The sequence below is a fragment of the Armigeres subalbatus genome, chromosome 3 (genome assembly GCF_024139115.2).
Source record: "Armigeres subalbatus isolate Guangzhou_Male chromosome 3, GZ_Asu_2, whole genome shotgun sequence".
Taxonomy (NCBI): Eukaryota; Metazoa; Arthropoda; class Insecta; order Diptera; family Culicidae; genus Armigeres; species Armigeres subalbatus.
In genome coordinates, this window is record NC_085141.1 from 26,807,011 (window position 1) to 26,951,189 (window position 144,179).

Genomic DNA, 144,179 nt, shown 5'->3' on the forward strand with positions numbered 1-144,179 from the left:
ATATGGTGGTCTTGTATTTGCCATCATTGAGCATACCAGAGTCTGGGTTGGAGCACAAATTGTAAAACCACTAACGACCATGTCGAGCCAGGGCGTCTCGAGTTCATCTTCGTTATCTCACTTATTGCAATCCGAGGCAAGGATTAGACAAATGTCACAGTGGCATTGCATTGCTCGTGCTGTGGAAATGTGCTTGTGCCAGTTATTATGCCCCGAGTAATCGAGAGCTGTGTTTTCCGCAAGTGCCGGGCTGTCTGCCTTGCGTCTGTAGGTACATGGTTCTGTGAGTGAGAAACATAGACTACATGTAAAGTTTCGTAGTTTGTTAATTGATGAACGGAATATATGAATGTAGCAGTGTTAAATTTTCTTGTTATCTGTGGCTCAAAATTTGACATGGCAATTTTGGTCATAGAGAATGATTGTCAATTTTTCTGGTGACAAAACTCCATCAAATCTTTTCTTCAAAGGAGTCCACAGTACCTAATTGAAAATCTGTTGGAACCATGCTGCTATCCAGATGTAAAACGACAAACAGCAGTTTCCAGATTGCGGTCGCTTTCGGAGAAAGTGATTATTGAAGGAAACACGACATCCAAAGAGCAAACGACCATAATTGACTACAAATTAGCGTGGGTGGGTAACCATCTGCGAAGGCATAGAAAGAACTGTTCAAGCTGATGAATAACAATGAGTGATGAAAATAAAACAAAATATCCGACAACGATGGTAATTATTCGATGAATTACTCAAGTCAATCAGTTGATGATAAAAAATTAAATTTAAAAAAATGTGAATAAAGAAGGCTTGAATTCAAAGCACATGTACTATAGAAATTTTCTTCGGCTTTGTAGTCTTTGGTTGAATTATCATCAAAAAGGCTGAGTGCAATAGGGAAAGGACAACCCTTTCGCTTCAAATAAAAATCGTTTTTTTTTTGCTTTCTCTGACGGATCGAATCAACAATGAAAGACTTTTGTTTGGCATCTCCCATTTTAATTATAGTACAAATGCAAACCATTCCATGGGTCTATCATCGTGAAGCGTAACAACTTTCGCTTTGTTATTCAAAAAGACGGCTTTATAATTGATGTAAGAGAGTGCTCCTTCTGGACTATTAAGCCGAAACTCGTTGACCATCTTCCTGTCCACTACCCGTCGGCGCTCCCCAAAACAATGAACGGTCAACGGGACTGACCTGCAACGAGGGTGTTAATCCGTGAAGAACTCCGGACCGTATTGCCCTATTTGTCTTGAATCTGGATCGGATGAAGTGTGCTCATCGCATTCGTTCTACCTAACTACCGTTCCCTGTCACTGGAAGATAAGAGGGCTTTTACACAGTCCATAAAATGTGAGATGCTCATCTGACCACTCTTACGCCATTGTAGTTGAGACTACAATGATCATGATAAGAGCCGGCCAATTTTATGATAAATGAACTTTTCCAGACGACTCGAGTGGCTATTGTAAGACCTACTTCTCATTCCTACATCTGATGAGCTAACAAAGAACCGGAAAGCTTACGTCAGACGGAAAACGTATCAAAATTTTATTGTCTGATTCGATGGCAGGAAGACTATGCAATGATAGGAGAACGGAGTCAAATAAAAGGCAATTAATGATGGAGTGCCTCTTACAGTTGTGATCGAAATTTGATATGCATTTCTAAATTTCCTCTTTTTTTCTACTTCTTTATTGACATTACATCCCCCACTGGGATATTGTCACCTCTAAGCTTAGTTCACTAAGCTCTTCCACAGTTATTAACTGCGAAGTTTCTAAGCCAAGTTACCATTTTTGGTTTTGTATATCATGACTCATAAGGTCATCATGAGGCTAACACGATGATACGTTTATGCCAAGGAAAGTCGAGATAATTTCCACCCAAAAATTTTCATAAGCATGGTTTTGCTTCATAGCCATGCATCTTACTGCACGGCTAAGGATGTTTGTATGTTTGAGCAGAACCATTTAGAGTCAAAGTACAAACATGACTCTATTCGGAAAATGCTTAAACTGTACAGCACGCACTGTAAATAGACAGCGATTTGCTCATTCCTCGTCGTGCTGGTTCAACTCGTGATTCATGCGCCATTCACCATTTTTCAGGGGTATGCGACAACACATTTTTTTGCAAAACGAAACGAAATTTTAAATGTTTTCTAACCCAGGAATTCGTGATCGACAATGTTTTGGCCATGAAAAGTTGATTTTACAGTCTCAGTGAGAAAAGAGAGAAAAGTTTCAGTATGTAAGGCTCCATATATCGGAGAAAAAATATTTTTTTGACTAATCCCCCTAAAAGTGAGATGGAAATTCTTTTTCCTCCAATTATGGAGATACATCATTAGTGTCTTCGAGAAAGTTGTAAAAAAAAGTTTCTACGAAAAATTTTGCTATATGAACTTTATTTTTATCTGCTATAGAAGTCGAGATATGTGTCGATAAAATCAGGATTTCCACAAAACTTTCGTCAATATATTTTTTAGATCATTCAAATGTTCTACAAGGTCACCGTCGCGATAAAAAAACATGAACCTTTCGAAGACAGTTTCTTCTTATTATCAATATTGACGAAGTTATTGACGATTTTTTGTTCAAAAATGAGCATTTTGACATTAACTGCATACATGTAAGGGTAAAATGAGGCAGAATTTTAATTAGGAGATTGAAAGTATAACTCAAGCACTAACGGTAGTATTGCAACATATATGTGCAACATATAGCTTGCCGTAAGTACCGTATGGATATTTTTTCTTCTTTCTTCTGAAGAAGTTATAATGCTAATCATTGGACAAGGTACCAGGTCGCGCGTAATAAATATTCGCAAATGTTGAAAAAAAACAAGATGCGAATATATTCAGAGGAAAATTGATCAGCATTAAAACAACAGCAAAGAGTTCTTCTTCTTCTTCTTATTGGCATTACATCCCAGCACTGGGATAGAGCCGCCTCGCAGCTTAGTGTTCATTAAGCACTTTCACAGTTATTAACTGCGAGGTTTCTAAGCCAGGTTACCATTTTTGCATTCGTATATCATGAGGCTAACACGATGATACTTTTATGCCCAGGGAAGTCGAGATAATTTACAAACCGAAAATTGCCTAGACCGGCACCGGGAATCGAACCCAGCCACCCTCAGCATGGTCTTGCTTTGTAGCCGCGCGTCTTACCGCACAGCTAAGGAGGGCCAACAGCAAAGAGTTATGGAACATATTGAAATCCTTGTTAAAACCTAATAGTAGTAAACCGCGATCCATAACCTTCGATGGCACATTAGAACAGTCAGAACAAGTTATTGCAGATAAATTCAATCAATATTTCGTCAACAGTGTCTCACTGATTAACCAGTCCATTGAGTTAGTTGATGAGCCTGACGAAATAAAACAGCCGATTAATTTTAATTGTAGATTTGATGGGTTTCGCCCAATAACATTAGAAGAACTTGAAAATATTTGCTTTTCAATTGGAAAAACGGCTGGAGTCGATAATGTTAATGCCAAGGTAATACAAGACTGTTTTGATGACATCGGACACAACCTGCTGGACCTGATAAATGAATCTTTACAAACTGGGCACGTGCCAGAAGTTTGGAAGGAATCCCTAGTGATTCCTATTCAAAAAGTTGCTGGGACGATTAAAGCCGAAGAGTTTCGTCCCATCAATATGTTGCACACATTAGAGATAATTTTAGAACTTGTTGTAAAAGGCCAGCTGCTTGAGTATTTAAATGGTAATAACTTGCTGATACCGGAACAATCGGGATATCGAGAAGGTCATTCTTGTGAAACCGCATTGAACTTGGTATTAGCTAAATGGAAGGAAAATGTAGAGCGTAAAGATACGATTGTTGCTGTGTTCTTGGATCTAAAACGCGCTTTTGAGACAATTTCTCGGCCCTTATTGTTGAGCACAATTAAGCGCTTTGGAATTTCGGGATCTGCATACAAATGGTTTGAAAGCTATTTGTCTGACAGATCTCAAAGGACTGCTTTTATTGATTCTGTTTCTAGTCCCGTGGAGAACACGCTCGGAGTGCCACAGGGAAGTGTATTAGGGCCTATTTTATTCATTATGTACATAAATGACATGCGACGAGTCTTACGATTTTGTGATATCAATCTTTTTGCTGATGACACCGTGATATTCATTGCAGCTAAAAATTAAGCAGATGCCGTTTCACGCTTGAACGAGGATTTACAGTCTCTAAGTAGATGGTTGAAAAACAAGCAATTGAAATTGAATATTAATAAAACAAAATACATGGTAATTTCGCGAACTCGAGTAAATGAGGATGTCTCTGTTAAAATTGATGATGACACAATTGATCGCGTCCGCGATATTAAATATCTTGGCGTGATTATTGATGACAAGCTAAAATTTGACATACATATTGACAATGTTATCAAGAAAATAGCCAAGAAGTATGGAATGTTCTGTCGATTAAAACACGATTTGACTATTGGTAGCAAAATACTCTTGTATAAATCAATCATCTCTCCTCATCTGGATTTTTGCCCTTCCATCCTTTTCTTGGCTAACGAAACACAAATATCGAGATTGCAGCGCTTACAAAATAAAATAATGCGTTTGATTTTAAAATGTGATAGATTCACTTCCTCAACTTTCCTTACAACAACGCCTTACAATGGCTGTCAGTGAAGCAAAGAATAGTGTACTTGACTATGGTGTTCATTTTTAAAGTAATAAACGGTTTGCTGCCTCGATAATTGTGTGATCGAATTAAAAGAGGAAGTGATATTCATAGTTATAATACTAGACACGCGGATAATGTGAGAACACCCTATTTTCTGTATGGCGCTTTACAAAATTCTTTGTTTTTAAAGGTATTAATGTTTTTAATTCGATGCCTTCACACATCAAACGTGCAGTCACACTAACGCAGTTTAAGAGACAATGCATTTCACACGTCAAAGCTGCCTTTTGAACAGCTACCCGGCAATTTTTTACCCGTTAACAGATGTATCTTGACGAAGTTTTTTACAACGAATGATTTATTATGGACAATTTTTTTTATTTTTTATCATTTATTGAGGCCTCGATGATGATGATGGATTTTATTTTATTGACGTAGTTTAGTTCTGAACCTTTCTTTGTGTAGTCTACAAAAGTTTAAGTATCGCGCGCGGATTACAGATATGAATAATTTTGAATTTAATGAAAACTTGTAAAATTCGAACTGTTGAATAATGCTTTTAAATTAGTAGTAAACCATCTGGTAGATTATTTTGTACTCGCGGATGTCCCGAAACTTTTGTTATCGACGGAGCGGTTACACAGGTTTTGGCGTTTGGTTGTCGAACCTAATTATTCATATTGAGAGATACATGTGAGTTTTGGGGTGCGATCCTGGTTTGTGATTTAGAACGCGATATGGCGGAGCTTTTGAAATCTGTGCGAGAGGTAGGTAGGTAGGTAGGTAGGTGGGTGATAGCTTCATGTATCACTACTGATGATTACGAAAATCCAAGGTGTAATTCTATAGTTCATTTTACTAATTCATTTTTTGCTGTACAGCATGGAATTTTATTTTGGATTTTATATCTGTATATACAATCGGATCGTTTATGTGCATAACCGATTACATTGATCTTATTTAATTATCTTAAAGATAGCTCGTCCAGCTCAAACCTTTGTAGGGGTATGTGGCGGGACCATCATCATCATAATCATCATCATAATCTTCTGTTTCTCGTTAGATATAAAAATGAATTGTTCTGTATTCCGCATAACTAAGAAACGGCCCGCCGTAGGAAACCAACCACTGTATGTGATTCATTGATTGCAACAAAGCTGTTTTCACGTGAGTTCGAGCTTTTTTTTTCGAGATGCTACGAAGAGCGGAGAGTGATCCCAGAATCGGCAGAAAATTTCCAACGGTAGCAGAATAACAAGCGCATCGAAGAGAGAAGCTTCAAAAATATATTCAGATGGCTATCTTCTTAGCATTTCCATTACAATTCATCGTGTGACTGATGCTGTCAGTAGCAATTAAGTAGTTGCTGTTTGTGATTGAAACACACATTATTGGAAATAAATCGGGTGGTTTTGCGTAGGAAGAAAGTTGCCGTTGGTAGCAAAATCACGAGTGTGCGTCAGAAGGAAACACTGAAGAAATTTATTTGCATGAATGGCATGTCAAAATCTCCCGAGAAAATTTAAATTTTCGCGAATACAGCCAATTCGAAAATTTATAACTGAAGCACTACAGACGCAATCCGTGCCAACCGAAAATTTCTTGCAGCGTCTCCCTCCAACGCGTGACTTTGATTTTGTTAGTAACAGCGTTGCCAAAAAGTTCCGCCAGGAATTCCTCCGGAAGTTCCGCCAGGAATTCCTCCGAAAGTTCCGCCAGGAATTCCTCCGGAAGTTCCGCCAGGAATTCCTCCGGAAGTTCCGCCAGGAATTCCTCCGGAAGTTCCGCCAGGAATTCCTCCGGAAGTTCCGCCAGGAATTCCTCCGGAAGTTCCGCCAGGAATTCCTCCGGAAGTTCCGCCAGGAATTCCTCCGGAAGTTCCGCCAGGAATTCCTCCGGAAGTTCCGCCAGGAATTCCTCCGGAAGTTCCGCCAGGAATTCCTCCGGAAGTTCCGCCAGGAATTCCTCCGGAAGTTCCGCCAGGAATTCCTCCGGAAGTTCCTCCAGAAATCCTCGGAAGTTCCGCCAGGAATTCCTCCGGAAGTTCCGCCAGGAATTCCTCCGGAAGTTCCGCCAGAATTCCTCCGAAGTTCCGCCAGGAATTCCTCCGGAAGTTCCTCCAGGAATTCCTCCGGAAGTTCCTCCAGGAATTCCTCCGGAAGTTCCTCCAGAAATTCCTCCGGAAGTTCCTCCAGGAATTCCTCCGGAAGTTCCTCCAGGAATTTCTCCGGAAGTTCCTCCAGGAATTCCTCCAGGAATTCCTCCGGAAGTTCCTCCAGGAATTCCTCCGGAAGTTCCTCCAGGAATTCCTCCGGAAGTTCCTCCAGGAATTCCTCCGGAAGTTCCTCCAGGAATTCCTCCGGAAGTTCCTCCAGGAATTCCTCCGGAAGTTCCTCCAGGAATTCCTCCGGAAGTTCCTCCAGGAATTCCTCCGGAAGTTCCTCCAGGAATTCCTCCGGAAGTTCCTCCAGAATTCCTCCGGAAGTTCCTCCAGGAATTCCTCCGGAAGTTCCTCCAGGAATTCCTCCGGAAGTTCCTCCAGGAATTCCTCCGGAAGTTCCTCCAGGAATTCCTCCGGAAGTTCCTCCAGAATTCCTCCGGAAGTTCCTCCAGGAATTCCTCCGGAAGTTCCTCCAGGAATTCCTCCGGAAGTTCCTCCAGGAATTCCTCCGGAAGTTCCTCCAGGAATTCCTCCGGAAGTTCCTCCAGGAATTCCTCCGGAAGTTCCTCCAGGAATTCCTCCGAAGTTCCTCAGGAATTCCTCCGGAAGTTCCTCCAGGAATTCCTCCGGAAGTTCCTCCAGGAATTCCTCCGGAAGTTCCTCAGGAATTCCTCGGAAGTTCAGGAGGAATTCCTCCGGAAGTTCCTCCAGGAATTCCTCGGAAGTTCCTCCAGGAATTCCTCGGAACTTCCAGGAATTCCTCCGGAAGTTCCTCAGGAATTCCTCCGGAAGTTCCTCCAGGAATTCCTCCGGAAGTTCCTCAGGAATTCCTCCGGAAGATCCTCCAGGAATTCCTCCGGAAGTTCCGGAGGAATTCCTCCAGGAATTCCTCCGGAACTTCCGAGGAATTCCTCCGGAAGTTCCTCCAGGAATTCCTCCGGAAGTTCCTCCAGGAATTCCTCCGGAAGTTCCTCCAGGAATTCCTCCGGAAGTTCCGAGGAATTCCTGAGGAAGTTCCTCAGGAATTCCTGAGGAACTTCCGAGGAATTCCTGGAGGAACTTCCGGAGGAATTCCTCAGGAACTTCCGGAGGAATTCCTCAGGAACTTCCGGAGGAATTCCTGGAGGAACTTCCAGGAATTCCTGAGGAAGTTCCTCAGGAATTCCTCCGGAAGTTCCTCAGGAATTCCTCGGAAGTTCCGAGGAATTCCTCCGGAACTTCCAGGAGGAATTCCTCCGGAACTTCCAGGAGGAATTCCTCCGGAACTTCCAGGAGGAATTCCTGGAGAACTTCCGGAGAATTCCTGGAGGAGTTCCTCCTGGAGGAACTTCCTCCGGAGTCCTGGAGAACTTCCGGAGGACTGGAGAACTTCCGGAGGAATTCCTGGAGGAACTTCCGGAGGAATTCCTGGAGGAACTTCCGGAGAATTCCTGGAGGAACTTCCGGAGGAATTCCTGGAGGAACTTCCGGAGGAATTCCTGGAGGCCCTGAGGTGGCGAACTTCCGGAGAATTCCTGGCGGGCTCCGGAGGAATTCCTGGCGGAACTTCCGGAGGAACTGGGAGGAGGAATTCCTGGCGGGGAGGAATTCCTGGCGGAACTTCCGGAGGTCCTGGAGAAGAGGAATTCCTGGCGGAACTTCCGGAGGAATTCCTGGCGGAACTTCCGAGAGTTCCTGGCGGAACTTCCGGAGGAATCCTGGCGGAACTTCGGAGGAATTCCTGGCAGGCTCCGGAGGAATTCTGGCGGAACTTCCGGAGGAATTCCTGGCGGAACTTCCGGAGGAATTCCTCGCGGAACTTCCGGAGGAATTCCTGGTGGAACTTCTGGAGGAATTCCTGATGGAACTTCCGGAGGAATTCCTGATGGAACTTCCGGAGGAATTCCTGGAGGAACTTCCGGAGGAATTCCTGGAGGAACTTCCGGAGGAATTCCTGGAGGAACTTCCGGAGGAATTCCTGGAGGAACTTCCGGAGGAATTCCTGGAGGAACTTCCGGAGGAATTCCTGGCGGAACTTCCGGAGGAATTCCTGGCGGAACTTCCGGAGGAATTCCTGGCGGAACTTCCGGAGGAATTCCTGGCGGAACTTCCGGAGGAATTCCTGGCGGAACTTCCGGAGGAATTCCTGGCGGAACTTCCGGAGGAATTCCTGGCGGAACTTCCGGAGGAATTGTTGGTGGAACTTCCGGAGGAATTCCTGGCGGAACATCCGGAGGAATTCCTTGCGGAACATCCGGAGGAATTCCTTGCGGAACATCCGGAGGAATTCCTGGCAGAACTTCCGAGAGAATTCGTGGCGGGACTTCCGGAGGAATTCCTATGGAACTTCCGGAGGAATTCCTGGCGGAACTTCGGAGGAATTCCTGGAGGAACTTCCGGAGGAATTCCTGGCGGAACTTCCGGAGGAATTCCTGGCGGAACTTCCGGAGGAATTCCTGGCGGAACTTCCGGAGGAATTCCTGGCGGAACTTCCGAAGGAACTCCTGGCGGAACTTCCGGAGAAATTCCTGGAGGAACTTCCGGAGAAATTCCTGGAGGAACTTCCGGAGGAATTCTTGGCGGAACTTCCGGAGGAATTCCTGGCGGAACTTCCGGAGGAATTCCTGGCGGAACTTCCGGAGGAATTCCTGGCGGAACTTCCGGAGGAATTCCTGGCGGAACTTCCGGAGGAATTCCTGGCGGAACTTCCGAGGAATTCCTGGCGGAACTTCCGGAGGAATTCCTGGCGGAACTTCCGGAGGAATTCCTGGAGGAACTTCCGGAGGAATTCCTGGCGGAACTTCCGGAGGAATTCCTGGCGGAACTTCCGGAGGAATTCCTGGCGGAACTTCCGGAGGAATTCCTGGCGGAACTTTCGGAGGCATTCCTGGCGGAACTTCCGGAGGAATTCCTGGCGGAACTTTCGGAGGAATTCCTGGCGGAACTTCCGGAGGAATTCCTGGCGGAACTTCCGGAGGAATTCCTGGCGGAACTTCCGGAGGAATTCCTGGCGGAACTTCCGGAGGAATTCCTGGCGGAACTTCGGGGGAATTCTGGCGGAACTTCCGGAGGAATTCCTGGCGGAACTTCCGGAGGAATTCCTGGCGGAACTTCCGGAGGAATTCCTGGCGGAACTTCCGGAGGAATTCCTGGCGGAACTTCCGGAGGAATTCCTGGCGGAACTTCCGGAGGAATTCCTGGAGGAACTTCCGGAGGAATTCCTGGAGGAACTTCCGGAGGAATTCCTGGAGGAACTTCCGGAGGAATTCCTGGAGGAACTTCCGGAGGAATTCCTGGAGGAACTTCCGGAGGAATTCCTGGAGGAACTTCCGGAGGAATTCCTGGAGGAACTTCGGAGGAATTCCTGGAGGAACTTCCGGAGGAATTCCTGGAGGAACTTCGGAGGAATTCCTGGAGGAACTTCGGAGGAATTCCTGGAGGAACTTCCGGAGGAATTCCTGGAGGAACTTCCGGAGGAATTCCTGGAGGAACTTCCGGAGGAATTCCTGGAGGAACTTCCGGAGGAATTCCTGGAGGAACTTCCGGAGGAATTCCTGGAGGAACTTCCGGAGGAACTTCCGGAGGAATTCCTGGAGGAACTTCCGGAGGAATTCCTGGAGGAACTACCGGAGGAACTCCTGGAGGAACTTCCGGAGGAACTTCCGGAGGAATTCCTGAAGGAACTTCCGGAGGAATTCCTGAAGGAACTTCCGGAGGAATTCCTGAAGGAACTTCCGGAGGAATTCCTGAAGGAACTTCCGGAGGAATTCCTGGAGGAAGTTCCGGAGAAATTCCTGGAGGAACTTCCGGAGGAATTCCTGGAGGAACTTCAGGAGGAATTCCTGAAGGAACTTCCGGAGGAATTCCTGAAGAAACTTCCGGAGGAATTTTCCTGAAGGAACTTCCGGAGGAATTTCCGGAAGAATTTCTGTAGGAGCTTCCGGAGGAATTCCTGTAGTAACTTCCGAAGGAATTCCTGTAGTAACTTCCGAAGGAATTCCTGGAGGAACTTCCGAAGGAATTCCTGGAGGAACTTCCGAAGGAATTCCTGGAGGAACTTCCGAGGGAATTCCTGGAGGAACTTCCGAAGGAATTCCTGGAGGAACTTCCGAAGGAATTCCTGGAGGAACTTCCGAAGGAATTCCTGGAGGAACTTCCGAAGGAATTCCTGGAGGAACTTCCGAAGGAATTCCTGGAGGAACTTCCGAAGGAATTCCTGTAGGAACTTCCGAAGGAATTCCTGTAGGAACTTCCGAAGGAATTCCTGTAGGAACTTCCGAAGGAATTCCTGTAGGAACTTCCGAAGGAATTCCTGTAGGAACTTCCGAAGGAATTCCTGTAGGAACTTCCGAAGGAATTCCTGTAGGAACTTCCGAAGGAATTCCTGTAGGAACTTCCGAAGGAATTCCTGTAGGAACTTCCGAAGGAATTTCTGGTAGAACTTCCGAAGGAATTTCTGGTAGAACTTCCGAAGGAATTTCTGGTAGAACTTCCGGAGGAATTCCTGGAGGAACTTCTGGAGGAATTCCTGGAGGAACTTCCGGAGGAATTCCTGGAGGAACTTCCCGAGGAATTCCTGGAGGAACTTTCGGAGGAATTGCTGGCAGAACTTCCGGAGGAATACATGGACGGACATCCGTAAGAATTCGTTTTATTTAACTTATTTGTCTGATTTTTCTTATTTCTCTTACTTTTCTTATTTGTCTTATTTGTCTTCTTTGTCTTATTTACCTTATTTGTTTTATTTGGTTTATTTGTTTTACTTGTTTTATTTGTCAAATTTATTATCAATTGTTTATCTCATCTCATTCCTGAATTTGATTTCAATTTATATATTTGGTATTTAAGAGTTGAATGAATAAGATATTAGTTTAAAGCCTCCTAAATAAACAAACAAAAATTTGTATCTTCGTGTTCACAAATAGGAATACACTTTTTTCTAGTGTCACGCTAGATTCAAAGTTGATGAACTTCCTATCGCTCTCATTGCTCCTTGCCTGCCGTACGCCACAAGAAAATATGCTGTTGTCTGCTTTCCCGAAATGGTAATTTTGTATGGAATTTGGAAAACTTGGTTGAAATAAAAAAAACTTCTTTCAAAATTTAATGCGGTCACATATACTTTTTAATACATCAAAATGATGGTTGGAAAATTTCAAAACTTTTGTCAGTTGGGTTTTGCGAAATTCGGTTCCTTTATGGCTCAAATCATCGGAGAGAGGTACTAAGGTACTCCATTCTCTAGCAGCACTCATGTTCCCAAAGATTGCTGCAACTTGTGTTCTTTCCTGATTCTGTTTGTGCCCTCTCTGTCCGATTGTCCATTTATCAATATCTCAAAGTGCTCCTTCCACCTAGCAGCCATCCCTGCTCGGTTGTTCAACAGATTTCCGAAGCAGTCTTGACCATGACTGGCGCCGATACGCTTCTATTGATCGTTTTGTAGAACTTCCGTGCGTCGTTTCTGGCATAGGTTCCATCTGCCTCGGAGAGAACTTTTTCGTCGACCCCCCTTTCTTAGGCCGGTGAAGCCTTCTCAGCTGCTCTTAGTTCTTTATATCGTTCTCTATTTTAGCGAGTAGCCGTAACTTGCATACAGCTCCTGGCCTGGTTTTTCTCATCTGTTGCCTTTTGGCGCTCCACATAGAACTAGCCGGCCGAAATCGACTTGATATTCACTTAAGTGTCGTGTTCGGAGGAGACGGTCTCACCCGAATCAGCCGTCAAACGAGTCAAACACTGATCTCTAAATGCAGTCATGCAGAGCTTACTAGGCTCTAGAACATAAACTTTGCCTCAAAATCAGAAAAAAAAAATCATAAACAGTACTCTACTCAACTCTTTGCTTACTTATTGTTGGATTTCTCAAAAGTGGACTGTATAGGTGGTTCATGGATGGTGTGGATTGTGGAAGCAGATCTGTGGGTTAGAAATTGTTGCTCGCGTCCCGCAATGACGGAGCCGGATGGGAGCAGGAGTGCTAGATGACTCCTTCCCTGGATGGCCCTCAGGCTGTGAAATCCCTGTGACCTCGATGATGGTGGACTGGACCAGTCTCGCTCGACTGGCAGCACCTCAATTACACTCAAACACTAAACACTTTTCGGAATGGGTAGTGCTCATCCTAGAGCAACACGGTACTATGTGGGCGGACTTCAGACTTCGAAGCGAAACACCGGATAAATTCACTTTACACTAGATTTATTAGCATTTTCTCTTTCACTAATTACACTTCATTAGACCGTTTGCCGGGTCTCATAATACTTAAGCTCACTTGCCTTTTGCCAGGTCAAATTCAAATTCATACTAAATCTACTAACTTGCCTTTCACCAGGCATCAATTCTTAATTATACTTCACTTGCCTTTTGCCAGGCTTCATTTCTTAATAATACTTCACTTGCCTTTTGCCAGGCTTAATTTCTTAACTACTTGCCTTTCGCCAGGCATCAATTCATAACTATATTGACTTCTTGCGCGACGAGCGCGCATATTTATATCACTCTGCCACGCATTCCAGAAACATCACGCAGCACGTGGAGTATTCCAGGCGTACCGCGTACGTTGTCGATGATGATGATGATGATGATGACGATTGCCATTGCGCGCCACTGCACGGTGACACATCTCTCGCTTTCAGTGGTACTCACCGCGGCGTCGCGTCGATGATATGCTGACACTCACTCTCTCGCGTCGTCGGCGACGGGTGCTGCTTCGCTATAGATGGATAGACGTCGTGTCGGTGCTGCTGTTGTTGTTTATGTTCCCATCGTCGTTCTGAGCGTCGATCGCATCCAACGATGATTTGAAGGCACGTGCTGTTAGTACAGTCGGGATTCGCTGGTTGGGATTTTAATACTTGGGTCACTTTTTAGTTGGGCCTCCGCTGGTTGGGCCATGGCCCAACTAAAAAGCAACCGTACGTCAAAATTCAATGTAAACACGGAAAAAGGGATTGGGCGTCACTGGACATCATTTGTGATGTTCAAGTCGAAATACACGTGTTCAAATGGCTGTCAGTTGGCCCAACTAAAAAACCGAATTCGTTAGTTGGGCCGAGGTCGTGGCCCAACCAGCGAATCGCGACTGTAGTTAGAGTAGAGTGGGGCAAGAGTACGCACTTAGTTTTCAATCGATCATGTGGCCCTTATGAAGCAAGCTTCTGCATATCAAATCTGTGTCGATGATTCATATACTCTTCCTTTATGTTACCCAGTGGAAAAAATATTGAAATTATTGAGATTCGTTTTAGTAGAACCCTTATTGCAAGACAAGTGAAAAACGCACTCTTACCCCACCGGTGGGGTAAAAGTGCGCATCGGGTGGGGTAAGAGTACGCATTTATCCAATCATGTGCTTTAAGTATATATTTACACAAATAAAAGTTAATAACATTTAATTGATGTTTAATGAGCATATATTAGAGAATGTTTAAAGATTACGTAACTCTTAAAGGGGGAGGGGGTCCTAAAAATGTGCACATTCATACGAAAAACCATTGTTTTTTATACATACAAAAAACTATAGAGGTAAAAATATATATCAGGTTTCGCGTGGCGTATACAAAGGCATTTTCCTTAAACAAAGTCCACCAACCACGTAACGTAAAATTTGGCTATTTCATCACCCCTCCCCCCTATCTTACACTATTTGTATGACTCCTCTAAAAATTATAAGGATCGTCACAAATCTTGTAACCCCTCCCAGCAAAACGTTGCGTAATTTATGAATGTTTCTTTTGATTAAATGAAATTATCATTTAGATTAAATTGTGTTTTCGTACTATGTTTAGGTGTACAACAAGTCCTAATACAATTTCATTACTTCGCTTCAGTGCTTTGTTCTCTAAGTCCTTTCTAACACCGAATTACTTCAACTTATCCTAAAAACTTGTGAAAACTTGTGATAATTTCGAATTCTGTCCCTTTTTTCTTTTTTCTAGTTGTGGATCTTTACGCTTTGGAAGAAGTCTTATTTCGACCGGAGATACGGGTTTGACATCATAATTTAAAAATTCATATGCGTACTCTTGCCCCACCGGTTCCTGCGTACTTTTACCCCACAGTCCCAAAAATTATTCAAGTAATGGTTTTGACTTCTAGGAAAACCAACCGGATTGATGTTCTGTACCATAAAGTACTCTATACAATAGGTTATCGAAATGGTATAATGTTCACCTGAATGAACATATATATGGTAATGAAATACTAGTTGCGGAAATCCAATTATTTTTAGCAAAATGACCAAAAAGTTATCTAACTCCATATCTCCCTTGTTGTTTATTCAAATCGTTTACAATTACACATGATAATAGTTGACCAGAATACCTGTCAAACTGATGCAGTGCTGCTAGTTTATCTTTTTTTATTACTTCAAAAAATCGGAAACGTACTCTTACCCCACGCGCACTCTTGCCCCACTCTACTCTAACCCTTTATAAGGCAGTGGCAACTATATTGCCACCAACAAATAATATGTTTTTCTATTTATTAACAAGAGCTCTACTTATTATTTCACATGTAGTGACTATATTTGGTTCCTAGTAACACCCCAGATGAATTTGAGCCATAAAAAAATTGAAATGTCAATTTGAGAACAGTTTTTTTACGAACAGATCGTGATCCTTGAGTGGAAGAAGGATTTTCAGTTATAATTCGTTAAAAAAACGACAAAGATATATTTTTTCCCGTTGGTATCAATTATTTTGAATCTCCTGTGTTAGATTACTACGTGATTAGCGTGAAAAAAGCTTTGCCTTTCTGTATATTTGGTTTTTGGATTTTTGACGAAATTGTGTTTTTTTCCCAAGGGTCCCCCCTTGGGAGAAAAAACGCGAAAATTTTTTTTTTCACTTATTATGCGTTTTCTGACTAGGACTCTTCACCAAAAAATGTAACGTACCTTTATTTGACTGATTCTACGTAAAACCAAATTTTTAAAAATCTTTTTATATTTTTGTTGTTGCCTGTTTTCCCGCTTGCCGGGCAGTGGCAACTATATTGCCACCAATGTTGTCCCGCTTCGCGGGCAGTGGCAACTATATTGCCACCAATGTTTTACCGCTTGGCGGGCAGTGGCAACTATATTGCCACCAATTTTTCAATGTTTCTGAACTGTTTAATGTATAACAAACATACATTTGAGTTTAATACCATGTCAACATTGTGTCCTATTGTTGTTTTTGTTAATTTATTGTTTAGATTCGTCTGCCTTATAAAGGGTTAAGAATTTCATCTTTCAGTCTGCCATGCGGACTGAACACTTATTGTTACTCTTTGTTTACATTTTCTTACACTGAAATTGAGTCAAACACTGATCTCGGAATGCAGTCATGGATAGAGTTTACCAGGCTCTAGAACATCAATCTTGCATCAAAATCCGAAAAAATAAATCATAATCAACGTTCTACGCAACTCTTTGTTTATTTATTCTCACTCTTTGCTTACATGTTCTTACTCTGAATACAAGTTAAGCGCTGATCTCAAACATGCCATCATGGAAGAGCTTACCAAGCTTAGAGATACCCTCTCGGGGGAATGATTGTTTACCCTATCAGGGATACCATCTCGGGGAAATAGTTATTTACCTTATCAGAGATACCCTCTTGGGGGAATTATTGTTTACCCTCTCGGGGGAATTCTTGTGTACCCTCTCAGGGGAATGATTGTTTACCCTATCAGGGATACCCTCTCGAGGGAATTATTGTTTACCCTCTCGGGGGAATGCTCGTGTACTCTCTCAGGGGAATGATTGTTTACCCTATCAAGGTTACCCTCTCGAGGGAATGATTGTTCACCCTATCAGATACCGTCTCTAAAAATAATTTGATTAAACAAATTAAAATAATTCTATTTCACAAACATCGTTTAATAATTTTCACATTTTTTTCGAGTGTAATAGAATTTTTGTTTTCAAATTTTCTCTCGATTTACAGTATCACAGAACGCATTTTCACTTTTTTTGTGTAATAGAATGCAAACATGTAATTTTTTTTAGTGTCACTTTTGCTTTTGCAAAAACATATTTTTTCCTCTGTATACCAGTGATGAATGACGTTTAGCGCACGCACACTAATGTTCTTGATGTGTCGTGTTCGGAGGAGACTTTCTCAGCCGAATCAGCCGTCTCCAGGTGCTGCTCGATCCGCAGCAGCTCGGTAGCATTACTTCTTCTCGCGAAAACAATCACAATACTGAAGCTAACTCCGCTCATCTGTCACTCACACATCTGGCACTCGTGTCCAATCTATATGCCCTCTTATTCTGTTTATATTTATTTTATCATACCCGTCTCAATCCCTACATTAAAAGTAGTACCGATCGTGATTTACTTAGCATAGGCAATCACCCACCCTTTCATGGTATCTGATAGAGAAAGACATAACTTTTTGCTCCACAAGAATCAGTCACGAGTTGACGAATTGGCTTGTGTTAGATGAGGAATCTATATCAGATCATCGCTGCATCTACTTTGATCACATGAATATTATTTTGCAAGGGGTTTCAGATATCCTTGTACAATCAACTAGGATTTCTATACGGGGTTGTTCTCTTCCTAGTTTATGAATATTTGTCGTCCATTGAAACAAAATATATTCGAAAGTCATCTCTGGTAATACCAAACTATTTAGCTATTCAATCGAAACGGAACTACAGTTTATTAGTCACTTTGACAAATAACACGTACTTCTTACCATTTGATATGTCATTTGCGCAACTGCTTTTCCAAATATTTGATAATAGCTTATTAAATGAACTTGATCTCAGAAACTTGAAACTTCAAGGTATTCTGCTATTGATAACCCTGTGTGATAATCTGCTATAAGCTCCTAATTTTTATCAAACCTTCGAAAATTGGGACATCTCCAGGGTCCGTGGACCGATCTGAGATTCAGGATAAAGCCAGAAAACTAGCAGAGCTTCTATCGAAATCGGATTATTTGCAATGCAATGCTGATTTGAATTTCGACAAAATTTTGCCTATTTCAACTATTTTGTCAAACCCCTGTATACTGCCTGTTATCGCATAACTATCCCATATGAATAGGAAGCGAATTTCAAAAACGTAGAAAAAATAATAATCAAAATTCTCATATTAATTAATTTAGCTTTGCTCTTACCATTCTCATTTTTCACCCATATCACCATTCGTTTTGGCTTGATAAGCACCATTTTCTTTACAACTGGAACATCATCATGGATGTGTCAATGGATTTCAAGCGTATTATTCATCACCAATTTAAAATTGTCAACCAGTACTCTTTTCTCGTATACTATTATGATCACTCCAAAATCGAATTTTTGATAGATTGCCCGGAGACTCATAGCTCGACGAATTGAGGTGATGTTTGTTTGTGTGTATGTATGTATGTGGGTGTATGTGTCAACATTGTGTAAACACGCTTTTTGTAAACTTAGCAATAGCCGGATTGCAACATGTTCTATTCGATGGGGAATCCTGTTTCATTGTTTGCGATTGAAAATTGGTCAAATCGGTCAATGCGCCCAGAAGTTATGGCCAAAATACTTTTTTTTCCTCAAAACACACTAACAAAATTCAACTCAAATCATAGCTTAGTATAGCTAGGCGCAAACACCGCTAGTTGGATTTATCAGGTTTTTGCCTTTCTCGTACAACAAAGTTGTACCGAAAGGCTATCATTTCACTCCGAAAACGAACTTTTTATAGAAGTCTCTTAGACCCATAGTGTTATATACCAAACGACTCAGCTCGATGAACTGAGCACATGTCTGTCTGTCCGTGTGTATGTATGTGTGTATGTGTGTGTGTATATGTGTGCACAAAAGCTAAAGAAAACATTAGACAACTTTTCGTATTGTAATTCTTAACCGATTTTCACGCAATAAGTTTTATTCGACAGGGGCCAAAGCCTTGTTGATCACTATTGAATTTGATAACGTTTGGTCATTGCGTTTAAAAGTTATGAAGAAAATGATTAATCGAACTATATAAGCCCCATATAAGGTTGTTGTCTTAACTAATTGCGAGAAAGGCACCACCAACGCTAGGTGGATTAATCTGGGTGTTTTTTAATCAAATTTCACCAGCATCATCATCGACACCGGATTCTACATTTCTATTTTTAGTGCCCAAGAACATGCCACGCCACGTGCTGTTGATATTTTGTTGGCGCTTTGATAAGGATTATCATAATTTTGTAGCGTCTTGGAAAACAGAAAACCTGACTAATGCGTCGTACCAGATTGCTTAAAACTCGGTTCGGTACCGATCGTCCATTTTGGAAGGCACGTGGATAATGGCTCCTACAACTGAAAGTGGAAGAAATAATTTTCCACCTGAAAGTTGCTTCTTTGTTTTGTTATTAGGCAAGCTTAGAGTTACATGTTCCATGCTTTGTTGATAAATTCTTATTGAAAATGATACTTTGGATGCTTATCAACATTCAAACATCATCGTTGATATATTAAATATCACCGTCGGGTTTTTGGATGGTAATAAGAAACGAATCAAGAAACAAAATTTTGTGAAATTTTATTGTCATTTTGCTGCAAGAAAACGATGATGAAAAGTAAGCACAATAATAATCACAGCCACCCACACTTGGGCTTCAAATTTGATGGTTCCAGTCGGCAATTATCAGAGTGCTTTGCTGCAAGCTTCACAAAGTCGACGCTCGTGTAATCCGGTGTAGTTAGGGTGACCATATGAAATTTTTCCAAAGGAGGACAATTCACCCGAATCGTAGCGAAAAAGGAGGACATTTGGTCGAAAAGGAGGACATAAAAAAAGTCAGTCGATTTTTAGTTTTTAATATTTTTTGGAATATTATATTTGTTGTCGAGGCAAATACGACACCTTTTTCTACTTAGCTGACCTTTTCATCATTGGTGATATTCCACAGAATCTTGACAAGAAAAACTCATCGCATACAATTCTGAATATTTAGCAATAAATAACGGACCAAACATTAGGTTATATTAGAAACAAGCACAAAATGCGCAGAAGACCAGTGGAGATTTTATTTTGATATCGTTGACTGTATGACCAGTCCACAAAGTTCTCTGCCGAAGAAATTCCAAACTGTTTAGATTTAAACTAAAGAAACACAAACTGTTTTGATTTGTTCATATTTCTATTCCATTCTAGGCATGGTATAGCTGCATTTTTCGCCACATATTCAAGAAACGTACCGTGCGATGCGTTAAAAAGGCAATTCGACGGGTATTTATTCGTAGAAAATCTTGAGAAGTATGTACATGCATTTTTCTCTAATCTATTTCTCACAATTCTGATTGTTTTTGATATCTTCGACACTTGTATTACTGTCACTCACGGATTTGTTTTTCGATATTCACATTGAATTTTATACAAATAACGGGCTTGGTGGTCATATGGCTACCGCTTCTGCCTCATACGCAGGAGGTCGTGGGTTCAATCCCAGGCCCGTTCCATTCCTTCTACTTTGTATCTTTTTATATATTTCTCATGTTCTAGCAATCGCTAGAACTGGAAATGGGCTTTCATACCGTTTCCATCTTCTATCCCCTATACCTACAACTTGATTAGTTCTAACAGGTAACTGTTAGAGTTCGAAATGAGCAAAAAGCTCGTTTCGGCATCCAATTAGAATATACACCATCCTTTCATTACTATCACATTGGCAATCCGTTAACCAAGACGAACCTCTGCCATAAAACCTGAGGATGACCGTGAGGATGTGGCCAGCGCTGTTATCGACCATCCAAAATGATAGAGCTCTCGGAATGTGCACATTGAGGTTGGAGAGCAAATCCCATGCTTTCCATCCATAAGCCATTTAATGAGACATATTCGAACAGCTGATCGAAATTTTGAGTGGACGGCTCGGTCTTTGTTTTGGTAAATTTGCATGTAAACCATCATCATTTCGTCATCATCATCATCATTTCATTTAATTTTCGCAAATGTTCCTTGTAAAATGTAAATATTAGTATTTGGTCTCCTGTCATTTGAGCTTTCTATAAAATGGCTTATTGGTTCCCTGTGCAATTGCGATTGTTCTGGTCGATCACGGGGTAGCAACTACGAAATGCACGGTCATCATGCTCATGCTCATGCTCATTCACATTGAATTTTATACAACTGTTTTCTCAAAATATCTAAAAAGGAGGACATTCTATCGCAAAAGGAGGACATCTGATTTTTAATGAAAAAGGAGGACATGTCCTCCCTTAGGATACCATATGGTCACCCTAGGTGTAGTCAAGCAATGACAACCCCTCGTCGTTTGGATAAAAGCGAAAATAACACAATGACGAGGACTAACTTTTCAAATCAATTTTAGCCTTCAACAGCCGGTGTGGAACGACCTTTTATTGTGGGCGGAGTATTCTATTCTGAGAATTCGCTTCACCCGGTCCATAAAAATCCATTCAGTAGCAAGATATTGCATTTGCCAGTAGTGTGACAGATAAGATATTGCATTTGTGGTCGAGGAACGGTCGGTCATAATAGTTAAGGAATTGATTGTACTAAGTTTGTTCGTAAATGTAATGCATCATTTTGTTATACATTTGTCACCGTTTGCCTACATGTTTCGTCTCCTTTCGTTCATATGTGTGGCCAGCGTATCTCCTCTTACGTACTTAAATTTCTTTTGATATCGGTTTTTGACGACATCGCCCGATTTTAAGCCCACCAAGCTCGAACTATAAAACATCGCTTGTCATAAGACTATTTTGCAATTCCATTAAATCCACCACTCGATAAATATTTATTTCGACCTCAACAGTAAGGCCGTCTTCAGTGTCTGGTACTTGACTCGACTTCGAAGTCGTCATTACTGTTGAGGACGAAATACGTATCTGTCAATGGTACAATCATGTGATGGATTTAACGGAATTGTACAAACTCGTCTTATGACAAGTAAAGAGATTTCACTAAAAGCTCAAAATAATTTTCTTATATAAAACATCGGTTTATGAAAACTTGCAGTTTTTCACAATTTATTTCGATACATACCACGTATCGCTGGCATACAGTAACGCAGAATTTACGTCTGAGTTGAATATTTGAATTTAGACGCGCTGATTAATCTGATTGGACCTCGAAATATTTCGTAACCTCGCAGCAGCCATATAACCATCTTGCTCAATTCTTCACCCAACCAGTGGATGGCAGATTTCAATACAGTTCTGTATAAGAACCTTACAGAAACTGTATCATAATTGGGCATATTCATTTTCGGAAGATTTTAATACAATTGTTGTATTGAAATAATACAGATTTGTATTATTTCAATACAAAGTTTGTATAAAAAGCAAACAGAATTGTATATGCCCACATTTTATACATTAATTGTCAGATTTGTTTTTTGGGTGTTCTAATACTATCTTAGTTCCGCCGTCCTATTTCTCCGCCAAGATATTTGTGATTTGGTTGGTAATTGAAAAAATGCTGATATAACGAATGGAAATCTAAGAATCCACGGAGTAATAAGTTGCTTCAAGCTTTCCTAGGAATCAAAAACGATTTCAAGTCTTTATAAAAGACATGAACACTGAACAGATCCTAATGGTATTTTTAGAAGTCAGAAATGTAATTGGATTAGAATTCTTTTGAATCCAAATGTTGAGTGAATTTCGAAGCGAATGAATTTCCGTTTATTAAAACCTAGGCTCTTCAGGGTTGCGAGGAAATCCGAGAGTGTGCGTTAGAGTCTGATGCCCCACAGATTTTTTTTTTTTCAAACGAAATATTACATTTTTAGGGACTTCACTTCAGTCTGCTGGCCTGTTTTCGCTCCCTAACGTGCGTATTTGCACCAGAAAGCGTTTCTGCTAGGAAAACTCCAACGAAGCATCTCCGATCTATTCGTAGTTGAACAAAAGGAACAACTTTATGCAATTCTTTTTATCTAGTTTACACGCGTATCACTCAATCTTGAGAGGTTAAAAGTGGCATCTATCGAATAAATTATGAAAAATTTTCCCCGTTAGCAGGAAACTTGTCGGAAAAAATATTTTCCGGAAGACTGAGTTTCGGAAGAACGTGTTTGTCATCACCGGTATACGATACCGTTTTATGAGCATATATTTTGTTGTTCATAGTGGCTGATGAAGATAGTAATTTTTTTTGCTATGTTCCACCTGCTTGAACGGTTCAAGTGGGAGATGTTGCAGCGATTGCTTACACCGCCCAAGGCTTATAAAAGTTCGCTTTCATCGGTGCAACTTTACGGTATCAACCGTAAGAATTCGTGAATTATGTTGTAGAATGAGGATGATGATTCTGAGCGTTAGGTGGAAGGTTTCAAACCTGATCTATCTCCTTGTGCTAATTTTTTTAAAGCCCATCATACACGGGTTTGATATAATATTTTGGTGATGCTCAGTGTGCTTGAAAACCGAAACGGGTAGATCCGAAGACAGACTCGAATTGATTCTTTGTTATTTTCAAGAGATTTCATTCGAGACATGCTATGATTCATTGGTCACCTTTACGACATAATTTATTCTACGAGTTCATAGCATCCTTTATTATAAGCTTGTTTCTGTCATATGCTTAACGCTAAGCGTAATTATATCAAAACGTGTCTGTTTTGTTCATATGATATAAAACACACACAAGCAGAAGCAAACAGTCGACGCAATTGTGAGCTGTTGCTTTTCGCTGCAAAGAGCAACTAAATAACTGCCAGTTTTCATGAGGTCTCGGGAATAAACGAGTACAATTAATTTGAGTTGATGCCAGGCAGAATCCCGTGTAGAAAAATATTACAGATTCAAACCGTAGTTTATAACTCAGATAGACAAATGTGTATCCATATCAAAGACTTGAAATCAGTATTTAAACAGATAAACATAAAACCATAAAAGGTACAGAGCAAAAGTTATCATTTTGTTTGAGTCACGTTGCCACATTTGAAATGCTATTTTATTCCATCTTCTCGTTCGGCCACAAGTGAACCATAGAGCATGAAGGTGATGCTACCCAAGCGTCTGCAACACCAGCTGCCATCCTCCTTCATCTTGGATATGACGCCGGAAATGTGTGATAAAAAAGTACATGTGGTTTGCCACTGTCAGAAATGAGGCAAAAACAATCATAAACACGACGACGATAAGCGAACTTCGCCGTAGACGATATGACACTTTTTGCAGTATGTATGGGGTGGGGTCGCGCAAATATGGGTAATGGATAAAGTCGTAAAACTCTGTTTAGCTGACAACTATTAATATCATAAAAATGGTAAATAGCGATGCTGCTTTATGAACGAATATTTTTTTATATATTTTATCAGATGTTGCGATGATCCAAGTAACAATCGTCTTGAATATTGGATTCGCTTCGATTTTACCTAGGGTTTATCACAACAATCATTGAAGCCAGCTGATCAAGACTGGTGTCGAACTTATATGGATCAATGAACCTTTTCCATCTATCGGAAAAACGCTACTCATGTCAAATTCCTTAAGCTTATGTACGTATGCGAAGAAGGGCGAAATAAATCCTACTTCAACGTTCCGACGTTTATATTCTGATCATAAAATGGCTATATATATACATCACCCCAATGAGGTTGGTTGATAATCAGGAACATCATCATGGAATTGCATGAGAGCAGCCTATTATCATTAAAAACATGACAGTTAGATAGGCCCTAGAAACGCAGAGTTGACGAATTCCACAGGGCACACCAAAGAGTTTTTTTCTCTTGAAGAGACCTGCATATGCTGGGGCTAGAGCTATATGTGCCGGTCATATAATCGGCGGCGGCAGCGTGGTGATCACTTTTACCCTGGCGTCGGTGGCTTCACGGCGGCGAGCGGTTGGTTTTGATCTTCGGCGATGATGCAACCAGCGTGGAAATTGGTTAAATATGCCAAAAAAGTTCTTGGCAGAGTTCCTGAAAGAATTTCTGAAGGAAACGGGATTTTTTAAATCCTCATTACTTGAGAAATTTCATTCCTTGAGGATTTAACATTAGCATTAGCATTGAGCAATTCGCACAAATTCGTAGGTGGTACAAAAATAGTCTTTTGTAAGAGACTAATCACTATCTCTTGGGACTGTTGGGAAAAAATGGGGAAAAAACAATGCTTTTTCAATAACTATTAGGCCAATTTTCAATAGCAAAAATTAGAAAGGACTCCGCGTCGAATGCAACCTGTTGCAAGCAAATCGGATAAGGATAAGTACAAAAAAGTGTGTCTCATTTATTTGTACACACACAAACAGACATCACCTCAATTCGTCGAGCAGATTCGATTGGTATATAACACTATGTGTCTCTGAGTCTTCTATCAAAAATTCGGTTTTGGATTGATCCTATAGCCTTTACATATATTTAATATACGCGAAAGGCAAAAACTAAGATAGAAATACAAAGTAAGAAAGGGACGGGCCTGTAGTTGAACCCACGATCTCCTGCTTATAAAACAGAAGCGATAGCCACTAGACCACCGAGCTCGTCTTGGTAAAATCCTATGAGAATGTCTGCGGAAACTCATATAGGTATTCTTCCGAAAATCCATTCATGTTCCAAGGGCGTAGCCAGAGAAAGGCAGGGGGGCGCGTTGCCCCACCCCCTCTAAATGGTGGAAAGATTAAACGGGTACTGAAATGAATTCCCTTAAACATGTGCACTTTACGATCCAATCATATTCAGAAATAGATGGTTGAAATTTAAAAGATTCCCAAAAATTTATTAGGGTATCCAGAATCCATAATATATGAAAGTTCAAAACAACTCGAAACATTTCGGGCTCAAGAATTCTCCTTGAAATCCTTGTAGAAGCTCCCCTGGGAACTTCTAAATTCCTGCGGAAAATTATCCACAAATTTCTCTGAAAGTCGACGCAGTTGTGGTCAAAATACGTATCTGCAAAGATATCGAAATATTTGGTGGAATTAAATTGAAAGTACTTAACTCGTCTTAGACGGTTGAATACATTCCACTAAGAAGAGCTTAACATATTTTTTCTGATACATTCGAGAGTTCCTTCAAGAATACATACGGAATTTCCTCCTAAAATTCCACCAGAAGTTTCTTCAGAAATTTATGACAGAAATCCTCCGATTTCGCTCCATAATTTCACTTGTAAATCTATAAGAAATTCCTTCGGAAATTCTTCTAGGAACTTCTCCGGGCATTTTTCCAGGAACTCTTCCTTTAATTCCACCGGGATAACTTTCAGGAATTTTTCCGGAAATACCTCCATAAATTTAATAGCGAAATCCTCTAGGATTTCATTTTAGAATTCTTTCCGCAATTACTTCAGAATATCCTTCAAAAATTCCTCTAAAAATTCATTTGAGAGTTCCTCCAGGATCTTCCAAGAAGTCTTCCAGGAATTTCTTCAAACCAAACCCCCGGGAGTTCATCCGGTAGTTTCTTCAGCTGTTCATCTGGGAATTTCTGCATCAACTCCTCCTGGTATTTTTCCGGGAATTCCTTCAGTTATTTCTCTGAAAATTCCTCCAGGAACTTCTCCAAGAATTATTTCAGGATTTCCTTGTGGTGATTCCTCCGGAAGTGCTTGTGAGAGTACCTCCGGGAGCTCCTCTAGGAGTTCTTTTTTTCCAAGAGTTCTTCCGGAAATCCCTCCAGGAACTTCGCAGGGAATTTCACGGGAAATGGGATTTCGGAAGGGATTTCCGGGTATTCCACCGGCTGTTCCTCTGAAAATTCCTCCAGGAATTTCACTAGTGGTTCCTGTGGCTCATTCAGGCTTTCTTTCAGAAATTCATTTAGTTTTTTTTTAGGAATTTATCTACATATTCCTCCAGAAGTCCCCAGAGAATTTCTCAGGGAGTTCCTTTGGGAGGTCCTTTAAGAATTCTTCCTGGAGTTCTTCCAGGAGATTCTTCCAGGAGAACTTCTTCCAGGAGAACTCCTGGAGGAATTTCAGGAGGAACTCCTAGAAGAATTCCTAGAATTCCCGGAGTTACTCCCAGAGAAACTATCGGAAGAACTTTGGGAGGAATTTCCAGCTGAACTTCTGAATAAAGCCTAAATGATTTCCTGGAAGAGGTACTGGTGGAATTCTCGAATGAATTGCTGGAGGAACTCCCGGATGAATTGCCGGAACAAATCTTGAAGGAATTCTCGAAGGAACTTCGGGATGAATTTCTGAAGAAACTTTAGAGAAACCCCCGTAGGAACTGCCGATAGAACTACCGGAATAATTCTCGGAGGAATTCCTTGAGGAATTCTTGGAGGAACTGCCGGTGGAACTCCTGGAAGAACTCCCGGAGGAATTTTCGGAGAAACTCTTGGAGGATATCCCAGTGGAAATCTTGAAGTTTTCACCAGAATTCGTTCAGGATTTCTTTGGAAATTAATCTAACAATTCCTCCAAAAATGCCATTGTTGATTTCGCTTTCTGTATAATTTCTGAATTTTTGGATAATTTCTGAATGGAATTCGTGGAGGATTTCTTGGAGTAAATAATGGTGGATTTCTCAAATCAATTCCCGGCGAAATTGATGGTGGAATTCTTAAAGACATTGCCGAATAACTTGCTGGATGCATTCCTAAAGAATCCCTGATAGAATCCCTGACAGAATGCCTGGAGCAATTGTCGAAGAAATTCCTGGAGAAGGTTGCATGTTGTTCATTTCTGCCATTTTTATAATAAATATTATTTCAGGGAGGATTCGTTTTTAAATTCAGATGTATGGTTCTAGTTTTCTTAAATATTTTTATAATAATTGTTGTAGCCGTTTTTATATTCTTTCTGAATACTGAGTTCGTTAAGAATTTTCTCACTTTATTTAAAAATATCTGATGAGCAATAAATCATGCATTTTTAAATCCATTATTGTTTAAATCATAATTCTTGTTAAATAAACGCACAACTCGAACGTTGCATTGTTAACGTGAATGCGTCACATTCAGTGGCGTAGCATTTTAGTACAAAACGCTGACTTCAACGCCCAGCGCAACGCGCTATTGTGATACATCCTTTACTGTTGGTTGTGGATTTGTTTTCAAAAATTTTGGAACTTAGAAGGAAATAGTATCAAGCACTAATATTCATGTGTTTTTATAAAACTACGATACAGAAGACCTAAAAAAGTTGCTTTCCCCCCACTCGAAATCCTGGCTACGCCCATGTCATGTTCTCTTTGGGAAATTCTTTAGTAAAATCATACAATATTCCTGCTGGAATGAAATAGTTTCCGATGCTATTCCTAGAAGAATTTCCGAAGGAATTCCGTGAAGAATTTTCGAAAAGATTCCTAAAGGACTTTCTGAGAGAATTTCTGATGTAAATTTCCGAATGCATCCCAAATGCAATTTTCAAAAGAATTATCAAAGCAATTTCCGAATTTTTTTAAAGGACTTTTGAATGAATTTCTGAAGAGATTCTCGATAAAAAAAATAATGGAGTAATGGAGAATGTTGTAAAGGTATTCCTGAGAGAAATGGCCAAACATTTCATCATAAAGTTACCAAACATACTGAAGAAATTTTCTGAACATTACCCTGAGAATTTTCCAAGGAATCGCTTGGGGTTGATCTGAAAGAATTCCTTTTGGGAATTTTGGGAAAAATTGTCAAGAAGCTTGCTAAGGAACCCCTAGAGGAATTTCCAATAAATTTCTAAGCAAATTTTCAAAGCCTAAAGGAATTTGCGAAGGAATCCGTAAATGATTTTTAGTTAATTTCGAAGGAATTCTAAAACGATTTTTCGAAGGATCCTCTAAAATACTTTCACTTGATATTTCACAGAAATTTGTGAAGGATTTTCAGAACGTATATTCGATAGGATTTTGCGAAGCAATACATGATGGAATTTGCTTAGGAAATCCTTAAGTTTTTCCAAAGGAATTTCCTAAAAAAGAATCCTGGTGGAAGTTCTTAAAGGATTCCTGAGGGAAGACTTGAAATAGTTCTTAGAAAACCTTTTTTAATTTTTGGAGGAATATCTTTCCTCGTTTGTCGGGTGAAGATCACTGCGTCCAGATTTTAGGACTATTGTGATATACCCTTTTACTGTGAAATACGCAAGTTATCTCAGTAACATGTTTGTCACTGAGATACCTTGGTATCGACTGAACTCAAGACCATCTATTATTGATGAATAGAGATCCTGAGTTACAGTATGTGACTCCCCATTCTGGCGAGACTAGCTTTATGAAGCCAACCACGTCCTTGGGGATAAGATCCATATGTCAGCAGGCCCTAAAAAGGGCTTGCTGAGAACTTTGAACCTACGTTGGGTGAGTGCACTGCAATAGCAGAGGATGTGTTCTGATGTTTCTCTCTCCTCGTCACAGAAGCGGCAATTTGAGGTTTGGATTGCTCCGATCTTTTGTAGATGGTATCTGCAGGGGCAGTGTCCAGTTATTAGACCGGTGTAGATGTTGAGATCCCTTTTGTTGAGACCTAATAGTTGTTGGGTTTTCTTGGGGTTAATCGTTACGAGCCTTTTGGATTGGCTCGTATGGGGAAGTGGATTCCAGTTTGATGTGATTTGACTGACCATATATTTCTTCAGTTCCATTTTTACAGAGCAGTCTGAGATCCCGCAGAAGGGCTCAGGGCCAATGAACCTTTCATTAGATCCATTCCTGGCTAGCTCATCAGCAATCTCGTTTCCCTCTAGACCCGTATGTCCTGGGATCCAATATAGGTAGACTCGATTGCGTATGGATAAGTTTTTCAAAGCCAGAATGCATTCCCACACTAGCTTTGAGTTACAAGTGTAGTTATTAAGCGACTTAAGTGCCGCTTGGCTGTCAGAGAAAATACATATTTTTGCAAATCTATACTTTCTCCTCAGGCATAATAACACGCATTCTAATATTGCATGTATTTCCGCCTGAAATACTGTGGGCCACTGTCCTAAGTGGACAGAAATTTTTGTTGTAGGGCCATAGATTCCGGATCCTGTCAGATTATTCATTTTCGAACCATCTGTGAAGAAATTTATAGAGCCTGTTGGAACGCTGGGTTCACCTGCTTCCCACTCCTGGCGGGAAGGAATGAACACATCGTAAGGTAAGTCATAATTGACTACCGTTTCCATCCAGTCACTACAAATTCCTATTGCGGGATTTATGGCGAATTCATTTAATATGCTGAGGTGACCCGTAAGGTCTCCCGACAGCAGTGTTTTTGTTCTCTTTAACCTTAGAGCACTTTTTCCGCTTCCAGCTTTATGAATTGATCTAACCAGGGCATGTGATGTATTGTGTCTAGGGCCTCTGTGGGTGTACTACGAACTGCACCAGTGATGGCTATGCAAGCGGTGCGTTGGATTTTGTTGAGCTTAGCCCTTGCAGCAGCCTCATTAGTTTTAGGCCACCAGACAAGGGAAGCGTAAGTTGTCCTGGGACGGACAATGGTTTTATATATCCACATGATCATACTTGGTTTTAGGCCCCATCTTTTACCAAGGGTTTTGAACAAACCCAAAGTGTATTGAGACCTTTCTGCACAACTGATTGGAGATGAGAGTTCCAATTAAGCTTTGCGTCGAGTATGACACCTAGATATTTTACTTCACTTGAATAAACTAATTGTGTTTGATTCAAGAAAAGGGGTTTCAGTTGTACCTTTCTCCGTTTGGTGAAAGGGATAATGGAAGTTTTTGTAGGATTTATGCCTAGTTGATACTTTTGACACCAGGAAAAAGTGTGATTTAGGGCAGATTGCATTCTTTCCACGATAACACTTTCGAATTTGCCTCGTACAATAATGACAACGTCATCAGCATATCCAACCACTTCGAAGCCTCTTCTCTCTAAGCTGTCTAGAAGTTCATCCACCACCAGTGACCACAACAAAGGAGAAAGCACTCCGCCTTGCGGACACCCCCTTGTTGCTTTAACAGTGATGTATGAACCGCTAAGCTCAGAGGAGATTTACCGATTAGCTACCCGGGCAGAAGCCATGAACAGAATAACAAAACATGATATGGACTTGATTGATATAAGAGATAAAAGAACAGGCAACAATATCAAAAATTTGCACCGAAATATCATTTAAATATCAAGATATGCTATGGATAAGAACAAACTAATGGCACATGGTATTGATCACTTCTTACAAATAGCATAACTTGATCTCCTTATGATATTTTAGTGCAAAATATTGATATTGTCGTCTGATCTTTTATCTCTTATATCAATCATGTCCATATCTCATTTTGCTATCTTATCAACATTTGATATTATTGAGCTATTTTCGTCTACTCGGGTAGCATAGCATGTACCCAGGTAACAATGCATGGGTCGAATTTTCTCCTCAACATTGCTGACCCTATAGACGAATAAGAAGCGTTATCGAATGCGCCCTCAATATCAAGAAATGCTACAAGAGCAATTTCTTTTGCATTAAGTGTTTTTCGATTTTTGAACTACCGTATGTAGTGCCGAGATCGTAGATTTTCCACTTTGATAAGCGAATTGGTTTTTGACAAAGGCATTGCTTTCATAAATTTGTGATTTATGTACTCGCATAGTACCTTTTCCATAATTTTGAGCATTACAGAGGATAAACTTATCGGCCTGAATGCTTTGGGGTTGGTTTTATCTCTCTTGCCTGCCTTCGGAATGAAGACAGCCCGGATTTGACGCCAATCGTTAGGTATGTGCCCCAAAATCAGACTCGCCTTAAAATCTCAACCAAGGATGGAACCAGTGTTTTCTCCTCTTTTTGGATCAACGCTGGGAATATTCCATCCATGCCAGGAGACTTAAATGGCTCGAAAGATCTCACAGCCCTCTCAACCCTGGCCCGAGTGAAAGCTTCCTTTGCAACCTTTATTGCGTCTTTTTAGATCCAGAAACCCATGATTGGATCTCTTGTGGATCTGAGACAGCAATTCCAGTGCCTTGGTCGCCGATGCTCGACTCAGGGATTGAATCAGGGAAGTGGATCTTTAACAATTCGCTCAGTGTATCGCTAGGCTCTACAGTGAGCGAACCATCCATCTTTCGGAGGCTACCCACACCATTGGAGTGGTCTTTTGAAAGAGTTTTTGGAGTCTGGCCACTACGGGTGTATTCTCTATGCTTTCACACATTAGAATCCACGATTTCCGTTTGGATGACCTTATTTCTTTGTTGTAGTTCGTCAGGGCCTTTCTGTATAGGCTCCAATCGCCGGTTCGCTTAGCACGATTGAACTCCCTACGCGCAGTTTTCCTAAGCTTCTCAAGAGTTTTATTCCACCATGGAACGTCTCTACTCGAACTAGTTGATTTAGTTGGACAGCTCTCTTGGTAGGCGTTAAGGATTTTGTTTTTAATGGATTTGGACGCATCTTCCAATTGTGTTATGGACTTGATGTGACTTTCTATGATGTACTCTTCGGATCGTAGGATAGCTGAGTAGGATTCCCAATCAGTTTTCTTAGGATCTTTAAACGTTTTTCCATCGTTAGACCCCCTCCCATTCGAAGATGATGTGTTTATGGTCTGACATTGATATTTCTTCAGAAACATGCCAGTTTTTATTTTATCAGAGATAGACCGACTACATAGAGTCAAGTCCAAAACTTCCTGACGAATGGAGTTTTCAAACGTGGGCTTGTCACCAACATTACAAATGTCAATGTTCTTGGAAGAGAGAAACTGTAACAGGTACTCACCTCTGGTGTTTATATTGGTACTTCCCATACGGTGTGATGTGCATTTGCGTCGCACCCTATGACGAAGGGATGTTGTGTCGGTGGCTGTAGGCTACGAGCGCAGCTATTTCTGGAGGAGGATTTCGTCCACGTCACCTGGGAAGTATGCCGAGACCACCAAGATCTCTCTACTCCCTCTGGCGGAAGGTACCTCCATCCTGACCGCTACGATGTCCCTTTTATGAATTCTGAAAGTATTTACAGTTGTTATGTAATAAAATAGCCGCTCTAGGAGAAAGCTGGCTGTCATCATATACCAACTTACATGAGTGTTGTGGAATACCTTGTATTCTGGATTTATTGACCCATGGCTCTTGAATGAGGGCCACGGTTAAATTCTCTTTGGTGAACCTCCGACAGAGCACACCCGTGGCGCTCTCAGCATGGTGGAGGTTCACTTGCAGAACTTTAGTCGCCATTTCCGGGGTTCCCGCTTTTTCCGGACGACGACTGTCCGGCTTTGGATGTTGCGGATCATCAGGATGTCGTTTGGTATTACAGTCTGGGTTTTCTCTCTTCCCTGTAGCAACCTGGCCCGCCAGTTTCGCCTCTGTGGTCAAACTGTCGCTTTTGCACCCCTTTGCCCTGTTTAGATACCTTTGGTTTGGTACCACTAGAGCAGGGGTCGCATGTAAGCTTCGAGCTTTTCCTTTAGAGGCGGACAGACTAGCCTTTATGGTGCTTTTGGGGTGAGATTTACTAACCTCGCCCGAACCGGAGGCTTCCTCAGATTTCTCTTGGGTCGGCCTTCCAGTTAGCCGAACCTCGCTTGAACAGGAGGCCTCCTCAGATTGCTCTTGGGTCAGCCTTCCAGTCGGATTGGCGGTAGCGGCAGTCGGTTGATCTGTAATCTTCCTTAGTTGGATTTCACCAAATCGGTAGTTGAGGGTGCATTTGGACTTCTTTAACTTTTCCATCGACGCACCCTCTACTGTGAAGATCCATTCAACATGAATATCTTTCAGAATGGATCGTTTCACAATACGCCAATTAGTTGTTGTGATGTCATTTTGGCTTTCTATGAGAGCCTTTATTCGGTCGTCATCATAGCTGGAGCTTTGTGGGAAGAATGCTCGGATCATCTCTGGACGTGGAATCGCCACTTCGTCCATTGCCATCAGCTCTGCACCTTCCCAGGGTTTCATGGATGGGGATATTCTCTTTAACCACTCAGCAGTCTCTTGATCCTTACAGATTAGAACCATGTAACCGGACTTGTAGATGAGGTTGTTGAATTTGGGTTTTATTGGCTCGTTTCGCTGTTGAACTACTCTGAGCAGGAGTGCTTCTTGTAGAAGGTCTAGCTGGGCTGTAGTGAGTTGGACGGTGGGAAAGTCTTTGGGTATTATCCCGACCTTCACGCTTTTGGCCATATCACTGTAGCTGATACCAGCTGTTTTTCTCATGGGTGGGTTTTGTTGTCCAGACACGTTTATCTGAGGCGCGCGGTTTGAGGACTGTTGGGCGCGCTCTCTCGGATCAGATGGTGCTTCACCCTTTTTGTTTGGGGTCCTCTGTGGCGGATTTGTCTAGGTCGTTTCTCGAGCGTTTTGAGGAAGTGGGCTCGCTCTCCTTATTCAGGATTATGGACAAGGCCTCATTCCGGTCTTTTCCCTTCTCCCGGAGAGTTCTTAGCTACTTCCTCTGCGAGCGTGTGAGTGTGGGGATTTTCTTTCTCGGAGCACCCTTGGCTTCCGTAGAACTCTTGTTATCTTCAGATCCTTTGCTACTTGCTAAAGATTTTTGGGGGTTGATGACGATCCTTATACCATCATCTTCGTTATCTTCCATGTCCAGCAGGTTGGAGTCGGTCGATGAGGGGTTGTAGATCTGGATCAGCTTTGTCGAAACATGTGCTGCTCCGGGAGATAGGCGTTGAGGGCAGGATATTTCCATCTTCTCCTGCGAACTACTGAGTAGCTGGTCTTCAGTAAGGCCAAGCTGACTCAGAGTATTCTCCACTTCGCTCTCACACGACTGAGAGAGGCAGTCGTCACCTTGAGGGTTGTTTGTAGAATTTGTACTCATTTTTGGTCCCACGAGTAGCTAGGGAAATAAATGTCCGCTGCACCAGTGCCCCGCCGTAGTGCAGTAAGGGCTGCTTACTGGGGTGTTCGCCCTGGTGCACCCCAGGCTCCGTTCGCGGTTGAGCATGTTTAGAACCCCCTCAACCATTCAGCCCTCGGCACGGGTCGCATGACACCTTGGCATTGGGGTTTATCCATTTTTGCTTTACACGATGGCCATGAATAAAAGCCATCGCAACCTTCCTCCTTTACCAGGGCTTAGGACCTGTAGCTCAAGTTCTCAATAGTTTCACAATCTTTCGGACATGCAACTACGGAGAACCATCATTGCTAGCGGAGTTAGGAACCCCTAGAGAAATTTCTAAAAAAATTCTAAGCAAATTTTTAAAGCCTAAAAGAATTTGCGAAGGAATCCGTAATCTGTGAAATCGATTTGTTTTTGTATTTTTTGATTTCACTGAAAATTTGCATATATATTTTTTATGATCAAACATAAAACATAATTTGCATCATTGGTTTTCCATTTTAACTCCAGCCTAACTTTTGACAAGGGCCTAAGCAAAAATACCTTGAACACTTTAAAAAAAATTTCACTTGAAAACGGCTTGACCGATCGTTTTGATGTCTTCGGCAAAGTTTTAGGTAACCAATGGGGCTATGGGAAAAAAATATACACTGCGAAAAAGAAATGTTCAAACATTGATAATAAAACTTAAAAATCAATTTCCTCAAAAACGAATTTTTCAATATTTTTTTATTTTTCTTATATTTATGTAGTAGCAGATAATATATATATTTTTTTTTTGCACTATGAGTTATAATGGAGAAATGATGGACAAAAAAGTTTAATTTTTAATTTTAAAAGTTAATTTTTCAAAATTAGTTGGCTTTTCAAAAACGGTCGTATTTTTTTTAAGTTTTAATCGACCCGATTTTATGAAAGTACGTTAAATATGTGAAGGAATTTCCAACAAAATTTCGTGATTAATTTCTGAAGCAATTTCTGGAATATTCTCTGAAGGAATCCCTGAAATACATTCCGAAGGAAATCTTAAATGAATGTCGATATTCCCAGGAATTACAGAAATTGTAAATGTTTAAAGAAACTTTTCTTAGAGCTTTCACAATAAACTATTAACCAATTTCAAAACAATAAAATAAAATTTCGTAATGGTTGAAACTGCCTGGTGTTTCAACAAATTAATTTTATTAAATACTAGGCGGCAAGGCGACAACATCCCAGTTCTGGCCTACAGTGGCTGTTAATAAGAAAAGAAGAAGGGTTTTCAACTGATGTTCGCAATATACCAAGTGGTTTTGTCAATCATATTTAAAAAATTATTTCAAAATTTTGTTACACGGAACAAAAAAGAATCGGAATAGCATTCACAGTGGGGATTTAATTATTTTGCTATTTTTTGAGCATGAGCGATGACCGTGCATTTCGTAATTGCTACTCCGTGATTGACCAGAACAATCACAATTGCACAGGGAACCAATGGATGGAAGCATGGGATTTGCACTCCAACCTCAATGTGCACAGTCTTAGAGCTCTAGTATTTTGGAAGGTCGATAACGGCGCTGGCCACGTCCTTACGGTCATCGGGGTTGGGAAGGAATTGATGATGCAGTCACTCGCCCACTGCAAGCTGAGAACACCTCTGCACTCGCCACGAGCACCTGCGGAATTTGATTGGAATCTGGGGGTTAGGTTTTATGGCAGAGGCTCGTCTTGGTTAACGGGTTGCCAATGTGATAGTAATGAAGGGGTGGTGTAGTATTCTAATTGGATGCCGAAACGAGCTTTGTTTTGCTCATTTCGAATTCTAGCAGTTACCTGCTAGAACTAATCAAGATGAAAACGGTATGAAAGCCCATTTCCAGTTCTAGCGATTGCTAGAACATGAGAAATATATGAAAAGATACAAAGTAGGAGAATGGAACGGGCCTGGGATTGAACCCACGACCTCCTGCGTATGAGGCAGAAGCGGTAGCCATATGACCACCAAGCCCGTCGTAATTATTTTGCTATTTTTTTTTCCAAATAAGTCAACTGGCCTAATAGCGCAGATCTAAGAACAAAGAAAACTGGCCTGGATGATTTAATAAATTAAAAAGAAAATATTGTCAAGATAATGAATGTTCTACTAAACTTGATATTCCTGAACTACAATGATTTGTCCACACCGTTGTCAGATCCTATAAGAATAAGAGGGTGCGCTTTAAGCATGTGTCCAGGCCCTCACAAAAGCTTATGTACCACAACAAACATTAGTTTAGGTTCCCGACTGAATGAAGCTCTGACTTAGACGAATTCCAAAAACCTTTTAAACAATGTATGTATTATTTTACTTATTCGTTAATTAATTAATTAAATAATTAAATACACCGACTTAGAGACACCATCACTTGAGGAAGATTTGAAATTGAATTCTGACGAGTTCCATCATTGTCAACAGACGAGTTTAGTACTATTCCAATCAATTCCGTTGTATTGTTTTAGCGATATGTATTTCGATCTCAACTGTTAGGCCATCTTCAGTGTCTCGTACTTGACTCGAGTCAAGTTAATTGCAATTTTGATTGCGATTAGTCATCAGCGTAGCATAATTATCATCAGCGGCGCACCGACCCAAATTGCCGGCAGCATTGCAAGTTCTCATGAATAAGATCACGATTTTTTCAAAAAGTAGGGTAATGATCTGTATCAAATTTGCAAAGTTTACTCAACCATGGAAAATGAAAATGTATAAATTATGGAGCAAGATACGGTGAGTAATTTTAAAAACTTCAACTGCCTGTGAGGCAAAATATTCTGAAATAAAGCGTCCAATCCTCTCTTCTACGCTCAGAGACCCGGTTGTAAAAATTGATTCTAAAATTGGGATTTTTTTTTTAAGAAACGGAAGCTCAGAAATGATAATCACTTGGAACCAATGGCGTTGATGTTTCGAAATAGATAATTATAGCTCAGATTCAGTTTATTCCAAACAAATTGCTATTAAGAAAATAATCTGTCGCATTATTCAATGGATAAGTTTTCCAAATTTTAATAATGGAAAAACAATCTGCTAGGCTCAACACAACAAAACTAATCAAATCAATTCTACAACCTTTTTAATTTCGCAAATTCGGTAGCTGTTATCGACTATTCCTTTTGAGGAAAGTCTCCATTAAGGTACACCGGGGCAAGTTGAAAAGTTGAACTTTGAAGCGCTGTAAAAAAATCGCCGTTTGATAAATTTTGAATCCGTTTGCGGTGTTTGCTAGTTCGAGCCAAAGATTCTACATAAAAAATAAGCAACCTTACCAAACTTTTTTATAAATATTTTGCACACTAAAATTATTTTTTTATATGCTCCGTTTCAACTTGCCCCGCATATCGGGGTAAGTTGAAACACTGCGCTGTATACAGACATAAGCTAACTGCACCGTATCAAAAACAAAATATATGTACGCAGTGTGACTCAAGATGCACGAAGTTGTAAAGGTGACTATACTGCCAAAATTCGCAAAATAATCTCATGTATATTTTTGACGATTTTGATTATCTTTCAGAAATTAGCTTAAAATTGTCTCCTAAAACCCTGATAAAATAGTAGGTTTTGTTCAAGAAATTTGAAATTTGAAATTCTCATCTTGATATTTACTCGCATAAAAGTCACATTCCAGATTTTGATACTCTATACTCTTTTCTTTGAATTGTACGCTTGATCAATTCAGCTGTGGCTTCTTCATAAATTCACATTAATTAACCAGCGTATCTTTCATAGACCCTCGATTGGAGAAATTGAAAGGTAAAGTTAACGAAATGTTTACATGCTCTATGATTTATTTTTTGAGAGCCAGTGCTCACAGCGAGGCAAAGTAGATTAAGAATCTCAAAACTAGACGGGCAGCTTAAACATGACTCCTTTTTAATCTATTCTTCAGTGGAGATTGTAGGAGGGTTGCATTCACGACGGAATGGGCAGAAATTTATTAAATTTATTTTCAGAGTTTTGGACCTTTCTATTAATTTTTGTTTTCCGAATGTTTTTACGAACCATGTTGAATTCTGGAAATTTTAATTGCGAGAGTGACGTTTTGAATTATTGTTTCAACTGGCTCCGCACCACGCGTTTCTATTTGCCCCGATGGGTTGAAAATGCAGAGCAATATCAAACTACCAAAATACAAAAACTAAAACGTATCTTCTATCGAATTTTCATAATCATTATGTTTATTCAACATTGAATGGTTATTTACCGTGAAATTTTGATGAAAAAACACTTTCAAACATCATTTTGGGACCTGTTTCATTGGCACGTCAAAAAGTTGGTTCGAATTTTGCAAAGGACGAAAAATAAAGAATGGCAGGGATTGCTTTTTGTAGCTGCAATCTTCCGGGAATGGCAGTCAGAAGGTGCGTTTAGGGGAGTAATTTGTTGAAAAAAATAATCAGGGCATTCGGTCATTACTGATCTAAATTACAGCTTCCGTTTCAACTTACCCCGCATTTCAACTTGCCCCGGTGTACCTTACTGATTAGACCATATGCTTTCTAATGTCTTTGTCCTACAACGTGCGAGCACTCCATCCAAATTAAAATTCCTCGCATCCGTTTTGCATTGTTTGTTCGATTCTTTTATGAAGTTTCCCCTTATATTTTTCTCACCATCACTTAAGGAAAATTTGAAATTGAATTCTGACGAGTTCCATCATTGTCAACAGACGAGTTTAGTACTATTCCAATTAATTCCACCACGTTGTATTTCTTTCGATATGTATTTCGACTTGAACTGTTAGGCCATCTTCAGTGTCTCGTACTTGACTCGACTCAAGTTAATTGCAATTTTGATTGCGATTAGTCATCAGCGTGGCATAATTATGATCAGCGGCGCGCCGACCCAAAATCTCCGGCAGCGCAAAACCACCGGCGGCGACGGCGTGGCGCGGCGGTGCACAGGTCTAGCAGGGGCACTTGATTTTAGGTTCATTTAAAATTTCCAGTTTAAATAGATGGGAAATCACACCACCACGGTGTTAATTGTACCCAGAAACGCAAACATGAAAGTTGGTACATGAATTCGAGCCATAAATCGTTGCACATAAGTATCAACCTAATTAGTTCAGATTTTTTTACAAAACCCAGTTCTTTTCGCTGAATCGTTCGCTACTTCTGCAATTGACACATTCTAATCTGTGTCCTTTCTTATACTTAACATCTATAAGGTCCATCATCAACCCAGCAACATAAGATCATAGCGAATAAATGTACAAAGTGAAAGCCATATAGGGGAACGGTTCGGCCACAAAAAACTCCGTGGCAAAAAAATACTTCCGTGGGAAGAAAATATAAGATAAAATTTTACTCAGTCACTGATTAGATAAAAGTTAGCGTATATGATGCACACAATCGGGTAACGACTTTTCGACTATCTGCCTGACCAACCAATCATTCATGAGTGGGTGTGACGATCTAATGCACGCAACATCACGACAAGCACCGTCCTCGTTATTACGATGGGGTTGGACATTTTGCTAAAAGGGTCGACGCTAATCCTGTTTAGGGTTCATGCGCTGCATCCACGACATGACCATGATCAAACTTGAACGAGCATTTATACCATTGTCCGCATCATTGGCCATAACATTAATTAGAGTAGAGTATGAGCTGTGCACTGCATCATCCAGTCATTCACGTTACTGCAGTCTGGCGAATACTAAATTTGCAACAGTTGCAAAACAAATTACATCATGTTCATTGTTCATTCATTTAGTTTGATTGATTCTAATGGTTTCCTGAGCTGCCATTCATTTTGTAACGTCATGCTCGATTGGATTACAAAAAATGTATGTTCAATCAGGTCTTGTAATTCAATCCGCCTCACTGTAGTAAAAGGACTTTACTGCATCGGAAAGGATACAGCATTCATGAAATGCATTAACTCTGACGAAACAATACAGTTCGGCTGAATTGGTAGCAGGTGTGCTTTTGTAGTGAGCGTCTCTATCAATTAGAGGCCTAGTCATGGCTGCGAAACGCCAAAAGCCTATCGCGCTATCCCAGTGCACCAGACTTCGATAGTGAAAAAATATGGGGAAGTAAGCGCATTTTCCATTGCCCAATGTGGCGCATATTGAAAGGAAATCCAATATATTATGGTAATCACGTTTGAATTTTCTTCTTCTTTTTCACGATTTTTTAATTTTCAGCCCTAGGCTGGCTCACCTCAGATCGGTAAATTAATACGGCAACAAAATAGAACATCCATAAAGAATTAGAAAGTTTTCATTAAAAATAAGGAAACTGCCAATAAAAATATCAGGATAGAAGCAATAAATAAATAAATAAATATAAAATTTCCCTTTTGAAGTAAAAATGCAATTGTAGAGGAAATTTTTTCCTTAAAGAAGTCAAACTGTTGAATTGAAAAAATACAATATTTCCAAAAATAAATCAATATTAGCAATAAACAATTACAAAACCTTCTACTTTCCAAAATATTTTTTTTTATTCTAAAGAAAATCGGAAAAAGGAGTACGAGTAAATAATAAGTAACAAAGAAAAAGATAAAATAAAGAATTGATTAGGAAGAAGCATTAAAGAAGATACAGGAGGACGAAAGAAGAAGAAATAAAAAAGGACATTTTTCTTTGGAAGAACAAAGAAAAAAAAAGAAGGAAAGAAAAGGAAGAAAAAGGAAATGAGAAGAACGAATGGCGATGGAAGAAATAGGAAATAAAAATGAAGAAGAAGGTAGTGAAAAGTAAGAATAAACGGATTTTTTTGAACCAGCAAACTTTTGACGAAATGTTTCAGGATGGATTGGGTACTGCAACTCAGTTAGTATTTAAAATGGATGGCGAGCGCACCGCAGAACTTTACCATAAACTGGTAGGATCATTGATGAATATTATGCTGAGTGTGCAAACCGGACCCTTTTTCCGAACATTTTCAAGCAAAACCTCACCAATCGATTTGGTTCCTAGTAAAAAAAATACAATTTTGAGATCAATCTTTACAACCGGGTCTCTGAGCGTAGAAGAGAGGATTTTTAATGTTTAGACGCTTTATTTCAGAATATCTTGGCTCACAGGCAGCCGAAGTGTTTTTTAATTATTCATCGTATCTTGCTCCATAATTTATCCATTTTCATTCTTCATGGCTGAGTAAACTTTGCAAATTTGATGTAGATCATTACACTACTTTTTGAAAAATCGTGATCTTGTTCATGAGAACTCGCAATGGCGTTGATGTTTTGAAAAGGATGATAATAGCTCAAATTCAGTTTATTCCAAACAAATTGCTATTAAGAAAATAATCTGTCGCATTATTCAATGGATAAGTTTTCCAAATTTTAATAATGGAAAAACAATCTGCTAGGCTCAACACAACAAAACTAATCAAATCAATTCTACAACCTTTTTAATTTCGCAAATTCGGTAGCTGTTATCGACTATTCCTTTTGAGGAAAGTCTCCATTACTGATTAGATCATATACTTTCTAATGTCTTTGTCCTACAACGTGCGAGCTCTCCATCCAAATTAAAATTCCTCGCATCCGTTTCGCATTCGATTCTTTTATGAAGTAACCCAAATGTTTTTTTCCCTTGGAACATCAGTGGAAGGCAATTTATTATGTTTGAAGCTTTTTCAATGATGCTTTGTATTATGTTCAAGAACCGGACAATGGAGATCCGCTTATCATTTGTCGTGTGCTGTGGAAGGAGCTCTTAGTTCAGTATTTTTTAATCTTGTTGTTATAAAATTAACATTTTGCTCGTTTTTGTGTTCATTCAGCTCCTCCATCCATAGTTATTTACTGCTTGGAAATATCCCAATGATTAGGAAATAAATTTGAATTATTTGTAGCCACGTGTCTTTACCTTGAAATAAAGAAAGGTTACACACAATACTAAAGACGAAGTTTAGGTCAATTGTTTTCCAATACATAGGGGAACGGTTTGCCACTTCATCTCATAGTTCCTATTTCCATCCCATCAAAAACAAAGCAATGGAAAGGAATTTGGTTTGTTTATTATTTTTGTGATTGCTGAACAGTGAGCACGCATGTTGACAAAAAGAAGCGACGAATTTGGTGCCGTATTTCTTTGTTGAGCGATGGGATGGATATATGTACTTGTACAGTGAGATGGAGATCGGAACATTTCCCCTGTAAGAAACGATCGACAGGACTATCACATTTCACCACATAGATCAAAATAAACAATATAAATCTTTTCGAATATAAAAACCGCATCACCAAACATCGTCAGACGAATGCATCGCACAACAAAGTGCTGCAGACGTTCCATCGAAATAGAAATTTATGTCCTTTCCATCGAGGACCTTCAGTCTTACTACCAACCTTCAACATCGCACCCCATCAGACAGTGTTTTGAAATTTGATACAATTCGTATGGAAGATACTGTCCGAAGCGTCCCATGTTTGTTTGCGAGCCCAATACCCGTCATGTATTCCGAAGTCAAACTGCGCTCCGCAAAAACGATTTCTCAATTCCAAGGGTTTTCTTCTGTATGATGGAGGTTGACTATCATGACCTCGCACAGTGTCCGGATGTCAAATGAAATCGATTTCATTGTGTTGTGATTCCAAAAAAACGAGCGTTTTGTGTTACAAGCTAAAATTTTAATTGGTTTTACTAAAAACACCTAAAAATAAGAAATTGGCGACTTCAGATAACAGAATTCGTTTCGAATTATGTACCGCATACATAGGGTGACCATATGAAATTTTTCCAAAGGAGGACATTTGGTTAAAAAGGAGGACATGGAAAATAATTGATCGATTATTGATTTTAAAAACAAAAATTCCGAACTGTTTAAGTCTACTGTGCGATGTGTTCCTATGGCAATTCGATAAGTGTTTACTCGAAGAAAGGTGGCGGCAGCACTACGAAGAGCACCTGAATGGCGATATGGCAGACAACGGTGGCGGTATGGTAATGAACCTAGGAGCACGCGCGCAGGACATGCGACTTCCGGCTCCGAATCTCCAGGAAATCCAGGATGAGATCGGCCGGCTTGGCCCAATCTCACCCCTTTTTAGCATGCATTGCTCGTTGCTACGAAAAAGCAATACCGCTAAATAAATATTCATAAAATTCGATAAAACAACAAACAGATTATCGTAACATGATCACCAGGTATCCATCGATGTAAAATTCAGTTATGTAATAGATTTGTGGGGCATTACTGACACTATTTTAATATGGGTTCATTCGATCAATAGTTTTACATTCAAATTCCCAGCATTATGGTACGAGCACAATTAATCCTTGGAATTTGTTTTGTGATTTCCTAGACGTGAATTTTAATATAATTTCGAACCGTTTGAAGTTTTCATCAAAATTCGCAACAGTTTCTGAGATATTAGGAGTTGAAACATTTTTCGTTTTTGGCCCAATCTTACCCCCTAGGCCCAATGTCACCCCGAACGACGGTATTTAAAAATAAAAAAAATTATAAGTGTTGAAAAAGTGAGTGTTGTTATGTATTGAATTGAAATACTCCGACAAGGGCGATAGTCGGGAAATTGGTAAGTACCGCGAACCTTTATGTCGTATAAACAAATGCTAGTGCTTATGAAAAAAGTTTTATTCTCCTCACTTGCTGAATAGTACGCACGGCATTCCAGTTTTTCGTGTTGGCCATCTTGGCAACAGGGCTGTTTAAGATTTTTTATAGTAACGGTGGCGACACAGGGTTATTGAAAAATTATTTACTGTCAACTATTTCTTATTTATAGTTACAAAGCAAAGAAGAAGAAGAAGAAGAAGTTACAAAGCTAACTTGTTGGAAGGTCGAAATCATTATGTTGGAAATCCATTTGGTTTAGAATTCATACGTTGGCGGCGCTAGTATATATGGAAATACCATTCGGATTAGATATCTCGGAGTTAATCATCAAAGCAATCGATGGAAAATGCCGAAAAGTGGAATTGGAGGTTCCCGAGGTAAGCTCACTCTCTGGATGTGGATGTAGTGTGGATGTGGATGTAGACACATCGTGTGAACGGAAAGTTTTATTTTAAGAAGTGCAAATGAAGAATAATTTACACGTGCTTCTGGGACGGTCCAACTAGCTGGAGAGCCCCGATCACTATTCCCACTAGTTAGAGCTGCACCGGTAGTCGTCGCGGATTCCCCTCCGCAGTGTTAACTGCGCGAATACACCATCCGCTAACCGCCAAGGACGACCGCATTTTGGAATCCCATTGTCAGTCATCTCGGATATAGGAAGCTGGCAGGTAATCTACGGGTCAAGCAGATCGTCGTCCGGTCAAGTGTGGTATAGTTTATCGTCCGGCGAATGTTCGCCGCCTTCTCATGTGGGGAAGCAAGCCAAAGTATGTCGGCCAGCTCCGTTATACAGTAGCGTGCACACAACACGTCAACGTTCGGCCGAACGTCTGTGTCCAGAAAATCATCTCCCGTTAACTAGAACCGGCAACTAACCTGCAAAATATTGCGCCTTCAATTCCGTAGTGCGTCCTGTGGCGCCCCATCCATCCTTTCGGCGACCCATTGCCCGCTGGTCTTCCATTTCCTGGCATTCCAGTATTCCGCACGGCCAACGTTTCATCTTCCGGCATTCCGCCCGGCCAACGCCCCATCGCTCGTCCGGCATTCCGCTCGGACGACGCTCCACCGTTCATTCGGCATTCCACCCTACCGACGCTCCATTCTTCCGACGACATTTCATCGTTTTGCTGGCGGTCGCCCGGCTGGACGTCCGTCGTCCTGCCACCCCTCCAAAGTTTCGTCACCCTGTACAAAATCGTGAGTATTTAAAGAGTTTATAAAGCTAACCTCCTGAACTCCAGTTACTAGCAAGGTCCGAAAACCTCCCCGTAACCTCTACTGACCCTGGGACTCGAAAGCCAAAAAAGGCCTTGCGTGCCCACAAGAGTGATTCAAATTTTGACTTTTTTGCTCCCCGATGTTTAAACGATTGCATTTGCCTTTTTATTAAACCACCTAAAATCGGATGTAAATTGAGTGAGCACGCGTGGTTTGAAGTTTGTATGAAAATTACTATGAAAAGAGTAACTTTCATGGAAAAACCTTTCCCCAACGCTTCCCTCCAAGCTCTAACAATATACACATAAGTACATCGGCAACATAAGAAATTTAACAAGGAAACAGGCCGTCTTTGTTGCGAAACGATTTGATGCTCGCAAGAAAAGTTATTGAAAAATTAAAGTAATTGGGATATTCAATTTAACACGTAAAAGAATAACATCAATATCAATAATGAGCATTTTTGTTTTCTTAATAACTTTGCTTCCAAACGAGAAATCGCTTCGCAACAACAACTGCCTTCCAGCTTGAGAAATATTCTGTGTAGGCAATGTGTCTTCCACATAAGGGTCAGTTTTCACAGTAATTTCCATACAAACTTCAAATGACGTGTGCACAGTAAAATTACATCCAAAATTGCTAAAAATTTAGGAAGATTATTAAAATGGCAAAGGCAATCGTTTAAGCATCGGGGGGGCAAAAAAGTCGAAATTTGAATCACTCTAGTGCCTACCCCATAGGTGACCGTTGGCTATAGACCAGCTACCGGGGGTTTATGACTGAGCCCCTTCCGGATTTAGTTGAGTAGTTCCTCGAGGGCAAGAGGCCGTACCATAAACGGAATCAGAATCTAACCTCAACGATAGAGTCTACTGTAGTCTAGCGGTTAATCATCGTGTATTTGGGCAGCAGCAGCACACAAGTGACATTTTCTTGCGAGTTTCGAATTAATGGTTGGCTGTTAGTTGGTGATTGGAAACACGCACGATTGTAAGTAAATGTGTTGTTGTAAGGGCTATTTTACGTAAGAAAGAGAAAGAGTAAAAGTAAGTCGGAGAGGAAATATCTGTGAAAAATCAAAATCAGAGCGGACGCAATAGAGTAAGAGAAGACCGCCAAGTCACCAAAAGCAAAAGTAGATTCATGGAAAATTAAAAAGGGGGGGGGGGGGGGAGGAGGAAATTAAGCATATTTTTTCATAAAACAAAAATAAAAGTTTTTTTCCGAAAATTCTTGGTTTATGGGGTTAAAATTTTGAAAGCGCCCAAAACAAAGTATGTTCCTGACGAACCAAAATCGAGCACGACGGCGAAACCGTTTTCAACGTCAAACGCCTGAAATAATTTAAACTCAAATCCCTTTCCCGTCCGTCCTGTTACTTAATACATTTTTCAACCATTTTTCAACCAATTTTCAACCTTGAGTCGCCATGAGTATTATGGTCTATGTCCCCTCCTAATAAATTGTTAAGGTATGCTGATATACATTATAAAAAATATCATACTTGAGGATTGCGGCTCTGCAAGGAGTCACACACAACTGAGCCTACCAAATAAATGAACTGGTTCAAAAAATAAATAAGTATGTCATCTCGGATTTTATATCAATTATTTAAAAATCCGCTAATTCATAAGATTGTTGAATTTATAACTACAGACCAAAAATTGTTTGACTGAAACATCTTCATCACGTTTTATAGGCATTCTAATTTAAATTTGCTATACCATGCCATGTCAAATTTCCATGTTTTCACTTTTTCTCAAGTTTTTTCTAGGTGGCAGCACTGTGAAGGAACCGCCCTTTTTGTTATTTAGCTGCGATCATTTTCTTCAAGTCGAGTCAAGTACGAGACACTGAAGACGGCCTTACTTTTGAGGTCGAAATACGTATCTGTCAAGATACAATTAAGTGGTGGAATTCAATGGGATTGTATAAACTCGTCTTATGACAGGTCACCAAGTTTGTTGCTTAACGTTTTGAATTTGGAAAACAACTGTGGAACCTGAGACGAGACCTGCAAAGACGATGCTTCTTTTCCCCTATTTTGACACTTGTTCATTTTTTAATCACAGTTGACCATCGAGCTTCAACTGTTCCCTTGACTGTTTCACCTGAGCCCCGGTTAGAGTCCTCTGAGCAAAATAAAAGTGTATCCAATTCGCGAATTAGCCAATTCATGTTCATAAAGATTTTTATACCGGGAACTAAGCACATACACAATAAGCTAACCGGATGATTTGGAATACTCGTTAAAGCGAAGAAGTCTCCCCATATATGACCACGTGGTTTCTGGACGGCCCCTAAGGCAATATAACAACAATAACACACAAAACAAAATTTGGTCTTTTTAGGTGCGCCTACGTTGATTGTTTATTCTTGTAGAAAATTTTCTTGTTGCCTGACGACAGTATTTGTTTATTTGATGTGTAGTATCGAGAGCTCCCTCCCAGCCTCTAACCACCTATCACTGGATCAAAATCAGTGATTCTTCAGCATAGAATAGAATCTTGGCTAGATTGGTGAGCGACATACTTTATAGGAAACAGGAGAATGACTGTTATGTCTTGAGTAGATTGACCGAACTAAATTGCGTCAATTTCACATTGCTGAACGCCGTCTACAAGGTATTTTTAATGCCGTTAATGCCGTCGACTAACACCAATTGCAAGAGAGTGCGTGATAAATATTCGCCGTACGCCATATGCCACACATCATTTATTCATCGACTTCAAAGCCGCATATGATAAAATCATCAGAGTGGTCTAACCGGTAGTACCGGTATTTTTAGTACCTATAATACCGGTATTAGAGACGGAAAAGTACCGGTATTCTCGATATTTCAAATTTTGCTGTCAGTATGAAAATTTTTGAGTAGTTTTCACTTAAATTTCAGCTAAAGACTCACCAAGTTTGATAAGAAAATACAAAATCATTGAGTGGCGATTTTTGACATCAGCCTTCAAAGTTAAATTTTCTCGCATGCTGTTAGTGATTACAAAGGCTTACTATTGAAATAAATTGCTCCTTTTGAGGACCACCAGAAGAAGGTTTGATTTGCCGTATTTAAAATTATCGCAGGAGTAAAATTTTCGCTCAAAATGCTGACCCGTATTACTGCTGTAGTGGCTGGGAAGGAGCATTGTTGGAAATTAATCGGTTTGCTACGGGCAACTTTTTTTTTTCGACATCTGTTTTGACAGTCAAGAAGCACAAAACAAGACAACCTACCAAACATTTTATTGAGTTTGGCAAACCTTGATTCACACTACAAAGCACAATCTTTTGATGACTGCAGAAAATTCAATGGCGTCGGCGTCGGTCCCAATGGCGGGCGTAGGAGTGTGATTGCTGTAGCAAAATTATTCGCAAGGATGGCATATGTAGCAATTCAGCGGTAAACTATCGAGCGGCTGCCGTCAACATCAGCAGAACTTTGGATTGGAAATGATCATTAGTGAAAATAATTGATTTTAACAAACGTGAATGTCTGCCATTGCAAGTAAAATATTCTCGCATGATTTGGACCATAATTTGGCTGATGTAAGTAGTCTCCTGTAAGTCGGCCCTCCTTAGCCGTACGGTAAGACGCGCGGCTACAAAGCAAGACCATGCTGAGGGTGGCTGGGTTCGATTCCGGGTGCCGGTCTAGACAATTTCCGTTTTGGAAATTGTCTCGATTTCTCTGGTATCATCGTGTTAGCCTCATGATGTACGGTAACGGTAAAATGGTAACTTGGCTTAGAAACCTCGCAGTTAATAACTGTGGAAGTGCTTAATGAACACTAAGCTGTGAGGCGGCTCTGTCCCAGTGTGGGGATGTAATGCCAATAAGAAGAAGAAGAAGAAGTAGTAGTAGTATTCAAGGCGCATCAAGAATCGTAGATCCACGTAGTTCAGTTCTTTTCAGGACCACTATTTCAAACAAAAGAGCAATGATTTTACAATAATTTTCTGACAATAATGACAATTATGGCGTCGATAGCGGTTCTAAACGACATCAGTGATGGCCATCTGCAGTGATTACAATAGAAAAATATTCCTCCACAATGGCGTCCGTAGCCATTTGTCAATAAATCGTCTTCATCGGCGGCAGCATCAGCCAAGTGTAATTTTCTCGCGAGATGGTTGGCAGCTTTTCAGGATCAGTATTTTATATCAGTGACAGTTGGTTTAAAGGGAGTTTCCGTTTTGTACTTTGGGCATAATTGCATGGTATTTGTAGAAAATTCAAACAGTAACAATGTCATCCATAAAATAGCTAATGATGGCTATTGCCACCATCTCAACCAGAAAGGTTGGGAAGGGAATAAGCGTTCAGACAGAACGCCAGCAGTTTCCACAAAAAGAGCGCCACCGGCTTGGCAGCAGATAGGTTCGACGATGACGCAGCAAAAGGACGCACATGCTACGCACATGGCTAGCCTTCGTCACCACTAGCGATCACTGCGTGTCTTAATGTCTACCGCATATTCGCTATGCTTTATCATAGTTTCTGATAAGAACCTTTATATTTTATTAACTCTAAGCAAGCGAATGTCAGGAAAGTCTGTGAAAACAGCAGCGAATGAGTGATCTCGCCAGCATCGAAAGAGTCAATCTATCAGAAGATTCGGAATCACCATCGCCTTTGCGACTTGCTCGGAAATCAGAACACGTTTTGAACCTTTCACTTTGAAATATTTTGATAAACTGACAAATTGATAATTTTTTATATAGAATAAATCTATAGCGAAAAGAGGAATGATAAATAAATAAAAAGAAGAATAACTGCGATAAACTGCTCTATCGAAACATTGATTGATTGATTGAGTGATTGTCGGGTCCAAGTACTTACAGTTGCGCTGATCATGATGGTTGATGATTATACAGTTCGGAAGCACGTTCGTTACCTCGAACAGCTAATGTCGTCGGTTGTATAGCGAATGTGTAATGGAACGTACACACGGTCAAGCAGTTTGACCAACATTGACTCCACCTCTCGTTTATTCAAACTTTCTTCAAGTTTTACCAACAGCGTCATGAACAACCAATTTATGCGATCAACAATATCACACACGAACGACCGAAGCGCCAACTTGAGCACCAATAAAAAAAATATATGAGGGTTTGTGCAACTTCACTACAAATGCTCAAACATGTTCGGCGGACCTTGACTCCACCCCCGACCAGTGTTGGGAAATGTACAGTAAAACACTGTGATTATGCGAATGTTTACATTTTATCAAATTTCATGCACCGCACAAACCGAAACAGTTTTCCAAAAAACAAACAAACTGTTTGTGTACTACTGCGTGCGCTGCATGAGAGTCGAGCCGTCGGTACGGTCAGCATTTGCATGAGATTTCTTGTTTCGGTTCGTGCGCAGCTCAATCAAAACAGAATCGGGTTTTATTGCCTGTGGCGCAAAGCCTAGAAAGAATGCTAGCCGTTGGTACTAATCAATTAGTTCTAGTCTTTAAAATGAGCAAGGAGTGATGAAATAATCATTTACCACCAAAAACGGTCATACATCGTGAAATAAGCGTACAGAAACGTTAATTGTGGGGAGGGAAAATAATAAAATCATGTGCTGACTGTCGTCTGCTTGGTCGTGGCTGCTGCTGCGGCTGTCATGGTTTTGTTTTTCTTTGACTGCGTGACAGAATGAATGATAAAAAGAAATGTCAACCGTTCCCATCCCTGCCCCCGACAACTCAAACCAAAATCAAACCGTTTTAATTTTTTCCAACCGAGCCGCCAACTGTCAAATTGTTGTTCGAACAACTTCACACACGTTCAAATAATGCAGCAACCGAAGCGTTTTCATGGGGGCGGAGTCAATGTTCGTCAAACTGCTTGACTGGTGTGTACGTTGCATAAGGGGCCGCATACACGCTCCGACATGTTGTACAACTTTGACTCCGCCCCCAGCAAATTTGGTTCGGTCGGAATAAAGGCAAGTTGTACTGTCCAACAGTCGTACAACGTGCCCACAGACGGTCCAACTTTATTCCAACCGAACCAATGTCGGAGCGTGTATGAGGCCCCTAAGATTTCGAGTACCGCATGCAAACAATTGACATCCCGTAAGTGAACATTTGCTGTCAACCCCTAAGCAACGCAGTATCCCTTCTGCTACTTCAAATGGAATTCATTACAAACAGCTACGTAGACCTCGTAACCTGTGTTTATAACCCAATAAGGCAGCTTTTTTTTTAATTTTTGCAAAGGGAGAAAGCTTTAAGGTCTGATCCAGCGCACGTGCTATGGTATTTGCCAATCTACCATATGGCAATGTATCGGAGTTTGTTACTCCTCCGGTCCAGACCGTCCCTACTCACTAATCTCTCCTTGGACTCCAACCTAAATCCCCACCCCACAACCCCCCTAGATAGGCGTGATAACAGCTACACAACAAGACCACTTAAAGGTCCCGTTTGTGGAAAAGCCATCAGAATCTGAGTACTAACCTCCACCGCGGTTAGTTTTAAATATTTCACCAAAAATAAGAAAGAGAAATAAAAATATAAAAGTTTTCATGGGAAAATATGAAAACGCAATTAACACTTACGTACCTGACCCCCAATTTCATGGAAAACTATTTTTTCAAAATGATGGTTCTCAGCAGTCTTGCATCGCAATTTGGTTCTGTTTTCTGCAATCGATCACAAAATTCCTATAGTTTTTGGGACATTGGTCATCGTTTGGAAAATGGCCATGGTTCCGGAGATATTGATGGGAGTACTGGGGTAACCTCCCATCCCGGAAAAATGGCCACTTCCTGATCAAGCCGGAAACATGACTTGCGACGTGTCAAACTTCATGGTTTTTCAAAAGAAGTTCATAAGAATGTGTTCTGAGGACATTCGGTCCATCTGACCCCATTCCGGCACACCCTGGGTTGCTGGTTCCCTGGGGGAAGTGGCCACTTTTTTAACCAGTTCTGAAACCTGGCTTGCGACGTATTAAACGATTTTGCAAAAGAAGTTCATTGTAATGTGTTCTGAGGGCGTTTGGTCCGTCTGGCCACATTCCGCCACACCCTGGGTCGCTGGTTCCCTGGGGAAGTGGCCACTTTTGATCAGTTCCGAAACCTGGCTTTCGACGTATCAAACTTCATGATTTTGCAAAAGAAATTCATAGGAATGTGTTCTGAGGGCATTTGGGCCATCTGGCCACATTCCGGCACATCCTGGGTTGCTGGTTCCCTGATGGAAGTGGCCACTTTTTAACAGTTCTGAAACCTGGCTTGCGACGTATCAAACTTCATGATTTTGCAAAAAAGTTCATAGGAATGTGTTCTGAGGGCATTCGGACCATCTGGCCACATTCCGGAACACCCTGGGTTGCTGGTTCCCTGAGGGAAGTGGCCACTTTTAACAGTTCTGAAACCTGGCTTGCGACGTATCAAACTTTATGATTTTGCAAAAGAAGTTCATAGGAATGTGTTCTGAGGCCATTTGATCCATCTGGTCACATTCCGAAACACCCTGGATTGCTGGTTCCCTGGGGAAGTGGCTACTTTTGATCAGTTCTGAAACCTGGGTTGCGACGTATCAAACTTCATGATTTTGCTAAAGAAGTTCATTGTAATGTGTTCTGAGGGCATTCGGTCCATATGACCACATTCCGCGACACCCTGGGTTGCTGGTTCCCTGGGGAAGTGGCCACTTTTTTATCAGTTCGAAACCTGGCTTGCGACGTGTCAAACTTCATGATTTCCGTAGAGAAGTTTATAGGAATGTGTTCTGATGGCATTTCGTCCATCCGGCCACATTTCGAGACACCCAGAGGGCGCTGGTTCCCCAGGGAAAGTGGCCACTTTTAAATGGCTCTGAAATCCGTCTTGCGACATCTCAAAGTTTATGATTTTGCAAAACAAGTTCAAAGGAATGTATTTTGAGGGTATTTGGTCCACTTGGCCACACTCCGGAACATCCTGGGATGCTGGTTCCCCAGGGGAAGTGGCCACTTTTGAATGGCTCTGAAATCCGACTTGCGACATCTCAAAGTTCATGATTTTGCAAAACAAGTTCAAAGGAATGTGTTTTGACGATATTTGGTCCAACTGGCCACACTCCGGAACATCCTGGAATACTGGTTCCCTGGAGAAAGTGGCCACTTTTGATTGGCTCTGAAATTCGTCTCGCGACATCTAAAAGTTCATTATTTCGCAAATCAAGTCCAAAGGAAAGTGTTTTGAGGTTATTTGGTTCCAATTGGCCACATTTCGGAATATCCTGGAATGCCGGTATCCTGTAGAAAGTGGCAAATATTTAAAAGGTTTTAAATCTAGCCTGCGAAGTCTCAAATTTCATGATTTCGCAAAACAAGTTTAAAGGAATGTGTTTTGAGGGTATTTGGTCCATCATGCCACATTCCGGAACATCCTGGGATGTTCCCCGGGAAAAAGTGACCAAGTGACCAAGTGCATTCCTTAAAATCTTGGAATGCTGGTTTCCTAGGGAATTTATAAAATTTAGAAATATCATTCCGAAATACTTTCACCATTCTGTCAATCAGACACATTACATACAAACCATTGGTGTATGGAATGAATCAGCTAATGCTAATTGTAATTAAGTATTGTGTGATTATCATAAGTTTAAAATTTATTAGTATTATTCATTTTGAAGGTGGTCCACTCATTGTTTGTTTATTTTTGTACATTTAAGCAAGGAAGGAAAACTTCGTTTTACCATCACTTGCATCCACGCTCGGTAGGCAGCTTCGTCATTGACTCGTGTTTGTTTTGATAGGAAGTTCGCCAATGCAGGCACGAATATCTCGCAGCATGCTGTCAAACTTCCATACCTAATTTGCCATCCGATCTTCAAAAGCCGATTGATAATCGAGCGTAAAATATGAAGATCTACCGAGGCTGAATAGAAATTTTGCATTGTGGTTGATTTGCACCGAAAAATGATGATTATTTTACTTTGTATACTAAACAGATGCATATCTTTTAGAAATCTGACTTCAAAATGTTAAATCCATGCACTGCAGTATGAAATGATATTCATATTTTGAGATTTCAAATTGAATATCAATGTGCCAAGCTGAAGATCCATTTTGACACCGCACACAACAATGCTGACACCGAGAGTCAACGCTTGCTGCTGTTCATGCACATGCCGTCCTATTCATTCGCACATTCAAATTTGTAAATGACTGGTGACTTGGTTGTTTGTTGAATGTCAACTGTTTGAGAGTAGTTGAAGTGACTGTTTCTGTCCCTGAATTCATCCCTTTAATTGTTGTATCAACATGCAATTATAACATAAATCGCATCAAACTTGATTTGTTTTATTCAAAATCGTTCAACATTTAGAAAACCCAGTATGCTTCAGGTTGCTAAAGCTGGAAGGGTACGATGGGCAGTACATCGTACAAGACTGCTGAAAAGCAAACACCATTCCGAACCGACAGGCCTAGAGCGCAGCGACGGGCTGACAGTTGACGGACCAAATACATAACTATTTAGCGAGCGTGAGCCGCAACCAAATATGGAGAGATTTGGTCTCGCATCATGTATTGTGGCGTCAAATTGTTGATTCAGTGTTACATATTTATATGTAAGCCTCATACATGAAATCATCATTTAGATAACAAGTTTGAACGTATTCCACCAGGTTACAGGAATCACGTGTCTGAGCATTGCTCATCAGTCAATTGTTAACATTTTTCCCTAAAACGCCTATTTTGCTGCATCAGATGAGCCACCACACTTACGATGACTGTTTCCGGGAATTCAATGTAAACAAATTATCCGTACGTTTAAGTCGCTGTTCGATCTCGTGTTCAAAATGTTAAGTGATTCGGAGTCGGAAAGCTCAAGTATTGCCGATCCGGATGCAATTGGTGTCGAAAATGATATACTGAATGAGCAAGTTGAGGATGATCCATTTTATTCCGATGACGAAGCAGAGAGTAGTGAATATGTTTCAAAGTGCGGAAATATAAAATGGAGCAGTATCCCTTGGCCAAATAAGAATAAATCTGGTAGTGAGGGTTTTGGCCCCAAGTTCAATGTGGATCTTAGTAAAATAAAAACTCCAATGGATGCATTCTTATTATTTTTGATTCATCGTTAATTGATTTGATTTGCCGCTACACCAACGCCGAAGGTGCCCACGATTCAAAATTCAAACCATTGGAATATGACGAGTTTCTCGCTTGGATTGGAGTGTTATATGGAGCTGGCAAGAATCACGATTCGAAGACTCATATACGAGAGTTGTGGTCTACAGACGAAGTCACGAGTCGTGTATTCTACTCAGCAATAATGTCAAGAGATAGGTTTGATGATTGATAAATTTTCTAGAAATCAAATTCATTTGATATGTTTTCTATGCATTTTAAGATATGAGCAAATATATAAATATATTCGGTTTGATGATTCGCTGAGTAGACGCCCAGCTCGTGGATCAAATACAAGCAAACAACCATCCAAAGATCAGAATAGCCATGATCGCTTACGACTAATTAGAGAAGTTTCTGACCGTATTCAAACAAATATTTTGACCATATATGAACCTTCGAAAGATGTTACTGTAGATGAGCGAATGATTCCGTTTCGCGGAAAATGTGCTTTTCGGGTATATATGAAAGGAAAACCTTGCCGTTATGGTATAAAGATGTGGTGCGCAGTTGACGTTCACAACTCAATGCTTGCTAATTTCGATATATACGCCGGTAAGCATTTAACTTTTATATACTTTATATATATATACCACTCGAATGATAGTTCACTAAAAATGTTTGAAAAATTCCATTAAAAATATTCATCAATTACAAAATTGAGTACTTTACCTAATTCTAGGAAAAATTGAAACAAACCGGAGAAAAACCAAGCTATGCGTGTTGTTTTACAACTTTGTGAACCGTTTTGCAGCACACATCGAAGAATAACTTTCGATAACTTCTTCACCAGCGTTCCGTTGGCATATGAACTCTTGGAGAAAGACATGGTGTCAATTGGAACACTCAGATCAAATAAAAAGGAAATTCCCGTAGAGTTTCTCGGTAACTCAAAACCCCCCCCAGGAACGGTTAGATATGGATTTCATGATCCATTAATGTTAGTGTCATGGACAGCGAAAAAGAACAAAACCGTTCTTCTATTATCGACCGATCCTGAAGCCATACCGGATGTGGAAACGATTGAGAAAAATCAGCTGAATGCTGAGTGTCCTCCCAGTTCTTCGAAAACTGACACAAGAACGGTGGTGGTGAGTAGAATGATTGAAGCAACATAGATAATCCATTTGTTATTTTCTTTGATGTGAGATAAACAAATTACTCGATATACAACAGCAATTGAGCATATTTTTGACAAACATAATTTTTTTTTATAGGAAAAGCCGAAAGTGGTGGAGCTATATAACTCTCTAAAGGCTGGTGTGGACACTCTAGATCGTGCGACAGGAAGCTACTCATGCAAAAGGCGCACGGACAGATATCCTCTCGCAATTTTTCTAAACTTTTTAGACATTTGCGGCCATAATTCTTTCCACACGTTTTTAGCAGCTCATCCAACATATCTTCCGAATGACCGCAGTAAAAAGCGCAAATACTTAGACTGGTTGTCAAAGGAATTAGCTTTGAAACACGTCAAATCGAGGAAAAATGAAACAGGTCTGCACCATGAGGTCAAAAGCAAAATCGAGCTATTCATTCGAAATTTCGAGGACATGTATGGAGAGTCGAATTCACCGACATCTATTTGTCTATCATGCACTTCAACGGATGATTTAAAGGTTTGTGAATCATGTGGTAAAACAGCATGCAGCTCACATTGCCGGAAAGTTCAGTGTTTTGCATGCCCAAACTGCTTTGAGTCCCAAAACGAGTTTCCGGAGTTGCAACATATTACCCGTAAGTCTAAAAGGTGTAGTTTCTGCCCTCGAAACAAAGATGTAAAAACGATGATAAGTTGTGTATCGTGCAACAGTGCGATTTGCGAAAGACATGTAAAACGAGAATCAAAATATTTTGACATATGCCGGACCTGTATGGCTCATAAAAATCAAATACAAAACAAAAAACCCAAAATATCACCTAGTATCGATAATACCTTTATAGTATACAGCCAAGAATCCGGATCCGGAGATGACCACATTCTTTAGGAACACATTCACATACTTATCGAAAAGTGTTCACTTGCTCCGGAAAACAAGCATTATAAGGTCGAATACACTTGAAAAACATACTTTTGAACTTGTTTTGAAAAATCATGAAATTTGAGATGTCGCAAACTACATTTCAGAACCATACCCTCTAGACACATTCCTTTGAACTTGTTTTGCAAAATCATGAACTTTGAGATGTCGCAAGTCGGAATTCAGAGTCATTCGAAAAGTGGCCACTTTCTCCGGGAACCGGTATCCCAGGATGTTCAAGAATGTAGCCAGGAGAACCAAATACCTTCAAAACACATTCCTTTGAACTTGTTTTGCAAAATCATAAACTTCAAGATGTCGCAAGACGGATTTCAGAACCATTCAAAACGTGGCCACTTTTCCCAGGGAACCAACATCACAGAATGTTCCGGAGTGTGGCCAAGTGGACCAAATACCCTCAAAATACATGCCTTTGAACTTGTTTTGCAAAATCATGGAGTTTGAGACGTCGCAAGTCGGATTTCAGAGCCATTCAAAAGTGGCCACTTTCTCCAGGAACCAGTATTCCAGGATGTTCCGAAATGTGGCCAGATGGACCAAATACCCTTAACACATATTCCTTTGAACTCGTTTTGCAAAATCGTGAACTTTGAGATGTCGCAAGACGGATTTCAGAACCATTTAAAAAGTGGCCACTTCCCCAGGGAACCAACAACCCAGTGTGTCTTGGAATGTGGCCGGATGGACCCAATGTCCGCAGAACACACTCCTATGAACTTTTCTTAGGAAATCATGAAGTTTGACACGTCGCAAGCCAGGTTTCAGAACTGACCAGAAGTGGCCACTTCCCCAGGAACCAGCAACTCAGGGTGTCTCGGAATGTGGCCGCATGGACCCAATGTCCTCAGAACACATTCCTATGAACTTTTCTTAGGAAATCATGAAGTTTGACACGTCGCAAGCCAGGTTTCAGAACTGATCAAAAGTGGCCACTCCCCAGGGACCCAGCAACTCAGGGTGTCTCGGAATGTGGCCGCATGGACAGAATGCCCTCAGAACACATTCCTATGAACGTTTCTTAGGAAATCATGAAGTTTGACACGTCGCAAGCCAGGTTTCAGAACTGATCAAAAGTGGCCACTTCCCCAGGGAACCAGCAACCCAGGGTGTGCCGGAATGTGGCCAGATGGACCAAACGTCACATGAACTTCACATTTCAATGAACTTCTTTAGCAAAATCATGAAGTTTGATATGTCGCAAGCCAGGTTTCAGAACTGTTAAAAAGTGGCCACTTCTCTCAGGGAACCAGCAACCCAGGGTGTGCCGGAATGTGGCCAGACGGACCAAACGCCCTCAGAACACATTACAATGAACTTCTTTTGCAAAATCACAAAGTTTGATACGCCGCAAGCCAGGTTTCAGAATTGTTCAAAATGTGGCCACTTCCCTCAGGGAACCAGCAACCCAGGGTATGCCGGAATGTGGCCAGATGGTCCGAATGTCCTTAGAACACATTCCTATGAACTTCTTTTGTAAAATCATGGAGTTTGATACGTCGCAAGCCAGGTTTCAGAACTGTTAAAAAGTGGCCACTTCCTCAGGGAACCAGCAACCCAGGGTATGCCGGAATGTGGCCAGATGGCCCAAATGCCCTCGGAACACATTCCTATGAATTTCTTTTGCAAAATCATGAAGTTTGATACGTCGAAAGCCAGGTTTCGGAACTGATCAAAAAGTGGCCACTTCCCCCAGGGAACCAGCAACCCAGGGTGTCGCGGAATGTGGTCATATGGACCGAATGCCCTCAGAACACATTACAATGAACTTCTTTAGCAAAATCATGAAGTTTGATACGTCGCAACCCAGGTTTCAGAACTGATCAAAAAGTAGCCACTTCCCCCAGGGAACCAGCAACCCAGGGTGTGCCGGAATGAGGTCAGATGGACCGAATGTCCTCAGAACACATTCCTATAAACTTCTTTTGAAAAACCATGAAGTTTGACACGTCGCAAGTCATGTTTCCGGCTTGATCAGGAAGTGGCCATTTTTCCGGGATGGGAGGTTACCCCAGTACTCCCATCAATATCTCCGGAACCATGGCCATTTTCCAAACGATGACCAATGTTCCAAAAACTATAGGAATTTTGTGATCGATTGCAGAAAACAGAACCAAATTGCGATGCAAGACTGCTGAGAACCATCATTTTGAAAAAATAGTTTTCCATGAAATAGGGGGTCAGGTACGTAAGTGTTAAATTGGTTAAATTTTCCACGAACAAAAGCCGCTTTTGAATTTCTTTTCTTTTTTCTCAAATTTCTTTCGATTTTTTTTCGAAAGGCTTGTTACTGTGTGCCGGATCGATTCCGCAGCCACGTGAAAGAAACGGCTACGGCTTTGTCATTCTCGGTGAAACCAGCCTCGACGTTTGGTGTGATTTATGACTCATCAATAATTTCGAGTGCCAAAGCTCCAGCTTCATGCTTTGGTTCGCCTCGTGGCTGGACCGAAAGGGAAAAAAAAGATGTGTGGGTAAAGGTGAGTGGTGGTGAAATTTTGCTTTCGCAGCTCTTTTGGGAATCGTAAAAATGTTTACTTTCGTAAATAAGATTTGAACTGATGGTACCTAATGACACGATTGACGATTCAACGTTTATGTTATGAATAAATATTGAAAGAAAAGCCATGTTCATGTAGTAGCAATCTTGTTGAATTCATCATTAAAGCTTAGATATGAACAACGATGATTTCTCAAATTGATTGCTGGATACTTTAACGGTATTCCATCTGAAACTTAATTGGAATTCTCTATCGTTGATTTCATCTTATACTCACAACCAAAAAAATGCAGGATTGTATATAAAACTAATTTGGTTTGAGCGAGGGCTTTGCAAACAAGTAGCTAACTAGACTGGTTTTATCAACTGATTTATTAGCGTAAATCTGTTAACATATTGCAAGTTATTCGTGAGAAATTTAGTAATTTTGCAATCCAAATGATTTAGGTTTTGGAGAGCGTGCGGTTCTCTGAATATTCGATGAACCGCATTTAATTATGAATGCAGACTCAAACTAAACTATGTTAAGAAATTTGATTAAACTTATGAGTTGTCAAATTCAGGAAAAAGTGTTATAATGCAGTCCTCCTAATACTCGCATAGTGCCATAAGTAAGTGCCTTCCCATTTGTACGCTCCAAAAGTGCACGTATTTTCGAACGTTGAATAAAAATGCTGACCATGTTATTCTTCAACTACATGCCGATATTCTACATGTGGGCGATGAGTTATCCTGAGTTCGATTGCTTTGGTCATCGCCGTTAATGGAAACAATGATCCCATCAAGTAATGGTGTTCAATGTCCATTGCCCAGCCATTCCCGTCTGGTTCGGGCACAGTCTGATTCCATAGCTGATGAAATGTGGACATCAGTACCGTCCTTTCACTTCCCGCTATCCTCTCGGTTCAGCACTGACCACAGACATTGAATAATTTATTGAAACTCATTTGTGCGGCTTCGGTGCCGTTGGCAGTCAGTGGTAATGGTGGTTTGCGATGAATGAAAATTAAATGGCCTGCCAAATAAGCGTGTATCAGTTACGCTTAACAGATTGTTCTATTATTTTTGGGTTATTTGTTGATTGAGCATCCTAAAACATAAACACACCAACACACGATTTGCCTTGCTAAAAAAAAATACTCAAAACTCACGGACGTTTAAAATCATCCATTGGACTCATTGTAGAATTTTTTTGTTGTCTCTTCCCGGTCAATAGCATTTGACAAATAAAGCCTGTCAAATAAATAAAAGAATAAAAAAAATTAAAAAGTGCATTGATTTTTTTCCATAGAACAATTAAATAAAACAGAATTGCATTTTCCGAAAAACAATGTTTTTTTTGCACTCTTGTCTTGAAATAACATTTTATAAATCACTTGTCATAAGACGAGTTTGTACAATCCCATTGAATTCCACCACTTAATTGTATCCTGACAAATACGTATTTCGACCTCAACAGTAAGGCCGCCTTCAGTGTCTCGTACTTGACTCGACTTCAGTCGACTAAATCGAGTCAAGTACGAGACACTGAAGACGGGCTTACTGTTGAGGTCGAAATACGTATCTGTCAAGATACAATTAAGTGGTGGAATTCAATGGGATTGTACAAACTCGTCTTATGACAAGTGAAGACATTCCACTAAAAAGCTCAAAATAATTTTCTCAACAAATTTTAAAAATGTTATTACTATAAGTAGGATATGTAAAACCGCAACTATCAATTATATCTGACGGGTCAATTGTCAACATTTAATTGTCAATTTATCGATTTTCTATCAATTTTGTATTTAGCCTATCTGTTACTGATAAAAATCAATCTTTTGCGATACATTGATAATGATGGGTTTTTAGGCATTTAGTAGACATCCATTTTTAAATTGGGGTTTCTAAAATTAAGCGCAAATCTGGATCATAATTAACTTTTCCAAGACAGTTACCGAAAACTGTGCTGCGGTTTTAGCCAACAAGCCCGAAGCCCGATAACTTAATGGTTGCTATGTACGCGCTTCCAATTATGAATTGCTTTTCAACAAAAACCCACCGAAAGCAGTACCCTACCCACTGATTCAATTGCCATGGGTTGAGTTCAATAAAAACTTTTTCGAACCCTTCAATCAAAAATCGCTTGTCTGCACTGAAAGTTATTTCGTTTCCCGGAACCGTTCGGCGTTCGGGCGATACAGAACAGAACCGTCGATGATTTATTGCACTCTGACAATACAAGTAAAAGATAAATCCGAACGTGAACTCGGAAAGGATATCTTGTTTCGTAAGAAGGGGAGAACAGTACAAAACTAAGATAAACAAACAATCATGCGTTTACCATTATTTCAAGTGCAATTTTGCACAACTATTCGGGGATTTTGCCTTAGGCCCATTTTTAGAACATATTTTGTATGCGTTACATGTTGATGATAATAACCGACCAACGCTTAGATCCAAAACAGAATATATACGTCTGACGTCAAACGTCTCACTTCTCACTCTTCATTTTTCTCTTCTCACTGTAAAAAGTGAGAAGCGCGAGATGAGTAGTGAGACGTCTCACTAGCCACTCCTCATTCAGCACTTCTCGCTGTAAGAGTAAGAAGCGCGAAGTGAGTAGTGAGAAGTGAGAAATGAGGAATGAGAATTTAAACGACTCTCTTCTGACTCCTAATTTCTCACTTTTCAAATGACCTACTCGACCAGATGGCCATTTCGGCCAAATGACCCTTCCCAAGTAACACCGAAAACATCATTATTAGAATCATGTTGAATAAAGGTCGGGAAAAGGAAATGCAAAACATGTTATGTTCGAATAAAGCTATGAAAAGGTTTTTGCTAAACATACAGCAATTTGATCATCGAAGATGTTTTGTACTACAACCTTACGACTTGCTGATAACATGTTGGTTTTTGACATTTGATTGGTTTTTCAAGATGTTTTGTTTTACATTCTCTCAACATAAAGGATGCCTACAGGATGATATTACAAACATGGTTCATTTTTTGACATTTGTTTAGTTAGAGAATACATCTTAATGATGGAAGTATAGCTAAAACACGCATTTTGAACGTAATTTCAACATCTTTTAGGATCAAAGCAGCGAACGTTTTTTATCGACTTTGTTGTTTATCGAGAACTTGCCATATTGTTACTTGGCAGATTCGAGAATTTGTTTAAAGATAAATTCCTTAATTATATGAATTTGGCATAGCTCTTTTTTATTAATCAATGGCGCATGAATTTGGCCCTTTGACTTTTCCTTTGACCCTTTGACTTTTTGAATGACCCTTCCGGCCTAATGACCCTTTCGGCCAAACGACCTTTTCGGCCAAATGACCCTTTCGGCCTAATGGTGAGTTCGGCCAAATGGCTTTCGGCCGAATGGGTTTCGGCCATACGACCTTTCCCCGAATTTAGCAGCGTGTTTGGAATGTGATAAAAAAATTGACGGCAAACTCTTTTAAAAGCAAAAATAGCAATTGTGCAAGAAGAACTTTCCATTAAGAAGTCAACATTTTCCATTGAAAAAAATACAAAAAAAATCAATCAATCAAAAAATTTTCCACAATGTATTTTTATTTCACGATAAATTAAAATGAAAAACTTCCCACAAAAAATCCATAAAGAGTAAGAAAATATAAGAAAATTACCACGAAGAAATATTAAAAGCAAAAACATTGATTAAATTTTACATGAAAGATAAACGCTTTTAAAATAATGGTGCAACTACGGAAAATATCCTCATTTTTATTCCTTTCTTATATTTTTGCAAGGAAATTTTAATATTTTTTTGTTTTTTTTGATGAATTTTGATTTCTTTATGAAAAATTCTTCTTTTATATTTGCTAATGATCCAAAATTTTAGTAATATGATCCATAATTTTGGTCATATGATCCATAATTTTGATAATCTGATCCATAATGCTTGGAAAGAAGGCCAATGAAAATATATTAATTGATCCACACATTTTATAAAATCTATGGATCATTTATCAAAGTTTATGGATCATATCACCGAAACTATGGATCATTTGAACAATTTAAATTAATTAAATTTTATTTATTTATTTATTTAATTTAATTAATTAGTTTAATAAAAATAATTTTAATAAAATAATTTTAAGTATTTTTGAAAGAAAAAAAAAATTTAATTATAGTTTATTTGTATTGCAAAAGAAAATTGAAATATTATGAAAAATTTTTATTAAAAAAGAAAATTTAATTAATTGTACCTTGTGTATCAGGGTTTATTAAATAAAAATTTATTATTTTTTTGAATTTTAAAGATTTAATTATATAAAAAAGTTACTGTCTTTTTTAAATTTTTTTAGAATTTAATTTTTAATTAAAAAGTTAAAATCAAATTAAAAGACGAGAAGACCCTATAGATCTTTATTTTTATTTAAATAAAAATTAAAAAGAATTAATTTAAGTTATGGATCAAATGGCCAGAATTATGGATCATATGACTAAAATTATGGATCATATTACTGAAATTATGGATCATCATCACGATAAAAAAATGCGCAAATTTGAAGTTTTATGGATCAAAATATAGTTTTTTGTGGATCATTTTCCAAAGATCTATGGATCATTTGTCATATGTTTATGGGAAAATAGCAAGAATTGTAATGTTTTTCTTGACCATGTTAATGGAACATATTTCCCTTTTAATTGCTTAATTTTAGCTTAGTAATGGATAAAAAAAATTATTCTTTATGGAATCTCCTGAACTATTTTATGGATTTATGGTAGCATTTTAAGGAACATTCAGATGTTATTTATGGATCGTTTTTCATTTTTTTATGGATCCGTCTTTATTGTTTATATGCAAAAGTATGTTTTGCCGTTTGGGAATTCCTTTAGGGATTCGATCGGACATTCCAGAAGAAAATTTCGGAGAAATTACGGGAGTCGAGGGAATGGAATTTCTGATTAAATTTCTGGAAGAATTACTGAAAGTATTGCTAAAGGGGTTCTTGAAAGAAATTCCGAAGAAGATTCTAAGAAAAATCTTAGAAATTTGTGAAGGAGTTTTCGAAAGAATTCCTTATGATTTTTCTGAAGGAAGTATTTCTAGAATTATTTACGAAGAGTTTTCTTTAAAAGAAATTCCTTGATGATTTTTATAATGACTGGGGTATGCCTGAAAGAATTTCTAGATGAGTAACCGGGTTAATTCCCAGGAGTATTTTTTATGAAAAAAATGTCTGAAAAATATTCCAAACGATCTTTTGGACAAATTGAAGAAATATGCCCTGGATGAATCCTCTAAGAAAAAAAAATCCGAAGCAACTCCGAAGTAAATTCCAAAGAAATATTCGAAGTAGTATGATGAAGTCTAAGTCTAAATTCTACATTCAAAACAGGGATTTGTACTATTGCTGTCCGAATTTACGAAAGAATTCCTTCAGATGCTACTGAAGGAATTTTTTGAAGAGTTTCTTAACTAATTTCAGAAGGATTTCATGTAGAAATCTAAAAATTTGAATTGGTATTTGTTTGGAAACTCCATTGACAAGATGAGGTATGAAATTTAAAAACATGAGGTATGAAATTTACAAAAATGTGTATTCTTGAATCAAAAATTACTTGAGTTTTAGCTTCAGATTAATTTCCCACGGAATTTCAGAAGAAGAATAGAGAAAGGTTCTCTGAGAAAAGTCAGACTAACTACCCAAGTGAATTTAGAACAAATCGACTTTACTTCATTACAATCTACTGTACTTTTGTAGTCAGTAGCATAAAAAGTTGGGTATGCTGAATTTAAATCGAAATGAAAATTAAAAAAATATTTCCATTGAATCACGTTGAACCAAGTAAATTTATTCATATTGATGACTCATAGTGCATTGCGTGCTGGACCATAAAAACAGCATGCAACGCCACCCCGAAGCCATAGAAAAGTCATGCTGCAGAACGATGTGGTCTCCGGATGAGAACGCGCAATCGAGCCGAAGGCGTGTTTGTACCAAGTAAACAACTTGATTCCATACTTCAGCTTGGAGGGCTGTTCGAATGTCCTGTTTTGTTCCTGCGAAACTATCGCACACCACTCGTGATTTCCAGTTAAATTTTATCGGGTGCGAGCGTGAACACAATAGCAGCAATCAAACGTTGGCATTTATGTTGACATATCGATTCTCTTGCGAATCGCCACGAAGGGAGATTGTCTATACGGAACTACTTCTACACCAATCGCAAGTGAAAAAGACTATTTAAAGAGCCAAGTTAAAACTTGCTAATATCTAGTCTAAGAGAGTTTTAAATTTGTAGAAACTCGGTTAAATAAATAAAATTTCAAAAGATCCAAAGAACGCTATTAACATTCCAATTTTCGAACAATTTTTCTTTAAACTTCAAAAATCCCCTTGAAAAGTTATAATTCAACCCACAAGGCTACAAGTTGAAAATATTTATTGAAAATCCAAGGAAAACGGAGTTTCAAACTCGCCAAGTCGAGTCAATTACGAGACAATGAAGTCGGCCTTACGGTTGAGGGCGAAATACGTATCTGTAAAGTTTACAACGTGGCGGAACTAAATGGAATATTACGAAACTCGTCTTATGACAGGTGAAGCCATTCCACTAAAAGAGCCTAACAATTTTCTATATTTGCATGGCGTGTCATATAAATTAGCATTATTACATTTGTTGCGCTTGGAACATCCAACTTCAAAAAAATGTTTCAGGGAAAAGGCAGGATCAAAGCATGCGTTGAAAATTTGCATCTCAAACACGCACTTCGAAGAACGAACGACGTCTGCTTATATGGGCTCCATCCGTTTTGGTTCACGAGGGGCACGTATGTAAATATTAGCGAATTTGATTAATGTGCCTTTCTCGAGAACCAAGAGATTTCACCCGTGTCATCAAATGGAATGCCAAAGTTATGCGAAACATAGTACAGCTTCATTGATGGGCCAATTTAATAAAGAACATAAGCGAGTGTACTTCATCATTCGCTACCCTTGCCATTCGAAAATAACATCATCAACATGCGTTCAAAAGCTTTACGTTATTCATATGATTATTGGTTGCAAAGCCTGGTTTGGGCATACATTCTTCTAGTATAAGCAACAAGTGTTACACAACATTATTTGTTAGTACCCTGTGTGTGATTTTTTCGCAAGATGCTTCATAAAGTCGAGTCATACTTGAATTTCATTAAAATATGCTGAACAAATAGCCATCATATCAAACAATCGCTTTCTATAATAATATTCAGTAACCTCGCATGTAATACCGTTCATAAACAAGCAATAACGATTCTTCTTGCATCCTACGTGAAATGCTTCAGAATGAGCTTGGAGCATAACGCAGGAAAAACGGTTTGCCGCTACCTCGACGTTTTTGGTGAACAAACAGATCTCATTCTGAATAAAGCTGCAAGAAACTGGGGACAACAATAGGCAGAAGGAGTATTTTTGCCTCGCCTGCCGTTCCTGACTTTTATCTTGTTAGGTTCATAGTTGTTTACAAAAGCCTAATTAGCATAGCTTTCGTTTACTCAGCTGTTGCACAACGCCTGCATCCACATGAAGCACAAGCCTTGATATTTGCTTTGAGTGGCAGACAGAATTACCACAATGTTAATTTACGATGGAAATTCGACATTAAGGGTATGCGATAACCCACTTTTTCCTAACGAAACGAAACGAAACGAAATTTAAAATGTTTATGTTGATTCGGATCGAAACGAAACGAAATATAGATTTCTTTCGAGACTTCGAAACGATACGAAATCAAGGTTCATTTAATTCGAAATTTTTCGAAACGAAACGAAATTTTGATTTTTTTTTCCGCGGAATTTTTTTTGAATTGGTTTTACATCATGTACGCAATTCTGATTCCACTTTTTCGAAGTCGAATAACTGTTTTGCGACCAAAAGAGTTATAATAACTGAAAAGGCAATCTATGCTGAATCGTCACATTCTCGCCGCATATACCATTGGCGATAAAGCAATACCCCAGCATTTGTACCGCTTTAAAAAGGAATTCATCGTGTAGCGTGTGCTCCCGAATCTGATCAATTTTATATCAGTTTTATATCAGTAAGTATATAAAAATGAAGAAATTGTGTGATTTTTCATATACGGATTCAAATTTCGTTTAAAACCTTAGTTCACCTAAGAATTATGTAATAATAAAAGCTTACTTCTTATTGTCTTGTCAGCGTATTTTTACAGTATTGACTTAGTCAAAATTTGAAAAAGAATGCTTAGAATTAATTTTTATTTAGTGGCATATTTAATTATGTATCCACATCTACCAAGCGTATATGCAGTTATAGAATTGATATTGCTAGATCAACATTTGAAAGAGGCGTATCTGCCAAAATTTATTCCTTCTTATTCTTCGTTTACATATATAGCATACATTTGCTCACTAGAAGAATTCTGTGCACCTTTCTAAAATGCATAAAGATATGTATTTCAGATTGAATTTCACAGACCCATAGTCTTATATACAATCAGCTCGACAAATTGTTTGTCCTTGGCATATGAGAACAGCTGTTATGGTCAGTATGTGCTGAAAGCAATCATAAGTAAAGAATTCTCAGCAATTTTAATGATCTTTCAATCCGCTCTGAATTTTTTTGCAAATTCCATGCGAAGATCTAGAAATGCCCACAAATCTGAAATGCTCCTCACATATTGTGCAAATAGTCAAAGAAGAGCTTATTAGCTTAATTAGCTATACACATCATAGTTGCTAATCATGATTGACCGAGAAACAGCAAATATGCCCAGCTCACCATTTAAATAATATTCTTGTGATACAAAAAAGTTATTCTTATTGTATACTTGCTTCGGAGTTTCCAGTTATTTTGAAAGCAAGAAGATGAAAATTGTGTTTCAAATCAATCCAACGCAAGATCAATGTGCTTCGTTTAATAATCTTGTACAACACGATCGATTCCGCACGAAATAATTTTGTGCTCTTCGATGCAGACATTAGTTTTATCACTTCGCGTTCTCCCACACAAGCTGGCGTGATCAGCATCAACACAATCGATTGCACACTGGTTAAATAAATTTCTGCTATGCGAGGTAGATTTTTTTCACTTCGCGTTCTTCCGGACCAGGCTTGTAAAATGTCATCTGCATGTCATTTGACTAATTTGTTCATAACTTTCTTTAGAAGCAAAATTTCTTCCATAATTTTGAATGTACTCATAACGCTTGAGTAGGGTTATATTTTTGTCCAAGGGTACATTGCTCTAAGTATAACATCAAAGGCTGGAGAGTGAAAACTCTACAAAATGTCATGTGTCATTTGACATAATGTCATTTGAATGACATTTTGCCTCCCACGGCCCAGATTACATATTTACAGCAAAGTCTCGTTAGACAAAGTTGTAGGCCCATTAGACCGCTATAAGTTCGTCATACAACATGAATTGATAGTTACCTTCTGAAAAAAGTTCTGGGAAAATTATACAAACGAATGCAAATGACATTTTACAACACTGTTCCGGACTAGCTGCCGTCCCATGACCAGCAGCAACACGATCGATTCCGCATTCATATTGTGCAAATAGTAAAAAAATATCACAAAATTTTAATCATGGAAAGACTGGAGACGTTTTATAGAAGAAAACTACTTACGTATTTGTCGACTAAGAATGGGGTTATGTAGTAAGCGTTAATAGAAAAAATTGTATAACCTAAATTTTGATAACGATTTTGTTCAGCGGCGCAGCCAAAATTTTTTATAATATAAAGTATGGATTAGTTTAAATTTGTTTCGAAATTCCGCGGAATTCCGTTAAATTTCGTTAAAAGCAAGTTTTTTCTAGCGAAATTTTTATAATTTTACGAAACGGAACGAAATCAAGAAATAAGATTTCGCCATGCTTAAATTCCGCGAAATTCCGCGGAATTTCGTTTCGAACCACCTGAAACGAAATTTTTCGAAATACCGCAATCCGGGGGAACATTGATCAGCGGGGTAACATTGATCAGTTGAACCATTTTCAAAAGATGAATAAAGTATTACTTTCTGTTATTACGATTACTTATTATGAGTTAGGTATTTTAATCTTGACTAAATTTGCTACCGAATAATATAATCTCCACTAGAATTTGCATTTAATTTTTGCCATAGTTTGAAAAATAAAATCAACATCATTTTGTTAACTCACAGTAAGCTGCCAAAAAGCACTCAAAACAAGCATAATAACAAAAAATTGAGATCGTACCTACAATTGGGTGATAAGTAATCTTATTTTCTTTGTTTATCCATATTTTTGTTTCAAAATTTTGATTTTATTGTTGAAAAACCTGATAATTCACCTAGCGGTCATGATGCCTTACTCGAAACAATCAATACGCTTCGCCTCAGTATAAGGATTTCAAAAGTAATTGCCTACCTTAAGGCGTTTACAAACGCTTGCTTTATAGACGTAACAAAGTGAAATGATTGATGATCAAAGTTACCCCAAATTGGAAATTCGAAAAACTAGACAAAACAGATTTTTAAAACAATTTTATAATTATTAAATAATCAAGAACAATAGCCTCAAACGTTCTACACGTAGCAGTACTCGTTTTAAAAATATGAAAAAAGCAATCATTTAATTTACGGAGGAAATATTTACAAAACATTGAAAAAATTGATCAATGATACCCCGTATTACGGTACCGCATATGCTTATTCGACATTGCTGAATTGCAAAGGCTCACCTAGTGTAGTCACATAACGCCATAAATTTTGGAACCTCATTAAAATCTGTCTGCAACTTTTGGACCATTCCCAACGACGCTCAAATCTAATTTCCGTTCAATTTTCTTAATTCACCTTTTGCGGGCCAAACATAGTAGAGAGGCACACCTGAAGCAAGCTACTACACTGCACTGGAATGAAGGCGAACTTGCACCCATTAAATAGGGTACAAAGAATAGACTCACTACACATAACATAAGTGGATCTTCGAACAAAATCCCCATCAAAAAGTTGACCTGGGCCAAAACTATTATAACGAGCGTAGGGAACATCGTTCTATCATTCTCAAGCGTAAACAAATACCATATTAGCATTAGCATTAGCATTGAGCATTTCGCACAAATTCGTAGGCGGTACAAGCCAAGACTATTGTATGAGAGTAGGGTTAAGGCAGACATTTTCGTCTTATCGTCATAGTCTCAAATATCAATAAAATAGAAGCTTTTTTGCCAAATTCATTCGTACCCAATCGTAAGCTTAGGCGAAACGTTCTGCTATAGTGGAGTTCTAGCAAAATGACGTTGCTTTCATTGATTTTAGCCCCTATGACGACGGACGGAAATACCTGCCGTGTCCCTAGTATCACTTTCATCCGTTACCACAGATATTGATTTGGGACTAATTACTATCTCTTAGATGGAAGCGATGCACTCTGTAGTAGTCGAGATCTGTTCTGGCCACGTCCTTGCGAATGCTGAGGAAGGGGAAGGATGATTAGCTGAACACCTACTTAAAAAAGATGCAGAGAACTCTACGACCTCTCATAGGTGCCACGGAAGAGGGAATTATGTGGTAGGTTATAACAGTAGGAATCGTTTTGGTAGAACGTGAAACACAGAAAGAACTAAGATAGTAATACAAAGTAGGAAAGGGACAAGCCTGGAAGCCACGACCTCCTGCTTATAAAGCAGAAGCGACCACCGAGCACCGAGCAACAAATACCATATGACCAAAAAATTAGAACACTTTGTTTTAAAGAGTACAAAGGTCAGGATAGATAACCGATGTGTGGAGAAAAGTAGTAGAATGTATATATTTTAAACATTATCGAAAAATGGGCGATAATATCCGTAAACAAATCTCTTCTGCGCTGCTTGCAGCAATGGACAAGATATAAAATCAATATCGACATTTTCTTTATCTAAATATATCTTTTTTCTACCGATTACTAATATCGAAAATGAAATGATCCTAAACCCGGTTCAATAAGTTTGTGTTTGAGCTTGAGCTTGATTGACTGCTCGTAGTTGCTACTCCATTATGATCAGATCAGCTGTTCTTGCACAGGGAAGCAACAGATGTTTGCTTGGGACTAGCTCACATCTTCAATGTACAAGTACTGGTGATCTCATTTGTTAGGTCATACTGGCGCCTGCCACGTCAGAATGCAAGTCAATGTAGGGAAGGGGGAGGAAATGATGATGCAATCACTCTCCCACTGCAAGCCGAATATACCTCTGCACTTGCCACGAGTTCATGCGGAATTCGTTGGAATTTTTGGATTAGGTTCGAGAGGCAGAGGTCCATCTTGGTTAACGAGCTGCCAATGTGATAGATAGGGGTAAGCAACTGATGGAATTTCTAATTGGATGTTTGGAAACGCGCTTTATAGTTCATTTCCAATTCTAGCAGATTACTGTTAGAATATTCAAGTTGAAGGTATAGGAATTGAAATGGAAACGGTATAGAAGTCCATTTCCAGTTCTAGCGATTACTAGAACATGAGAAATATAGAGAAAGATACAAAGTAGGAGAATGGAACGGACCTGGGATTGAACCCACGACCTTCTGCGTATGAGGCAGAAGCAGTAGCCATATGACTACGAAGCCCGCTAAGTTTGTGTATGAATTAAAGAAAATTAAAGTTTTTTTTCAAAAAGTTTTAACTGTTATACATTAGACTGTAAATATGCAGTTTTCGGTTTTTTCGGAGGGATGGCGAGGGATACACTAATGTTGGTTAACAAGTTGCAAAAATGAGCTGCGAAATGTAATGATGAGAAGAAAAAATCCACAAAGTTTTCAAAATTAAAGTTTTAATATTGACTAGATGTCATTCTTGTTAATACTTCAATTCCGTATAGACTGCAATGTTGAAGATATGTATATCCTCTAACCTAAATCATTAACCAAGTATACAAAAGAAAACTTCCAGGGCGGTATCGCGAGGTGTTTTTAGTTTGGAATAATAATGAACTATATTAACGATGTTTCTGATCATTTTTGAAAAATTGCTGCTATTTTCCCGCATTACATTTATAGAACATTTTGAAAATTGAAAACCTGTTTCAACACTAATTTACTTATAACGCTTTAACTAAGCATTAGGTTAATTTGAATATCTTGACAAACTGCTTGATAATATTCTGGTAATAACGTTTCCTAATTTGTACCGATAAGGGAAATACCGAGCCTGTGACAAGCGTGGTGTCATCATCATCAATAGATATAGCCCACTGTCATCATTGAAAAGGCAGTAAAAAAACTAGTGTTCGGGACATCCTGACTACGATTTGGCGATAGGCTAAACAATATTGATAACATTTATTGTTCAAACAGCGAAACACTGATATTGTGAAGCTATATTGTAATACACAATACACTCAACCCTCTTTTTACGGCAGTTTTTTATTAGTCACTTCGTTTTACGGCCTCCTTTTTACGGCACGTGACGTAGAAAGAATTAGAAACATTATTGATATTCAGAAACAAGCCTATAAGAAGGCATTCTTAGAAACCCAAAGAACAAAGTAGATGCTTTGTATATTCATCATTTGCCTTCAACAACTGTTCCATTCCAGGTCATTCAAGAATTTCCTGGGGTCTACACGCGTAACCAAAGACCTAAGGTCTACAAGCGTAACGGAAGAGTTGTTATCTCTTTTTCAAAATGGTTCATGCCCTATTTGATATATTAAACCAAATTCCATTCCAGATCATCCAAAAACTCCCTGGAGTATTGGTCTTGAGGTCTACCCGCGTAACCAGAGGGCTGTTATCTCTTTTTTTAAATGGTTCATGCCAAACTCCATATGCCTTAAGCAGCCGTTCCTTTCTAGCTCATCCAAAAATTCTCAAGACTCCCAAATATGTCCTCTGAGATTTTGTCTTTCACTTGCGTCTCAAATGTAGGCATAAGAGTTGTTCTAAGATCTCCAAGTTGTCCTGGAGTTTGAATCAAATGATCTACCGAATCAACCAAGTCTTTCCTGATGTCCCCAGCCGCGGTAACAATCCCATTATGTCCGCCTAGTATTTTTCTTTCACTTGTATCTCAAATCCAGGCATATTAGATGTTGCAAAGTCTCTAAATTGTTCTGGAGTTTGAATCAAATTTTCTACCAAACCAACCAAGGCATCCATGATGTCTCAGCCGCGATATCAACCCAATTATGTCCTCCGAATATTTGTCTTTCATTTGCGTCTCAAATCCACACATACGAGATGTTGCAAGATCTCCAAATCGTCCTGAAGTTTGAATCAAATGGTCTGCCGAAACAACCAAAGCTTTCATGATGTCCCCAGCCGCGGTAACAACCCAATTATGTTCTCCAAGTATATGTCTTTCACTTGCGTCTTAAATCCAGGCGAATGAAATGTTGTAAGGTCTCCAAATTGTCCTGGAGTTTGAATCAAATGGTCCACCGAATCAACCAAGGCTTCCATGATGTCCCCAGCCACGGTTGTCCTCCAAGTAATTATCTTTCGCTCGCATCTCAAATCCAGGCATATGAGTTGCTCTAAGATCTCCAAATTACCCTTGAGTTTGAATCAAAGGGTCTGTTTAGGCACCCAGGCATATTAGATGTTGTAGAGCAGCGGTTCTCAACCTGGGGTACCCCCGAGGGTACCTTCGCTGACCCAGGGGGTACCTCGGACGAAAATGCGTAATGGCGGACATATTACAATTCCAATAAAAAAAACTATTGGTACTATTCTAATCATTGTATATATTTATATTGCAAGTATTGTACATAATATGCATAGCAATTAGTAAATCGAAACATATCGAATCATGTTCACCACAGCCAACACAATGTACACAAAAGATCAAAAAAAATCTACAAAACCAATCTAGGGGAACTGTTCCGATCTCAATCTCACTGTACATATATCCATCTCATCGCTAAACAAAGAAATACGACACCAAATTCGTCGCTTCTTTTTGTCAACATTCGTGCTCACTGCTGATAAAAATCACAAAAATAATAAACAAACCCAATTCCTTTCCATTGCTTTGTTTTTGATGGGATGGAAATAGGAGCTATGAGATGAAGTGGCGAACCGTTCCCCTATTTAATCGGAACAAAATTATGAAATATGTTAAGAGTATAATTCTCAACTAAAATATAAAATTTGAAGGTTCAGAAGCCTTGAAGCTAAAAGGCATTTCTTTAAGGAAAACTCTTGGAAGCCTTCTTCTACGTGGTTCAAAAGCCTCCTTCCAAGGAAAATAATTGATACATTAAATTTGAAGGTTAGAATAAAGGCTTTTAAAAAAAAAAAGCTTTGGAAGCCTTCTTCTACGCGGTTCAAAAGCCTCCTTCCAAGACCCCTTCAAGAGACTTGGAAACCTCCTTTCGAGGGGCACAGAAATCTTCTTTCAGCCAGCCTCCTTTCAAGTGGTTCGGAAGCCTCTTTTCGAAAGGGTCTGAAGCACCCTTTCAGGAGACTCGGAAGCCCTCTTTCAATATACTCGGAAGCCCCATTTCAAAAGGCTCAGAAGCCTCCTTTGCAAGTGACTCGGAAACTTCCTTTAAAGGCGTCCGAATTCTACCTTCAAGAAGCTTGGAAGCCTATTTTTAAAAGCCTTAGCAGCGTCATTTCTAGAGGCTCGAAAGTCCCCTTTCATGGGGCTCGAAAGCTTTCATTTAAAAGGCTCGGAAACCTCCTTTCGAGGGGATCTGAATTCTTTTAGCCAACTCCACAAGTGGTTCGGAAGCCTATTTTCAAAAGGGTCGGAAACCCAGTTTCAAGAGACTCGGAAACTCCCTTTCAAGAGTCTCGGAAGCACCTTTCTAAGAGGTCCGGAAACCTCCTTTTGAGGGGTTCGGAATTCTTCTTTCAGTCAGCCCCCTTTGAAGTGGTTCGCAAGCCTCTTTTCGGAAGCCCTCATTCAAGAGGCTCAGATGCCCCTTTTTAAGAGGGTCACTAGTCCTCTTTCCAGAGGGTTTGAAGCCCTCTTTCAAAAGACCCGGAAGCCCACTTTCAAGTGGCTTGGAAACCCAAGCGAGGGGCTCGGAATTATCTTTTCAAGAAACTTGGAAGCCTACTTTCAAAAGGTTCAGAAACGCCATTTCCAGATGCTCAAAAGTCTCTTTTCAATAGGTTCGAAGGCACTCTTTCAAGATAATTTTATAAGTTACGCTTATTAAAATAGGGGGTACCTCAATGAATATAAAAACACGAAGGGGTACCTCTCAAGAAAAAGGTTGAGAACCGCTGTTGTAGAGTCTCTAATTTGTTCAGGAGTTTGAATCAAATTGTCTACCAAACCAACCAAGGCATCCATGATGACCCTGGAGCTTAAATCATATGTTCAGCCCAATCAACCAAGCCTTTCATGATGTTCCCAGCCGCTGGGAAGCCGTTCACTCCCAGAGAGAAAGAGAGAGAGTAATTGTAACTTAACATATACGTATTCCAACCTCAACGTCGTCTTCGGTGTCTCCTAGTACTTGACTCGACTAAACATGTGCATGGACTGAGGACTGTTTGTCCTAACTCCAGGACAAATTAGAGGGCATTGAAAATCACATCTTATGTACAAAAAAAATTACATGAAGGACGCGATTTGGTGCATACCTGTGCTAGGGACATAGGGCAATTTGGAGAACCTGAATCATGTCATCTTCTCGAATAAAATATGTGCATGTGCTCGGATGACATAATTGGGAACAGAATTATCGCTAACAAAGATAAAAAACGCACCTTCATTGGGGACATAGTTCCAGGCGAGGTTTTGGAACGCACCTTCATTGGGGACATAGTTCCAGGCGAGGTTTATGATTTGGCAATTTGGAGGATCACTAGTAAACTATAAATACTAGGAGATCACAATTGGGGTGATACCGTTGCTAAGGACATCATGCAAATCGTTGTTCATTTGGTAAGTAATATAAAAACACACAGTGGACATAATGGCGTTGATATCGTGGCTGGGGACATAATGGAAGCCTTGGTTGATTCGGTAGACTATTTGATTCAATCTTTAGAACAATTGGAAGATCTTACAACATCTTACATGCCAGAATTTGAGATGCAATTCGCAAGCTATCCAAACTCCAGGACAACTTTGAGATCTTACAACACCTCATATGTCTTGATTTGAGACAAGTGAAAGACACTCGTGGAATATAATTGAGTTTATACCGCGACTGAAGACATCATGGAAGCCTTGGTTGAGTTGGTAGACCATTTGATTCAAACTCCAGGACAATTTGGAGATCTTACAACATCTCACATGCTAAAATTTGATACGCAAGTGAAAGACTGATACTAAGAAGACAAAATTTGGTTGACACCACGGCTTGGGACATGGAAGCCTTGGTTGATTCGGTAGACCATTTGATTCATACTCCAAGACAATTTGGAGATCTTACAACACCTCATATGTCTTGTTTTTAGACGCAAGTGAAAGACAAATACTCGGGGAATATAATTGAGTTGATATCGCGACTGAAGAAATCATGAAATCCTTGTTTGATTAGGTTGACCATTTGATTTGAACTCCACGACAATTTGGCGAACTTTAAACATCTTACATGCCTGGATTTGAGACGTAAGTGAATGACTCGGAGGACATAATTGTGTTGATACCGCGGCTGGGGGCACCATGGAAGCCTTGGTTGGTTCATTAGACCAGCGGTTCTCAACCTTTTTCTTGGGAGGTACCCCTTCTTGTTTTTGTATTCATTGAGGTACCCCCTATTTTAATAAGCGTAACTTATAAAATTATCTTGAAAGAGTGCCTTCGAACCTATTGAAAAGAGACTTTTGAGCATCTGGAAATGGCGTTTCTGAACCTTTTGAAAGTAGGCTTCCAAGTATCTTGAAAAGATAATTCCGAGCCCCTCGCTTGGGTTTCCAAGCCACTTGAAAGTGGGCTTCCGGGTCTTTTGAAAGAGGGCTTCAAACCCTCTGGAGAGAGGACTTGTGACCCTCTTAAAAAGGGGCATCTGAGCCTCTTGAATGAGGGCTTCCGAAAAGAGGCTTGCGAACCACTTCAAAGGGAGCTGACTGAAAGAAGAATTCCGAACCCCTCAAAAGGAGGTTTCCGGACCTCTTAGAAAGGTGCTTCCGAGACACTTGAAAGGGAGTTTCCGAGTCTCTTGAAACTGGGTTTCCGACCCTTTTGAAAATAGGCTTCCGAACCACTTGTGGGGTTGGCTAAAAGAATTCAGATCCCATCGAAAAGAGGTTTCCGAGCCTTTTAAAAGAAAGCTTTCGAGCCTCATGAAAGGGGACTTTCAAGCCTCTAGAAATTACGCTGCTAAGGGAGTTCAGTGCGTGATCTCTCTTGTTTCGGACAGCAGAACGATCGCGCGGTCGGCCGAAGAATTGTGTTCTGCATTGCGCGGCCGGTAATGAAAATTAATCAGTTCAGTGCGTGATCTCTCTTGTTTCGGACAGCAGAACGATCGCGCAGTCGGCCGAATTATTGTGTTCTGCATTGCGCGGCCGGTAATGAAAATTAATCAGTTCAGTGTTCTCTCTTGTTTCGGACAGCAGAACGATCGCGCGGTCGGCCGAAGTATTGTGTTCTGCATTGCGCGGCCGGTAATAAAAATCAATCAGTTCAGTGCGTGATCTCTCTTGTTTCGGACAGCAGAACGATCGCGCGGTCGGCCGAAGTATTGTGTTCTGCATTGCGCGACCGGTAATGAAAATTAATCAGTTCAGTGCGTGATCTCTCTTGTTTCGGACAGCAGAACGATCGCGCGGTCGGCCGAAGTATTGTGTTCTGCATTGCGCGGCCGGTAATAAAAATTAATCAGTTCAGTGCGTGATCTCTCTTGTTTCGGACAGCAGAACGATCGCGCGGTCGGCCGAAGTATTGTGTTCTGCATTGCGCGGCCGGTAATAAAAATTAATCAGTTCAGTGCGTGATCTCTCTTGTTTCGGACAGCAGAACGATCGCGCGGTCGGCCGAAATATTAGTGTTATTTCCCATCCCATAGATCGCATCACTTACCAAAAGTGAATCCAGATAAATTATCCTTTGTAACTAAAACGAAATCCTATCCCAAGACAATCGTGGAGATGCAGAGGTATACTCGGTCTCTAGTAGCAACGAGAGTCGGACTAACAATCCTTCCATTCCTATATGACCGTAAGGACGTGGCCGGCGCCGTTATTGACTTTAAATATTTGAGCTCCCGAAACGTGTACATTGAGAATGGGTAGCTAACCCCAAGCCCCATTCATTGTGTTCTCTGTACAATTTCGCAAGTTCAGTCAATCACGGAGTAGCAACTACGAATTGTGCGGTCATAATGCTCATGCTCATGCTCATGCTCTAGAAATTACGCTGCTCAGGCTTTTAAAAATAGGCTTCCAAGCTTCTTGAAGGTAGAATTCGGACCCCTTTAAAGAAAGTTTCCGAGTCACTTGCAAAGGAGGCTTCTGAGCCTTTTGAAAGGGGGCTTCCGAGTATATTGAAAGAGGGCTTCCGAACCTTGAAAGGCTTGAAAGGAGGTTGGCTGAAAGAAGATTTCTGAGCCCCTCGAAAGCAGGTTTCCAAGCCTCTTGAAGGGGTCTTGGAAGGAGGCTTTTGAACCGCGTAGAAGAAGGCTTCCAAAGTTTTTTTTTTGAAGCCTTTATTCTAACCTTCAAATTTAATGTATCAATTATTTTCCTTGGAAGGAGGCTTTTTAACCACGTAGAAGAAGGCTTCCAAGAGTTTTCCTTTTTTGAAAAAAAGCCTTTTAGCTTCAAGGCTTCTGAACCTTCAAATTTGATATTTTAGTTAAGAATTATGCTCTTAACATATTTCATAATTTTGTTTCGATTAAATAGATTGGTTTTGTAGATTTTTTTTGATCTTTTGTGTACACTGTGTTGGCTGTGGTGAACATGATTCGATATGTTTTGATTTACTAATTACTATGCATATTATGTACAATACTTGCAATATAAATTTATACAATTATTAAAACTTTTCCAATAGTTTTGCCTTTCTCGTATACAAAGTATACGTAAAGGCTATATGTTGGCTCCAAAATCAAACTTTTTATAGAAGGCTCGGAGACCCATAGTGTTATATACCAATCGACTCAGCTCGACGAATTGAAGTGATGTCTGTGTGTGTATGTGTGTGTGTGTGTGTGTGTGTGTGTGTGTGTGTGTGTGTGTGTGTGTGTGTGTGTGTGTGTGTGTGTGTGTGTGTGTGTGTGTGTGTGTGTGTGTGTGTGTGTGTGCGCAAAAACTCTAGCCAACTTTTCAGGCGCTTACCCCTTACCCCTGCTTGCAACAAGTTGCATTCGATGCAGAATCCTGTCCCATTATTTCCTATTGAAAATTGGCCGGATCGGACTATGGGCTCAGAAGTTATGGTCAAAATACCTTTTTTTAGGCAACAACGAGTGGAAAAGTCTAGCCCATTTTTCAGGCACTTACCCTTAACCGATTTGCTGGCAACAAGTTGCATTCGACGTAGAATCCTGTCCCATTGTTTTCTATTGACAATTGGCCGAATTGGACTATGGGCTCGGTAGATATGCCCAAAATATTTTTTTCATACCAAAAGTGCGTAGAAATTACTCACTCGAAAAAAACGAGAAGGGCACCATCACCGCTAGGTGGATTAATCTGGTTTTTTTTATTGGAATTGTAATATGTCCGCCATTACGCATTTTCATCCGAGGTTCCCCCTGGGTCAGCGAAGGTACCCCCAGGGGTACATGTACCCCAGGTTGAGAACCGCTGCATTAGACCATTTGATTCAAACTCTAGGACAATTTGGAGATCCTACAACACTTCATATGTCTTGTTTTAAGACGCAAGTGAAAGATAAATACTCGGAGAACATAATTAAGTTGATACCACGGCTTGGGACATCATGAAGGCTTTGGTTGATTCGATTGACCATTTGATTCAAACTCCAGGACAAATTGGAGATCTTACAACATCTCCTATGCCTGGATTTGGACGGATATTACAATACCTCATGTAAGACGCAAGTGAATATATCTAAAAGTATACAACGATCAATAAATTAAGTGAAAACCAAGAAATTTTTGCAAAAATTCTTTTCACGTCACATTCGGTTTACGTCCCCCCAATAAGTGACGTAAACAAAGGGTTGAGTGTATTATCATGCGAGCTCACTACTGAAAACATCACAATAATGAGAAACAGATCAATTAACGCATGACTATTTCGTTTTCGATTGATATTATTATGGGTACATGTGATGAAATAAAAGAGTAGATACACTACGAAAGAATATCAGAATGGTAGAGCATTGCTTCGAAGAATATAAAGCCATCTTAAATAATAAACAAGTTGAAAAAACGTCGTGAATATAGAATACGGCAATATGTGCTATTTTTTACGATTTGTGTAATTGATTGTGGGAGAAAAACAATAAAATAAAAGCCTATTAACGACCTGTGTTGGTGAACTCATTCATAAATATCAATCATTGAGCACTCCCGCGCGAACTAACTCGTTTGCGATTTTAGAGGAATGCATCATGTATGCAGGGTTTCGACTTTTCAATTCAATGAGACCAAAGCAAGCGTTTTTCGGGCCAAGGGAAAATCTTGTTTCGTTGTTTATGTTGAGGATCATCTTTCACCCATCAATCTTTTCTTTAGAATTAGCATTGGAAGATAAACGAAAATCTTGCCTATTTGATGAAAATCCTTTTTCGTTTCATTACTTTTACCTCTCACTCACTTTTCGTGAGAATTATCGCAGAACAATTACAAAATTGTATGGCCGCGCCGGGATTCGAACCCAGAATAGTAACAATAATAGCTGTGGAGATGCGCTCACTCTAGCCACACTACCACGCTATCTGTATGAAAGCATTAAGGTATTTGTTCCACATAAGCTACTACAATTTGCATTTATGATGCCACGAAAAGACTCGAATATTAAAGAAAAAGAGCAAACCAACGTTTAGCGGCAACCGAAGTGAGCGAAAAATTGTTATCATTCTCCAGGCTGTTTTTCTTTCCCGAAAAGCGATTTCTCCCCAAAAACTATTGTGAGGGATCATGTGCTCCTGAGATTGAGTGAGCATTACGAACCCTGTGTATGAGTAATACACTGTAACAGGGCCGGATTTAGCCGGAAGGGGGCCCCGGGGCCGACGGTATGTGGGGGCCCAAAAATATACAAAAATGGTTGGTTTTGGTACTTAAGATTTGTGGGGGCCCGGGGCCACGGCCCCCCCGGCCCCCCCCTAAAACAGGCCCTGCACTGTAACGACTACTATCCTTGATTGTCTGTGTATTGTTACACAGTAGAAATAAAAAATTGTTCACGCGATGAATTTGTTTGTTTTTTGGTTGAAATACAAATATAAATGATTATACTTTTCTGAAAAATATCGTACATCGCAAAAAAAAATCCCATTTCTCTAACCACCTCCAACATTTCTCGCTTGCGGCATCTCTCCCTGAGGTGTGACATCTCAAGCGTATTTAACTTTTTTTTTTGTAATGTAAATAGCACAGTCCATTTTTTTTTGCAAATGACTTCTACACTGTGTAGTTGGATCCCTAAACTATCAAAAACAATATATAGAGTTTCAATAAAACTGTTTGTTTAGAAGAAATGTCAATTTTTTTAAAGGTGTGGCATCTCACCCAGATTTACTTTATGTTTTATTCTGCGTGGAATGGGTCTCGATCCAAAGTTATATACTAAGCTAACATTACTATACGTGACCCTATCTCAACGGGACAAGAATGGCAATAATTTTGCTCTTGTGAAATTTGTGATTCTCTACCCGTTTTGACCTGCATCGAAAGGGTTGCAAATGCTGGGTGGTTAAAACACATGATCAGATACAGGAATAGTACATTAAACAACTTCAAAGTTTTGTTTACCATGTGCGGCTATATTTGACAATATATAATTAGAAAATGCTAGAAGATGACTGTTTCGAAAGTCGCTTTTTTTCACAAAGAAAATATTCTACATCAGTCAATCAATCATAATGTGTGCAATTCAGCAAGTGGTTTATAGCTTTAAATTCCAAAAATAAATGTAACTTTGTAAGGGTTTTTTCAGGATAACTACAAATCGTTATTCTCTATCATATTGTAAATCTAATAATGGAAAGAGGAAGAATTTTCAAAATTTTTCGTTTGTCGTTTGCTTTCAAACGACATGATAACTGCTTCTTCTTCTTCTTATTGGCATTACATTCCCACACTGGGACAGAGCCGCCTCGCAGCTTAGTGTTCATTAAGCACTTCCACAGTTATTAACTGCGAGGTTTCTAAGCTAAGTTACCATTTTTGCATTCGTATATCATGAGGCTAACACGATGATACTTTTATGCCCAGGGAAGACGAGACAATTTCCAATCCGAAAATTGCCTAGACCGGCACCGGGAATCTAACCCAGCCACCCTCAGCATGGTCTTGCTTGCATGCAATGGCGGGCACAGAAAAATTAATAACTGAGGAAATGCAAATAGAATACTTGAATAATAAATTCCAGTTGAATTATAGAGCCATTGGAGAAGAAGAAGAAGAAGAAGAAGAAGACAGCAATACGAAGAGTATTGGTTATCGTAAGCATACAAAGTGAAAAACTTGTGTTTCGCAATTAGTAATCAATATCCGCTATAATATCGTTTGCAGTGATATTGAAGATTGCGACGTAAATGATAATAGTGATGAAAAGTTGATACAGGTGTCTGAATACCATTTAATCAACCAATCAATTGGAATCGCTATACATACATATAAACTATTCTATAGCATTGCACAAATCGCTTGCTTCACCCTGCACCTATTCCATCAGGTTAGTATAAAATGATCACACCTATCCGGATAATTACTTCTGACACTCATTTGGATTCTGATGCTTGTCCTCCGCTTATTCGATAAACGAGCATGATGGTGAGCCGATACTGAACGGTAATGGAACTTCTCTTCCTCGTTCTAGTCATAATCATCGTCATCGGCCATCCGTAGGCGCTGGCAATTTGTGATCCAAGGATAATTGCCTCATCTCGCCACGTTGTAGACAGAAAATTGATTACGGAGGAGCATCGGTAGAATTAATCGTAAGAGAAAGTTTATATATTCACTATTCAGAGATAATTGAGCGAAATACAGGATAATTGGTTTCCGTGTGGCTAATTGGAAAATTTTCGCTTCAGAAGGGATAATCAATTAAGCAGCAATATTCTCGACTTTGTTGAAAATAATTATGGCAAATCGGCTTATATGTAAATATAGGCTAACTCCTTTCGTAATAAATGAGCCACTGCTGAGGTCGTCATCCGCTTTGAAGCGCGTATCTGCTGCACTCATATTAGCCTCCTGCACGTATTACGGATTACTGGGGCCCTCCTTAGCCGTGCGGTAAGATGCGCGGCTACAAAGCAAGACCATTTTGAGGGTGGCTGGGTTCGATTCCCGGTGCCGGTCTAGGCAATTTTCGGATTGGAAATTGTCTCGACTTCCCTGGGCATAAAAATATCATCGTTCTAGCCTCATGATATCTAGAGTGCTTTGAGAATAGGTCGTATGTGCAAAAGAGAGCCTCTCTTCGGTTACATTCTCTTTCGATTATTACAAAGCTATACACAAATTTATGTTGGATATTTTGGCAGATATCTAAAGACAATAACTTTGTCTAGCGTGCTAAAGTGAAAATGTAGCAGAAAATGCTAAACTTGCCGATCTATTAGCGAAAGAGAGCGTGAACAAAGAGAATCTCTCTTTTGCACATACGACCTATTCTCAAAGCAATCTAGATATACAAATGCAAAAATGGTAACCTGGCTTAGAAACCTCGCAGTTAATATCTATGGAAGTGCTTAATGAACACTTAGCTGCGAACCGGCTCTATCCCAGTGTGGGGATGTAATGCCAACAACAAGAAGAAGAACGTATTACTGCAAACGAGGCGTTCCAAGAACGAAATTTGTCGACAATTCCCCAGAATACAGGCACAACTCAGAAATTGTGTAATTACTTATTCAAATTGTGTTTTTAAACTTCACAAAAAATCATGAATTCGTGCAAAATTTGGTTGATTATGATAGTTAGGCCGATACAAATATTTAGAAACAATTTTGTCTCCCCTCCTCGGGTTTTTCTACTAAAAAGAATATTTTGAGGGGCAACAAAATATAATTCGGATAATTTTGAGGATTTCCAAAACATTCTTGAACAAATCCGAGGAGTTTTTTATTTTTTTTATTTTAATAATTTTAATTTTTTTCATTTATTTTATTTTTTATCACCCCCAATCTCCCCCTTGACCTTTCTGAGACCAGTAAGACATAACGTTTATTTAATATTTGTAACGGCCTTATAGGGGCCCTCCTTAGCCGTGCGGTAGGACGCGCGGCTACAAAGCAAGACCATGCTGAGGGTGGCTGGATTCGATTCCCGGTGCCGGTCTAGGCAATTTTCAGATTGGAAATTGTCTCGACTTCCCTGGGCATAAAAGTATCATCGTGTTAGCCTCATGATATACGAATGCAAAAATGGTAACTTGGCTTAGAAACCTCGCAGTTAATAACTGTGGAAGTGCTTAATGAACACTACTAAGCTGCGAGGCGGCTCTGTCCCAGTATGGCCATCCACTTGTCAACGATTGTCATGCACTTTTCGCATGACTCGCATTCGACCGCATACGACGTCGGATGGCAATCCTCCGTATGCTTATCATTCAGAAACCGAATGACACTTAAACAAAATATAAATAGTAATACGGATAGATTGCGAAGGAGAAGACAATGGTAACTAGATGGTGTGATTATCGGTATTGAATGAAAGCAGATGAAACTCATTGAATTTGAGAGGTGAGAGTGAAAATCAAAAGGAGATAAGGAATGAATGGTTTTAATAAAATGCAGTTTTCTGATTTCACATGTTTATTGTTGTTTTTCTTTCGTACTGAGTTTTGTACAATATGGTTGAAGCTATTTTGATGCAATAACGTAGGTTGGTATGCGGTGCGATGACAGCGGTATCCATAACTGATTGCGCGGACGGATGTCGTTAAATTTCTTCTTACCTTTAAGACAACTGATGCCGGATTCCAGACGGGAGTCCAAGCTCGACCAATTTTAAGTGACAAATCTTGCTTGTTATGTGCTGAAAGTGGGAGGATTTTCCAAAGTTTTGTCGAGCCTGACGTTTTTGCAATGGATATGCCTGTAAATAATGGAACGAAACGGCTGTTATATTATACATTGACTTATATAATTCGCTTACCATTATAAGTTGTAGAAATGTATCAAATTCTGCTGCAAAGAGCAGATGCTCTTCGTTACACTTCAAATTAAAAATGGTGTTCCGTCTCCAGCTCAGATAAAATCAGCATGCAAGTGAAGCGCATATCAGTCCGATTTCGAATGATTATAATAATAGGGCCAAACCGAGAGCCACATCATTTGAAAAAGAATGGATCTTTCTTTGGTTAACACGTAGGTCTAGAACCGCGTGAAGATTCAATCAAAAGAAGTATGAGAAATCATACGCTTATCGAATGATGTTCATTTGATAATGCAAGGATGTGTCATTCGGTACGGTACTTCATTTGAAAACAAGTGGAGCAGCTATCTCAATGAGAGGAATTATAAATCAGTCGATTTAAGGAGGACGTTTTGGTTCAGTGTAGAAACATTAAAACTTTAATTCTTCATGTTTAAATCAAATTATAAAAGCGTAGGGACACGGCAGGTATTTCCGTCCATCGTCATAGAGGCTAAAACCAACGAAAGCAACGTACATTTGCTAGAACTCCACTATAGCAGAACGTTTCTCCTGAGCTTACGATTTGGTACGTATGAGTTTTACAAAAAGCGTCTCTTTTATTGGTTTTCGAGACTATGAAGAACAGACGAAAATACCTGCCGTGTCCCTATTTCTTTCTATTTGACGCAGTGAATAACCAATCCATCTGTATGCCAACGAGACTGGATAAAGCTATTCTAGTATGAAATCAGCTTTCAACATCATCGACCTAACATGCATCTAATGTTAGATATTTTATTGCTCTTTTGAGGTTCCTCAATAAAAGCAAAGTGTCGCTCGGCTTGTTGAACATATTGTTTTACAATGTTTGTAGGGTAAGACGGTATAATATGCCCCCCCTAAGGCAACTCCTTGATAACTTTTTACATTTCAACGCAATGTATGCAAACTTTGTGTTATTTGGTAGTCCAGGAAGTCGAAAATGCATTACCCGTCAGTAGTCATATAAAAATATTACAGATAACACGTAATAAAGCTTTTTTGAAAAGTAGTGAAAAAATGAATTCTAGACCAACATTTGAAAAGGGCGTAACAGCCAAAATTTATTCCTTCGGATTCATTAGCTACATACATAGCTTTATACATAGACAAAACACTGGAGAGATCAAATTTTGGCTGTTACGCCCTTTTCAAATGTTGGTCTAGAATTTCAAAAAAAGCCTGGGCAATACGCCCCACCATAACCAAAGACGTTTCATAGCCCTTCATTAATATTTTATCAATCCCATAATAAAAAGGTTACACATCCTTATGCGCTTGACATTAAACGACGAATAGAAAGCCATTCGTACGGGCAACAGATTAGACCATGAATGTTTAGGAGACGAGGAGCTCATGACGACTGGTTCTGTGTTTGGAGGAGCAAGGAGATTAGCGAGGCGTGCATTTGCACATCAAGTAAGAAAAAATATAATTGGTTTATTACCTGTATTGGTTTAAGGATTTTTTGTACCGGGTATCCCAGGATTTCAGGAAATAAAATCCCGAGAATTTTTGTCCCGAGATGGAAACTCTAATCGTAATACGACGGGATTTTTTAGAGTTATTTTTTGCCGAGCGCTTAGTATAGGAGTGATGTTTATAACGAGTCGGCCAGTGGCGTTTCCGGTTTAGAATTGGGCGACTTATGCGCCACTCCTGAAAGGAGACCGCCCAACGAGTTTTGATTGCCCGGCTTGAGACCTTCTTAGAGGAAGGGCCACTTTTCATAGAAAGGAAGCATGCTGGCTAACCCGAATACGTCCGTCGTACTTCTCGTTACCGAGCGGACAGAACTGATCCCAAGAGATCTCTTAGGTAAATTTTTCCGATTTCCGGCCTGGAAACAAAGTCTTTCAGGCGGGGGTTTTCCTCATCGGACCAACCCAAAACTGTTACCTGTTCCACCCCGTTAAAGACTGGAAAGCTAGCAAAAGTCAAATCGAGCTGACTACCAGGTAAATACAACAACAAAAAACCTAAATTCGAACACGAAGTGACATACATTCTTTAAAAGACAGTAACTAAATACATTCAAACTATACGCATTGTCATTTGGACCAAACCAGCTTTAACTTTCGATTTTTATTTCGGCTCTGATAACTCCATACATGAGAACTCAAATTCGACAGTACATGGGTTTTATTGCAATTTCTTCGTTTCCTTGCATTCGTCTAGGCCTAGCCTTCCCACTGTTTCCCTATAACTTAGAGGTTCACAGGGGGGTCGTGGGGGGGCTCGTGGGCTGTTCAGTGGTGGGTCGCGAAAGACAAATCTCTATTCATGACTTTGTTACTATTTTGTCACACAAATCTATTCCATATTTTGAATTAAGATCTAACTAATGATTGGATGATTAAAGAACAACAATCCTGACGAGGTCAACGGCTTTTTTTTGTTATACGGTATTTGGGCAAGTAGAAAGAAATCCTATACAATCCAAATGTAAGCCCCGAACCCAATCCAAAACCAATCCTAATTCAATTCGAATCCTATCTTAATCAAATCCAAATCTATTTAAAATCCAGTCTTGTGATGAACTTTATTTATAATTTAAATATCACTTTGATAAAGAAATAAAAAAAAATTCAAATCCAGTCCAAATCTATTTCAAATCCAATCCAAATCCAATTCTAATCAAATCGAAATCCAATTCAAATTCTAATCTGAATAAATTGTGGATTGGATGTGGACGAATTTTTGACAAATACAATGATGGGATATAAATCAATTTATTATAATTTGTCCAATCGAACGCGAATTCATTTTTATCTAATTTCACAAAATCAATGCATTTGGTACCTGGTGGGTCGCAAGCAATATGGGATTCTGCTAGGTGGGTCGCATATCCAAAAGTTTGGGAACCTCTGTTCTAACTCGTATCTAGGCGTGCGTGCAATTCCCTGATCCGACATGTGTACACTCTCTTCCAGGGATTGAATCCTAAAGAGAATGAACAAGTCTCTCACTTCAAGACAAAATTTTCAAAACGACTTATCTGCTTTCGTAAACAAAGATTCAAACGACGATTTAACGAATCTGATAGCTCTCCCACGCAAACCAACACCATCAACAGGTAGCGGAATCCTTCACCTACCTATTCATGGTGTTGATTTGCGTGGGAGAGCTATCAGATTCGTCAAATCGTCGTTTGATTCTTTGTTTACAAAAGCAGATAAGTCGTTTTGAAAATTTTGTCTTGACTTATCATCTCTGTATACATATACGATATTGTCGGCGTAGCACCAAGTTAGAATTCGGAAGTCGGGACTTCCGAACCGAACTTTCTTCCGAAGTTTTATTTGTCAAACTAATTGATGCGTTGTTTAGCGCATCTTTAGGCGAATCCAGCGCACTACTTCCGAAGTTGGGAAAGTTGCCTGTATCTGGAGAAAAATCCAACTTCGGTATTAAAAGCGGTATAAATTTATTCCGGATAGACAATATGTAGCATACCGCGAGAAACTTTTGCGCAAGCTGTCATGATAGAGAACTGATTCGGGATGCTATACCCCATGATAAATTTCTTTTAGAAAGCTCCAAATGCGGGAAGCACTGGCTCTGATGATGCATTTCAACTTGTTTTACACATCTGTGAAGTAACCAACACGAAAGGAGCGAAAACAAAGCGAAAATCATCATTTTTCTGTGGGGGCTGCCTATCCGATTCTGTTTTTTCGCAGTTGTATACAAGTTTGATAAATTTGTTATCATGGCTTGTTATGATTCGGAACAGTTTTTGCCTATTTTTTATCGTTGTTCAATATCTATTGAGAGGGATTTCTGCAAACCCTGCTCTCTTCCCATCTCTTCTTCACTATTTCTCTTCGCCGGCGGTATCTCCGGTTGTTTGGCTCTTTCCTTTCTACTTACTCCAACAAATTTCCCCCAACGATCTCGATCTCACTTCCACATAAGGTGGTTATACAACAAAGCCACAATTCGGCCATCTTGGAAACCACGTGCTTTTCTACTGATTTTTCAAGAGCACGAATTGAGAGAACCACAACGCACATGAGGATGAAACATCCGTAGATCGCTGGCTTACTCATGCTAAACAATCGACTTTAATTTCAGTATTGTACGAAAATTATTACGCTAGATTTGAACTTTTGATAATAGGAGTAGAAAACCGTGTGGTGAATTTGAAATTCACCACATGGCTTGATTGTATAATCACCATAAGATGAGCCGCCTTGAATGGGCTACTGACGAACTCACGTAAAAAAATTGCTGTGCCTCTAACTGAGCAACTTAGCATGGCCAATGGCCATGAACGACACCAACAATTATGCATGCATTACTAACGATTTTGACTAGCTAGTTTGGAGCGGACCTACGGATGAAGCCGGAGCTGCTTTGCGCACTACTCCGGGCCGGAACCTCACGCCGATGGACGGCGTATTGCGTCGTTGTTGTGGACGGTCAATCACTCCGGTGTGCGGGCTTATGCATGGACGCGGTATAAGCGTCCAATCGTCCTCCTGGCGCGCAAAGAAAATTGTTGAGGCGCCGTCGGTAGTTTGCTGACGATGAGGACGACGACAACGGCGATCTGCTGCTATTCGGTTGGAGGACGATGAAAATTGATTGATGTGGCCTGCCAAAGGTGCGATTTTGATGATACACAACCTTCTCCGGCCAAGTGTACCCTGGGAGCCTTTGTAGTCAATGCGTGGGGTCAAAAACGGTCTTAATAACAGGGGGCAGTGTGTCGGCTTCACCAATGCTGCCACGAACCTATTCAACAATTTACATGCACACGAGATTTAAGACACTATCTTGCATATTCGAACTCAACAATTTACCTTTCACTAAACGGATCTACGCACACACAATCTACACGGAATTGCTTTAATTGAGCTTTTATAGACTTTGGCTCGACTAGAGAGAAACAAGAACATATATTAGTTAACAACCTACTAAAAACTATGTCACATTTTACCTTGAAAAACACACTACGGCATGGAACAAAATTGACCGCTTTTGCCTCTTCCACGGAACGGAACAAAGTGAACGATTCAGGGCTGGAAAAATCCTCAGATACCGCGAAATTTTAGGCTTTGTCCCCAGATTTCGCGAAATTCAACGAAGTTGAAATTTGCGAACCCGAACATCAAAAGAATTTATCCACGAAATCCCCCAAAATCGTCCATCTCATTCCAACAGATGATTCAAATTAGCCAGTTAGCTTGCTCGCTAAGAATCGTGCCAAGCGTGGAATGCCGAACAAGCCAAAGGTCAACGCAACTTCAAAAGACCGGCGTGCGGGTCGTTGGCCGCAAGCCACGCGCTACTTTTGGCGTCACGCTGGCTAAACTCCATGTGTTTCATTGGTAGCTGACTGTAGGAAACTCATAAGACTCAATTCTTAGCGAAGGTAACTCAATAGCGTACTTCTTCTAGACCATTCTTGCGGTGATCCAAAACACAGATTTATTTTAAAAGACGCAACCGGACATGCAAAGTTTCATAATTTAACTAAATAACAAAATAAATATATTTACAGAAATAAACTAAACATTGAAATAAATAAATAAATAAATAAATAAATAGATATATCGCACTTGCTACAAGTTTTGACCGTCGTTACATGGTGGTCCGTCGAGTCAAGTACGAGACACTGAAGACGGCCTTACTGTTGCAGTCGAAATACACTTCAAAGGCACATCAGCATGAACGTCACGAAGCATTTTGAGCTCGGTTCCGCATAAAGTAACACATCTTACAACCGCCATGATCAGAAAAAATTTACACAGCCGTATAAAAAAAAATCCCATACAAAATTTTTTCAAAGTTGTTCCATTTTGCATGTTTCTTCGAGAAATCATAAAACTTTTTTTAGACGGATTTTCAAATTTTGAACTAGAAAAGTTTTTACACGCATCCTCCGTGTAAAAAAGAATCGGGTGTATTTACTAATAGGTGCTACGTCGCTCAGCTCATGTTAACGATTCGCTTGTCTCATTCCAACCATTTAAGATAATAATCTCTGCGTGATCAATACGGTCTGGTCCGTACTCTGTCAATTGCGTCAGTCATGAGAACATCAAAGAAACAACAACAAGAACACTAAAAGACTGTTATTGCAGGGTTTCGACTTTTCATTTCAATGAGACCAAAGCAAGCGTTTTTCAGCCCAATAGAAAATCTTGTTTTGTTGTTTAGGGGAAGGGGAGGCAATATGCCCTAGCTAAGCAAACACTGCTCTATTGTCTTATTTGTAACGCTATTCATGGGTATTTTTACATTATGCATCAGTTAAACAAGATAGCTAGTTGATGCCATTCAAAAATTGTCAAAAATCTCAATCATATTGATAATATTCACATTTCAAAAAAGTGGTAATATTTTGTTGCCGGAAAACTCATGAGGCAAAACGCCTTTTAGCTGGCAGCTCCTAGGGAACAAAGTACCACGCGTCGGCGAATCAGTATTCTAGTATGGATAGTCCGTGGAGACGCAAGTACTTTGTAGGTTATTGCCACTAGGGCGTTTTGCCTCGTCAAAATGTTAGATGTTTCTTCAAAATGTGGAAATTTTCGGTTTTCCGACCTTCCCATGCACTATTTTGAAACTTTCTTCGCCTATCCTACATAATTTTAGATCTAGTTTTGTTACGGACATATTAATGACGGTAAATATGAGGGAAACCACAAAAGGCGTTTTGCATCGGGGGAGTGTTGGGGCCTCTTCCCCTATGTTGAGGATCATCTTTCACCCATCAATCTTTTCTCTAGAATTAGCATTGGAAGATAAACGAAAATCTTGCCTATTTGATGAAAATCCTTGCTCGTTTCATTACTTTTACCTCTCACTCACTTTTCGCGAGAATTATCGCAGAACAATAACAAAATTGTATGGCCGCGCCGGGATTTGAACCCAGAATAGTAACAATAATAGCTGTGGGGATGCGCTTACTTTAGCCACACCAACACGCTATCTGTATGAAAGCGTTAAGTTATTAGTGCCACATAAACTACCACCATTTGCATTGATGATGCCACGAAAAGACTCGTATATGAAAAAAAGGAGCAAACCAACGTTTAGCGGCAATCGAAGTGAGCGAAAATAGTTTTCACTCTCCAGGCTGTTTTTCTTTCCCGAAAAGCGATTTTTCCCCGAAAACTTTCGTGAGGGAAAATCATGTGCTCCTGAGATTGAGTGAGCATTACGAACCCTGGTTATTGAGGGAATTCTCCGGGAGAATCCATCTCTTGTTCCGCAGTGAGCGTCAAGATAAATTTGATAATCAAGATAAAAGCCTCGAATAGTTGAAATTGACTTAAAGTAACTTGACGTTTCCATATATATCTAGACCAACATTTGAAAAGGGCGTAACAGCCAAAATTTATTCCTGTTGGTCTGAATATATTTTTTCAAACAGAACAATGTGTACTTTAATGAAATTATCAAAATTATAGTGGACACGTGAAATGTCAAAAGGGATGATTGAAAATCTATAACATGGCCTGCGTAAAAAGCTGGTATTGGATCAAAATTGAAATTCGAATTGAACGCAAATCAAATAAAAATCATTAGTTGTAAAATATTGAATGGAAAATAAAACTTATAGATGTACTCATTTTTTTCTTTCTCTCTTTATTTCTGTGAATTTCGAAATTACTACAGTTCTTTACTTCTCAATTTAATGGTGAAACTATTCGCCAAACGATCCCTTGCATTAAGTGAAACCACAACCAAATAGAAAGCTCTTACTGTATATTACCATATACGCATTGTTATCGCGGCAGTTCTCGAGCACTCTGTTGCCTTATACTTTTATTTACCACTCCCATTATCATCGATTCACTCAATACCTGTGAGGAAATTAATTCCTTTGAATGTTTCACTGTACATGGTTGTGTCTGATTTATTTTCAAACATGGCTGGTGTAATCCCAGGTAGCGTTTTGGATTTTGGATTCTTTGATGTTATTCGCCAGAAGCCAAAAACAGCATAATTAAACCATGCTTATCGATAATTAAGCGCTCGATTCACACCTACCAAACCGTGACATATGGGAATCGGAATACTAATTATCAGGATTATGAGGTAAGATAAGATTGAATGAAGAGGACTTGCAAATTTTGGAAATTTCAGAAAATAAATTATATGCTAAATAGGTGAAGAAAATCTTCTAAAAAATCTTTACCAGAAAACAGCTTCAAAAGTTGAAAACAAAACGATTCCCATTCAAAGAGAAAAACATATTTATTCAGATGAAAGTTCAGTGTCATCAAGCTATTTTTGTATTCACATGGTACGCATTAACTCACAGCCTTGTATCTGCTGTTTATCAGGGTTTTCTTTATCATCGTCACCACCCGTTTTATTGAAAAGAAAAACCAAAGCCGAAATATCATTCTCGAGTTTATGTAAACAACATTAAAAGTGCAATAAAAACCCAACGGAACCGTTTTGGGCAACCACAAAAAAAGGATTATCTCCTTGGAGAATTCTGTTTCTTTTTCTGCATGTTCCACATCAGCAACTCGTTTTTGCCTATTTATGGGGCCGTGGATAGATACGGGGTGTCACTTTATTTCACGATATGCCACACAACTGACACAAAATCTGAATTCCATGCATATATCCATATTCTTACCACCATTGATACTAGCAGAGATTTCGTAGGAGAAAACAGTAAACGAGACGTTAAGATGTATTCAGTCTCGGCGTTGAGCAAGCCGATCGATGGATATACGCTAGGAACCGCGGGGAGTTACTTTGGAAACGATTTCTTTCGATTTCGAGGAAAAAATACTTTCACGAATGACTAGAGTATGTATCAGATTTCTTAAAGAATACAGGCCAATTAATATGCTACCGATATATGAGAAGGTGTTGGAAATAATTGTAAAAGATCAACTGTTGGAATATCTAAATGATAGAAACATTTTAATTGAGGAGCAGTCCGGATTCAGACAAATTCATTCCTGCGAATCAGCCCTAAACTTACTCTTGTATAAGTGGAAAAGAATGATTGAAGAAAAAAAGACAATTATTGTATTGTTTTTGGATCTTAAACGAGCATTCGAAACAATTTCTCGTCCTGTAATGGTAAATACTCTGCGTAAATACGGTATTGGAGGAAAAGTCCTTAGTTGGTTTGAGACATATTTGTCGAATCGGACGCAAATTTGTAAATACAATGATGCAACTTCAGCCCCAAATTAGTACCTTTAGGAGTACCTCAGGGCAGTGTTTTAGGACCATTGCTTTTCATTCTGTACATCAATGATATGAAGCAATGTATTAAATATTGCGATGTTAATCTCTTTGCTGATGATACGGTATTATTTATTGGTGAAAAAGATCCTTTGTTAGCAGTTGAAAAAATGAAAGATGATATTGTAACACTGACTAAATGGTTGAAATTCAAAAAGTTGAAACTAAATATACAAAAACGAAATCAATGGTTGTAACCAACAAAAACAAATAAACTATGACGAATTAAAGCTTTGGATTGACGGAACAGAAATCGATAGAGTAACGGTATTTAAATATTTAGGTGTGCATATTGATCAGAGATTAAATTTTAAGGAGCATATAGATAATATTGTTAAAAAGTAGCAAGAAAGTATGGTATGTTAGCTCGTCTGAGAAGTCAGTTAACTTTTGGAGTAAAATCTTTTGTATAAGTCTCTAGTTGCACCGCATATGGATTACTGTTCGTCGGTTTTGTTTCTGGCTGGCGACACGCATCTCAAAAGGCTACAAAAACTGCAGAATAAGTTTATGAGATTCATTTTGAATTGCAATAGGTATACTCCAATCAATATTATGTTGGATGCACTACAATGGCAAACAGTCAAACAACGAATTACATTTAATGTGCTGGTGCTAATTTTTAAACTAAAGAATAACCTCATGCCAGAATATTTAACAAACATTATTGTTAGAGGACGAAATTTACATCAGCATAGAACTAGGCAAATTGACGATTTACGTGTTGTACCATTTACAATGACGACAAATCAAAAGTCAATGTATTATAGAGGAATACGAATTTTTAATGAATTACCTTTAGATATAAAAAATGCAAGAACTATTATTGAATTTAAAAGAAAGTGCTCTGAATTTGTAAAAACTATGTTTATGTTAAGGTGAAAACTGTATGAATTAATTTTAATTATCTGAAGATAAATAAATGAACTATTATTATTATAAAGAGACAGACAGCTTGGTTTCAAATTGTTGGTATACGTTTTCCCCTTCAGGGTATTCGATATGCTTGTTCTAACAACTAATGAACCACGACACGACAAGATTATGGTTGGTTGATTGGTGATCTTTTGATTTCCTTTAGAATTATATCGATTTTAAATCTATCAGGTGCCTTTTTGTGAAGAGAATATTGTACATGAACTCCATATTTCAAAAAAAAAAATGGGGCGGATACCCAACTGTCAAAACATATCTTATAGATATTAAATCGTTAATGACGAAAGAGATAGAAAACATTTTGTTATTTTTGTTTGAATAAACATTAGTTTTCACGCCGAAATGTGCCATGGCTGCACGCACACCCGTGCCATTGAAAATATGCAACATTTTGCCCAGGTTAACGGCATTGAAGTGGCAAGTAACCAGTTTTGCATTGCAAATAAATGGCGAGCGGAAACATGTTTATTAGAGTGGGGCGCAGTTGTATGGGAAAACGCAAACTTCGTCCGATCAAGTGAGATCAAGGTTTTTCTGAATCGTTTTGGGACCCCAATCAACTGTGCAAAATATGGGCTAGATTGGTTGCGACCTCGCATGCCGCATCGCGTTTTAAATTTACATGGAGATTAGTATGGGAAAACATACTTTTTTACATTTTTGCTCTTAGCGGCTTCAATTTATCATCAATCACGTGACTCAATACGTTAACATATAGTCTGGAAGATGCCGAAAGACTTTGCCGAAGAAGGTACGTAGCTGGAAGGTCTACAAAAAATCTTATTACGTTTCGAAAAATGATTGTTTTAACCATATGCAAGAAATCAATGTTTCTGCCATCACTACCGGACAACCTGTAATTGTCAGAGGGCAAAACCCATTTTCCTTCTAGTCGGAATTTCTACTTTGTGAAATCATTCCGAATATCTCCCATTAGCTCCAAAGTACTATAAAATCAATAATTTTGAAATAACACTCAGTTAAATTATTGCCCCACGTAGTTCGGCAGTGCTGGCAGAATAAATGATTTTTTGCATATGGTGTGAACACTCAATCTTCGAAACGTTTTAACTTTTTCCGTGGACGTTCCAGCAACGTGCCTTCTTCAGCAAAGTTTTTCGGCATCCTTTGGGTTATACTTTAACGTAATGTGCCACTTGGTTTACGATGAACTGAAACCTCAAGTAGTAGAAATGCAAAAATATACGTTCTCCCATACTAATTTCCATACAAACTTCAAACGCGATGCGGAAAGCGAGGAAGCAACCAATCGGTCCCAAATTCTGCACAGTTGTTCAGGACCCAGAATGGCTTCGAAAAACCATTGATTTGAAAAAATGACCATGACGCCCCACTCTAATGTTTATGCATCCGATGTTGGTATCTTCGTTAGAAAACATGGCAATTAGTGAGTAACGATGCTGACAACAACTCCGACAAACTACTCAGACGTACAGGAAGCATCTGTAGTTGCTATGCTCCCTAGTTTGGATTGCAAATTGCTCGACGGTCACCTATTCAAAGTGGTCCCCGCAGTTCACAGAATAAATGGTCAAGTTTGAAAGCAGCGGTCCACAGCATTAGATGCAAAGGTATAGAATACTCTGAACATCTTTTCATTCGTTTGAGAAAAGGGTGAGAGATTTAGTAATTTGGAATATTCAACATATTTAATTTACACTCATATGTGTTTAATTTTGTGGCTACGATTTTTCATAAGAGTTTCGGTAAGAACAAATTATTCTATATTGTCGTAATTTTATTATTGTGTTTTTGGGATTTGCCAATTATGATCATTGGTTCGCCGTTTTCACCAGCTTGATTTTACAGCTGGACCTATACACAAATACGTGAAAAATGAAAAATGATTGGTGTATTGATTATGTCTCGAATATTTCATGATTAACGCATCTGTTCGGTTCAAGAAACATTTTTTTTTACTCGAATTGTGTATCAGATCAGCCATTTCAAGGCGTGGGTTTTTTTGGAAAAGTGACCGAAACTCGCGTTCCGTTATCGTCCGTTGCTAAAGAATCAGTCAATGCACTTAGGACTCCGCGTGTCCAGGTGAAAGAACCGTCCAGGGCGACCGGAGATCGTTGGTTTTTGTTTCGGCGGGTAACGTTATTAGGCTGACCAGGACTGAACGAGTACTGTAAAAGTTTCCCTTCAGTTGATGGAGGCGCGTGGTGGTTTACAGTCGGAGTGAACATTCCCGCGGACCCTCAATCGTAGTGTCGTACAGAGACAGCGAGCTCTTCCTGCCGGCACGGTACCATCACACCAGTGCGCTTGGTGCCGTCGTCGGTCTTCTTTTCGTTTAAAGCCTAGGTTTATGGCAACTGGCAACACTGCATTCATCTAGAAGGCTGTCTTTTCAATACATATAAAAATAGGATTTTTTGCTAGATTCAGAATTGAAAATTCGTTAAACTAACGACAAAGTGCACTTTTAAACAGGCAGCTGAGGTCCCAACGATTTCAACAATGAAAGAGGCTTTGGTGACGAAATTTGGTGATGTATAAATCTAAATTCATACGTTGGATGGCGGCATTCTAATTACCGTGATGCATACAAATCGAATACAAATAGAACGTTCGTCATTGATCTAACTGCACAAGGGCCTCTAATTTTTCAGTGCTCCACTGTATTACACTGAAAGTAATGATAAAATTGATAAAATTACGAACAAAATCAACACCTCCTGAATCGAAATCCGTCCACCATGGACGGATTTTGAATCATAGGATCATAATCCGTACAGCTATTTACTAACAAAAAACTTAAATTAAAACAGGCTAATTGGTCAAACTAACACTGTAAATAGCGCAATACGCACCTTGAGAAGCGATCCCTTTGTTATTTATGTTGGTGATCCTACTCTATTAATTGCGATTTGCAATTCAAACACACTCACTTTCGGTACAATTGCGTCTAACACGCGAACAAAATGGCTGCTGAAACCTCGCGTTTGCGGGGTGGCGATTTGTTTTTTAATTATGTTATTTTAATTTCAGAGCCTACTTTCCATTTCAATGGCCAGAAAGCTTACTGTTAAGTATAAGATCAGGATAAGATATTACGCATTGCAAGAAAAATTTGGAAACCAGAAAAATTCAAAGTAAATGATCAAAGGCAGCTATTGTGAAATTTGCATTGTTTTGTTTATATTTATATTTATGACATTTCGTGCTGAATTGTTCGGCGCGAAATGAACAATTCCAAAATAAGAATATTTTACTACACAAAAAACGATGCCTTACCGAATAGAAAAGAGAAATTCAGTTACATTTAAAGTTTTAGGGGGAAGTAGGAACTAAGTATGTTCAAAAGCTTGACGAACCGTCCTCTGGTTGATTGCAAGTGTGAGGGTTGTTTGGGGTGGGATTAGGTTTGAAAATGAGCTATGTTCAACTTCTTTAAAAACCTACATGCATCCACAAGTAGGACCTATACACTAAAGCGACCGAGTGCCGCTTAAAGTACGCTAGCCCAAATTTTGGTGTGCAGGCCCAGTAAGCTGCCTGTAAAACCAACCGATACGAACTGGGGTCTCTCCCGCGTGAAATCGACTACAGCGTACATCGGCACCTCAAAAGCAAAGTCCAATTCGTTTCGGGTTAGTTGACTCCTCGGCCAGGTAATGATATTGTTAAATCCTTTCATGATTGTGTACGTCAAATAATTGGACCTCATGGCAGCTGATTTGTTGTTATGTTTGAACTCGATTCAACGCACACTATGTGTGATTTGTTCTATGCGGGGATTTCTGTCTGCGCGTTATTTCCGCGAAGCTATCCAAATTTTTCTTTTTCTCCGTAATAAATGATTCATACATTAATTCCCTCAAACCCCCTTTATTTTATTGATATCTTACGAAGTGGACTGTTTTTTGTACACACAGTTGATGGTAACTATCATACTGAGAACCATGTAGGCCAGTGGTCCCCAGCATGCTTACTATCAAGGGCCACATTGCAATTTTGAACTGTTGAAGCGGGCCGCAGTATGTTTTTAATTTTTGTTCTTTTATCAAACAGAATTATAAAGCCTAGTACAAAATTTTAAATACAAATGAAATATCAGCAAAATATTTTATTCCAGTCAATTTTTTTCGAAAAACAAACTTGTAAGGACCTTCAATTATGCAGGTTTTATCGCCGTAGCTGACTTTGAGTCAATATTACTGTTTCTGCTCTTTCAGACCTGACAAGAGAAAATTCTTCTGCAACATCATCTCTTCGGTTCAGTTGGCAGAAAGTATTATTTATAAACTATTTTTCCTAATGCTAAGTTAAGACAAGGCAAGTGAGTTTAACAAGTCGCTTGAATTGAACGCGAATTGTAGGTTTAAACACCTTCATTCAACTCACTTGAACGAAAAAAAATCAAGTTGTTCAATTCACTTGCCCTGTTTAAACGTAGCATAAAGCTCATACGATCTCATGAATTTATTTTTAGGATTTTTTTATCCATTATAAGTTGTCACGCAAATAACGACAGCATGTTTCAAAAATGTGTTTGATCCCAGGTGAACATGCCAGCAGTGTTGAATAAGAATCGAGTAAATCTGCATTCTGAATCTTGCTTTCATTTTCCGTATCAATTGATTTTCTGAAACCTTTTTTCATCAATATCGGAGCTTGAAAAAAAAACTCGATTTCGTTCAATATTTTCTGTAGCTTAAAGAACGTCGATATGATAGTTGATAATTATCGGATGGAGTTAATAATCTAGCGTTAATCTGGAGTTAATAATCTAGCAATTTCTCAGTTTAATTTCGCCGAGCCCTAATTTGTTTTTAGTAAGTCATTATTACAATTACATGTGCTATTTTCGTAGTTAGGGATATATGTTTGGGAAATACGTTTGACCTACATAACATTTATGAAGTGATGAATTTCATTAATCAATGATAACACGATTCATGCTTTCTATATGGTGTTTCAACAATTAGGTTGTACGAACTTACAGAATCCTCAAATGCAACAAACAAAATGGACATAATGAAAAGCTTCTCTTGTCATGTAATGATTAACGATGGGCCACATGTAGTGTATTCTCTGAAATCCTTCGCGGACCGCAGGAAGAAGCTTGGAGGGCCGCACTTTGGGGATCACTGATGTAGGCGAATCCGAGTTTTAATGAGCTACATTGGACCAGAACAAATGTTTGCTTTCGGGGAAAGCTTCTTAGTTGTCGACTTAGTGTGAGTGTGACTAAACAGGACGGCAGGGCTGCACCTCCAGCGGGTACCGCACATAGACACGAGGGCAATGTTGTCCGCTCTACACCAAATAGTGCGTCGATGGGCCTGTTTGTTGGTACATATTACAGCTAGCTATTCTTTGTCGATTGTTAGTTCCATTGGATAGCAGAACCAATCTGACTAGCCAGCGCTGTAGTCAATTAAATTATTTTGCCAAATTATGCTTCGGCAAGCTTCAATTGGCGATAATTAATGCATCATGTTGTAGTGCATGTTTGGTTTCATCACCAGCAACGGTTTGACACTTGTAGTCAGTATCCTAGGTCACTTAGTCACACGAACAGGAACGACATTAGCAATCCTATACTTTTGAATCGACTGTAGAGTGTGATGCTACTTCTAGCAGAAAAAAAACCCGAATTCTATAGGTAGGTCAGACAAATGATACAACGTTAACTGTTAACTTTGCGGCAACTGTGCATTATCCGTGTACTCAGTGTATAAGTGCATGCGATATAGTTATTGTTTTGTTTTTCTCAACTAATGACTAGACAAGTTGCTTCGATTTTCCTCAAACGGAGAGAGTTCGAGTTTTTCAACCAACTGCAGGGTAGGGTCAATTGTTGTTAGTCTTAAGAGTCGGCTATTGGTATCAAGGACTAAATACGATGAATTCTTGAATAACCACAGCCCGTTGTGCTAGCTTGAAAAAGAAAAACAGAAAAAGGATTAAGCCAAGGATCGGTTTGGTAGATCTTACTTCGTAATACACTACGTGAAAGTGATCTACCCAGCATTATGGGCGGCAGAGTAGTAGTACTAGTATGGGCACAACTAGTCGATTTGGCGTTGTTGTGCGCTTGGTTATGACTCTTATGTGCCGGATTAATCGCAACTTATCATGACGTGGATCATATTGGAAATTACTTACAATTTCCTAGTTGAAATTATACATCGTTGAAAGTTTACTGAAACTCCCGGCACAATTTCATCCGCCAGCACTGGGAAGGACTTTGTTTGAGACCCGGTCTCACATACCAAGCACCAAAATGATCGCCATGTTTAGCGGCAACCGGACAGAGAAACAATAAGAGTTTCCAAACGCACTGTCGTCGAGCCTGTTGTCATTGTTGCAATAGCGAATATTGATTGTTTTTCGGAAGAGGAGCATCAACCAGAGACACGGGAGTGCAATTGCGTCATGCTTACGCTATGCCGTCGTTCATACCAGCGTGTTGAAGTATCGAGGAATTGTCAGCAGAACTCATGCACTCACTAATAAAATCAACAACCTAGGATAAAACTTTTCCTAACGAACGGAAAAATGTATTTTAAAACATACTGCCAGAAAAACGTACAAATCTCTGCAAACACCGTTTCAGTCGACAACGATACACGCATCCCTAACACAGACATCAAAATCGAGCGCTGCACTGTTTCCTAGTTTGCCTTTATTTAAGCCCATCTTAACAAATCTATCACGTGAGTGTTCGCCCCAAGGATGGAAATCTTCGTTTTACTATCAGTTGCATCGATGCTCAGTAGGCAACCTCGTCATTGATTCGTGTCTACTGTCAAACTTCCATACCAAATTTACCGCCCGATCCTCAATAGCCGATTGATAATCGAGCGTAAAAAATGAATATCTACCGGGGCTGAAATGAATATTTTGAATTGCGGTTGATTTGCACCGATAAATGATGATTATTTTACTTTATATACTAAACAGATGCATATATTTTAGGAATCTGACTTCAAAATGTTGAATCCATGCACCGCAGTATGCAATGATATTCATATTTTGAAATCCCTTTATTTCACGATTTCAACTTTATTCGCCGAGATCGAGGTGATGGATATGGAGGGGTGCTCCAGGAAAAAGCTTCAGCATAGCTTCTGTATACATATCGCCGAATGCGACGGTGCGACACTCAGGTCTCACGTCCATTTGCTCAGCTATGCCGGAGCCGCGGTTGATTCTGAGGTTGATTCCGTTGGAAGAATACCGATTTCTCGCCGGTTTGATTCACAACAGCGCGCTTCAATCACAGCGTCGACCTATACTGGAATTCGAAGGTATGATATGATGACGAGTACACTGCACTAGAGTTTATCGAGAAAAATCCGACGCGTCCAAGAATTATCGAAAGCGCGGTACGCGAGATAATTACGATCGATATATTTCTCTTAAACCCAATTCAAGAGTCTTGTTAATGCCAAGAAACGCGGTTACTGGCGGAATTTCGTTAATGGGCTATCGCGGAAAACGTCGATGTCAACTCTTTGGACTGTCGGGAGGAGAATGCAAAACGCGGCGACGGTTAACGAAGTCAGGGAAAGTTCTCCTTGCTGGATCTTCGCTTTCGCTCCAAGTTCCAAGTTCCAAGTCAAATAATCGTGCGTGACGCTAACCTCGGTCGAAGTGAAATGGATAACCCCTTTTTGATGATCAAGTTCTCGCTTGCCCTCCTTTTTTGTAAATTCTGCCCCAAGAATGGATAAAATTAAGTTTAACCTGCTTAGAAACCTCCCAAACGCTGCGAAGAGGCGTTTGTTGAACTTATATAATCAACTCCTGGAGAACAACAAACATTGTTCCAGATGAATGGAGACTTGTAAGAGTGATCGCCATTGAAAAGTCGGAGAAACCCCTGTCAGATCATAACTCGTACCGTCCAATCGTGATGTTGTCGTGTATACGGAAGCTGTTTGAGAAGATGATTCTTAATCAGCTGGACAGATGGGTTGAATGGAATGGCTTTCTATCAGAATCCCAATTTGAATTGTGCAGAGGCAAGAGAACGAACGATTGTCTTGCACCGTTTTCCACAGAAATCCAAATGGCCTACTCCCTTCTTCTTCTTCTCATTGGCATTACATCCCCACACTGGGACAGAGCCGCCTCGCAGCTTAGTGTTCATTAAGCACTTCCACAGTTATTAACTGCGAGGTTTCTAAGCCAGGTTACCATTTTTGCATTCGTATATCATGAGGCTAGCACGATGATACTTTTATGCCCAGGGAAGTCGAGACAATTTCCAATCCGAATATTGCCTAGACTGGCACCGGGAATCGAACCCAGCCACCCTCAGCATGGTCTTGCTTTGTAGCCGCGCGTCTTACCGCACGGCTAAGGAGGGCCTCATGGCCTACTCCCATGCAGATCAAATGGGTTCAGTTTTTTGGACATTAGGGGGCTCTCGACTCTGTTTTCGTTGACAAATGCAACTACTAAACTCATCAACTTCTAGAATTAGACTCATGGGTTATGTTCAAGCCCCCTTTTTATAATTTATACGTTTAGATGCTTAGACAAATGTCTCATGGAAAATTGCTCGTTAAGATAGCTTGCGGATGACGCCGTTGTTTCCTTCACATGAACAGGGGCGAACGATCTGCAAGGACCGTTGTAAGCTACTTACAATTATTGATTTATTGATTTAAGAAGGGAAATATTTTGAAAAGTTCGAGTTTCCGGTAAAGGTTTTTCGGATAGCTCTTTCCGTGAAAATTAAAATTATGTGGTAAAGATAAAATTATGTGTGGAAGAGTTCGTGTTGCAAAGAATTTAATCAGTACCGAACGGGGATTTTTGCACTATTATAGCATTAGAATGGTTCTGTAACAAGTGTGCAAGCAGTTACCGTTTTCATGTATTGGCCAAAGCCCTCCAACCAAATTTTAAGCAAAAATGGTTCCAATCCTTATTTTAAAATACCTGAGTTGATGAGGATTAGAAGTAAATCAATAGTGATTAGATTGCAAAATGAGATATGGGCCTGATTTATATGTAGGATATAAAAGCACAAAATATCAGACGACAATATCCATATTTGTTCTGAAATATCATGAGGTTATCAGTTAATGGTATTTGGAAGAAGTGATTAATATCTCTATTAGTTTGTTTTTATCCATAACACATCTTAATATTTGAATAACACTTCGGTGCATTTTTTGTTGATATTTTTGCCTGCACTTTTGAATCTTACATCAAAGTCCATATCATGTTTTATAACTCAGTTCTGTCCGGATGAGGTAATGAAAAACATGAATAAGAATTGCATTACAATTGTAAAAACTAAAATACACAGTACGAACAGAACCTGTAAATTTCCGTTCAAGTAGATGTAACAAATCTGCTCCGTGTTAAACAACATAAAGTTATTGCTTTTTGCATTGAAACTTTTCGTTTCGTCACTGAAACCATTGACACTTGTCTTCAGCGACTGCTTCCGCGATAGAGCATTTGCATATTTCATTCACTCATACATCTATATTGCTGTCAAAATGTGCATTTGACAACTAAATTTTCAGCCAAAAGCTCTATTTTTTGACACCGGTGCACTCACACAACTAATCCACATCAGTTGTCAAAAAATCAGGAATACCAACTTGACCACTATCTCCTTGTCGCCGAGTCTGGCGCTGAGTGCTCGGCGCGGAAACCCAAAGGTGGGAATAAAATTTTGGGGCTTATGCGCAATATAGGTTGTTTCAAATTTACGCGTACTGGAATTTTACAGTTCTTATTTTAATTGGAAAATAAAAAAATAGGAGCAAATCATGGGAATCGAACTTTGGTCTGCAGATTGAAAGCCCAACTTGTTATCCTCTCGGGTATTTCCGCTTCTTGATAAAGAGTCGATCCAGATGTAACAGGTTATGCGTTTTGGAGATTAGATAATTCGTCATTAGGCTAAACGATAGCGGAAACTCCTTCGAGCTGGAATCGTTTGAGACTCAGTATGCTGAATGCATCACAGATTTCTCGTCGGAAGAAGCAAAAAACATAGAGTTGCAGCGATGAAATGCAGCGTCATAAAGGCTGCTTTATTTTCATATGCGAAGATATCCGTTTAAGTAGATTCTTATATGAATAAAATAGGTGCCAGCTGCGGTTTGCATGAAATGAAGTTAAGTTTGTTTTGATTTGTTTTGACAGCCACGTGCTCGCTCACAAAGGTTTCCAATAGAGTCATGTAAAATTAAGATATATTCAATTGAAATTTCAATGATTTTATCATTTACATCACATACATTTAAAATTATGATCTGGTACACATTCTGTTTCCAAATTTTACATTCAATTATAAATTCCGTCGTGGCTAATTTTCATAATATTTTACTGTGTAACAGCCGTGGAATATATTAGGATCCTTCCCGGTAGATCCCAGTCAACACAAGCTGGTATATGATGTCAGATAAGATGTTAAAGTGGAGGCGATATACGTATTTCCCCATACAACTTGAACGTATATGGCCTCCACTTTAGCATCTTATGTGGCATCATAAACGACTTTGTGTTGACTGGGATGTGCTCGAAATATACATACCAATATTATCAAGCTGAGGTACAAATAAAAAGACATTTAACACGCACTAATTCTTATGTGTTAAGTCCTCAGTAGCAGACCTCTCCTGTCACGTAAAAAAATGATGCTAGATTTTGGTTCTGATATGCACTTTCCGAAAATACCCATCAATTACTACACTTTAGAGAAGGAATGGGGATTTAGATAAGTGTGTTTTCCCATGCACAATTTCGATATGCTTCTAAAAAAAAGTGTGACACAAATGGCTAATCGTTGCATTACATAATTAATGGATTTTCATTCTTCTTTTATAATCGCGATTGTCTTAAATTAAAACTTTTGGCGACAATATTTAGCAAACTAACATTATTTTATTGATTCAAAAGAATGTAAACGAATGTAAACACCTCGATGGATGAAAGCTTATTTTGTCGGATTATACCGTGGATTCCACAAGAAATGCTTGCTTTAGCAGGAACTTGCATATTCATTTTTGATTTCAAAATCAGTTACGCCCGAATCTTAAAGTAGTCTTGAAATACGACAAAGTAAAACGAAAACCTATGTTGTGCTTATTTAGTGGATTGTGAATGTCGTAAAAATATGAGACAGGTTTTTGCTCCATTATTGTAGCAGGTAATGGAGGTACGTCAACTTATGCGATAAAATTACTATTTTTCCAAAAACAATTATCGCCATAGCTCGAATGTTTCCGAACAAAATATGAATATTTTTTCATGGAGCATATGTATAACCGTACGAAAAATCCATATCCGCAAAAAAGTGTTTTGGTCATTTTGGCTTATACGTCAACTATGTGATCAAGGGCAGTATAGACGATCATTCAAACTTTCTCATTGCAAGCTTGTTCGACGATACACCACGAAGTGCAGCAGACAACGCTGAACATCAAAAAGAAAATATTGTCTATCTCTATATTTCCTCAGATCGACCAGTTATATATAGGAGTTGGTTGTTAATTGGAGGATCAGAAAGGTGAGTAAATATTTCCTCGTGATAAGATTTTCTTTCCTATTTTTTGCTTTTAAGATCATGACTCATATATTACAGAATCCTGTTGACGATGACCAGCTGATCGATAACAAAATTAAAAATTTCCCACCAGAAGCAGAGGAAGCCACCGACTATGACACGTTTCTAAAGAATCCCAGCTCATGTGATGGAACCATCTCGACTCTCGATGAAACATCCATCTGGCACTATTGATATTGATTGATAGGTACATTGAGAAAAAAAAGTGCAAATATGTTCGCGAAGCAAATAGTAATTATCACTTTAGTCTAAATATCATCAAACAAAATGTAATTATATCAAATACGACTTTAGGAGAACAATAAATTGTTATGTTGTACAATGGTTTGTGGCATTTTTTTGTATTTCTTTTTTTATCTCTTGAGAGAGCAAGGCATGTATAAATAGTATTGAAAATATTATGACCCTCATATGCAAGAATGATTGATGTTCATAAGATTCTCTTATGAATTTCTTTATGGGCTCTGATAAAACTTAATATTTTTATAAGACAAGTTATGAAAATCATTCTCGGTCAAATAACACACGGTTCATAAGAAAATCGAATGAAATTTATAAGTAATTCTTATAGCAAAAAACCCAGATTAATCCACCTAGCGACGATGATGCCTTTCTCGTGCATCGTAAAATGTACTGAAAAAATCACATAGGAAAGGTCAAAAAGCACTTTAGGGGGATAGATCGCATATTTTCTATCATTTTGCATGTTTTTGCATTAATTACTATGCATTCCCACCATCCTTGAAAAAAAAAATTTCGATTTTGGGAAAAAACAATGATTTTTCAATAATTCCGAAATGCAATGTCCGATCAGGCCAATTTTCAATAGCAAACAATGGGACCGCATTCCCCGTCGAATGCAACTTGTTGCGAGTAAATCGAGTAATGCTAAATTCCAAAAAGTGTGTCTACAAAATTTGTACACATACACACAAACACACATACATACATACAAACATACATACATACATACACAAACAGACATCACCTCAATTCATCGAGCTGAGTCGATTGGTATATAACACTATGGGTGTCCGAGCCTTCTATCAAAAGTTTGGTTTTGGAGTGATCATATAGCCTTTATGTATACTTAGTATACGAGAAAGGCAAAAACATAAGATATTCGTATGATTATCGCTAGTTTTCTTGGCTGAGTGTACATCTGGTGTGCTTCTGTGTGCTTCATCCTCTATCCCTCACCCAGTCGGGGGTGTTGATCACGTAGTACTACGAATAATTTGATCAGATCTCATGCTCCGTTATGGTGCCCTTTTTGTTACGAAGACTAGTACTACAAAAAGGAATCACTTCTGAAGCAAGGAAGGTTTCTTCAGAAGTGTAGGGAATGGGATGTACTAGTTGATCATAACAGGTACAGCAAGACTTCACAAGGACGCCCTTATTCGTACTAACTACTCAGGGAGTAGAAGATCGAGAAGAGCCACCGTTGCTAACTAAAGCTTGAACCGTATATCTGGGACTCCCACAATATCCGCGGCAATAGCAGCAAACGATGCCCTGTGCGTATTTATTGTTTATTTTTTTATTCATACAGTCGACTCTCTACATCTCGATGTTCTGTATCTCGATATCTCTCCCTATGTCAATGGTTTCCTCGGTCCCTCCAATCTACATATATTTAGGCATTCCACGTCTCTATAACCTCCCTATCTCGATATCTCTCTATGTCGATGTGATCTGATCATATTTTCCTCTGATCCACTCTCCTTATGTCGATATGATCAAATTTTTAGGGTACTAGACCATCTTCGGACAATAACAAACATGTCAACAACAGGAAATGACATTTGTTTTGTTGACGTTTTTCATAGCAACGAGCTTTTTTGGATCTAGTACCCATTTCAGTTTTCCTTCCATTCCTCGATCTCTCCCTTTCTCGATGGTCCCTTCAATATCGAGATGTGGAGAGGCGACTGTATTTTAGTGAAGCGATCAGAGAAGAAAAAGTAAAGAATTGGAACGTGCTCACCAATTTAGTTCACCCATAGTTCATCCATCTTTGCTTCCTTTTAGTCTTTGGCCCAGCTGAGGCTGATTTGGGTGCTGCGAAAGTTCTCGTGGGGTTACTGCCTTTTAAAGTTCTGGTTCGTTCCGAAGAAACACTCCTACAAAATCTTCACCCTTGTTCCGGTTTCGATGCCACTGCCACCGTCGCAATTATTTCTTCTATTGATGGTGGCAGAAATAGTATCCTCTTCTCTGCTACAGACGGCATGCCTAGAGCTGGTTCACTGTACTGTGTCCAGTGCTTGTATCGTTGATGAAGAGGTCCAGGGTTACCGCTGGGGTGGGAGTCGAGCCGGATCAGGTGAAATTTCTGTTGCAGATAGGTCCAGAGTTGGCATCATCATATGAGGTGGTTGACTCAATATCAAGTTCGCAGACTATTAAAATTTTCACAAACTTCGAAAATTCGAAAAGAACGAATTAAATGACAGGGGATAAAAATGAACCGTCTTGCTTAGCCGAAGCCGACTTTTTTTTCTTTTCTTGGCTGAGTGTACATCCAATTAAAAATTCCATTAGATACTTTCTCCTATCCCTATCACATTGGCAGCTCGTTAACCAAGACGGACCTATGCCTAGCGAACCTAACTCAAAAATTCCAATAAATTCCATATGAACTCGTGGCAAGTGCAGAGGTATATTCTTCTTGCAGTGAGCGAGTGATTGCATCATCATTTCCTCCCCCTTCCCTACATTAACTTGCATTCTGACGTGGCAGGCGCCAGTATGACCTAACAAATGAGATCACCAGTACTTGTACATTGAAGATGAGTGCTAGGTCCAAGCAAACATCTATTGGTTCTCTGTGCAAGAACAGCTGATCTGGTCATAATGGAGTAGCAACTACGGGCAGTCAATCAAGCTCAAGCTCAAGCTCAAGCTCCCCAAGAACTAACCACTAGAACTGTGAAGGGTCGTTTGGCTGAAACCCTTTCGGCCGAAAAATTAAGCGTGAGAAGTCAGACGTCTCACTTCTCAATCCTCATTTCTCACTTTTCAAACAACCTATTCGGCCAAATGTCTTATTCGGCTAAATGTTATATTCGGCCAAATGATCCTTTCGCCGTAATGAACATTTCGGCTAAATGACCATTTCGGTCAAACGACCCATTCGGTCAAATGACCCTTTCGGCCAAATGGCCCTTTCGGTCAAATGTTGCTTTCGGTCAAACGACCCTGTCGGCCAAATGACCCTTTCGGCTAAATGAGCCTTTCGGCCAAATGACCCTTTCGGCCTATTGGCCCTTTCGGCCAAATGACGCTTTCGGCCAAATGATCCTTTCGGTCAAATATCCCTTTCGGTCAAATGACCCTTTCCGCCAAATGACTTTCGGCCAAAAGGCCCATTCAGCCAAATAACTTTCGGCCTAATGGTCTGTTCGGCCAAATAGTATATTCGGCCAAACAACTTTCGGCCTAGTGGCATTCGACCAAATGGCTTTCGAGCGAATGGGTTTCGGCCAAACGATTCTTTCCCGCATGAATGTAACTTTCATTGAATAAAAATTCATTTCAGGCCTGCTGGCGAAAAATCAGCACAATCGAATTGGCCTTTCTCGTCAAAAAATTTTATTCGCTCAATCGATTCTTGGCTTACTTGTAACGATTATGTACATAAAAAGTTAATTTGGTGCATTTTAATTTCGGGTCAAATTTCGTCCCTTTTGACACACTGTGAATTGTGCATGGAAATTTAATACACACGCGCGATCAAGCTATATCACACATAGGGAAGCAAATGATTCGTACCTAGCCCAACTATAAAAGGGGCTGCGCTACACGAAACTGGTGTCACGGCTCGGCAGGTAAGCAACTCCTTAAACATCGATACACTCACCAAAGATTTGATTCGATTGCGGAATGTCACTCGCAGGCAGTTTCAGCGTACTGGACTGCCTGAGCTTAAGGCACGCTGCAATCGAATCACAAAAATTATCAAGGCCAGAATGGTGGACCTCAAAAATAACGACTTCTCGAATAAGATCCGCACTCTCCCAGATTATGCTAAGCCGTTCTGGAAAATGACCAAAATTCTAAAATCCAAGCCTCGGCCCATTCCACCTTTGATCCCACTAGACAATAATGGCTCTAAGGATCGCTTGATAACTCCTGCAGAGAAGGTCGCTGAAATAGGTCGTCACTTCGTCAGCTCATACAATCTTGGGCAGAACATCGTCAGTCCACACGAAGCAGCCGTCAACGAGCATGCTAACAACATCCATTTGATTCCCAACGACTTCTCGGAGGAGTTGGAGATCTCAGCTGACGAATTGACGGCCTATATCAAATCGTCGAAGAACATGAAGGCCCCAAGCTTCGACAGCATCCTGAATCTCGAGCTCAAACACATGAGTGCTCCGTTCTTTGAGCACCTCTCGCTGATCTTTAATCAGTGTCTCCGGCTTAGCTATTTCCCATCGTCCTGGAAGTCAGCGAAAGTCATCCCCATCCGGAAGCCTGGGAAGGATCCTTCCTCCCCCAAAAGTTATCGACCCATCAGCCTTCTCTCAGGGTTATCCAAGCTATTCGAAAAAGCTATTAATCATCGGTTACTTGAGTCTGCCGAAAATCTCAACATCTTGCTCGAGGAACAGTTTGGTTTCCGACGCGGTCGGTCAACTGTACACCAACTGACCCGAGTTACCAACGACCTCAGACGGAACAAGTTTGTCTCGAAAACATCCGCCATGGCCTTACTCGATGTCGAGAAGGCATTTGACAATGTATGGCATGATGGCCTGGTGTACAAACTACAACGCTACAATCTTCCCAGCTACCTGGTGAAAATCATCAACAATTACCTGTCGGCAAGGACATTCCGGGTCTAAATCAGCGGAGCGAGTTCCAATGCGCACAACATCGTCGCAGGCGTTCCCCAGGGCAGTATCCTCGGGCCCCTGCTTTTCAATCTGTTCACCTCCGACATGCCAGAACCTCCAGAAGGCGGCATTCTGTCTCTGTTCGCAGATGACACATCCATCGTCTACAACGGTAGAGTGATCAGAGCGCTAGTGGCAAAACTCCAACGAGGCCTGGATGCCCTGACAGAGTACCTCACCAGCTGGAAGATCTGTATCAACGCGGCGAAGACCCAGGTCATCATTTCCCCCACTCCAAATCCCCTAAACTTGTTCCGCCTGGGGACTGTAAAATCATCCTCAATGGCACGACAGGGGAATGGACCAATGAGGCCAACTACCCTCGCCAGCAAGCTTATTTCCAGGCAACAGATTAACAAAACGTTGACGAAGTGTAACGTTTTATTGAAACTACCTTACACTTCGATCAACCATTAGTCGTCAATGTCCCGGAAAAATAAGCTTGCTGTCTTCAAGCAAATCATCCTCCCTGTGGTCGTATATGGCATGCCGATCTGGGAGAGCTGCGCTAAAACCCACCACCTCAAACTTCAACGGGTCCAAAACAAATTCCTGAGGATGATCCTCAACACCCCTCCCAGGACAAGAACATCCGAGGTCCACCGTCTGGCCGGAATAAAAACCTTACATGAACGCTTTGGTGAGTGTAAAGAAAAGTTTAGGGTCCGTTGCTTGCATTCGGATCAGGCTCCAATTAGGGCGCTAGTTCCAATCTAGGTTATCAAATTTTTTATTGTAAATATTAGTGTACATAGTAGTTAGGTTATCAAATTTTAAAAAACACACCAGCGCCTCCTAAAGGCCGTCATGATATATCATATTAACACTTAAATAACAATGTAAACATAAAAATTTAAAATTGAAGTTGGAGGGCCAAGCCGGCCGAGCACTGTACATGTAGAAAAATAATAATTGTAGAACAGAAAATGATTAAATAAAGAAGAATTTTACTACTACTACTACGAAACTGGTGTCAGTTTTGATCAGTCGATGGGCCAAAATCGACTATAAATAAACATCCCGGGACAACAGCAAGCCTTGGCTTGGAGGATCAGCCGTCGCCGCCGGGATGGCAGCAAGCATTCGACGCAGGCCGTAGGTAGTATGCCTACCCATCGCTGGTGCCGTGTGGACTCGTCATCGAGTGAAGACCAGACGTGCAGTTCGACAGCGGTTCCGCAACAGTTGGTCACCCACCACCCACCAGGTTGGATATGTGGTTTTGACCGCAACCAAAACCAAAGAGTTATTAAATAATTTTCCAACAATGTGGTGTGGCGACGTTCTTCAAGTCATCTCTTCGTCTGTCCTGCACGGGTCTTTTGCAAGCAAATGTCATCGAGAACCGACCGTGGAGCGGTCGGTTCTTGGAGGTGTGATGAAGTTTCGATTACGACAAGCAACCAGTAGCGTGAGTACTGCTGCCCTTCGGGGTGAAGAAATGTGCACATGAAGAAAGAATTAGTGGAAATTTGAAGCGAATTGGCCAATCGAAATTAGCATGTAACTAAGTGAAATAGTTTGATCCGCTTAATAAATTTTGATGTTTTTTCGCGATGTTTTGTTAAAGTTAAATTTGCTGTGTGTTTTTTTTTGTTTATTGTTTTATAAATAACGTGAACTGAACAACTTCGCGAGAACGGTTTTCGGTTTTTGTGTAAAATAAAGTCTTTTGTGAAAGATTAGAAGCATTCCCAGGTCATTAAAAGTCATCGATGTAAGTTTCGGAGCATTTAATACAAAAATCTTCTGTGAAAGATCAGAAGTACTTAAGTCTTCGACAGTTAGTTTGGAGCATTTTTGTAGTTTAAAAAGTCTTCTGCGAAAGAACAGATGCATAAAAGACTTCGGCATTTGCTTGGAACACCATTTTGTAGCAATAATTTTTTGGGTTAGGTTTAGTATTACTTAATAATATAAAATTTCCTGAAGCAAATTTTCATTTTTTTCACCCCGGGAAAAAATGAATGTAACGATTTTGTCAACAAAATATTAATTTTGCGCATCTTTAATTATGTGTCAAGATTTGTTCATCACGACACACTGTGAATTGCGCATCTAAATGTAATACATTCGCTACAATACGCTGCATCAAGCCTTCTCACACAAAGCAAAGCGAACGATCGGTACCTAGCGAGGGTATAAAAGAAGCCTCCATGCATCGAATCGAGGCTCAGTTCACTACAGTCGATGGGCGAAAGTCGACTCTAAATAAGCATCCCGGGACAAACAGCCAGCCTTGGCTTTGAAGGAAGCCGTCGCCGGGATAGCAGCCAGCATCGTTCAGCTGCTGACGCGGCAAGCAGTCATCGCGGGTGCTGTAGGTAGAAGCCTACCCATCGCTGGTGCCTTGCGGATGGATAGTCAACGAGTGAACTATGCAGACCAGACGGACAGTGGTTCGCCAGCCCTTCCCCACCCACCACCATCGATCAACGGTTGGGATTTGTAGTTGTTACTACAACCAACAATATAAGAGTTATTAAATAGTTTTTGCAACATGTGGTGACGATGTGGGCGAGTGATATCATACGCACCATCCAACTGAAAACCGACGTAAGTTAAGTGCGAATTAGAAGATCACGCTGTGTAATTTTTGTGAATTTTACTCCGCAGCGCGAAGCGGTCGGTTTTTTTTAGTTCGGAATTTGGATCCGATGTGAGAGTGTACGGCTAGCTTTGTAAAATGTTGTGAGAAAGTTTGATTCGGTTAATAAATTTCGTAATTAGTTTGACGTTTTGTTGACGAATCGTTTAGTGTTGAAAGTGAATATGATTGAGCAGATTCCGCAATAACGGTTTTCGGACCACGACGTGGCCGACTAGCAAGCTGGGCAAATTAAAATGAATCTTGGCAATTCCTTTCGAGGAATTGGCGCAAAAGCCAAGTTTTTAAGCGGAATTTGTTCGTCTTCACTATTTTGATAATTTTATGATGACTCCACCGGAATAAACCGTTACATACTTAAGGTCAACTTTCCCAAAGAACCCATATTTTTTTAAGCTTCTAACTATTTTTAAAAACAAAAAGGCAAAACAAGAACCGAAAAAGTGATGTACGTGTGAACCAGCCTGAAAAATTCACCCGGTGTAGGTTCCAAATCGGGCCAATCGTAAAAAAACAGCACTTTTTCGATTTTTGTTTTTAATTTTAATAATACTTAGAGGCTTAAAAAATATGTGTTCTTTGGGAAAGTTGACCTTAAATAAGCCAAAGAATCGACTGAGACAATAAAACAAGATACAATTTTTGACGGGAAAGGTAAATTGCCAAGAATCGAGATATTGACCTCCCAACATGGCAATTTTGTATGGAAACCGAGTTTGTCTTCATACTTATTTCCACCAGATATATTCAATACAACAAAATAAAATTTAGGGAAAATAGTTATTAACTAATAACTATGACAATCTATTGCCTGCACTGGAATGTGCTATCAATAATCAAGCATATTTCTACAATACTGTTACAACTATCCCAGCACACTTTTGAGCTTAGCATCAGAAGAGCACGTTTCAATTATATCATAATTGCTTCATCATCTGCGCGCCACACATCAATAATGAGTAGCACAACCCATCTTTTACTTCACCTCATAGTCTCTGCGCTATGTTTGCAACTAGAAATGTTACATTTCCTAAAACCTGGATTACTTTGAAGGTTTGGCGTGTATAGATTTGTAAACAAACTCATGTTGTTAATGTTTTACAATGTAAATATTCATTTTGAAAAACTAATAGAGAAAATTTTATTCTTTCAGGTAAGTAACGTGATGTAATCTTTAAGTGCTTGTTTTCACAGAAATTTTCTTTTCAACAAATTGGTTTCCAAAACAACATACGCCAGAATCGCTTAATACTCCAATGTGTGAAACACATTAGTTGTGCTCTGTCAGTCTGCCGCACCTGGAAATGCATTCTATATTTTTTCCACTTAATTTCAAGCTTTCCTGGTTTGTTCATACTAAGGCACGAATGTTCGATGGAGCTGCCAAAGGTTTCCCAGTGAGGAGCGACGTGAGAGAATTTCCACATTCCATATGGCCAGAGTTTTGCTAAATAGCACCAAGCGCCAATATAAAATAACCCATTTTATTGCCCAAATTTTCGTGTAGCAGATTCAATCGATCATAAATCGCATCAGACATACCTCAAGCTCATAACTGAGGATATTCAGCAACAAATGTGCACATGAATTGATATGAATAAATTTGGGTTTTCGTTTTACGAACAAATTTCTGATATTTTCAGCCGAAATTTCGCTTAGTGCGATGTGGCAGAACCCCGACCTTATGGCGGATCATCGTCAAGATTCAGTGGCATTCAACGTGAGAAGTTTACAATGGGCTGAATCGGTAGAAATTGTTGTTTTTACTGAAAAGATTATTGAAAACAATTCCTGCAACACTTTCTTATTAGACTGAAATTGTGCTTTCATTTCCTCCAAGCAAATTCAAAATTGTAAATGAGTAACTAAATTTGCTTAACTTTTCAGCCACATACAAGTGACAATCACCGACTTCAGTTAGATGACTTTCAAATCTGGATTCTACATATCGATACTATCACCACAAGTGACCGGGTTTTTTTACTATCTGAGAGAAAACGTAACATGATTTTCTTTTCAACTTAGAAATATTAGGATCAAAACTGGGATTGAACCCATGTCCACTATCGAACTTACCTGTTACCATTCAACTACCGGCGCTGATACTAGACTATTTTTATAAAAAAAAAAAACAACGTAAATAATAAGTAATTTGAATTATTATTCGTTATTCCAATTTTCTAAAGCGACCCATAGTCTAGTGTAGTCAGAACCTTACTGCACGTCCTCATATTGTGCTGTTCATGATGTAGTCTACCTTCAATTGAGTACTGGGATTACGGCAGGCAAGATGCCTACGATACCGCCTACACAGGCGCTGATGCACGATACACAAGTAACAGCAATTAAGCTCAAATTGAGTTCTGAAAATTTAATTAGATTTTTAACGGCTTGTTTGGCTGCGAATTGGTACAGGACTTGCGGAATTATTTTCTAATTCGAATGGCAGACATGATAGTGGGTATGTATATGCTATTTGATGTGCCGATTTCATCTATTCGTTTGTTAGTTATTTTTTCATAAATATTAATAAGAAAAAAATTAATTTCTTGCTAAAACCTACCATATCTCCACGTTTGCTTTTCTTTCAATAATGTTATATTTCATGTTAAACTAATGACAAAAAAACGTGAATTTAAGGATTTCTACGCAACAGAACGGTGTTTAGTCCGGTTCCACGAACGTGATGTAGGATATACAGGATCGATATAGGAAACTTTTGAATATCATGCTAGTAACGTAATATACGAATGCACAAAATAACAAAATGGGATATTAAAAACGACAAAATCTTGCGTAGCGTACCTAATAAAACTCCCTCTAATCTTGATGACTACGACAATGCTCTACATCGCCAAAGTACGAGTGGGCTTTATTGCCAAAGAAATTAACAAGCAAGCAATTATTCTGCGCTTACACGAAATTAACAAGACAAACTCTGAAAGTTCCCCAACGTAGAATGACGTCTGTGATGCCTTGAAAATAATCATTTTCGCAACCCATCCACATCTCAAACGAAACAAAGTCAGAAAAACTCAACAATCGTAGCCGTCGACGTCGACGGATGGACGCCGTCTAGTCGTTTAAAAAAAAAACTTTGCAGGAAGAAAATCTGCCACTCACTCGTTATATCTTCACGATGATGTTTTCGCCGAATAAGCAGTGCCCCTCATCGTTGCTTATCTTCCCCCATCACCGGTGTAGGAACACCTAGAAGATAAGTTTTTTTTATTCGACGTGGCTCGACAATCTTTTGCCTGAAAAGTTTTTCTCCCAGTTGGTGCAGGCTGTCTGATAGCGAGTTTATAGCGGCATATGCAATATAGCTTATACTGGATATTTTAAACTTCAAGATTTTTACTAAGTAAAAACTTCTTCATGAACTTTTCATTGAATATGTTGAAACATTTGAAACATGGGGAAATGAGGATGAGATTGTAAATTTTTGGGAGGTAGTTCAAGTTTACGATGCTATTCTAGGCAATGGAAAAGTGCCAAAACTGCGAGAGTGGCAATATTAGATCGATTGATAGTTACGCTGCTTAACTGAGTGAAAAAAATCTCGCTGAATATTGGAAATGGTCCAATCATTTATTTTTCACTCCTTGATTACCATTCTCAGTGGAGGCACATAGTGAGTTTTGCATGAGATTTTCAGCAATAATGCTTGTAACAATAATTTAGGTATAATTTTGCTATAATTTTGTTACTGAGAAATATTTATACCATACACTTTGCTCATAAAACTATTGAAAACAATGATTGTTCTTAATAAAATTGACTAACTTTTCCTTGAAGTGGAAATTAGCATAAGAAACCAATGTATAGCACCACTATGGAAACCAAAGTAAATGTTATCGTCCGAAAGGAACAGTGTACCCACAACAATTTTGGTTCTTCCTAAATTAGCTTTCCTTTCCTGACATTTTTTGGCTTTAAAGCCTAGTACGCAGTTCTCAAGGAAAAAGGTCAAGGAAAATTTGATCAAATTACCAATTTTCAATTTTGACAATTCATAAAAGTAGGCGAAGAAATTATGTTTTGTGCTGTCACCAAGCAGGTAGGTAATTGTAAATAATAGCTGCAACCTTTTTTTCTTTCTAGAAAAACATCTCTTGTAGCAATGTTGGATCAAATTCATTACGAGGACTTCTGAAGGAACGCTCGTATCAACGTTGATTGAGGAGCCTCTCTGGGATACTTGCCCTCCATGGAACCTGGATTAATATTTGAATAATGAAAAAAATATTTAAACATAAGTAACAAGCTGGATCGATTGGGCTCATAAATACCCTCAGAGCCTGATGTATTGTCGGGTGATTTGTGTTCGACGCCAAGGATGTGGAGATTGCAAAGTTTTCGTTCGGCTTCCAATGAAATTCAACCACGCGTTCAGTAGACCTGTTCTTGTCCAGCTGAAGCTATATCCCCGACCCATGCGAGAACTTCCTTGGACTTAAAAAGCCAGCTCCGTAAATGGAAACCTCCGTGAGAGTGGACATGACTAACCTAGAGCGGCCAGCTTCACTGGTTAATTAACGCTTTGCCGAGCTGTGTGTCCGACGGTTTCAAGCATGACACGTAGCGAATACGCCTCAGATCTTTTCTTATTCGCTGTAACCATCGTGCGTTGAGTAACCGAGCACTTCTAGCCGTTTCACTACTGTCTTATAAATGATTATTTCCGTGCAACGTCAGCGGAAAAATACTTGTCACTTTCTTCATACTATTAGCTGTTTGCTGCATCCCATTCTGCCTAGCTGGCAACAATTAAAAACCCGAATGAGTTACGTTCAGTTTCGGCGGCCTGGTCCACCGAATTCCTACATCGACCAAATTCGTCGCTCTCCTACCTAACGAACTTTTCTCTCTGAACGTTGGACTCTTCACTGAATCACGACCGATTTCGTCTTGATTTTAGCAGACGGGACGATACTTCTAGTACTGTTTACTCAAAATGCAACCCAGATGCTTGAGTTTCGTTTCATCCAGCGCTTTTTATGCGAGCCATTAGCCTTGCGTTCTTGTTCGCGTCATTCAAGGGGTTAGGTCACCGAAAGGGGTTTGAAAATTGATTCTTTCGTTCTTTTAAATGATAGATTATAATCTGAAGAATTCGAGACAATTGGTTTTATATCCGAGAACACTTTCTTCGCAATATTTTGAGGTATAAAAACATGAATTTTATCGTTAGTCACGTTTTTCTGAAAACCTTGTTTTTCAGGTCGGCCGAAATGAATTCATATGAAATCAAGGAGCAGTAACCCTACTTTTTTCAGGAAAAGAATTAGACCTCTGTGCCTATTGAAATTTTATCAGCTGCGGCGTCATGTTGAATCATTTTCAGCCAGCGGAGGTGGCGTGGCGGTGTCATGCAGTTGAAGATCAGCGGCGTGGATCGACGTGAACTTATTTAATATCTTAGAAATTCTCCGGAAGTAACTACAGAAGACCAACTAATAATCCTCCGGAAGTTCCTCCAGAATTTCGTCCAGAAATTACTTCATGAATTCGCCCGGAAATTCCTTCAGAAATTCCTACCGAAGATCCTTCAGGAAACCCCCCCAGAAGTTCCTTCAAGAATACATCCAGGAAGACCATTGGTGCATTAAACCGAAATTTCATAGGAAATTCTTTAAAGAATTTATTCAAAAATTCCTCCAGTTGTTCAAACCAGTTATTTCTGCACGATTTTTACAGAAATTTCTTTAAGATATCTTCCAGGAACTGCATTATAGAATCTTTTGAGAACTCCTTCAGATATTCGGATATTATTTTCTGGGTGAGTTCGTGGAGAAATTTTGGGAGATATAGCTTGAAAACTGTCAAAGGACTTTTGGCTGAAAAATCTGGGAGAAATTCTGGAGCAGTTTACCTGGGAATTTCTCGAACAATTTCCTAAGGCGTTTGTAGGGGGATTTTTAGAAAAAAATCCGAAGGAATATCTGAAGAAAATCCTGAATCAATTTCCGTTAAAATTCCCGGAAGGTGGGTTGAGAATTTATTTGAGATATTCATGAAGGAACTCTTGCAGGAACTTCCCGAGCGAATCCCATTGGAACTCCCGAAAAAATTCTTGGCTGATCTCTCGGAGGAGTTCCTGAATGAACTTTCCAAGAAACACTTGGAGGGGACTTTCCGCGGAGTCCTAAGGAATTCTTGGAAGAAATTTCGGAGGATTTCCTAGAAGAACTTCTAGATGAATTCCTGCAGAAACTTTTGACGGAATTCTTGAAGGAACTTTTCGAGGAATTCCGGGAACTGGCAAGTAGGTTTCGACTGTGACATTTGTAATTTTATTTTTAGATTGGTTTTCATCGATTAGATCAAAACGTTGATAATGAATTAAAATTGAACACGCAATTATCCTGGAAATTCTTTCCGTAGGAATTCTAGGAGTAACTTCTGGAGCAATTCCTGGAGCAACATTCTGAAGGATAACTTTCGAAACAATAACTGGTAGATTTCTTTGAGAAGTTCCTGAAGGAACTTGAGGAATTCTTGCTAGAACTTAGAAAAAATCCTAGAGGATTTTCCGCAGAAATTTTTAAAGAAACTTTCAAAGCAATTCTAGAAGAAACTTTTCAGGAGAAATTGAAGGAACTTCCGGAAGAACTCTGTTGGAGCTCCCGGAGGAATTTCTAAAGGAACTTTCGGAGTATTTCTTGAAGATACTTGAGGAGAAACTTCTGAAGGAATTCCTCATGAAACTTCCAGAGGAATTTTTTAAACAACAGGAAAGAGTTCCTGAAAAAAACTTCTACAAAAATTCTAAACGATCTTCCGAAAGAATTTCTGAACTTCTTCCAAAGAACTTCCAAAGAAATCCCTGGAGGATTTTTTCGAGGAATTCCGGGAAAAGCTTTTCGAATAATACGTGCAGCAGCTTTTGGAAGAATTCATAAAGCAACTTTTAAAGGAATTCCTGGATAAATGTTCCGGAAAAATTTTAGGTCGATCTCCCGGAGAAATACCTGATGGATCGTCGAAGGAATTCCTGAAGCAACTTCTGAAAAAAAAATTGAAGAAATTTTTTAAAGAACTTTTGGAAAAACTTCCCGAGAAATTCTTGTAGGAATCTTGGAGAATTTCTGGAGGAATTTTTAGATGAATTACAGAAAAAATATCCGAATATATCCTGAAGGAACAATTTTCCCCGAAAGAAGCTTAAGAAATTCTCCTGAAATTCCATTAGGAATTAGACCGGATGTTCCTTCAGGAGTTCCTTCGGAAGTTTTATCAAGAGATCTTCGGTAGTTACTTCAAGAATTCTTTCAGAAGTTCCGCTCTTCAGGAAGTTCTAACAGGGATTCCTCCAGAGGTTCTTTCAGGAATTCGTAAGAATTTTCCATAAGGACTTTCTCCAGAAGTTCCTTCAGAAATTCCTCCGGAAGGTTCTTCACAAATTCCTTCAAGTATTCCTCCAGCGGTTGAAACGAACAACGTTCGTTTCAAAAGAGAAACGATAAGTTCTATAAGAATATGTAGTGCTCGACTCGAGTAGTGCGGATTTTGATGATAGTGTAAATGAGCGTTTAATGGGTGACTAGTAACTGGATTATCTATCAAGAAAATTTTACTAAGGTTAATACCAATCAAGAGAACGGAAATAATTGTGGAAATGCGAAATTCTAGAAAAACCGAGGTCTCCTGTGGGGACGAAATACATACTCGATCTTTCCCTGCTAGACCGCCGAGTCAGAAAGTTATAAAAAAAAGTTTTATTCAGTGAAGTGAAACCGTGCCGTAATTCTTCCTTTAAAAAGTAGTTAAATAAGAATAAGAGAATCTTTATAGTGATATCATTAAAGTTGTTAATATTTTCAGAGGTGTTACAATTTTACTATTGTCTATTGTATTGAAAAGAATGAAATTCTTAAGTTTGAAAATTTGTTATTTAACAGAACCGAGAATCAGTTTTGAGTTCCGAATAAACGAAACTAAAATTCGTGAAACAAACAGACAGTTGAAAGGTATTTGTGTACAGATTAGTAGAAAGTGAGTGTGTATCCTAACCAAAATTCTCTCATGTATATTAGCTTGCACGTGCCGGCCAACGGCAGAATTGGGCTGTTCCTCGGTAACTACCCACCGAATAAGCGCGAGGGAAGCAAAAGATCATTCCGCCTGGGTGCGTCCTATAGCATCGTGGCTGCGGGCCATAATAGGCCATCCGGAGAGCGTCGGCCAACGTATACGAAAACTCGGCCTCGCATTCCCACCGTGTTATGGTGGTTAGTTTCCTGCGAGTGATCTAGCGGGGGAAGATTGCCACGCCAGCAGGATTGATCACTGGCTCACGTACTTCCAAGCGCCAAGATTGTGCAAGCTTCCGTCCACCTAAAATCGAGATCAGCCGTCCGCCTTCCTATCTCCTAGCGACAACTGCAATACCCTTAGCGACCACCGTAGCTCGTTTTAAGTGCATCCTACCCGTTCGTTTTCGACTGTCCTGGGGGTGGCTAGGTGCGCCGCCGATCGGTCGCTGCCGACCTGCGCAATATCCCGACGAACACCCAAGCCGTCGTCCATCCATTCGTCGCTTGCTGGCGGCCACAACAATATCGGCGTCGTCGTTTGACTACGAACACCCAAGCCGGCGTCCATCCATTCGTCGCTTGCGGGCGGCCACCGCACTATCGGCGCCAACGTTCGTCAACGATCGCCATCGGCTGCATGCAGCTCGTCAAGGCCCATCATCAGTCTAGGAGGGTACGGTGAAGTAGGTACGAGGCCGTAAGTACCATACATTGTTAAGGATACACACTAGTAAAACGTATATAGCCAGAAAAACCACAAAAAGAGAGAAAGTTTAATAGTCTACAACGCATACCATGATTAAAATTCGACCGTGACGTCACAGATAGGTTAGAGATCCGATCGAAAGCGATCGTTATTAGAATTGTAGATCGAAACGGAACGATAGGAAAATGAAATGCCTTGAGAATATTAATAAAATTTGTTCTTAATTCGCGATCGCGTTAGCATGAAAATATGCACTATTTTTGAATAAATCTTTTACCATGAATCTTCTGACACGTCGCCAACAACTTTATTGAAATAGGAATTCACAATCAATTTATACGGAAATTGGGGAACCAGTGAGTTGAGTGAATTGGGAAATAAGTCTTCAAGTGTGGTCTTGCTGTGGGGTTGAACAATTAAGTTAGCTGGGCACTTTGATCAGCAGTTCCTGGCAGACGACCTTAGGCCGTCTGGCGCAGAAGCTGGGAATTTTAGAGGCCCCACCAAGACCCCCCTTATGCGGTTCCTTCAGAAATTTCCGCGGAGGTTTCTTCAAGAATTCCTCTAAACGTTCCTTCAGGAATTCATCCGGGAGTTCTTTTACTAATTCCTCCGCAGCTTCTTTCTGGGATTCTTCCAGAGCTTCCACACGAGCCACACGAATTCTTGTGTTTTTTTTTCAATAATTCCTCCAAAGGTTCATTCAGGAATTCCTCCAGAAGTTCCTTCAGGAATTCCTCCGGAAGATCCTTCAGGAATTCCTATGAAAATTCCTCTAGAAATATGTCCAGAAGTTCTTTCAGTAATTCCGCCGGACGTTTCTTAAGATAAAGTTCCTTAAGGAATTCCTCCGGAAGTTACTTTAGGAATTCATCCTGAAGTTCCTTTAGGAGTTCCTCCGGAAGTTCAATTAAAAATTCCTCCGGAAGTTCCTTTAGCAATTCCTCCAAACGTTACTTTAGGAATTCGTCCGGAAGTTTCTTTAGGAATTTATCCGAAAGTTCCTAAAGAATTCCTCCGGAAACTCTTTCGGAAATTCCACCGGAATTCTTCTGGTATTTACTCTTGGAGTTTCTCAGAAAGTTCCTCCTGGAATTCTTCCGGAAATTCGTCCAGGAATTCCTCCGGAAGTTCCTCCAGGAATTCCTCCGGAAGTTCCTCCAGGAATTCCTCCGGAAGTTCCTCCAGGAATTCCTCCGGAAGTTCCTCCAGGAATTCCTCCGGAAGTTCCTCCAGGAATTCCTCCGGAAGTTCCTCCAGGAATTCCTCCGGAAGTTCCTCCAGGAATTCCTCCGGAAGTTCCTCCAGGAATTCCTCCGGAAGTTCCTCCAGGAATTCCTCCGGAAGTTCCTCCAGGAATTCCCCTCCAGGAAATCCTCCAGAAGTTCCTCCAGGAATTCCTCCGAAAGTTCATCCAGGAATTCTTCCAGAAGATCCTCCGGAAGTTCCGCCAGGAATTCCCCCGGAAGTTCCTCCAGGAATTCCCCCGGAAGTTCCTCCAGGAATTCCTCCGGAAGTTCCTCCAGAAATTCGTCCGGAAGTTCCTCCAGGAATTCGTCCGGAAGTTCCTCCAGGAATTCGTCCGGAAGTTCCTCCAGGAATTCGTCCGGAAGTTCCTCCAGGAATTCGTCCGGAAGTTCCTCCAGGAATTCGTCCGGAAGTTCCTCCAGGAATTCCTCCAGGAATTCCTCCAGGAATTCCTCCGGTAGTTTCTCCAGGAATTCCTCCGGAAGTTCCTCCCAAAGTTCCTCCAGGAATTCCTCCCAAAGTTCCTCCAGGAATTCCTCCGGAAGTTCCTCAAGGAATTGCTCCGGAAGTTCCTCTAGGAATTCCTCCGGAAGTTCCTCTAGGAATTCCTCCGGAAGTTCCTCTAGGAATTCCTCCGGAAGTTCCTCTAGGAATTCCTCCGGAAGTTCCTCTAGGAATTCCTCCGGAAGTTCCTCTAGGAATTCCTCCGGAAGTTCCTCTAGGAATTCCTCCGGAAGTTGCTCTAGGAATTCCTCCAGAAGTTCCTCTTGGAATTTTTCCGGAAGTTCCTCCAGGAATTCCTCCGGAAGTTCCTCCAGGAATTCCTCCGGAAGTTCTTCCAGGAATTCCTCAGAAAGTTTCTTCAAGAGTTCTTCCCAAAATTCTAAAAAAATCCATCAAAATTTATCCAGCAATTCCTCAGGACGTTTATTCCAGAACTTCTTCTAAAAACCCCAGGAAGTTCCTCCAAAAATTATTTGAGAAGTTTCTCCACGAATTCCTCCGAATGTTTCTCCAAGAATTCTTCACGGAACTCCTAACAGAATCCATTCAAACTCCTCCAGCAATTTTTCAGAAAGCTTCTTCAAGAATTTCTTCGGAAGTTTTTTGTAAGAGTTCCTCCGTAAGCTGCTTCAGGTGTTCTCCAGAAGTTCCTTCAGGAATTCCTCCTGAAGTTCCTTCAATATTTTCTCCGGTCACCCAGGAATTCTTCGGGAAGCTTCTTCCGGAGGAATTCCTGGAGATGCTTTCGTCCTTGAAAAACTTCCAGGGGAATTCCTGGAAAAATTTCCAGATGAATTCCTGGAGGAGCTTACGGAGGAATTCCTCGAGGAGCTCCCGGAGGAATTCCTGGAGGAGCTTCCGGAGGAATTTCTGGAGGAGTTTCCTTAGGAGCTCCTGGAGGAGCTTCCGAAGGCATTCCTGGAGGAGCTTCTGGAGAAAGTCCAGGGGGAGCTTTCGGATAAATTCCTGGAGGAGCTTCCGAAGGCATTCTCGGAGGAGCTTCCGGAGGAATTTCTGGAGGTGCTTTTGGAGGAATTCCCAGAGGAGCGTCCGAAGGCATTCCTGGAAGAGCTCCCGAAGGCATTCTCGGAGGAGCTTCCGAAGGAATTCCTGGAGGAGCTTTCGGAGGAATTCCTGGAGGAACTTTCGAAGGTATTCCTGGATGAGCTTCCGGAGGAATTCCTAGAAGAGCTTCCGGTGAAGTTTCTGGAGGAATTTCCGACGAAATTCCCAGAGGAATTTCCGGAAAAAATCCTTGAGGAACTTCTTGGGGAATTCCTGGAGGAACTTCCGGAGGTATTCCTGGAGGAGTTTCCGGAGGAATTATTGGAGGAGCTTTCGAAGGCATTCCTGGAGGAGCTTCCGGTGGAATTTCTTGTGGAACTTCCGACGGATTTCCTGGAGAAAAGCCGTCAGGTTGGCAATTATTTTTGATAAGTATCACATGGAGACGAAACAAAACGGTTGAATCTAGAATGGCATCATCACTGTAGGTGGGTTAATTTGGTCTTTTCAATACAGACTGGAGAAAAATTCGTTATCAAAAGCAGATACAACCATTGCCTACGGAAAAGTATTTAAAACACTTTTTATTCTTCATGCTTCATTCTTTATGTTTTATTATTTATTCTTTATTCTTTATATTTATTTATTTTTTATTCTTTACTATTTATTATGTATTCCTTTTGCTTCATTCATCGTCTGGATTGTCCAATATTTGTTATACTCCCAGTTTCAGATTTTCCTGCTTTCAGCCTTTTATGGGACATCCGTTAAAAGTGCATGTGGAACAGAACTTCAATGCGTTTACAGAAACCTACAATATCATGGAGCGCAGCAAACAATTCCACATACGTCATCTGATGCATGTGAACTCAGATGTTATGGTTATTAAATGTTATGCACATGTTTCAGGGTTTCATTCATTGGCTTTGCTATTTGCAGGCGATGCAGCATATCGATTTATATACCTCAGAGTAGGGATATCCGGAAGTGAAGGAGATTGTAATATATTGAGAATCGGTCAATGAAGAAAAATAATAAAATTATATATTGAAAAACTATATAAAAACATGCGGCAACTCAATTCGACACAGAACCAAAAAAAATGTACCGTATACCTACTTTTCGTTTGGTCTCAATCCGAAGAACAGTGGGGGATGTAATGATAATAGGTTAAGTTAAGAACACTCATTGACACTTACAAGTACGTTGCACTGTTTTGAACTCATATCATTTAGTATTCTTGTGTTCTCGCAGAAACACATTAACTATCAATTTTATGCGCTCAATCGATTATTTAATGTATTGAAGGACATTTATTCCAAAGAACCCATATTTTTTAACACCTATGACTATTTTTGAAATTTTAGACAAAAAATAAAAAAAAGCTCTTTTTGCCTTTCGCGTACAACAAAGTTGTACCGAAAGGCTACCATTTCACTCCAAGAACGAACTTCTTATAGAAGGCTCGGAGACCAATAGTGTTACCAATCGACTCATCCCGATGAACTGAGCAAATGTCTGTCAGGCTGATGTTTCAGACAGGTTCATACGTGTAGCACTTTTTCAAGCTTTGTTTTTATTTTTTTATATAGGGAGGAGCTTAAAAAATATTGGTTCTTTGGGAACGTTGACGCTCAAAAATATTTTTGACGGGAAAAGTCATTTGAGCGAGAGATAGGAACAAAAATAACATGACGACAACTGTTCATCTTCCCCTCCTGCTCTATCAAACAGTAATTCATTTATTAAATTTGCTTTGCTGAAGTTCTTGCTGGAGTTCCTTCTGTAATTCTCCAAAGAACTCTCATAATTCATTTCGAGAGCTCTATATAAATCACCTAGAGATCCCCATAAATCTTCTCTGAATTCAGTTTGAAACTCGCATAGGATTCCTTGAAACCCTTCCACCAACTACCCCCAGGAATTATCTAGGATTTTTTTTTCAAGAATTTATCCATAAATTCTTAAGGGAGTTGAATTGCGAATTCCTCCAGAAAAACTTAAATACCTTCCAGAAAGTCTCCCAAAATTAATCCAGAAATTCCTTCAAATATTTCCCCCAGAATTTCTCAGAAAAGTGTGCCCAAAAAATCGTTTTTTTATGGAATCTTCTGAAAATTTCTCTAAAATTTCCTCCAAGAATCCATCTGGAAACTCCCTTGGAAAATATTTAACAAAATCTCCCAGCATTTCCCACGGATACTTTTTTAGAAATTCCTGCCGAAATATTCACCTCAAAATTTTGCCAATAAATCATTTATAAAACCCTTCAGGATTTTTTCCGGGAAATTCCTTTAAAAACTACCCTGAAATTTCTTCTCTTTCTTTTTCGCTTTTCTTTCGCTTTTCTCCACGACCTCCTTCAGGAATTCATCGAGAAATTCCCACAGAAATTACTTCTAGAAATCACTCAGAAATCAATCTACAATGAATACGAACCGGAACAATCGGTGAAGAACAAAGCTACGATAACATTTGGAACTGCAAATCTCTTCACCGAAAACACGCGTATGATTGCCGATGATCTGAAGTACCTATTACGTATTCGATATTGTAGCACTGCAGGTGTGTTGTAAGTGATATATGCTGCGAACGTTTAGAGGTAGCCATTCCATTCAGAACTGCAACATCACACCCGATCTGGAAACAGCTTTCACAGTGATGAAAAAATTCAGAGATGCACACGCACTCCATAAGCTACCCCATCAAAATCAGTAAACGATATTTGAAGGCTCAGGTCCACCAAGGGAAAGAGATTAGATTAATCCTAGCATTGAGAAGTTCAGCGCCCACCGGCTGACGAACGCAAACGACCTGCAACTGCTTCCTAGACCATGGCCATTCGCAGCACTTCCTTCCTCCCATATCGGTACATCTGAGAATCACCAAAACCGGTAGTAGAATAGTAGATCTGTAATTAATTTCAAATTAAAAAAACAATGTAGAGAAAACAAAACGTCACTTTACTTGCGGAATAATGCATCAGTGCATTATTCCGCAAGGAAAGATATCGGTTTGTGTTATCTTCACTGCAATACGCCTGCTATTCCTAAATTGTTCATTTTCCTTGCGAGCTCCGTACTATTCAAGGAATGTGAGCAGCGGAATCATTTCTTGACCACTACTTGTCCTATCTATTTGCACAGTACTTTAGAAGTCCATACCACCCTTAAAACTTGCATTCCATACGGTTTGATCTCAAGTTTCGATTCATACTATTTGTCCAGAATTTATTGAGGTTAGTTATCCTCGGGAAAGTGGCAATTTACAAATTCAAGTCAAAACAGAACTGAAGTCATTTCAAAATTCACAGAAATAAAGTCAAAGCAGGTCGTGTGACCCCTCAAACTTTATAAATTCACAAAGTAATGATAGGAATGATATTTTTAGGGTTCCTGGGATATCTCCTCGGGTTCAATGGAATGGCCGTTTTCTAAATTGAATAAAAACAGATCGTGTCACGCCTCGAACATAACGATTTTAAAATGTGATGGAAATAATGGACATTTTAAAATTCTATCATACCTCATGACTTCACGAATCAAAGAAATAAATTCCATTTTTGTGGCTCTTAGGTCATTTGGACACATTGGCTGCGACGTGTGAAACCTACTAAAGGAAAACATGCTCAATTGGATCAAACAGATGTTTAAACGTTAGTATTACCTGATGTAATTTCCTGAAGACAACGAACCTCTAGAACTATACAAAGAGTACAAGCAGAGTTACTTCATTCTCATGCGTACAAAAATGTGATATTGAGACTCTTACTATACCAGCTCATAGCACATAAGAATCGAAGTGTGCTGAGCAGTCAAAGGACGTATGAATCAAAATTTTGCGCGCGACTTGAATGTGACACTTTAGAAAATTTAAGTGCGCGTGCCCCGCGCTCGTCGCCGCGCGCTTTCTCATGCGCTGTTTCCTTTATATTAAAGTTTGTCATTCGTATTCCTGTTTTTCATTAATTCATCAACACAAATTTTATTATGAAAACTAATTACATTGTGCTCTCAATCGTATATTTAAGTAAGTGAATTGCCTCAATACGAAACCAGCTTCCAATTCCCATATTGGGGTCATTGTGTGTCTATGGTTTTAACCTTTCGGGATTCGCTTGGTCCTGGTTCGTTCGCTTAGTCCCGCCTTTGTTGTGAACGTAAAGCGTGCTTTTTCCGGAGCTATTTTACTTTATACAAAGGTGCGAATCCCCGAAGGTTAAATTAGGTTTTGTTTTCTAAAAATAATGAAAAATTACTCAAATAAAAAATGAGTCAAGTTTTGTACTTTGACTCTAACGTCCCACGATTATACGAATGGTATTGTATGGAAATGTAATGTAAGATAGTGTTTCTGATAGAGGGTATTATCAGTTTTAAATCAGAACCGGCTAAGTTGCGTGAAACACAAACTGTGGTGAAAATGGTACAGCAGTTCGGATTTCTGTCAAAATGTTAAACATGTTTAAATGAAAAAAGTTCATCAGCCTCTTGGAAAGTTGATGTCTATTATATACATACCATCAGAACTGGCGTAAAAATTGCAATAATTTGCTGGATAAGGTTATCAGGGGTATTTGAAGATTTTAGAATAATTATTACGGGAAATGGTTATAGCATACCGTGACATCCCCTATTACCGTGGGGTTAAGGACGTGTCCACGATAAATTCGCTATATAAAATTTAATTTGTAACAATCATCCTTGAAAACTATGTCGCTTTAATCAATATAAAATACATTTGAAGGGAAAAATATGTTTTGTCCTTCAACTCTTAAAAAAATGAAGAAAATAGTGTTCTACTTATGAATATGCCTAATACCGCGTACATTCCGAAAAAGAATCCAAATACCGTGCAGAAAATTCCCTAATACCGTGCCCTATCAAGCAAGCTCAAATGATGAACTTAAGCGCACATTTACAATAGAATATGTGAATAATTAAATTATATACAATTATCAATTAAATTATTAGGTCATACTAAGAAACCCAGATTAATCCACCTAGCGGTGATGATGCCTTTCTCGTGCGGTAAAAAATAGTATTTTGGCCATAACTACCAAGCCTATTGTCCGATCCGTCCAATTTTCAATAGGAAACAATGGGGCAGTATACTGCGTCGAATGCAGCCTGTTGTGAGGGAATCCGTTTAGGGTAAGTGCATTAAAAGTGAGCTAGACTTTTTTACGCGCTTTTTTATGAGAAAAAGTATTTTGGCCATAACTACCAAACCCATTGTCCGATCCGTCCAATTTTCAATAGGAAACAATGGAGTAAGATACTGCGTCGAATGCAGCCTGTTGTGAGGGAATCCGTTTAGGGTAAGTGCATTAAAAGTGAGCTAGACTTTTTTACGCGCTTTTTTATGAGGAAAAGTATTTTGGCCATAACTTCCAAGCCCATAGTCCGATCCAACCAATTTTCAATAGGAAACAATGGGGCAGTATACTGCGTCGAATGCAACCTGTTGCGAGTAAATTGGTTGAGGGTAAGTGCAAAAAAGTGAGCTAAACTTTTTGCTCTTTTGGTGCGCACATACACACACACATACACACACACACACACACACACACACACGCACACACACACAGACATCACCTCAATTCGTCGAGCTGAGTCGATTGGTATATAACACTATGGGTCTCCGAGCCTTCTATAAAAAGTTTGTTTTTGGAGTGAACATATAGCCTTTACGTATACTTAGTATACGAGAAAGGCAAAACGTCATAAAAATTACTATTTTACACAGATACCTACTGGAAAAAGAATCATTTCCTTGGAAAGTTAGCATCTTCTCAATATTGACGGTTTAAAAGCGTTTATTAATTTTACAAATAATTTACTTCACATTTAAGATTTTAGATAGGTGATATCCATTCGAGTGTCTAAGTAGACTTGAAGACAATGGAACGATTTGTTTTCAGATGAAAAATACTCTACCTACATTTCTAAAGGAATATAGTCTATAGTCTGTAGTAAAAACTGCATAAATGATATCGTATTCGTATGTGCTGAACGACACAATAAAGATCTGAATAATACATATTGCAATATGTTATTCATCTGAATGATGCTCTCCTAGTAATCCTACGCATAAAATGTCGTAGATATCTAGCATGAGTGTTTCAATACCTATACGATATTGTCTAGTGGTCTATGTGTCCAATGTGATGATTAAGTTTTATTTTTCTGAGTATAAACTTGATGGTATAGCCTAGTCACGGTATTAGGCACTACTGGCGAAGAAGATGGCCTAATACTGCGACAAATGTTTTGATCAATAAAAATGCAAAAACAAGAATTTTAAATACCATTTCAGTACCCAGCTCATATTTTATAGCTGTAAAAATGGGATCAATGAGATATTGTAAGTAAATATCATTAAAAAATTAAGTTACAAGACTTGGAAATTTAACCATAATTTTAAGCATTTTTCTAAGCGGGTGAAAATTTTGGCTGGTAGAGCCATACATTTTCACATTTATTTTTTAGCGCCTAATTTACGTCACAAATACCAACAATAATTATTTGCTAACATTTTCTGATATATATTTGTGTATTTCACCAAATAATGTTATGTGTATGACAGACAGTACCTCTATATTCATCAATTTGGATAAAATCCACAGTATTAGGCAATGCGCGGAATTAGGGCAAGTCACGGTATTCAGAGAAAAATTATTTCAACTTTTTATTGATGTATACATTATCATATGTCACCATTGATGAATAATCTTCAAAACGTTTGTATGTTGCAATCATGTTACTGGCATTACCGATTGACACCGACAAAATTCTCCGTACATCAATACCGCAGGATGGTGTCAATATTTCGTCGGTTGGATTTGCTGCAGTATGACATGCATTTGGCTCGCCAAATCTATCTTAACACCTAATGTCTAAGATATTGTGTTTTCTAATAAATGTGAGCTTGAGAACTTGATGAACAGGGTGAAAAGTGATGCACTAATGAAGGTGCATGATTCGTAAGATGCAATCTCTTTGCTGAACTCTTCAATCCAATCAATTACTACGGCGAACTTGTATATTTGAAGCTACAAAAAGCATGTGAAATCGTTATTCTGAATAAGAGTTTCAAGCACACACCCTTTAAACGATGTTTTCAATAACACAAACTATGTATGTTCAACAATGGTCGAAAATTCCATCTGGTCCTGCTGCAAGTAATTCCAACAAAACTGCATCGATGGTACAATTGACTTGCCTTGTTTATTTTTCCTAGCGCTCGGTCACTAGGTGATCAGCTCATGCGACGAGCGCGTGAGACGAATCGCATGCGCTTCACATGAGGCACACAGCAACTAAGGGGAGGCGCGTAATTAAGCATATGCGGTATTTCGAAAAATTTCGTTTCAGGTGGTTCGAAACGAAATTCCGCGGAATTTCGCGGAATTTGAGCATGGCGAAATCTGATTTCTTGATTTCGTTTCGTTTCGTAAAATTACAAAAATTTCGCTACAAAAAACTAGCTTCTAACGAAATTTAACGAAATTCCGCGGAATTTCGAAACAAATTTGAACTTAAACCATACTTTATATTATCAAAAAATTTGGCTGCGCCGCTGAACAAAATCGTTAAGTTGTTTTCAAAACATTAGGTTATACAGTCGCCTCTCCACATCTCGATATTGAAGGGACCATCGAGATACGGAGAGGAATTTAAGGAAAATTGAAATGGGTATTGAAATGACTACAAATCTAGACCAACATTTGAAAAGGGCGTAACATCCAAAATTTATTCCTGCTGAATCGTCGTCCACATATATAGCTATTAGAGCGGGGCGCAGTTGTATGGAAAAACGCAAACTTCGTCCGATCAAGTGAGATCAAGGTTTTTCTGAATCATTTTGGGACCCCAATCAACTGTGCAAAATATGGGCTCGATTGGTTGCGACCTCGCATGCCGCATCGCGATTTAAATTTACATGGAGATTAGTATGGGAAAACGTACTTTTTTACATTTTTGCTATTAGCGGCTTCAATTTATCATCAATCACGTGACTCAATACGTTAGCATATAGTCTGGAAGATGCCGAAAGACTTTGCCGAAGGAGGTACATACGTAGCTGGAAGGTCTACAAAAAATGTTATTACGTTTCGAAAATTGATTGTTCAAACCATATGCAAGAAATTAATGTTTCTGCCAGCACTACCGGACAACCTATGGTTATCGAATGGCAAAACCCATCTTCCTTCTTGTCGGATGTTTTTCTTTGTGAAATGATTCCGGATAGCTTCCATTAGCTCTAAAGCCCTATAAGATCAATTATTTTGAAATAGCACTCAGTTAAATTATTGGTCTAGGTAGTACGGCAGTGCTGGCAGAATACACTTTTTTTTGCATATGGTTTGAACACTCAATGTTCGAAGCGTTATAACTTTTTCCGTGGACGTTTCAGCAACGTGTCTTCTTCAGCAAAGTTTTTCGGCATCCTTTTTGTTATACTTTAACGCAATGTGCCACTTGGTTTAACATGCACTGAAACCTCTAGTAGTAGAAATGCAAAAATATCCGTTCTCCCATACTAATTTCCATACAAACTTCAAACGCGATGCGGAAAGCGAAGAAGCAACCAATCGGTCCCAAATTCTGCTCAGTTGTTCAGGACCCGGAATGGCTTCGAAAAAACATTGATTTGAAAAAATGACCATGACGCCCCACTCTAATAGCTATATATGTACAAGAAGAATTAGAAGGAATAATTTTTGGCTGTTACGCCCTTTTCAAATGTTGGTCTAGAAATGTCATTTCATCTTGTTGATATGTTTGTTATTGTTTACAGATGGTCTAGTAGCCTAAAAAATTTAGCATATCGACACAAGGAGAGTGAATCCAGAACAAAATAATTATGATCAGATCACATCGAGATAGAGAGGTTAGGAGATAGGGAGGTTATCGAGATGTAGAATGCCTAAATACATGTAGACTGATGGGCCAGAGGAAACCATCGACATAGGGAGAGATATAGAGATACAGAACATCGAGATGCAGAGAGTCGACTGTACATTTTTTTCTATTAACGCTTACTACATAACCACATTCTTAGTCGACAAATACGTATGTAGTTTTCTTCTATAAAACGTCTTCGGTGTTTCCAAGATTCATGTTTCGCCTCATTTGGAGGTTCAATTGCCGTGAAGCGTTACGGAGCCGAAATCAAGAGATTCAAATTTATATTTTGTGATATTTTTTACTATTTGTACAATATGAATGCGGAAACGATCGTGTCTGCTGGTCATGGAATGGCAGCTAGTCCGGGAGAACGCGAAGTGAAAAAAATCAACCTCGCGTAGCAGAAATTTGTTTAACCAGTGTACAATCGACCTTGTTGATGTTGATCACGCCAGATAGTGTGGGAGAACGTGAAGTGATAAAACTAATGTCTGCATCGAAGAGCACAAAATTATTTAGTGCGGAATCGATCATATTGTAGAAGCTCATTAAACGAAGCACATTGATCTTGCGTTGGATTGATTTGAAACACAGTTTTCGTCTTCTTGTTTTCAAAATATCTTCGTTCACAATAAATATTTAGTCACTTACCAAGGGGCTTCACATTAATTACCTTCTCTACCAGTAGCGCCAGGACTGGGTGGGACAGGTAGGACATGTTCTACGCATGCATTTTCCTGGGTGGAACAGTCAAAACATTGTTCTATGATTGTGGTAAGAACATATGAAGTGATTGGATGGCAAGAATTTGTGTGTTAGCAGAAGATGATTTTAAAGTTAATCAGAGTCCAAACAATAATCATAGATGTTTTTTGGATCCTAAAGCAATAGATAACTGATTGTTGTTTAGGACTTCAGGCACTTTAAAATCCCAAAAGCGCTCAAAGATGTCTAGGTTGTACAGAGGTGAAATAGAAGTTGTTGAAATCTGCAAATGCGATAATTAAATATTTTAGATGTTATGATAAAGCACGATTGAATCCATTATTAAAAGCCTACGGAAATACTCTTCTTCAAACCTCAAAAGATCTATTGAAATCTAAGGAACCAGAAACATACCGAAGGCCACTTTTAAAGGGCTCTGAGCTCCGAAAACAGATTCTTTGACAATCATGCGATTTTTTTGGTAGTTTGTTTGGATCGCTAAATTCTGGAGGTAATATGAAATCCTAGCAGTTAGAAATAATTGTTTTTTTTTTTATATCTGTGACCGGTGACTTCTTCTAGAAGCTTGCTAATATATTCGATAATCGATAATGGAAAAGCAATATTTCTTCTAAAAATCGAGGAAATTTTATCAAATTATATCAATATTCAGGCCGCAAGAACTTTCAAGTTCTGATTATTTTTAGAATTGATTATATTGCAAGAATAACTTTTCCATTTTGAAATGGATTTCATATCAACATGGTACAGTTATGCTTTCAGCGACAGTATACGTAAAAATTTTAATCGATTTCTCAATACCAGAACTGTTGCCCAAATCAGAGACATGATCGGTGATCTAGCGGCTATCGTTCCTGCCTATGAGCAGGAGATCATGGGTTCGATCACAGACTCGCCTTTTCCTATTATATATGCCATAGTTCTTTCCGTGTTTCACGTTCTACCAAAACGATTCCTACCGTTACAGCTTTCACACTAACAGTTCCAAAACCTCCCGTGGCACCGATGGGAGGACGTAGAGTTCTCTGCTCCTTTATAAAATATAGGTGTCCCAACTAACCATTCTTTTCCCTCCAGCATTCACAAGAACGGGGCCAGGACAGATCTCGACTGTTGAAGAGTGCCTTGCTTCCAGTGATCAGTCCAAAATTATGATTTGTGTTAACGGATGTAAGTGACGAAATAGTCTTGTAACGCCTGCGATTCGCTTGATGCTACTGTTATTGCCAGAATTGTTGCCAAATTGGCATTTCCTACCCACGACTCGGAACGTGTATGCGCCTCTGTTCTCTACTAATCGACGATTCCTTTCCCGTAGCGCTCACGGAGATGCAGAGCATTCCTCGGTCTTTCATAACAATGGGTGTGAAATTAATTTGCCTCTCCTAATCCTAAATTGACTGTAAGGACGTGACCAGCATCGTTATTGGCCATGAATTGGAAATTCCGAAGCAAGTATACAATAAGAATAACTTTTGTTTTGAAGCCCAAGAATATTATTTAATTGATGAGCTGTGCATATATACTGTCTCTCGGCCAATCAAGATTAGCAACTACGATGTGTACAGTTAGTCCAGCTAAGCTCTTCTTTGAATATTTGCACAATATGTAAGGAACATTGAAGATTTGTGTGGGGCCCTCCTTAGTCGCGAGGTAAGACGCGCGGCTACAAAGCAAGACCATGCTGAGGGTGGCTGGGTTCGATTCCCGGTACCCGGTGCCGGTCTAGGCAATTTTTGGATTGGAAATTGTCTCGACTTCCCTGGGCATAAAAGTATCATCGTGTTAGCCTCATGATATACGAATGCAAAAATGGTAACCTGGCTTGGAAACCTCCCAGTTAACAACTGTGGAAGTGCTTAATGAACACTAAGCTGCGAGGCGGCTCTGTCCCAGTGTGGGGATGTAATGCCAATGAGAAGAAGAAGAAGATTGAAGATTTGTGGGAATTTCTAGATCTTCGCATGGAATTTGCAAAAAAAATCCAGAACGGGTTGAAAGATCATTAAAATTGCTGAAAGTTCTTTACTTATGATTGTTTTCAGCTCATACTGACCATAACAGCTATAAGACAGTATATAAGACTATGGGTCTGTGAAATTCAATCTGAAATACATATCTTTGTGCATTTTAGAAAGGTGCACAGGATTTTTCTAAGCATTCATTTTCTAATTTTGACTTAGCTCAATATTATAAAACCACGCTGACAAGACAATATTAAGTATGCTTCAGCATAATTACATTATTCTTAAGTCAACTAAGGTTTTAAACGAAATTTGAATCCGTATATGAAAAATCCCACAATTTCTATATTTTTTATACTTACTTGTATAAAACTGATGTAAAATTGATCATATTCGGGAGCACACGCTCCACGATGAATTCCTTTGAAGCGGCCCAAATTCTGGATATTGCCTTATCGTCAATGGTATATGTGGCGAAAATGCGGTGATTTATCACAGACTGGCTCTTCTGTTATTGTAACTAGTGTTGAAAATGTCATTTGCACTCTATTGGTCGCAAAACAGTTATTTGACCTCGAATAAGTGGAATCAGAATTGCGAACATAATGTAAAACCAATTTAATAAAAAATCCGCGGAAAAAAAATTAAAACTTCGTTTCGTTTCGAAAAATTTCGAATTAAATGAACCTTGATTTCGTATCGTTTCGAAGTCTCGAAAGTAAATCTATATTTCGTTTCGTTTCGATCCGAATCAACATAGACATTTTAAATTTCGTTTCGTTTCGTTTCGTTAGGAAAAAGTGTGTTATCGCATACCCTTACGCGTAATTGGGAAACGCATCACCTACTTCGTCCATATGCGAAAACTTAAGACGCGTACCACCAACTGAAGCACGTGCACAGTAACTCTGAGTACAAGAGGTTTTGTCCAACGAATACAGCGATTTTACCCAGTATTAGACGCTACTGGATAGATCTCAAGTTGCAAACACATTTTCATAGATGCTTTGCGAAATTATGTAGTTTGAGGTGTCAAACTACCTTTGGGAACCGAAATCCGTCCACTTCATGAGGCATCTCCAAAGGCCTAAATTGAAGGGGGATTAATGGAATTAATTTATAAATAATTTATTTATCTTATCCAGAGTCTATTATATAGAGTTGCGCAAAGAGGATCTTCTTACACTTATTCTGAATGATGCTCTTGTTATCATGTTGGCAGCATTCATTTTTGTTCAACCCTTCAAGTGACTTCACGGGAGTGTTCACTTCTAAAGCTTTTTAATTCGATAACCAAAAGTCACCCACATAATTTAAAGACGTGAGTTTCTTGTTGCACTTTATTAATTTTTTTTGTCGAAGCTGTTTCTAGAACCAATCTAATACATTTCAATTCATGCGCTTTTTTTTTCACCATAATAATCATTAGGCGGTAACAATACTTCCGCCTGACCAACAAGCATTTGTTTACTTTGCTCGATAGGTAGACGGTTTGACGGTAGATTTGGCAACTCTATATATAATGGAACGTACACACGGTCAAGCAGTTTGACCAACATTGACTCCACCTCTCGTTTATTCAAACATCCATCAAGTTTTACCAACAGCGGCACGAACAATCAATTTATTCCAACTTAAGCACCAACCATCAAAAAATATATGGGGGTTTGTGCAACTTCACTACAAATGCTTAAACATGTTCGACGAACCTTGACTCCACCCCCGACAACTCAAACCAAAATCAAACCGTTTTAATTTTTTCCAACCGAGCCGCCAACTATCAAATAGTTGTTCGAACAACTTCACACACGTCCCAACAAAGCAGCAACCGAAGCGTTTTCATGGGGGTGGAGTCAATGTTCGTCAAACTGCTTGACTGGTGTGTACGTTGCATAATAGAAGCTGATCTTATCCTGTTCATATACTTGACAGCATGGCATACAAAAACAGGGCAGACGGTGCTCTATGGTCTTAGCAATAGCATGCTTACTTTTGTACTCTAAATTTTGCTCGTCGAAATTTCATATTTGATGTCCAAATAAGAAATACTTTTGTTCGCTATTTCACAGGTAACACCTAGTAAAACCAGTTTACTTAATATTTGTGCAATAATAAGGAATCAAGTCCACCACATATTTGAATGAACTTTTTGGTTTAAACCAAGATGAATACACAGCTAGGTGTTTCAATCTGCCCAGTTTATGGACGAGAAGAAGGCAGGGGTGAAAAATTCATTTTCGGTGCAAAACATAAACAAACCGGCTGGCTCTTCCATACTAAAATCCAAGATGGCTGAGTCGTGAATTTGGCAGATTGGAACGGCAGCCCTTACTTTGCACCGATGTGGAAAAACGTTCCATAAAAAAATGAAAAACGATCCATAAATAACATCTAAACGTTCCATAATACGCTACCGCTACGCTATAAAATAGTTCGAGAGATTCCATAAAGAATATTTTTATGATCCATAAAACTTTGAAAAATGATCCATAAAAACTATATATTGATCCATAAAATTTCAAATTTGTGCAATTTATATCCTGATGATGATCCATAATTTCAGCCATATGATCCATAATTTTGGTCATATGATCCATAATTTTGATAATGTGATCCATAATGCTTGGAAAGAAGGCCAATGAAACTATATTAATTGATCCACACATTTTATAAAATCTATGGATCATTTATCAAAATTTATGGATCATATCACCAAAACTATGGATCATTTGAACATAGTTATGGATCATATGATTAAAATTATGGATCATATTACTGAAATTATGGATCATCATCACGATAAAAAAATGCGCAAATTTGAAGTTTTATGGATCAAAATATAGTTTTTTATGGATCATTTTCCAATCATTTGTCATATTTTCATAGGAAAATAGCAAGAATTGTACTGTTTTTCTTGACCATGTTAATGGAACATATTTCCCAATTAATTGTTAAACTTTAGCTTAGTTATGGATCGAAAAAATATTCTTTATGGAATCTCATTAACTATTTTATGGATTTATGGTAGCATTTTAAGGAACATTCAGATGTTATTTATGGATCGTTTTCCACTTTTTTATGGATCCGTCTTTATCGTTTATATGCAAAAGTATGTTTTGCCGATTGGAACACCTAGTGTTGTATTCATCTTGGTTTAAACTGCCTTTTTCTCTTCAATCTCGTTATAGTTTCTAATGAAAGACCTGTGCCTGTCCAAAACATAACTCAATCTATTTAAATTTTCCGGATTTTGTTTCGTTCCATAAACATCAATCTCCTACCAAATGAGTATCGCAATCGCAACTGAAATTCATCTATTTCTAAACATTTGCTAAATGGAAAACAATCTGCAATTTATTTGCGAAACGGAAACTCAAATCAAACTTTTTCGTGTACGTGTACGAAGGTGCTCTGCAACTGCAACTTTTTGTTTTGAAACAACTATTACCCACCTGAAGCAACGTTAAATTTTAATATTTAAATTATGCACCGCTCGATTTTCGCCGCTCTTTTAAAGGAACCCACTTCACATCAACCGGTTGCGGACCAACTTTTATATCCAACAAATTGTGTGTAACAAATCTAACAGCTTCCGTCGGGTTTACCTGAATGCTGCATCCTTTGTACACGTAGGCTACGTCGTTTCAACCAACCTGCTACCAGCATCAGCGCAACCATTTATGAATTTATGTGACATTCTAATGCAGCAGAATGACCATCAGAGTCATCACGTCGTCACGTCGCCAACGTCACGACCGGATTGAATAATTCAACCATGGGAAAGCCCAAAGTGCTGTTCAAAATTTTGGCCGACAACATCAGCAAAGTGAACAAGGTCGTTCGTCTGTTCGGAACGACAAACGTGAAGCAGGGCTTTTCTCCCTCGCTGGCGATCAACAGCATAGACATAGATGAAACTTCAATTAGAGAGGTATACGACGCTTATCTAAAATTCTGAAATGTGGCGGAAAACCACAGTTTGTCTAAATAGGCGACTTTCTCGATAGGTGGATGAATAGAGAGCAAAATGTAGAAGGACCAGACAGATCGTATTTTTCAACGGGCTACAAAATTCACCATTAAAGTCATCATCCCAGGACAACTACGACGTTCAATCAGTTTCATTTTTGTTGCCGCTATTGTTTGGATTTGTTTGGAGATTATAATTTCAATCATCTTGAATTTGTTTTTTAAAGTAGTTTTAGTAGAAAGAATAATGCAACACACCTGCTAAATATTTCGCAATCATAAGAGATCGTGAACGCTATCGATAGAATCGAATACGATTCAGTCTATTACAGATGAAGAAAAAAAAACTTTTGCCTTACTTCTCTGCGTTAGTTCTTATCACATTTCACTAATTGAAAGCTCCACCTCAAGAAAAACTTACCGAAATTGTTTCACCTCGTGTTACAAACTCAATTTAAGTCATATGATATCCATGCTCCTACTTTTTATTGAATCTACCAACAACGTTTGTATGTTTGTATATTTGTTTGTTTGTTTGGAGAAAAACTCCAAACGAGGCTCACAAACTTTCTTATCCCACTTGTTGCCCGTAGGCAAAATAAAACATCCACCTATACAACATTTGGCAACATTCACTCCCACGCGTTGGTGCCTGTGTATGACTTTTTCTCTCGATGATTTTCGTCTGGTAGGACGGTTGTATGCTTGTTGCATGAGGTAAAATACCAATGAAAATTATTACAATTTAAATAATGAAACAGTTTTGTTTTGCTTGGGTATATAACAAAGCACTCCCACCCCTACCACCGTTATACAAATGATTATGCATTTTTTCACTCTAATCTCTTATTCAAATTTAACTTGCACTAGCGAATATGAAACTAGATGCATTTGTATTTATAGCATACTGAATGCCCAGTCTCGATTGAAATTTTTGTAATAAATACAGTTTAAATGCTGTTTACCCATCAGATGCTAAGCTAATTGATGCGCATTGGTATCACTAAGCGAATAAAAGGCATGAAATAACCCCTGTGTCGGATTCCACATACGTCGCTTGACATTAAATAATTCAAGCATATCACACACTTCGTAGAATTTATTAAACGCTACAGCCGTGTTAGGAAACATTTTCCACCGGAATTTCTCTCTCGACGGACCATTTGCCCGGCCAAAACAGGCAAACAATCATGATTCTGATTACGGCACAGGCATTGATGGATTAGTAGCACTCCGCTCTTGGCTGTTTGCGTTGTGAATTGTATCTTGCTCGTACTGAATTCGTTTTTTGCACTGGTACCTACTGTAATTTTCATGATGAAGCGCATCATTGTCGATAAACATTGATAAGGCTACTAACCATCAATCTTCGAAAGGAATTCATTGTTCATAAAGTTACAATATTATCTGTATATCATTTGTAAAAATGAAAACTTCACAAAACAGATAAAAACTGTGCCAAATTGAATCCACCGAACTCTGAAAACTGGATTTTTAAACATTTTTTAAGACTATTACTCGATTATTATATGAACAAGGCTAAAAGTGAATCAAAAGCCCGTGAGACTTTTACCAAAAGCACACTAAGGACAGTAAAATGTTGTATAGAAATCAATACTTGATGGTTGATGCTTTAAATTTTCAGCTTCAATGAATCAATGAATCAAACCTTTTAACAAACTGTAAATGTTTTGCATTTTTCATGCTAGACGATGGTACTATTGGATAAATTCATTGGGTTTCTTCGTTGCTCCAAAAAATGCTGACCGAAAACCTTTACTCAAGACGACAC

At 39.4% G+C, this 144,179-nt stretch overlaps 1 protein-coding gene across 1 annotated transcript; it reads left to right on the top strand.

Moving 5' to 3' along the window:
* Window positions 1-44,304: 44,304 nt before the first annotated feature.
* Window positions 44,305-115,158, top strand: LOC134221538 (uncharacterized). The gene is made up of 6 exons (XM_062700732.1): window positions 44,305-44,394; window positions 44,927-45,220; window positions 55,003-55,153; window positions 56,057-56,451; window positions 56,578-57,097; window positions 114,923-115,158. The coding sequence occupies exons 1-6, from the start codon at window positions 44,305-44,307 to the stop codon at window positions 115,156-115,158; spliced, it is 1,686 nt and encodes a 561-aa protein (XP_062556716.1).
* The last annotated feature ends 29,021 nt before the right edge of the window (window positions 115,159-144,179 follow it).

Excerpts from the sequence above, each read along its gene's own strand:
- LOC134221538 (XM_062700732.1), top strand. The coding sequence starts at position 44,305 with ATGGAAATACCATTCGGATTAGATATCTCGGAGTTAATCATCAAAGCA. Across the intron at positions 56,452-56,577 it reads CTGACACAAGAACGGTGGTG|GAAAAGCCGAAAGTGGTGGA; the intron begins GTGAGTAGAATG and ends TTTTTTTTATAG. Across the intron at positions 57,098-114,922 it reads GGAGTTGCAACATATTACCC|CATCCCGGGACAAACAGCCA; the intron begins GTAAGTCTAAAA and ends ACTCTAAATAAG.